At 39.2% G+C, this 144,179-nt stretch overlaps 1 long non-coding RNA gene across 1 annotated transcript; it reads left to right on the top strand.

Moving 5' to 3' along the window:
* Positions 1–46,320: 46,320 nt before the first annotated feature.
* On the top strand, positions 46,321–128,694 carry LOC140528248 (uncharacterized). Its single transcript, XR_011975126.1, has 4 exons — positions 46,321–46,430; positions 55,804–55,857; positions 119,759–119,842; positions 128,158–128,694. It is a non-coding gene; the product is annotated as an uncharacterized lncRNA (long non-coding RNA).
* The last annotated feature ends 15,485 nt before the right edge of the window (positions 128,695–144,179 follow it).

Raw genomic sequence — 144,179 nt, 5'->3', positions numbered from 1 at the left:
CCCCTCAAATCCATCCTCTACACAACTACTAACTTGGTCTTTCTATAACAAATCTGGCCATGTCTCTTCCCTACTTAAAAAAAATCTTCAGTGGCTCCCTGAAATTTTTAGAATAAAGTGTGAAATACTCAGCTTGGCATGACAAATCATTCCCATTCTGATTCCCATCTATCTTTCCAGGCTTATTTCATATTTTAACTCTTTACATACTATATATTCTAAGCAAATTGTCTTGCTAGCTATTCTCTTCCCCTATCTCTGGGCCTTTGTAGAAGTGGTTCCTCAAGTCTAGAATGCATTATCTTTTTCCTTCTGCCTCATGGACTTTCCAGATTTTTTCAGAGACTTAACTACTGTCTTTTGGAAGAGTCATGTACTGAGACAAATATCATAAATTAGGATAGTGTGTTAGTTCTTTGTTGTCAAAGAAGAGCACTCCATCAGAGAAATGATGACATGACTTGCACTTGACTTTATTTTAAATGAGGTAGAGTTGTGCAGGTCACCAGCCTCACTTCTCCTCCAGAGCCATCTGAATCCAGCAACCAGATATTCATCAGGATGACTGGAGATGACCCAGGATGAGGCAATTGGGGTTAAGTGACCTGCCCAAGGTCACACAGCTAGTGAGTGTCAAGTGTCTGAGGTGAGATTTGAACTCAGGTCCTCCTGACTCCTTCACTGGTGCTCTATCCACTGCATCACCTAGCTGCCCCATAAATTAGGATATCAAAAATTCAAAAGGGAACTTGAAAATACTATGAGATTAGATAAAGGAAAATTTACTTGGGCTGGAGCAGGAAGGAAGGAATCATGGAAGACTTCACAGAGAACATAAAGTTTTCGTGGTCCGAGCAGTTGTTATTATGTTTTCCCTCTTGATGCTACTTTGTCTGATCTTGGATATACTATGTATTTACTTAATTGTATATATACTATCTTGTTCCCATAGAGTATAAGTTTCCTGAGGACAAATACTATTTTATTTTTATTTTTATATACCCCATGCCCTATGCCTAGCACAGGACCTTGCAATGAATAAAATTAATAAGCTTTTTTAATGAAATGGGAAACCATTTTAAGCAATTATTTAAGCAATGGAAAAGCATTTTAAGCATTTATTAAATGTTTATGTGTGCCAAACTTTGTGCTAAGCTCTAGGAATACAAATAGAAAAAAAACCCTTTTCTATTGAGTAGCTCACATTAAGGAACAGTTTCTACGGTGGGTTTCATAGGCAGGACAGAGGGAAAGGCCTAGGGTCCCATCATCTTACCCAGACATTGGAAAGACATGCCTTGTTTAATTGTGATTCACGTTGTGCTTTAAAAATGTTGTTTTCTTTTACAAGCTGAAGATTTGTGGCATCCCTGTATCAAGGAAATCTCTCCGCGCCATCTTTCCAACATAATGAACTCAGATCATGTCATTGGGTCACATTTTTGGTAATTCTCATATCGTCATTACATCTGTTATGGTGATCTGTGATCAGTGATTTTGGGGGTTACTATTGTAATTGTTTAGGGGCACTGCAAACCTCACCTGTGTAAGTGTGCCAGCTTAATAGATAAATGTTATGTGGGTTCTGACTGTTCCACCTGACTGATCATTCTAGTCTCTCTCCCTCTCCTTAGGCTTCCCTATTGCCTGAGATACAATATTTAATTTGTCCAGTTAATAACCTTAATATGACCTCTAAATGGTCAAGTGAATGTAAGAGTCAAAAGAAGAGGCAAATTTCATTGTTGTCTTATTTAAAGAAATTGTCACAGCTGCCCCAGCCTTCAGCAACCACCAGCAGCAGCCGTCAACACCAAGGCAACACTTTTGCTGAAGGCTTAGATAATAGATAGCATTTTTTAAAGCAATAATCTAATGTACCACTAATTAACTAAGGTATGTACATTGCTTTTTAGACATAATACTGCTGTACATTTAATACATTATGCTATAGTGTAAACATAACTTTAATTTGCATTGGGAAATAAGAAATTGTGTGGTTTTTTTGGTAATATTTGCTTTATTGTGATGATGTGAACTGAACCTATAATATCTCTGAGGTATGCATACAGTTGGTGGCTTCCTCACCATAATGGTATGAACAGCCATGTTCCAACCAATAGATATTCATAAGAAAACAGTGGGCCTGAGGATTGGAGTAGAGTCCAGTTCTGGGTATGGTTAAGGATAGGAGATTAGCATGGTAGAAGGGTAGGTTGTCCAGCATCTGGTAGGATCTGGGCAATGGAGGCTGGGGGGAGAAGGATAGGGGCTCCCCATTTCTTGTTCTTGTTGGACTCTTAGGAACCTGTTGGAATAAAGGTGGCTGGAAGAATGATGGGAGAAGGGGAAGAGAAAGGTTTCTGATGAATTCAATGTGAGGTCAGGGACATTGTCATTCATTTGATGAATATTCAACTAACCTTTGAAAATTTTTCTTTTCCTATAAAACACTAGGCATCTGAATGGAAGTTAAAAAATCTATTTGAAAATCCAGATTATCATTCACTGGTACATTGGTTCACTCCACAAACCTTATGAAGTGTCTTAATGTCTCCTTTGTTACAAAGCCTTGTGCATGGGTCTGGAATAATTCCAAATATAAACAAGACCTGCTATCTGCCATCAGGCAGAGCCTAAAACTTGGATGAGGCATGTACTCAGACCAATATTGTAAATTAAGATATCAAAAATTCAAAAGAGGACTTGAAAATACTATGAGATTAGATGAAGGAAAATTTCCTTGGGCTGGAGCAGGAAGGAAGGAATCATGGAAGACTTCACAGGAGCATAATATTTTCTGCTAGACCTTGAATGGCAGATAAGATCTCAATAGACCAGAAAAAGGAAAGACATTTCAGGAATGTGCAGAGAGGAGGGGGTGGGAGATGTACTGAGCAAGGCAGATATTTCACTTTGTCTGGAAAACAGAATAGGTTGGGATCAACATGAAAAGGTAGGTTGAAGTCGCCTGGAGATGGTATGTTAGGTTAAAAACTTGGACTTTATCTAGCAGTCAATGGAGCCATTAAATGATTTTGAATACAGAATGTAAACTGACCAGAGCGGTGGATTACAAATAGTAAGGTCATGTTATTATAGCATTTCTACCTTATATCAAGGTAGCTAGGTGATGGAATGCTAGCCATGGAGGAGGACCTGAGTTTAAGCCTATGATACTTACTGCCCTTGTGACCCTTGGCAAGTCACTCTATCCTGTTTGCCTCAACTTCCTCACCTGTAAAATAAACTAGAAAAAGAAATGTCAAACTACTCCAGTATCTTTGCCAAAAAAAATCCCAAATGGTGTCATGATGAGTTAGATATGACTGAACAACATCTTGTATCATATTTATTTATTAAATTTCTTTTAACCCCTTTCTTAATTGTAAACTTCTTTAGAGTAGACATTGTGTTGTGTTTTTTTGTGTTCCTGTGACTTTATATCCATAGCTCCTGAACACAGGGCTTTTAACAGAATAAGAGTTAAGTAAGTATTTGTTGAATTTAAATTGAGGAATATTATAATAATTAATTGTTAAATTTTGGGAACTATAGATTAAGTGGAGAGGACATCTTGTGTTTGTATCTCAAAAGTAGTTCAAATTTTTAAGATGTTTTTTCCAAAAAAAAATATGGCATAGAAATATGTTTTTCATGAAAGGATAAAGAATTTGAAACAGTTCAATTCATGAAAATCAAGTTTCTTTGATGGAGATGCTATTTCTTTGGATTGATCTAGGGAGCAACTGTAGTCACCACTGTAGTCACTACGATTCAATGCCATTTCAAGAACCTTAAGTGAGCCCCTATTCCCAGTGAGACAAGTTAAGTTTATGGCTAACTTGGCAGCATGGACTGGCATTTTTATACAGAATGTTCCCATCTTTCTCCACGGAATATATCACAGCCATAAATAAAAAAAAAATATCCCAAGATCAGAGGTGATGTCATGTAGAAGGCTAATTAACATACCTACAATCCTACATTATAATGAAATCTCAATGGTATTTAAAATTTTATTAAGGTCACTATGACATATGGGTAAAAACCAATGATGCTAGACACTTCTGTCTCAAAAACATCCATACTTAGTAGATGCAATAGAGTCTTGTTGCTGATCGTGTGAAAATGACAGGATCCAATTTGCCTTTGTATTTAAAAGCCCAACATCAAAGTAACTCATGCTTTTATATTACTTCCGGTTTATAAAGCATATTCCTCTCGGATGTTCAGTATATCAACTTCCCCTTAATCTCACACGTTGTTTTGTTTCGCATGTCACTGATGTACCTATCCTACAGTTTGAGGCATTACTGTAATCGGTTTTGTCTAATTCCTGTATTAGACTTCAAACTCTGAGAGGACAAAAAGTTTTCATACCTTTCATACATCATGATCATCTGTTTGTATCTTATTCTCCTACTAGGCTTCAAACTCTCAAAGAGCAGGGAGTTTCCATGACTTCCCGGCACCGTGTATATATCCTAGCACCAAGCACAACACTCTGCACACAATTGATATCTATTTTTAATGAATGAATGAGTGAATGTATGTTGTGTTATACTATTCTGCAAAGGAGAAAACTGAGGCATTTTCCCCAAGACCTTGGCACTATCTTTCACACAGTAAATGATGAACCAATGTTTACTGAATGAATGAATATTAAGTACAGTTTGATACCTAGATAACCCAAGATAACAGAATTTGAAGAACTCTTAAGGGTAATGGTGATGAACTTCAAACTCGAAGTCAATTGGGAGGATAAAAATGGGCAGTGACTTGCAACAGTGATGATTTACATTTGGGTGCCACAGAAACTGTGTTGAATCTAGGACACCTGGGTTCAAATGCTATCTCTGATAGTACTTCACTATATGGCTTTGGACATGTCACTTTCAGTATATTAAGGATAAGTCCTTGCTACATAAAACAGAAGTTATTCATACCCAGATGAATGATTGCTATGTGCTATTTTTCTAACCAGATTCAACAGACTTGTAGCATCTCACTTAGGAGACAGAGCACCTGGATTCTCATCCTGCCTCTTCCAATAACTCATTGTATGACTTTCAGCAAGTTACTTCCTATCTCTGGGCTTTAATTCCTCTTGTGAAAATTAAAGTGATTAGATTAGAGCCCTGCCCCCATGACACAGTATTCTTTTTCTGGAGGAGTCCCTGCACACTGAATGTTTAAGTGGGCTACATTAGAGGAGACCTGGGAGACCTTAAGTCTCAAATAGGGGGAGATTAAATTATTAATGATTTATATAAATGTCTATATATATGATTTCTAACATCTTTGCTAATTCTAGGTCTTTTCATTTTGTGATTAGTGTCCAGAAAGGCTTTAAAAGTTTGGAGAAAGGGAAAAAATTTCTATCATCTATCTATCTATCTGTCTGTCTGTCTATCTATCTATCTATCTATCTATCTATCTATCTATCTATCTATCTATCTATCCATCTATCTATTGACGGATCTATCCATCTATGTACATCTCTCTATCTCTATCTCTCTCTCTGTTTCTCTCTCTTTACCTGCAAGATTTCATGACTATGGTTACCAAGTAGTAGTGATTTAGGATCATGATCTGGAATTTCTGGAAGAGTTAGGATAAGACAGCAACTGTTTCTACCATTTTCTCAGTTTTCTACCCTTATCCCAGTACTACAAATAAGTAGGGAGACAATTTAGAAATCTTCTAGTCCAACCCCATTTTTTTTTTTTTTTGCAAAGGAAGAAACTGAAGTCAAGCCAATTCAAGGCCCTAAGAATTTATTAAGTACATCCTATGTGGCAGACCCTGGGCTAAGTTCTGTGGATACAAATAGAAGCAAAAATACTGTCCTTGTCCAGGAGTCGCTTATATTCTAACGGAGGAAAATAACAAATAAAAGTAAGCCAGAAAGTTGAAGTGGGGGGTACCCTTGAGGGGACATGGTGGAGAAAGAAGTGGACTGTGCCCAGAATGGGAGTCATGGAGGAATGAAGGAGTAAAAATAACTGGTCTGTGTGTGGGGGTGGAGGGGAGGGCACCTTCCTTAAAATGGAGGAAGGGGCCAAATGGATGGAGGGATCTCCTGTCATGAGAAAGCTGTAGGAACAGGGGGAGATTCTAAGATGAGGAGGCTGTGGAGGAACTTTGTCTAAGATCTCTTAGCTGGTACTGTGAGAGGCAGAGCTGAGTTTTGAACTCAGGTCCTAAAGACTCCATATTCAGTACTCTCTACTCAATACATTAGTAGTAGGATTAGTAGTAGTTAGCAATTTTATAGTGCTTTACACATATCATGTCATTTGACTATAATAGTAACCCTGTATAGTAGGTGCTATCATTATCCCCATTTTACAAATGAAGAAACTGAGGTTTAGAGAGGTTAAATGATTTTCCCAGTGTCATACAAGTTGTTGGTCTCTGAAGCGAGATTTGAAATCAAGTCTTTCCAATTCCAAGTTCAGTCAGCTACCTCTTAGTCAGAGAAGATAGAAAGTAGCTTGGGGAGAGAGGTGAGTGGACAGAACAACAAAACACTTGTGTTTCCAAATAGGCCATTGGCCTCATTCTTTGATGAAACCATGCTTTGAAGGTACACTTTTATGGGTAAGTAGGAGGGACCCTGTAGTGAGGGGATTGGATTAAAATGAGGATAATTTTATTTCTTCGCCTACCTCATCAAGTTGTTGTAAATCCAAAAAGTGCTATGGAAAAGAAATGAAGGTTATTGTTATCTGGTTAAAGCTCCTCATGGAACAGACAGATGAGGAAAATGAAGGCTAAGGAAGGATCTTGCTCAGAGACACACAGTTAGTAAGAAACAGAGCCAGAATGTAGGCTTCATTAGGTTGGCAAATGGGTCACAACACAAAAAGGGTTAAGGACGCTTTATCTAGAATAACTGTCAGGTGCCATCCATCCTTAAGTCTAGACCTCTAGATCACAGCCAGGTGGCACAGTAGCTAGCAGAACAGAGTTGGAGTCAGGTAGACCGGAGTTCAAATCTTCCCTCAATCATTTACTAGTTGCAGGACCCTGGGTAAGTCATTGAATCTGTCTGTCTCAATTTCCTCAACTATAAAATAGAGAAAATAATACCACCTACCTCCCAGGGTTGTTTTGAGAATAAAATGAGAAACATTTGTACAGTACTTTGGAAGCTGCTAAGCAGTAAGTAAATATTAGCTATTTTTAATTATCCAAATTAGATGTAATAATCTATTTAAATAATGTAGTGCTTTATTAACCTTAAAATACAGTTCTCATTAATCTTTCTTATCCATGAGTAAGAGTATGCAAATTGCATGTATTCTATTACATTTTGTCTTAAAATTGCTAAGAACTCCACAAAACTAACCCTTACCCCATTATAGAGGCTTTTCGATTCTTGATAACAGCACAGTACCTAAAGCAAGACTTTGGGTGATTCCTTCCGCATTTCCACCCAACAAGGAACAAGTAAGGGAGACATAGAGTTAAACCCTAAGGACTGGCAGACCATTGGAGGGCTGTGGACCCCATTTTAAGAACCCGTGTTCTTTAAGAGGGAGGTGGCTGATAATACCAGAGACATGTCTGCTATCATACCAGTCTGGGTCCTCATGACCACTTTCCTGGACTTTTACATCAGTCTCCCAATCAGTCTCCCTGAGTCTGCTTTCTCCATTTCCCCTCACCCCCAAATCAATCTATATTATGACCAATATCCTAATTATTTACTGCTCTGATCAAAATTCTAGAAGTCTGACTACTCTGACTTTCAAGGCCCTTCTCAGCCTCATGACACTCTATCTTTCCGTTATTAACTAATATTTTTTCCCTTGATGTGTTCTGTACTTTATTAGGCTACTCTTGATTCCCAGGACAGGTCTTGCTCTCTCCCATCGCTGTGCTTTGGATCAAGCTGCTTCCCTATGCTTGGAATGTCTTCTCTTTTGAGATAGGTGATTTCATTGGTATAGGGAACTTGGGGTAAGGAAATTTCTTCTATTAAGACAAAATCAGCACCTGCTGTGTAACTTATATAGTCTTAAGGACTTGTCTGGAGAACTGAGGGTATAAGAGATTTGCCTAGAGTTGGAGGTAGAATTTGAATCCAGGTCTTTCTCTTTCAAAGACTTATTCTCTACCCTATACATCACTTAAAGCCAAACTCAAGTGCCACCTCTCCCCAAAAGTCTTCTCAGATGCCCCCTGCTCACAACGTTTATAGCATTTTGTTTCCACCACAGTAATATATCACTATGCAATATTGTATATTATAGCATTGCTTGTCTTATCCACCTACCAGACCAAGTGTTCTTAAACTGGAGTCCACCAACTCCCCAAGGGGTCTACAGATAGAATTAAGAGAGAGGATGTCCATGAACTTAGATGGGAAGGAAAAATAAATCTTTCTTTCCATACAGCTGATTTCTCTTTTAATCCTGTGTAGTTTGTTGATTGGTCATTCAGTCATGTCTGATTCTTCATGACTCTGGATGGAGTGATTTTGGCAAAGATGCTAGAGTGATTTGCCATTTACTTTTCCAATGGATTAAGGCAAAAAGAGGTTAAGTGACTTGCCCAGGGTCACTAGTGTGTGTCTGAGATCAGATTTTAACTCAGATCTTTCTGATTCCAGGCCAAGAGATTTATGCATTATGCCAAGAGATTTAGCTGCCTCTATTCATTTCATAGTATGTAATTTAAAAAGCATTCTTCTGAGAAGGAGTTCATAGGCTTTGCCAGTCTTCTCAATATAGTCCATGGCACAGGAACTTGGGGTAAGGGTCTCAGGGTGACTCCCAGGGAAGAAATACTATCTTGTTGATAACTGGTATCTCTCTCACTTCCTAGATCAGTGTTTTCCACATAATAAATATCTAATATATACTTGTTCAATTGAATTGAATCAAATGAAATTGAATTTCAGGCCCAGGGAGAAATTTCCCAGCTGGGCCATAAGGAGTCCATGTGAGTGAAATAATGGAGAACAGGCAACTGGTGATGAGACAAAGCAGGGGCAATGTTGATAGATTGTCTTGTTTAGCTATTGTTAAAGAGCAGCCCAGCCCTGGCCACTTGTCCTGGTTGTTCATTGTATTTGCTGAGCTCCATGACAGAATTACGACCTCTTTTGGCACAGGGTATCACCAAAGCCTCCTACAGTGCCGTGCAGACCACCTTAGCTATTCACAGGTACCGGATGCAGGCTTTGCAAAGAGGAACAGAGGGCTAGCTGCAGAGGTCCCCGGGTGGGGCTCTGCCCAGCTGCATATTTAGGTTTTCCCATGTGAATGATGCCAATTCCAGAGCAGATCTTTCTTTATACTTGTTTCAGTGCTCCGAGATTCCAGGGTTTCATGGGATCACTAGTCTCTCGGCTTAGCCCTATGATGTTCAACGTCAAGTCAAGAGGCATTTGTAAACTACCTACTATGTGCCTGGCACTGTGCTGAGTGTCTGAGGACATGTAATCACAGATCAATGTTTTTCATACAGATAGAGATCAATCAACAAAGATTAAATGCCTACTTTGTGCCAGGTGCTATGCTAGGCACTGGGGATTAATACAAAGAATGAAGGAATCCCTACTTATGAAAAATATTTAGTACTTAAGAAACACCAAATAAAAGGGCCATTTCCATATGCAAAGCAGAACAGAGAAAGAATTATGCACGCAACCATAAATAGGTCTTAAATACAGATTTCTTTTCCTTTTAAATGTATAATAACTTCAACATGTAACTTTCAAATCTCTCCTGCTCGTTTGTGTTTATCTCCAGTTTTCCTTCTGTTCTCTTCTGAATTGAAAAAATGTGTCAATGACTCTTTTCTTTCTTTCCCTCTTTCCTTCCTTCCTTCTTCCTCCACTCCCTTCTCTTTTTCTTCTTCTTATCAATGGCACCCTTCCTCCATACCACAATCTCAATTTTAAAAAATGAAGTAAAGTTCTTTTTAATAAATATGCATAATTGAGCAAACAAATTCCTACATTGGCTTTGCACAAAATAATTTATGTCTTATTCCACACTTCTATGTCAGCTGGTAGCTAGCGTGCTTTAGTAACAGCCTCTGGAAACAGAGTGGGCCATTACATTAATCAGAGTTTTTTAAGCTTTGCAGGGTTATTTTCTTTACAACGGTGCCTTTATTGTATACGTTTTTTTCTATAGGTTCTACTCACTTCACTTTGTGTCAGTTCACACAAGTCTTCCCCAGTTTCTCTGAAATCACCCCTACCATCATTTCTTATGGTTCAATAACATTTTATCCATATACCAAAATGTGCTGACATTCTCCAATTGATATCCTCCTTTAGTTTACAGTTCTTTGCTGTGATAAAAAAAAGAGAGCTTTGGAAACATTTTTGCACATATAGGTCATTTTTATTTCCTTTTTTGAGGCAGGTAGATGCTTCAGTGGATAGACAACTAGACATGGAACAAGGAAGATATGAATTAAAATCCTGCCTTAGACATTTCGTAGTTATTGGACCTAAAAGACAGTTTTATAGCGATTTCCTACAAGGCAAGCACTAATATGGAGGTCAGAAGAAGTAATACAAGGCTACTCTCTCTCTAAAGAACTTTGGAATCAATTATGAGACATAGGAAGCACTGGCACAGGAGTGCCCAGCATGACATGCCTGCATCAAAGAAGGAACTGTGCTTTATGAACAAAGCAGAATTGCAGTAGCTCAAAATAAACATTAAATGCACAATTTAGAGACATCTCCATTCCAAATGTGCATCCAGACTATTTGTGCTTGACCTGTGGTTGAGCTTTCCAAGCTCATATTGGTCTTATCGGTCACAATCAGATACACTGTACATTAACTTCAACCTAGTGATGTTTTTTTGGTGTTATTCAAGTACAAAGGACAACAACCAGTTATTGGACAGTGAGAAAGTCATCTAGTGTTTCTCCACCTCAGTTTTCTCATTTATAACATGAGGGTATTGTACTCAATGGCTTCTAACATCCATTCTAGTGCTAAGCCTATGATCCTTGATCTTATTGGGGTATAGGTCTAGAAGTGGTGTCATAAGAGTAAAGGGTATATATAAATTAATGTTTTTCCCAGCATAGTTCCAAATTTATTTCCACAATGAGTGCATCAATTTATAGTTCTGTTGTCAGTGTTAGTGTGACTATTTTCCCACAATCCCTCCAACAACTGTCATTTTTTCCATTTTATCACACTTGACAACCTGACAGGTATGAAGTAGAACCTCAGAATTGATTTAATTTGCATTTCTTCAAACTATTAATGAGTTGGAGCATTTTATATGATATTTGATCATTTGGGTTTCTTCCTTTGAGAACTACCACTTCATTACCTTTGTCTATTTATACAATATGGCTATTTTTCATGCATGGTTATATCAGATCCTGATATATCTTGGCTATTATACTGTTCTCAGAGAAATATCTTATAATTATTTTTTTCCTCATTCAAATGTTTCCCTTCTAATTTTAAATGTATTGGTTTTGTTGGTTCAAAAGTTTTTTAAATTTTATTTAATCAAAATTATCCATTTTGTCTTCTGTGATTCTCTCTATCCCTTGTTTGGTCATGAATTCTTCCCCTATCTATAGTTGTGAAAGATATTTCCTTCGTTGTTTCTCTAATTTGTTTATAATGTGACCTTTTAAATCTATATTTTGTATCTTTTTTAAGCTTATCTTGATATATGATGTGAAGTTGGTCTAAATCTTATTTCTATCAGCCAGCTTTCCAGTCTGGCCAATAATGTTAGTCAAATAGTATATCCTTTCCCAAGTAGTGAGATTTTAGGATTAATCTAACAATATGCTTCTATGTTCATTTGTTTCTGTATGTCATATATCTAACCTGTTTCACTTATCAACCTTTCTTTTTTTTAATCAGGGCCAAATAGTGTTGATGATTACTGCTTTGTAGAATAGTCTGAGTTGTGGGACTGCAATAAATATCTCATCTCAGGCAGCATCTACTGGGAGAGACAATAAGTACGTATATGAGTACATATGAAATAAATAAAAATAAGGTAGCTAAGGAGGACATTAGCAGATGGAGGAACAAGTAAGGCATCCTGCACAATGTGGTACTTAAGACACATCTTAGAGAAAGGGAAGGATTCCAAGAAGTGGTAGTGACCAAGAAATGAATTCCAGGTATAGGGATTGCCCAGGCCAAAAGCATAGAGACAGAATGGTGTGTGTGTGTGTGTGTGTGTGTGTGTGTGTGTGTGTGATAAAAAAGCTGATTTAATAATCCTTGAGATGATTATGATGCTAAAAAATAACAAATATTTAAGTAAACAAAAAAATCTGATAGTGAAAAACAATGTAGGGAAATTTGAATGTTAAAATGTAAAATTACAAACAAAATTTTAGTTAAAAAAGAACTGGTGGAGTCAATGTCAACCAGTTTGGTAGCTGGTGTTGACTGGCCTGAAATAACTCAATAAATCAAACATCCCAATATTTTAAATCTCATTTGGTAGCTTCTGAAAATTCTTCTCTTTATTAGATAGTGAGCTCCTTGAGGTTAGGGACTGCTGTTTGCCTCTTTTTAAATTCCTATTGCTTAAAACAGTGCCTGGCATGTAACAGGAACTTCATACATGTTTAGTGAATAACTGATTGATTGATTCATGATTTATGAATTTCCTTTGGTCACTTATATTAAGTGTCTTCACAGAGGATGCCAGACAACTCCCTGTTCATGAACTCCCAATCTACTCTCATGCTTTTGTGCCTTTGCTTATGGAGTTTTCTCCTTCTAAAACATTAATGTTACCTCTCGTTGCCTATTAAGTTCCTATCATCTATGCAAGCCCAATTCAAATACCACTTCTTTTATTAAGCTTTCCTGATCCCCTTCAGATGGTGAGTTTCTTCCTTGAACCTCACACAGCACTTTTATTTTTAATACAGTTAGTTTATAATATGGTACCTCATGGATCACTTTGTTGGAGTTTCATCACTCTGCTAAGCTGTGAGATACATGAAGACATGTCATATCTAAACTTGCTATGTCCCCAAGTGCTCAGGACAGGGTTCTTCAGGATCATAATATCTTAACTTCAGAGCTAGGAGGGGCCATAGAAGTCATCTGGTACAAACTTTAAATTTTACAGGTATCAAATCTAAAGCTCAGAGAGGTTAGTCAATTTGTTCAAGGTCATTCTCGTTGTTGAGTTGTTTCAATTCATGACTCCATTTTGGGTTTTTTTGGCAAAGATACTGGAGTTGTTTGCCATTTCCTTCTTCAGCTCATTTAGCAGATGAGGAAATCAAGGTAAACAGATTTAAGTGCCTTGCTCAGGGTCAGCTAGTACATGCCTGAGGCCAGATTTGAACTCAGTATGATGAGTCTTCTTGATCCCAAGTCATGTTTTATATTTTCTGTACCACCACAGTTAGTAAGTGGTGGTAAGTTTCATTTTCTTTTTGTATTACATCATGGTGTCTTGTTTTATATTATAATGGAACGGCCAAATCAATCTCATGGTTGTCAGTCCCTGGATAGCTGGACCTTTCATTTGTTAACCAAATATTAATTAATAACTTACTTATATAGAACTTTAATGTTTATGCAGTACCTCCTTCACACTAGACCTGCAAGGTACCTACATCTTCAGTATAGACATAAAGAAACTGAGGTTCAAAGAAATTAAATGATTTGTTGAGGGGCCCACAGCTGGTCAATGTCAAAACTTTTACATACTTATTGTGAACAGACCCCTTTGCCAGTAGGTTGCTAAGGAAATAAAAAGATAATTAGGACACAATCACTCCCCTTACAGAGCTTATAATCTTCCAAAAGTGAAGTAACATCACACATACACAAACATAGCATCCCATTCAATAAGTATGAGTGTTCCCCAAGGGGCTATCTTGAGTCCTTTTTCCTTCACCCTGTACACTCTCTCAGAAACCTCATCAGCTCTTGTGCATTTAACTCCCATGTATATGAAGATGACTCCTAGATCTATATATCTAGTCTCAATCCCTCCCCTAAGCTTCAGTCTCATATGCCCAATTGCCTATTAGACACTTCAAACTAGATGACCCAGAAATACTGTTAAACTCAACATATCTCAAACTGAACTCGTTGTCTTTCCCCCTAAACTCTCCCATCTTCCAAAATTCCCTGTATCTGTTAAAGTCATTAGTATCCTCCCTTTGTCTCAGGCTCTATATCTTGGCATCAGCCTTGACTTCTCAAGCTCCCTCTCCTTATATTTTCAATCAATTACCAAATATTGCAGTTTCTACCTTCATGTCCTGGCCATCCTCCATGATCTCTGTCTCTGTCTCTGTCTCTCTCTTTTTCTGTCTCTCTCTTTCTGTTTGTCTCTCTGTCTCTGTCTCTCCTCTCTGTCTCTCTCTCTGTCTCTCTTTACCTTTACTTCATAGAGTCTGTCTCTTTCTACAGAAGCAACCTGGGAAGGGGCAGCAGGTACTTGGCATGGTAGATAGAGTTCAAAGATCCAGACTCAGACACTTACTAGATGTGTGACCCTGGGCAAGTCACTTAACCCTGATTGCATCTGCCTTCTGCGTGAAGCTTTTCCTGATCTCCCCAACTGTTAATGCTCTCCTTTGTAAAACACCTTGTGTATGTTTACTTTTTGTGTGTTTTTATTTGTTGTCTTGTTTGTTCATTTTTAACTTTATGTTGTATCTATTTTTACACATATTAAAAATAATAGTAATTGTTAGCATTTACATTGTGCCCTAAGATTTGCAAAGTGCTTTTATGTGTGTTATTTCATTTGATCCTCACACCGACCCTATCAGACAGATGCTTTTATGATTATCTCCATTTTGTAAATGAAGAAACTGAGGCTGAGAGAGCCTAAGTGATTTACCAAGAGTTACAGAGCTAATAAGTTACTGAGTCAGGATTTGAACTCACACCTTCCTGACTCCAAGGCCAGGACTCTATTCACTGTTTCCAAGCTGCCTTGCCTCTTCTAGAATCCATTATGGAGTAAGGCTTGTTTTACTTTTGTGCTTATATGTCCCAAACATAGCACAGTGCCTAGCACATAGCAGGCAAGTAACTGATACTCATAGATTGAATAATTCATGTGTGGATGAAAACACTATATCATAATGGAGGTAAAAACAAACTTCTGGAAAGGTCAAAAGAAAGGATATAATTGAGGACATTAGACAAGGCTTCCTAGAATAGTTAGCATTTTACTTAGACCAGCTTTCAGAATTCAGAGACTGGAAGTGATGGAATTTCAGCTGTCCTATTCATTGAATGGGTGTATCTCACTCAAAGTGAGAATGTGACAAGACCTTAGCCTGAAAGGGCCAGGGTCTCACATTGCATCCTAGGCCATCTCCAGTCATCTTGATGAATAACAGGCCACTGGACCCAGATGGCTCAGGAGAAGAAGGCGAGGTTGGTGACCTTGCACAGCCCTCCCTCACTCAAATCAAAGTCACCTGCAAGCCATGTCATCATCTTGATGTCATGGTCCTCTTTGAGAATGAATGAAGGATAAACACAAAGGCAAAGAAGTTGAAAAGCAAGGAGCTTTCCCGACGACAGTCAAAAGATTGTCTGTTGCTGAATCAATTGAGCTGAGGTGGAGAAGAGCTAATGATACTTAGCTGAAGTGACCTATTGGTTGGCCTAGAAACAAATACTTTTCAGATTTTGAAGGAAATGAAGAGAACCTGGACTTTACTAGAAATCTTACACTACTGGTGACCTGAGCAATGGTGACAGGGGTCAAACCAACATGGGACAAGTAAAATATTCCCTCATCCCTTTCCCTCCTACCCCTAGCATCATTGGCTAGATGAGCTGCCATTGGCATCAAACAAGGGATGCATGGTTTCAATTGGCTATTACATGCTCCTTGACCATCCAGAGAGTAATACGCATTTCAGTCAGGCAATGAAAGAGGTTGCAGGAATATTGAACAAGTGGCTGTTCCATCACAAGAAGAAGACCTTGGCCATCAGGTTGAAGACATAAAATGTCCTTTGCTGAACAGTTCTAACCCCTAGGAAAGTCTATTCAGATCTGTACTGTTTGTCAAGCTTGGCTCAAGTGCCCCTGCTGTGAAATACTTGCTAACCTGCTATATTCCTCTGGTCCTTGAACAGCCCCATTCCCAGCTGAAAATCATTCCTTAACCTCAAATTTTCTCACAGATCTTTGGATTATTCCTTTGCACAGCTTTCATTTTTCCTCAAGTCACATTTATTTGTGTACATGTGACATCTCCCAGTAGATTGTTAAGTTCCTTGAGGGCTGGTTCTATGGTGCATCTATCTTTGTGATTCCAATGCCTAGCTGTACACACAATAAGTAATTAATAAATATTTGTTAAATTGATTGTTGAATGATCATAAAAGTCGCAAAAGCTGGATTTGAGTCCTAGATCTAAAATATACTAGCCATGTGATCATGGACAAATTCCTTCAGTGAGTGCTATGAATCTTGATTTCATCCTTTATAAAACAGGGGTGTCAATACTTGTGCTATCAGGCTGATAGAGAAGAAAGAGCGTTGCAAACTAGAAATTACAAAGAGAACAAAAGCTGACATGTTTTGGAGTTATCACCTATTTAACCCTTGTTAGGCACCAGTAGAAATTCTAACTCTTCATTACTGTGACTTTTTCCCTCACTCCTTGGCTAATGCCACTCCTTAGCACAGGAACCTGCTTCCTGGTTGTAAATAGTTCCTGGCCTTTTCAGAGGTTGAATCAGATCCGTCTTGGGAGTCACTCTGAACCCCTTCAAGGTTCAAATCTTCCCATGTGTGACAGCAATCAACAGTAGGATCTTTTGCTGCTTTTATTTTAGTATAATCAAGTACCTCTGATTGAATCTTGCCTTTATCAATCAAGAGTTTTTACAAGGAGTAAAGTACAGAAATAAGAGTTTCTTTAACTAGAAACAGTGTATGTATTTGTATTGTTAATTATTTTAATGTGATTAAAGATCTTTTCTACCCATTGATGGGCTTACCCATTATAGGGGAGTTGCTTTGTAGGAGGGTCCCAAATACCTTTTGTTTTTTCCATGGAGGTATTGGGTTAAAGGGTTGTCATGCTGTCTGGCTCTAAAAAAGGCATAAATACTCTGAGTTGAGGTTTCACTTTAGGGCTTAGTTTTTGGTAAGAAGATTTGAATGCCATTTGAGGACTCTGGGAACCTGTTAAGGGTCCCGCCAGCTTTGAGAACCTAGATATTGTGCTTCCATCTCAGGTAACTGTGGTCAGACAATTGGGGACCAATTATCTGTTGAATTCAGGCAGAGGAAGCCATGTCTATTGATCTTTTGATTTCTGTCTCTATTTTTTTGAAATTCAGGGTGCTGACTCCCTGAACTAACTGAATGATATATGTGCTTGGCTAAAAGAATGATACATATGCTTGACTAAAGGGATTGTTAATCCCTTGAAAATTGTTTTCCTTTTATGAATGCAGATCTAATAACCTGTTTTAGTAGGCCCCCTGTGTATGTTGGGGTATTTATTGATGCACCAGGTAAGCCTGGACTTAATTTATTGCCTTCTTCAATAGATTATGTATAATATGTGCTGACCCCTTGACCCTGTGTACTTAGAAATGTCTAAATATCTTAAACTGCTATCTCTTCCTTCATTCTCTACTTTAGACTTTCTTATCAAACATTTATTTTACTCTCTTATCTTTACTCAGTATCTTTATAATATTTAAATGGGTATTTGTTTTTTACTACTGGTCTATGAGAATCATGTAACACCTTGGGGTCTAAGTTAATTAGGAATCTAATAGGACAGTCCACAAGCAGATGTTGATAATAATTTCAAAAAAACTTAGCTTACAATATTAGGTCTTCAGCCCTCCTAAGCACAGCCAAACTAGACTTTCCAAACTCAAGTGGGTTTATTTCTTTTTCTGCCTATGGTAATTTGAACTAGGAAATGATCCTTTCTCTAGCTAAGGCTCTCCTTCTCTTAGGCCTCCTATTCTGACCTGACATTTATTGTGTACCTGCATCGAATCCCATCCAAGATAAAGAATAACAGGGTCATTTGATGAAGCCAAAAAGGAAAATAGGTCACCAAAGGATTTTTTTAATAGCATTTCTTCTCTAAGAGTTGTTTCTTCATGTTCTCAGGTCCCACCCTCCTCTCACTACAGATGTGCCTTCATTAGACAAGTCCATCAGTTTCCTGACAAAACCAGATGTTTCCTGGCAATAACGATGATACCTCCTCAGTGTCTTCTGGTGGGTTCTTTGGTCAGGTCATAAGCTGTTTCCAGTTACCATTTTCTCACACAGAACATGTACCTTACCATGTGGCCTTCTCCAACCTGTCTTTCCTTTCTCACCACTGTTGCCAGAAGCCATACAGCTTATTCTCCTATGACCTCAGAGAATGGCTGTGCCTCACAGGGAGCAGAGGAGTGATGCCAGGTCAACACAACAAGAAGACTGCTGTCCCCAGGATTTCCTTCCTTTCTCCTTTTCCAGGACCACAATTGTACCAGTTCATCAGTGCAATGCCTCACCTAGGCTGTCCAGTGAAGGTCAATGCCCTCGTAAAGCAAATAGGAAGCAAGTGTCCCACTCATGGACAGCATCATTCCCTTACACATGGACCATATCACTGCTCTGAAATGCCATTAGGAAATTGATTCTTGCTTCTTGTAATGCGTACAGTGTGGTCACTTTGTAAATGATAAAGTACCATGCCAATGCAAACTGTTACCATGACATACTTCTCTGGGCTGGAACGCCTATGTTGAGGAGACCCAAAGGAGAAAAAGAAGTACCTGGAACAAGACAATCTGGTCTGATACTAACTCCCTACTTGCAAGCACACTGACCATAAAACACAAAGCAAAGAAAGATTTAAAACACATTGTAGATTTTTTTGTGGCCATGATGATTGAGTAGAGTCCCCCACTCTCACCAAATTCCACAAGGCATCATCCTGAGTGCTCCCCGACTTGTTTACACTGTGCCTCAGTTTCTCTGTTTCTTCTTGTAGTTCCCCTAATGCTACTTTTGATTACTCCTCTATCTTATATCTTCTTTGGTGTTTTCTACTTTTTTTCATCTAAGTGACTCCTCCCCATTGTAGAAATTCATCACTGCTCTGAACTTTTTCTTTTTCTTTCCCTCATGCTTGATTGTACACAACTGGGATGGGGCATAAATATTCTGGTCAGTTTGTAAACTATAGAGAGGGCTCCTTTGAATCACCCTAAGTGGGCCCCTGTCTCCCAATCTGCCTAAGGTGACTTAGAATTCTCAATCAGAAGAATAAAGAGGGGATTAGAAAGAAAAAAGAAGACTCAGAATCAACCCTGATCTACATATAAAACCTGAACTAAAGCCCTTCTCTGATGCCTTCTGTCATTGAGGTGACTTGAAGCCTGTGTTAGTGAATCATAACACTTTGGCAGTTATTACTTAATTTGTGAAGGCTTGGCATATGGTCAGAGATGGACAATGTCAGTGTGATCCCAAGAAGAGGCTTGCAGACAGAAGGTTGGTTACAAGTGTCATATGCCCTGAAGAGTGCCAACTTATGCTGATGACTAAGGCAATCACTGTAGTGCAAAGCAATATCCTCCTGGAGAAAGATGGGCCCAGTTAAAATCAGGATCAAAGTGCGGTCAGATCTATTTGGGAACATGGGTTTCTGTGAAGCAATAAAATTCAAGTGATTACGAAAGTCAGAAGCCAGGTGCAGAAGTGAAGAGTCAAGCTGGGGATCAAGATACAGGGAGTTTTGATGAGTGGACTGTCAGCTTCAACCTGTGTCCTCAGAGCCTTGGTCTTTTACAGTGGTTGAATATCTATTTTCCTCCCCCTTCTTTCCCCAGCCCACTGATGTGTCAAAGTGGTCAATTTTAAAGTGGCCTATTTTCTTCTCCTGTCTTCAGCTGCCCTGGTGGGATGATGGTTCTGGATGGGAAAAAAGAAAAAAAGCAAACCATGAAAATCATCTATTGTGGAATGCATCACATAGGTTCTGTAAAAGTGGAGGAAAGGGGAGCATCTATGAGGATTCTCCTAGACAAATTTTATTCAGTACTGACTCTGCACAAGATTCCATGCAAAGGGTTGGGCATTGATTCAAAGATAAAAATCAAAGAACCTAAGAGTTGAAAGGGACCTCGGAAGACATAAGTCAATTGACAAGGATGTATTGTGTCTAACAGGGGTGAAAAGCAGGGGGATATAGTACAAATCAGTAAAGGGCCTCGTGGAGGAGTTGACATAGAGAGATTCCAATAAATGGAGGTAGGAAGAGGTATACATTCCAGGCATGAAAGGTAGCCTGTGACAAAGGGTAGTGACAAAAAATGGAATGTATAGGCCAATGTAGCTGCAATAAAGAGTGTGTGTGTGTGTGTGTGTGTGTGTGTGTGTATGTGTGTGTGTGTATGAGAGAGAGAGAGAGAGAGAGAGAGAGAGAGAGAGAGAGAGAGAGAGAGAGAGAGAGAGAGAGAGAGAGAGAGAGAGAGACATATGTGACATCAGCCTGGGAAGATAGGCTGAAGCCATAGCATGCAAACCTTTATGTGCCAAAGACAGGAGATATGTTCAAAGATATGTTCAAAAAGGGCATGCACTTTTCAGTTCCAATATGATTTGATAATCCTACGAATTTTTTAAATCAAGCCTAAGTCTGAGTTTCTATAACTTTTGTCCAATACTCCTGATGAGAAATAGGTCAGTCCCTGCCCTCAAGGAGTTTATAGTTTAATATGAAAATGCCTGATCATCTTTGTACAAAATTAAAGCTCAATTGAAGCATACAGGCATACACAACTAATTGCACGCACACACACACACACACACACACACACACACACACACACACACACACACATACTGCCCAAAGCATGAAGTGGAAAATGCTTTAGAAAAACATTTCTTCTTGCAAGAGTTTTCCTAATAATGGATTTAAAAAAAAAAGGACTAACAAATATTTGCCCAGCAGATGAACTATAAATGTTATCAAGCAAAGTAAACATTCCTCCTATAATTGTTCCTGGAGACAGATGGATGTGAAAGCTCTTCAAGTGGCATACTCGTAACTCAGTGGACTGAGGAAGGAATGTACAGAGCGGGACATGAGCTACTCATCCAGGCAAGACAGTCAACTGCATAGGAAACCCCAGGTTTTTCAGAGCCAGAATCTCTGTATCCAATGGGAATCGGTATCCCTACAGTAATATTCTAAGAGAGAGTTAAACCACCATTTTCTTCAGTGCCTTCCTCTTCAAGGTCCAGGGGAGATTCTTCTGCCTCCAGGAAGCCCTGGATGACTCCAACCCGCAACAAGCTCCCCTTTCTTTGAGTTGCCACAATAGTCATTATTTGGCCCATACCCTTTCTATCTTTATAATCCCACAAAGATTATTAACCTGGGATCCATGAACTAGGTTCTTGAAAACACTGTGATAGTTTTGATATTGTTATAACAATTTGAATATAGTATTTTGATTATATTGTAATATATTTGTTTCCCTTTGTAATCCTTTCCCTTTGTAATCCCATACATTTTATTTCATATATTTAATAACATTACTCTGAAAAAGGGGTTCATTGTCTCTTCCAGATTGCCAGAGGATCTATTATTCAAAAAAGTGAAGAACTCTTGATCCATTGTAATTTTCATTTTCTGCAGTTCCTGTATTGACATCATGTTGACTCACCAATATTTTAATTCATTGAAAGCATACAAGTAATATGTTTAATTATATATTTTAGTCTACATCACCAACATAGGTCTGGGTGCATAGGAGATAATCAATATTTGCAGATTGAGTGAATCCTTCTGGCCAAAATAGAAAGTTTCAAAGCCATGGAACCACAAAAATCAGATAGTCCTTCCCTCTCACTTGACATAGAAATCCATTCCATAGCTTCTTTGACAAGTGTATGTCCAGCTTCTACTTGAATGCCACCAGTGATGGGGAAATCATTACCACTGAGCCATGACACTATAGCCAACTCTGATTTCAGAAACCTGTATTGACTTAGAACCTGATTCTATCTAAAGGTCACCTTCTTGCCTAAATTTCATCACCTTCTTTATGGAGTCATCAATCAATAGCCTATGTCTTTTTATCTTGGGAGAAGTAGGAGGTTTTTTGTACCCTCTAGTAACTGCAGATACACTGTATTAATCAGTTGGTCAGTCAATAGGAATTTACTAATACTTACTCTATGAATCATGTAGCTTACTTTGCCCCTTATGTCACAGAACTACACTTATTATAATGCCTCATGGTTCAATTTCTTCCCATTTCTTTTCTCTAGATTCTCATATTCTCATGGGTAAAAGAAGTGGGTGGGAATGGATGATCTCCAAGCCTCCTCCCAGCTCTAAATGCCACTATGTTATGATCCTTCAGTTTCATTTTGATGTCCATTGTTTTCCCCCAGCTGTCAAATTCCTACCTCTAGTTTGGTTACTCTTCGCTTCCTCCAAATCCTGCTCTTGGGTTCTTTCTTCCGTCCTGCCTAGTATCCCCTCATTCCCTCTACTAAGCTGGAATACAGAGAAATGTTCCTCAAGCCCATTTTCCCAAACAGGAAGCACTGATTATATTTAGTACAAACACTGTTGGTGAGTACCTCAGGCAAGGAACACAGCACAAAATCCAGAGATTACTGGACCCTTATTCTCATGGCATGGAAAGCCTTCAGGTCCAGCTTTTTGAGTACTGAGTTCTTCATGGCTTCCTCCTTTAATTCCCACGTTTAACAGTTTTGGCAAGCTACCTACTTGTCACAGGTAACATCCCAGTAAGCAACAATAGGAGACTGTAAGAAGGAGAAAGAGAAGGACAAGAAACTAGCAAAGTCACTCCCACCATGAAACACTCATCCATAGTAATGGAGTTCTAGGAACAGAGAAAGAAAGTTGTTTGCTGTTCAGGCACATTAAATAGCTTTCTCAAAGTATTGTGATTGGTGATGCATTCATTTGTTTCTCCTGTCCTGGACAAATGATCAGAGGATAAAAACCAGGAAAGAGAAACTCTTCCCTGGTTATCTGTGGTTTATAACGCATTTCCCCTGGTTATTTTGCCATGGTTGATATGTGACAGGCATGACATTCATTCAGAGTCTTAGACCCTGGGATCTCCCATTATCTGGAGCAGTCTGGGAAGGCTTTTTAGTTTGTGAGACTTTGGCGGTCTTCCTGGGTTCCTCTGCTGCTTAGCTTAGCCCCAAGGTAGATGGTTCAGCCTACCTGTGAACCCTAAGGAAGGTAAGATGCTCTGGTGGAAGTCTTGCTGATACCACACATGTTCATCTGTGAGAAAGTAGCATAATCAACACAGCAACCAGTTAGAGTTCATCTAATCATAACGATATGGGGCTATGATGAACCTTGGCCACAGACCCCCCAAGTGTGATATGTGGCTGGTGGCCTAGGCTCTTTATCACTCTTTAAAATCCTCAACTCTTGGGAAAATGAAAATGAATAGCCTATTTCATTGCGTGGCATGGTCACACAGGTTGCTAGGCTCCATTCAGCTCATGTACTGGGAATACCATTTTTCAAATGGTCAAGCCATCTATTCCCCTTTCTCCTGCTCTGTTATTTACTCCTGATTCCGGGTTGCTTGGGTATGAAGATTAGTTACAGGTATTTTTTATTAGGGTGCTGTGTAGATCTTAGTGCCTGGGCATTCCGAGAGACTCATCCACCAAGTGTTCAGTAAGCACAGATACTCCTGGTGAGAATAAACAGATCATTTTTTTCCTTCTGTTTGTTGGACTTGTTTGTTGTGCTGCTCCATCATAGAGGATGATCCATCCTCTATAATGAACTTTGGTGCTTTTAGAAGAGCTAAAGGTAGTTTAGAGTATTTATCCTTTTAATCCTCCTTATATTCTAGGGAAGAAAGTTTTACTTCCATTCCAGAACATATAAGATATGATAAAGTAATGAGACACACTTCATATCATGGAAGAAGGCAATGGATGGGAAAATGGAAAAACATTTGAATGAAATGAAAAAAAAAGCGTGACCCAGATGACAATAGAACTGGTTGGCACACACACACACACACACACACACACACACACACACACACATGTCCAGAGAGTGATAGAAAATGGATCAATGTCAGGTTGGAGGGCTGTTTGTAATGTAGTGCCACAAGGCTCTGTTTTAAGTCTTAATTCATAAAAACAACTTGGAGGAAGGCAAAAATAGTGAATTTTATTGAATTTGAAGATGACAGGAAGCCAGGACATATAGGTGACAATTTGGATCACTGAAACTGAATGGAGAAAAATCTTGATGGGCTGAAGCTAATCAATTTCAATAGCAGTTAGCTGGTGCAGTATATAGAGTGTTGGACCTGGAGTCAGAAAGACCTAAATCAAATCCCACTCCAGATACTTACCAGCTATGTGACCCTGGGCTAGTCACCTCTCTCAGCCTCACTTTCTTCATCTGTAAAATAGGAATAATAACAGCATCCGCTTCACAGGGTTATTATGAGTATCAAATGAGAAAATATTTGTAAGGTGCCAGATATTAATTTTTTAATGTTTGCAAAAGAAGCATAGCTCTATAGCATGAAGGGATCTTAGAAGTCATCTGCTACAACCTCTTCATTTTACAGATGGCTCAGAAAGGTCAAGCGATTTGCCCACAGTCGCACAGGCAACATGTGACAGATTCAAACCCAAGTCCTATAATTCCAAATGTAACATTATTTCCACAACAATAACCCACCCCAAGAAATAAAAAATCCTGACAACTATAAAAAATAATCCAATCTTTAACTGAGTGATAGAGATATAGTGTCAGGAACAAAAGAAAGGAGAAACCCATTGTCTTTTTTTGTGATTAGTTTTGGGTACCACATTATAGTAAAGATATTGACAAAATATGTGCATTCAGAGTACGTAAGCAGCACGTTAAAAGGGACCAGATCCCAGAGTGAAATCACATCATATGAAGGATAGGAAAAGAAATGGAGGTATTTCATTTGGAAAAAGACAAATCTGAAATCTTCAGTTACTTGAATGGCTGTGACATGGAAGGATTCAGTTTGTCCTGCATGGCCATAGAAGTGGAGGCTGCTGAGAGGTAGATGTCAACCTAATACAAGAGGTTGGTGTGTGTGTGTGTGTGTGTGTGTGTGTGTGTGTGTAACAAATCAAAACAAAATAAAACTTTTTGACAATTTGAGCTCTTTGGAAGAATAATGAGCTGCCTCAGGAATTGGTGGGTTTTTTCTCCCTGGTGGTCTTTAAGCCTGGATGATCACTTGTCTGACATGATATAGACAACTACAATGTAAGAAACAATAAGAACATCAGAGAATTCTTGGCATTTAAGGACTGTGCAGTAAGGCAAAAGACAATTAATGGAATCAGTGACCAGGTAAGTGAAGGAACATCTGCTATGGGGGTGGGAACTGATGGACCAATGTCAAGAACTCATGGGACTAGAGATGAAAGTAGGATTTCTGACCCAGAAATTTCACTCTGTCCTGCTAAAATCAAAACCATAAGACAGAAGGATGAGAATGAAACTGGTTAAGAGACTTGGGAACTTCTACCAAAGGTAAGATATGCCCCAGCTTACTTTAGCACAGGAGTGAAACTGACCACAACATTGGATAAGTTTTCAAAAGTTTATATCAAAACTAGGTACATTTTTGGTGGGAAGAGGTATGGGGCAATATTTATCATTGAGTGACCAGTAGGTCTCTGACTACTCATGCTACACATAGCACATTCATGTACTAGAAACATTGTTTCAAGTTTTCAGGATAATTGAACAGAAGTCCATTGGAACAGGTGATGTTGGAACACAGAAATGTTAGTATTATACTTATCAACTTTCATTTTATACCTCTCCAAGAGAATGGAAGCTTCTTGAGGGCAGGGACTTTTTTTTTTTTTTAATTTTGTCTTTATATCCCACTTGCGCAGTTCAATGCAAATAATTGATATGTCAATAGATCGACAATCTTGGACTATCTTTTACTTTGTAGAAGAGTTACCAGTAACTTAGGTAAGTCAAGTAGATTGTCCATGATTGCAAGTGTCAGAGGTAGGATTTGAGACCAGGTTTTCTGGAGTCTAAGTCCAACATTCTCTTCATTTTACTCATTGGACATAGTCAACATTTAATATATAGTTGTTGAATTAAATAGAACACTTCCCTGAATTCTCAAAGACTTTGTTAGAAGAACAACAGCCATAGCAAGTACTACCAGCCTGAAAGTGTGGGGTTAGTAATGAGAGTAAGTGTTAGAGCTGGGTCTAACTCAAAAATCTGGCGTTCTTTCTGATCAATTCAATATTGATATGACAAAGAGACAAATCTCATTGCTTCAAACTGCTTCTCTGTGAATGGTAGACAGAGTATGGTGGAAAGAATAGTGAATTTGGGAACCTGGGTTTAAATCATGACTATGCTAGTTACTATTTAAGTGGATATGGACAAGCCATTACTAACTAGTTCTGTGAACATGAACAAGTTATCTAACTTCTCTAAGCCTGCTTCTTCATATAAATAGATATGCCTATGTCACAGACCTTAGAAACACCTACACGCTATAGAAATGTGAATTGTTGTTATGGTGGGCTGGTATTGTGTGTGTGTGTGTGTGTGTGTGTGTGTGTGTGTGTGCGAATTAGTGAACGGCTATATCTTTAAATGAACTTTGCCAAGGTATATTTGTCTCAAAAGGGTATTAATGTCTAGTTCCATTTTAGATCTTAGAAAGTTCACTTGAAGGCCACAGAATCTAGACAAGCCAGATCTCAGACCCTAGACTTCTCAAGAATTAATCACATGTGTGAATGTTGTGTGCCAAAAATCCAAGAGATCTAATAGCACTAAAATCTCATTCCTCATGTTCATGGTGCTTTTCCCCAGAGCGACTCAAAATCTGGGCTGATGATAGGGTTGATCTGTTACTGATTCCTGCCACACATGCATAACAAAACCAAGCTGATAGGGGATGAGAAGAAATATGCTTAAGATACGTACTCAAACAAGTACCAGTGTCTTCGTCATCTTAATTACCTTCATGCCTGAATTGTGCTGGGCAAATGATGGTATTCACTTCAATGAAGGTAATGGTTTCAATCAAATTGAATCAGGTAGCACCCTGAGAGCATGGCAAAACAAAAACCAAAACAAAATATTATACATGTTTTTGAGTAAATTTTGCTAGAGGATAAAATGCCAAAGGAGGTCAGTGGAGAGAGGAAGTCTTCCAATCTTTACTCCCACATAAAAAGGAGGATAATAGTAATGATACTTCACATTTATTTAGGATTTTAAGATCTGAAAAAAGAATTAACTCTGCCTCAAGCAACTTTCTAAGACTATATGTGCTTAGTATAGATGGCCTGCAATCTGTGTTGGTGGAAGGAATTCTATAAGAGTGGACTTCCCATGTGGAGAAAATCATAGATTCTTTATGTAGTCTTCAACCTAGAGAGAAGTCTCTAGGGTCCTGTTCCAGTGATCTATCTTTAGATCTGGGATTTTAAACCGTTTTAACAGTGACTCAGAAGGAATAACAGATGCTGTCTTATAAAGGGTATTGAGAACACAAAGTTGGAATGGTTAGCTAACGTATTGAATGACAGAGTCAAGATCTAAAAGAATGATAACTGGTTAGAACAAGTGACCAAATCTAATAAAATTAAATTTGATAGGGCCAAAAATAAAGTTATACTCTTAGGTTCAAAGAATCAACTGGATAAATATAATATGGGGGAGGCATGGCTAGAAAAGAATTCATTTAAAAAAAGACCTAGGGGTTTCAGTGGACAACAACTTTATTATGTCAACACTGTGACATGGCAGGAAAAAACACATATTATGACTTTATACCAAATTATATCTTCGGTGTCTAGACCAAAGGAGGTGAAAGCTCTAGTGTCCTCTGTCCCAGTCAAACAACTTCCTGATCACCTTGCTCAGTGTAGATCCTCAAAGTTTAAGAAACATATTGACAAACTAGTATATCAAGAGGAAAGCAATGAGGATTTTGAAAGGACTGGATACCATGCCAAGTCCCCCTTGCCATGTGTCATGGATTGTGCTATGTTTTAGGACTACAAAGAAAGACCAGAGCAATAATTGTGCTTAAAAGACTTCCCAGTCTAATGGTAGAGACAACATGCCAACAATTATGTACAAAAAAACTAACAAAAAAGATGTATATGGGATAAACTGAAAATAATCACAGAAAGAGAGTATGGAAAGAAGTACTAGGGAAAAGCTTCATCAGAAAGGTTGGATTTTCACTAGGACTTGAAGAAAGCCAAAGAAACCAGGAGAAAGATGAGGAGAAAGAGAGGTTCTGATATGGGGGAGAGCAGGGCAGCTAGGGAAAATACACTGAGTCACAAGATGGAGTAAGAATGCCAGAAAAATAAGAAAGTCAGTGTCAACGGATCTCAAAGTATGTGGTAGAGAGTAAGCAGTAAGAATGTGAAAGTAGAAATAGACAAGGTTATGATGGGTTTAAAAGCCCAAAAGAGACTTTGACATTTGATCCTAGACATAATAGGGAGCCACTGGAGTTTATTGAATGTATTTGTGTGTGTGTGCATGCAAGTGCACCTGTGTGTATGCATGCATATACACACATGTAACATGGTCAGACATGTGCAGATCAGTTTGATAGATGAGTAGAGAATGCACTGAAGTCGGGAGTCATCGGAGGCAGGGAGACCAGCCAGCAAGCTATTGTAATAGTCAAGGCATGAAGTGATGAGAACCTAGGCCAGGGTGGTTGGCAGTGTCAAGGGGAGAAAAGGGGGCATATGTAAGGGATGTTGTTAAAGAAGAACTGACAGAACTTAGTAACTATGGTGGGGTAGCTGGAAGAGACAGAGCAATCAAGGATGGCACCTGGCAAGCTAGCCTGGGAGGATGGCAGTGTCCTCAATAGTAATATGGACGTTAGAAAGAAGGAAAGATTTGAAAGGTAAATGAGAATGAGTTCAGTATTGAACATGTTGAATTTAACATCCAGTGAAGATGTCCAATAATTATTGAAGATGTGAATCTGAAGGATAGACTGGATAAAACTATTTGAGAATCTTCTTCATAAAGATGACAACTGAACTGTTTTGCTCGGTAACTTCCAAATCCACAGAATTGGAGGAAAGTACTGAGCTAAACAGAAAAAAGCAGAGGGCCCAGGACAGAAGCTGAGGGATACCCATGTTTAACAGATGAGATCTTGATGAAGATCCAGCACAGAAGACTGAGCAGGAGCAGTCAGACAGGTAAGAGGAGAACCAAGTGAGAACAGGGTTATGAAAACCAAAAAAGAATGAAAGGGGGTGATCAGCAGTACTAAAATTTATAGAAAGTCAAGAAAAATGAAGATGGAGACTAGCAGTTTAAAAAACCATTGGTGACTTTGGAGAGAGAATAACACAGTTAGATGCCAGATGGCAAAGAGCTAAGAAGAGAGTGAAAGGAAAGGAAGTGGAGGCACTGATTATAGATGGCCTTCTCCAAGAGCTCAGCCACATCAGGGAGGAGAGATGTTGAATGATAGCTAGCAGGGATGACTGGATTGAGAGGATCTTTTGAACATGGGGAATACATGGATGTATTTTCTGGTGGAAGGCAAGTAGCCAGTAGATGGGGAGACTGAAGATAAGTGAGAGAGTGGGGATGATAGAAAAGGCAATCTACTGGAAAGATGGAATAAAGTGGAATCACTTGTACTTCCACAAGAAGATCAGCTGAAAGAATGAAAAGTATTTAGCACTGAAAAGAGAAGATTTAGAAAACATGATAGTTGTCTTCAAGTTTTTCAAGGGCTAACCTGTGGAAGTAGGATTAGACTGGTTTTGCTTGGTTCCATGGGGCAACACTGAGGAAGAACTACCCAAAGGGGCAGCCAAGTGAGCTTCAGAAAGGCAAACTTAGGTTTGATAGAAAGAAAAATTTCCTATGTCCAGAAGTAGAATGCCCATTTGAAGAAGCAATGAGTCCATCGTTACTGGAAAACTTTAACTAGAAGCAAAACAACAAATTGCTAGGATGTTAGAATGGTATGATTTAAGCTAGACTACCTAGTTAGGACTTTCCCAGTCCTCCCCATTGCTAGTTCTTTCCTTTTCAGATTACCTTCCACCTACTTTGTTTATGTTATATGTACATAGGAGTTTAGCACAGAACCTGAACCATAGTAAACACTTAATCAGTGCTTGTTGACTACTGATTTCTTGTTTCTCACTGACTCAGACATCTTGGACAAATCACTACACCTGCCTGGAATTTCAGTGTAAAATGAAGTGGTTGGCCTAAATCAATCAATCAATCAATCAATCAATCGTTATTCAGTTGTTTCAGATTCTTTGAGATTCCATTTGAGGTTTTCTTGGCAAAGATATTGGAGTGGTTTGCTATTTCCTTCTCTAGCTCATTTCTGTGGATGAGGAAACTGAGGCAAACAGGGTTAAGTGACTTGCCCGGGATCACAGAGGTAATCAGTATTTGAGGCCAGATTTGAACTCATGAAGAGAAGTCTTCCTGATTCCAAGCTGAGTGCTCTATCTGCCTTGCCACCTAGCTGCCCCCAATGAATTAACAATCATTTATTAAATGCTTACTGCATGTAGAGAGAGTCATCTTCTAAGCCAAAGATATGTGAACAAATCTCTCATCTGAAATATACTGGCTATGTGACCCTGGAGCAGGTCATTTAATATTTCACTACTCTAAGCATCTCTAAGGCTCTAAGTTGCAGAGAAGGTCCCCAACTGCACTGATGGAGGGAATTTTCTCATCCAGGAGTTCTTTCTATTAGAGAAATTGCAGATTCATTCTCTATCCCTAATGTTTCAGGCATTATGCTAGGTGTGGAAGAGACATAGGTGACGATCAAACGGTTTCTGCCCTAAAAAGGGTACACATTCTGATAAGGGAGTTAATTTCCACACATGTAAGGATTTACAAAATGATGTAAGTGATCTCTCAAGTTTCTTACAGGTCTAAGTCTTATGAAATGACCTAAGATAAAGCCTATAGTTTATGGCTTTGAAACATGAGAAGGTTTTCCTCAGTCAGAGCCTGGTAGCACCTGAGCAGGGATTATGGAAGGGAGAGAGTAGAGAACTGGGCCTGCAGCCCAGTGGCCCACAGACCACTTTCAAATGAGCAGCCCTGGTGTTAGAAATGGCTTTCTCATTTCTCTGCCTTTCATGCTGACAAAGCACATGAGGCAGGCAAAAAGCCAGCCCTCCATGGTGTGATGTCCTGAATGGCTCATGTGCTTCTAGAATCTGCTTCCCTGTGGGCCCCTAGGCCTCCTGTCTATGCTGGGACAGTGGCTTTAACAGCTCACCACTGCCCTCACTAAAGAAGTGACAGTGATTTCAGTCATACAAATTTAACAACCAAGTCTCTCATCTTTCTTAGCATGATCTCTGCCCACTGTTGGGCTCAACTTTGGTGTGGTCAAGATGCTCATTACCCATCTGTGTCAGTGATGGAGGAAGATACATGGCTGTATCCAGTATCTGGCAGCTGTCTCTTCTAAAATACTTTCATCCCCTCTCTCTTCCTTGGCTTTGGGGAGTTCTAAGATGATTATATTTCTCTATTAGAGACAGCTAGGTGGCTCAGTGGATAGAGCATTAGGCCTGGAGTCAGGTAGATCTGAGTTCAAATATAGTAACTGTGCCACTCTGGACAAATCACTTAATCTCCATTTGCTTTAATCCACTGGAGAAGAAAATGGTAAACCACCCCAGGATTGTTGGCAAGAAAACCCCATGGACACTATGGTCCATGGGGTCAAAAAGAATAAGATATGACTGAGCAACTGACCAACAAATAGACTTCTCTTTAAATCAAACAATATTTAGAGTTATAATTCAATAGTTCCATTCAATCCAACAAGCATTCCTTAAACATATATCGTATACAAAGGTTTTGGATATATAAAAAACAAAATGTGAAAAAAAGATCTGATAATTGACTTCAAGGGATTTGAATCCTAATTGGAGGAAGTTGGGGGAGGGACAGGAGGGTGATATAAGAAACTTGCTGATCACCTTGTTTTACAAAAGGGGAAAGTGAGGCTCAGAAGGAAGAGAAGATTTGGTCAAAGTTATTTATAACTAGTTCCAGAAGGAGGGTTTGAATCCATTCCTTCTGACTCTAATTCCAGGGCTTTGGCAGTGTACTAGATTGTCTCCTGCATCTGAACTCTGGGACTTTTAGGAGGCTCACAAAAAGATAAGGCGCAATCATGAGCCATAAGCTTCCAAGCAAACATGAATCTCAGGTCATAAATGAAGAGAAAAGCTTGACCAAGCCTATATTCCAAAGAGATCGAAGAAAGAGGGAAAGGACCCAGGCATATAAAAATGGTAGCAGAGAATTGGAAATGAAGGAGGCATGTCCATGGCTGAACAAACTATGGTAGAGAAATATAATGGAATACCATTGTTCCATCAGAAAGGACACAAGGGATGGTTGCAATAAAATCTGGCAAGACTGGAACGAACTGACGCAGAAGTGAGAGAACCCGAAGAACAATTGGTGATGTAACAATGAAATCATGAAGAAAAACAACTTCAAAAGACTTAAGAATGCTGTTTAATGCCATGACTAACCATGATTCCAGAAACCAATGAAAAAGTGTGCAGCGTACTTCATGACAGAAAGGTGAGGGACTCAAAATGCTGAATGAAAGGCAGGGTTTTGGACTTACCCAATATGGGAATTTCTTTTGCTTGACTATGCATTTTTCTTAACAAGGTTTCATTTTCCTTCCTTCTGTCCTTCTTTCCCTTCCTTCTTCCCATTCTTCTGTCCTTTTCATTTTTCCTTCCTTCCTTTCCTTCTTCCCATTCTTCCTTCTCTCCTTTCTTTTTCTTCCTTTCTATCTTTTTCCCCCTTATTTTCTTTTCAAAGACAAGGCCAAGTGATTAGAAGAAGAGAAAATAAATGTTTTTGTTTTGATGAAGGAGTGGAAAAATGACTTGACAATCTCAGGATGAATAGCTTAATCAACTACCCCCATTTTGTACCCAAAAGTTTAAAAAATGACCCATCTGGCTTTCTTTGCATCACTGATGCCAAAGAGTCAGGTGCCACAGCAGAACATAATGTCGAATAGAAACCTCTAGGAAAGACATAGGAAAAGACCTCTAGGAAAACTGGAGAGTTCAGTGTTAGTTAGTTGTGAGAATAAAGAAGACTTTCCAAAGGAGGTAGCACCTGAACTTAAACAAAAGGATTTCCAAAGGGACAGATTTAATAGAAGGGAGATGGAAGAGGCCAGATCAGATCAGAGAAGAGGGAGTTATCTGATTTTCCTGAAACGTGGTTCAGAAAAGAGGAACTGTGGGTAATAAAACCGGAAAGGGTCATTGGAGAAGCTTGTGATAGGGATTCAGTGTAAGGCCAAAGTGTTGGTGCTTTATTTTAGTTTGAATAGGGGGGGTCACTGAAGATTTTTGAGTGAGGGAATACAGACTTAACTAGTTCATGGGAGCTACTTATCACACATTTGAAAGGGAGAAAGATGGATTACACAGTTCTGCTTGGCCAGAGGGGGCAAATTTAGAGCAATGGGTTGAAGCAATCAATCATTTAATAAGGAACTACTATGTGTCAGGTGCTGAGCTAGGTACTGTGGACACAATAGTATCTAGTGAAGAAAAATGAATTAAAAATCAGAGCTGTGCTTATGTAGCACAGACTCTCCTTCCCTGGAGTTCTTCCAGCACAGACAGGCTAGTTGACCATTTTTCATGGATGTTGTCTGTAGAAGTGAATGACTATTCAGGCATGGGTGGGAAGGCAAGAGCTCTGAGATCACTTCCTGTTTTGAGATGCTGAGATGCTGGAACATGATCTGACCTGTTTATGAGGAAGACTACATTGGCTGTTTGTGTCCAAAATGGATTGTGGAGGTGAGTGAGTGGAGACTGAGAGAGTATCACAACAGGAAGCTAGTTCAGTAGTCTAAGGGGAAAGGTAATCAGAGCCTGGAGTAGAGTAGGGGCAGTGGGATTAGAGAGAGGGGCATTGATGTGAAAAATATTGTGGACTGCCTTAGGTCAGCAGCTATAATAATACATCATGCTTTCCTGGAGCCCCGTCGTTTTGTTTTATTCACTAACTGTCATTTTGGTTCCAAGATTCTTTGACAAAACTTTCTGTTGCACTTCTCAAAGAAAACCAAACCAAACCAAAAACAAACAAAAAAAGTATAGAGAAAACTGGTTACGTGCAGAGGGGATTTCATGAGGTTGGATCCCCAGCTGGTAAATGGCTCTCTTTAGCTTTAATTTGAGAGGTCTTATTTGGTTAATTATTTAAGTTTCTTTTGCATCAAAATGAATGAACTAGCAAACAGGTATACCAGGTCTTCTATCCTTCTGGGGGCTGAAGGAGGGGCAGGGTCTACCAGTCTGATGGAAAGCACTGACTTAAGAAACCATTTATTTGATGAAACTGGAGGGTCCTCAAATTCATACATCAATTTCCAAATTTCAGGGAAAAATATTACTTTTTAAATGTCCCTAATTGTTATTCATTATTCTAGGCCCTTGAAACCTCACCAGAGTGCTTTATTGATGAGGAAGGCTTCAGAGAACATTATTCAGGCAATGAGAAGGAAACCCCTGGTTCTATAACAGGATAATAGATGAAGTTGTTTGGCACCAGTGTTTAATTTTGTTTGCTTTGGGCAAATCTGAGAAATAGATGGTAGTTTTGATTTGTGTCCCTTCTAACAGGTAGAAAGAGGAAAAGGGGGAAATAGTATATTTTTTAATTGAAGAACGTCAGGAAAAAACCAAATCGTTGCTCTGGGAATCTGAATCATTTCTCTGGAGGCCTTTTTTAAAACATGAGTCACATAATTTATCAAAAGTTCGCAAAGCACTTTACATATAAGATTCCTAATTAATCCCTCTTCATTTTGCCTCTTCTCTCCCTTATCTGTCTTCTATACAACTACCAACTACCAGACAGTGCAAGTCTGACCATGTCACCTCCCACACCTCCCCAGGAAGCATCAATGGCTCCCTATTGATGCCAAGAAAAAGTTACAAACTCTGGCATTTAAAGACTTTCACAATATGGTTCAAATGAATATCTCCAGAGTGATTACATATATTTTCCCACCAACACAATCAAATCGAACAATTTGCCGTTCCATCTCTTGATTCTATATCTTTAAATAGGTTCTTCCCCACAACTGGAAGACCCTCCTTCCTTACTTTTTCATTCTACAACTTTTAACTTCCTTTAAAACTTATTTCAGATGGTATCACCTACAAAAAGTCATTCCTGTTTTCTCACATACCAGTTCCCTTCTTTCTCAATTATTTTCCAGTTATATAGTACATATTTTGCATGTACTTATCTGTGTAAATGTTGTCTCTCTCCCTCCACACAACCCCAGCAGAATATAAGTGCATTTTTTTTGTATCCCTAATGCCTGTCCAACACAGTACCTAGATCACCATAAGTACTTAGAAAATATTTAATTGAATTGTGAGTTGGAAAGTACCAGTACTATAGCCTTTGTTTTACAGATGCAGGAAACTGAGTTCAGCTCAGAGAGGTTGTAACTTGCCCCTAAAATAATTAAGTGATTTGACAGCTCCCCGACTAAAACTCAGGCCTTCTGACTCTAGGAGTGGGGTTCCTCCTCTGTCCTGGGCTTGCTTCTCTATGAGACCTTAATATGGAAAAATAACATCTTAATGGAATGGACTTCTGAAGGCCCAGACAGCTGCATAAGAGAAAACTCAGGGTTGACTAGTAAAAAGCTTTTGTGGTTTAATTTTTAGAGCAATAATGTGGTCCCTGGAAATTATAGAGCTGTATGTTGTTTCTTACCTGGTAAGCTCAGAGCATAACTCATAGACTGTTAGAGCTCAAAGGGAATTTACAAATAAACAAATCCAATCAGGTACACTGCCAGCTACATTTGATGATGGCAAACCATAAGCAGGTTTGTCCGATCATTTCATGTAATCGATTTTGTTTTAATTGAATTGACCCCTTTCTCAAGGAGTAGCTATGTTTCCAAGGTAGCTGAAGTCATCTGACTGTTTGGCAGCAGGGTCTGTAGGTGATACCTTGAAAAATAGAAGCAAAAAAAAAATAGGTTGACATTGTTCTTTAAGATCTCCATGTATGATTTAGGGGAGTAGTTCTGAGTCTATTTTGTGTCATGGATCCCTTTGGCATTCTGGCAAAACCTATGAGTCCTTTCTCAGAATAATGTTTTTAAATGCATAAAATAAAATATATGATATTGCAAATAAAACCACTTATTTTGGAATATAGTAATCAGAATATTAAAAAAAAACAGGTTCATAAATACCAAGTTCAGAATTAATGCTATAGCGGGAAGTCCCTGCCACATGTCTCAAATTTAGTTATGTGGCTTTAAAGTAATCACTTTCTCTATTTGATCCTCTATTTCCCTATCTGTAAAATGAAGGTATTTGACTATTTTTAAGGTCCTTTCCACCTTCTGCATTTTATGTTTTAAAAGTCCCTTTAGTTCCAAGTTTGTTGGGTCTGTGACTCAATGGATCTAACCAATCACTCAAGAAATATTTTAAGCACCTACTAAGCACTATACAAAGTGCTAGAGATAAAAGAAAGGCAAAAATAGTCCCTGTTCACAAAGAATCTGAAGTCCAAGTAAGTTCATATATAGGAGGACAAGTTCATTGTTTCTTACTATTTTCTTTGTAGGGAGCAAAGCCCCCTGTTTTGAGATTATATTACATTCAAAGCTACTTAAAGTAGGTTAAAATAAAACATATACAGAGGGGGAAAAATCTCCAAGGTTTGTTTTTCACTTGGTGTTTTGCTTTGTTTTGAAATGCTGCTTTGAGCAAACTGTGAATGCTTTGCTCAGCCACTAACCGACCTGCTCTGGGCCAAGAGCCCTGAGGCACAAGCATGAACCATACTGGGACTTGGATGCCAGCATCCAAGGGAATTGAGCTCCCAGAGCCCCGGACTGTCCTGCACTGAAGTATTTCTGACTCACCAAGCAGATGATGCCTCTGTCTCAGACAATGAGATGAGATTTATCTTCAAGCTGGAAACTGGATTTAAAAAGGACTATATCTATATATACACACACGTATATATAATAGTCCTTGTGAGACTTGGTCACAGCTGTAACTAGGGTGGGGCCATCGGAGGAGGCTCACTTTCTCCACTTGTTTGAAATCCATGCCTCATGTTACTTGGTCCTCCTATGATTGAGCCTCTATGGGGGCTGTGAAGGGAAGGGAATCCTAAAGGCAGGGCAAAAAAGCAATGAAATGGGGACAGTCTTTTCCTAGGCACAATTGCCACAGAGAAAAGTGATGGATGGCTATATATAGGACCTCATTCTGTTCCCATATTAGCTGGTCTGTTGAAATTACTCAATACCCCATACCCAGAACAGCAACTGTCTCATCTTTAGAGTTGTTAGGGGGTCAAAACTGGGGGGAGGGGAATGGGTGAGGTGACAGTGTCTTATTTCCTTTGGAAACATATCTGATGAGGATAAGCAATTCCCCTCCCTGGAGAAACGACCCTGTTGACAGATTTTCTGGGGATAACAGCAGGGCCTCTCTTCTCAGTGGAAACAAAGTCCAAAGAAGTGCACCCATCCCTTGGAGCAACTCCAAATTGAAAGTGCTATAGGAAAGATTTAGCTAGACTGTAAGTTATCCTCATTTTGTAAGTAGTTCTCTGCAAACCCTGCAGGCATGGAAGCATTCTCATTGCAGGGGATTCAAGTCTTTGAAATGTCCTCTCTGTCCCCAGTCTTGTCCCTTACTGTCACTTCCCCACATGAACTATTTTCTCCACTGTGAGAAGGGATATGGATGAAAAGCCACAAGGCCACAATGGTTTCTTCCCCAAGTGAAAATTTTCCTAAGGAAGCTAGGAATGTAGACTCCAGGGGTCTTCCAGGGCCAGGTTGATAGTAGTCTTTGACTGAACAACCTTTTTTCTTAGGTGCTTCCTCTGTGTTAAGGCCTAAATTATCACAAAGAGCCATCTCCAGTCTTCCTGATCTATATCTTGCCATTGGATCATCCTCTGAAGATGGCTTTGTAGGAGAAAGAGAGGTTGGTAACCTTGCATGGCCCACCCTCACTTACATCCAATTTACTTGCAAGTCTCATTGACATCATCTTCCTGATGTCATGGTCTTATTTGGAAACCAAGGACAAACAACAGTATCACACCTCTCAATGAGCCCTGAGAGATTATCTAGTCCAGTCCCTTTATCTTATGGAGGAAGACTCTAAGGTCCAAAGTAGGAAGTAATTTGTCACCCAGAGAGCAGAGCTAGGAACTGAAGCGTGGTCTCTGACTCCAAAGCCCGCGCTGTTCTCCAATCACACAAACCCGCCTTTCCCCCTGATTCCTCATGAGTGAAGCTTCACCAGAACCTTTTGACCTGAAAGTTTAGAATGATGCTCCTCAGAACAGCGCTAGCCAGTGTTAAGACATACAGTTGAAGCTCCCCTTATCCATCATCCACTGACTTCCAATCCTATCGTTTATAAAGGAGAAAATTCCTCTGTCCTAAGTCTCAGTTCTTTCTATGACAAAGGCCACCAGAAGGACAGCAGGTGTCCTCTGGATTATGGAAAGTAGTGGCTCCATTCTTATTTCATTGAAACCGAGTCAACGCACAAGCCAAGTGGAATCTGGCTACCTCGGACAGAGGTAACATGCAATAGAGCGGAAAGTCTGTTCCTGACATAAAACTGAAAGCAAGTCAATATAGCAAGCATATATTGTTTACCATAAATTAAACAGAAAATGCCAAAAAACAAACAAACAAAAATCTTGTGAAAACTGTCTTCTTTCAAAGAGCTCAGAATCTAGTGACAGAGATAGCGTGCAAACATCTACATACAAACAAAATAAAAGCAATTAATTTGGATAGCAAGGCATTTGGGTCTTTTTCTCATCCATAAAATGGTGATAACTTTTGCACCATCTACATTGATAGTAGTGTTGTTGTGAAGCATTTTGCAAACATTAAAATGCTTTAGAAGAATGAGTTGTAACCATTGTCATGCAATATAATGTAATATAATAATATAATATAATATAATATAATACAATACAATATAATATAATATAATATAATATAATATAATATAATATAATATAATATAATATAATATAATATAATATAATATAATATAATAGCCAGTGTAATCTAGAAGATAAAGAGAGATCTAGAAGCCTTGGATTCAAGTTCTGCTTCTGAAGCATTCTAGCTGTGTGAACCTGATTGGGCAAATCACCTAACCTCTCAGTGGCCCTGAGTAACTCCCCAACTTTCCAACTGTAAGATACAGATCAGTTGTTTATCTGCATCAATGTAGAGAGAGAGTTTCCCAAAACTAAGAACTAATAGAACAAAATTTAAAAAAATCAACATTATTAACCTCTGGGTTATTCTTTCTCCGTTCTCCCCCTCCTTTGGTTCTTCCTTCCTTTTCCTCTTCCCTTTCCTCCTCCCCTTCACTTTTTCTTTTTCCTTCCTCCTCCACCTCTATATCCCCCTCTTCTCCTTTTTCCTCCCTCTCCTCCTCTCCTTTCCCCCAGCACATCCTACTGTCCCCTTGTGGGTACCCATTTTATCTTCAGTGAACAATAAGTGGACACGAGACCCTTGGGGTGCTCCCTGGGTCAGACTGCTGTGAAAACTTAATGAATTGACACTTTCAGCCTCTGAAAGGGAGCTGGCCATAAGACCTCACGGTGGACCAAGAGGGGCCCGGCAGAGCGCTAGCTGCAGAGTGGGGGCTGGGGGTGGGGCGGCATTGCCCGCTGCCCCTTTGCCCTGGCCCTCCCGGGCAGCAATCTAAACAGCTGGGCCTCTGATGTGCCCGGGAGCATCGCCCGCCTGCCTAACAAAAGCAACAAAAGCCACATTACAGCGGGGCAATGTGGTCATCCCCGCACCGCTGGGGCCCGGTTGACTCTCTCTGTCCCCCCATCAATGCCTTCCTTGTTGTCTGTCGGAGGCCCTGGAGGGTTACCAGAGGACTATCCCCACTCAATAGCCTCTCTCTCCACCATTGTCTTTTAATATAGGTTTAGAGTCCTCCAGGATAGGGAACTGCCGGTACAATTACTCATAATGGCCAGCAGTAGAGGAGGCTTATTTGCAGCGCACAGTTGATTGGCCTTTGTGCCAGGACAAAGAGACCCTTGTTAGGCTCCGGACACAAAAGCAAACACGATGTATGACTCTGAATAATGCGGAGGAGGGAAGTAACTCGGACCTCGGCAAAAGGCTGTTATTGACCAAATCGGGGCCACTGCGCCCCGCCCCTCCGGACACCCTCCCCACCCCGCCACCCCCGCCCTGCCCCGGCCCTCCCCGCTGTTCTAGCTCAGATGGATCGGTGGATTCGTCCTGCTTTTGAAAGCCCTTTCTAGCGCCCAGAGAGAAAGCCCACCGTAAACAATGCGGCGGGCCAGGTCTTTTCTCCTTTGCCCCGGGAAGAGTGTAGGAAGTTACACGCTTTAAATTCTGCACCACTGATCTCGAGCATTTTTTGAATTGCAGAACTTCTCATCAAGACAAACGTGTGTGTGTGTGTGTGTGTGTGTGTGTGTGTGTGTGTGTGTGTGTGTGTGTGTGTGTGTGTGTGTTGAGGGGCTTTTCAGGGAGGATAAAAACAACTCACACTGATACTGGGCCTTCAGGTTTGCGAAGTGTTTCCATCACAACAATCTCATCAAGAAATACTTGGATTATTACCCCGTTGGGCAAAAGAATTCTCCTGGGGCCAAGTGGTAGGTTAATAATAATTGGGATTTATGTAGTTTGATTTCAGGGCACTACACACACATTTCATTCAATGGGGGTTGGTGGCAGATGGATGATAGTTCAGAGTATTGTCTCCATTTTACCCAAGGAAGCTGCAGCGCAGAAAAGTTGTGGCTTGCCCAGAGTCACAGTTGGTAATAACACCAACTCACAGTTGTATAATTAAGATTTGCTGAGCACTTTTTGCATTGACCCTCCCGACAATCCTGGGAAGTGGAAGCTATCATTATGTCACAATTTTACAGATGTGGAAACTAGGGTTCAGTGTGAGGATTTGAACTCAGGTCTTTTTCACTCCGATACCCATTAAACCGGCTGCCTATCAGCATCATAGATGGGATTCCAAATAGGTCTTCTTTAACTGAGTCGTGCCCAGGCTTCCTGATCTATATCTTGTCACTAGATCCTGATGGCTCCAGAGGAGAAAGTGAGGCTGATGACCTTGCATAGCCCTCCATCCCTTAAAATTCACTTACAAGTCAGGACATCGTCCTCCTGATGTCTTGGTCCTTCTTCCAAAACTAAGGTCAAGCAACAGCAATCAGTTTATCCATTGTGAGTCTTCTTTACTCAAATCCAGCATTCTATGCACTAAGGCACACTGTCTTTCAGGTCCAAGATAGGATTCGAACCCAGTTTTTTTCTGGTTCCAAGTACAGCATTCTAGCCCCTATGTCTTGTGCTGCTTTTCTCAGCTAGTAAATATCAGATATTGGTCTTCCACTGAGGCCTTTTGATAAGACCAAGATGCTTGCCGCTAGGCTATGCTTACAGAAACACATTTCAGTTGTAATAAGTTCTGGCCACAAAGGAAAACAGTACATCAAAAAGGGTTGATGGTGTCTTTCCTGCTGCCACAACAAACTCATCAACCTGCTTTGCCATCTGAGGGACTGTGCAGAAATCACTCAGCAGTATGGCTGAAAAGTCTTGGCCAGTAATGGCCAATACACAGCCGCAAACAAAAACATCCTCTTGTCCAGGAAGGTGGAGGGAAGAAATAATTAGTTAACTCTTTTGACATAGGTTTCATATTATTCAAACTCTATAGAACCTAATCAGGTCACAGTTTCTTATACGACAGAGCAGAATGATCCCCTCAGGGCCTAGAATCTGCCTTGACCTGAAATATTCATCCTCTAAACGGGCTCAGCCTGATTCTCAGCACCTTTGGTCTCTGCATCCAGATGTCAGGACACAACTTATTACAGTGAGGATGAAATTCGCTGCTCCAGTAAATCAATAAATATTTATTGTGCCTACTATGTGCAGGCACTGGGCTCAACGAACTTGTAATCTAATGGGGAGAAAAAAAATGTAGGTGTGCACAAGTCAAATAACAGATAATATTCATATAGCACCTACTATGTGTTGGACACAGTACTAAGAAATTTATAAATATCTCATTTGTTCCCCACAACACCCCTAAGGTAGTAGATGCTATTATTATCCCCATTTTGCAGATGAGAAGGTTGAGGCAGGGAGAGATTAATTAATTTGTCCTAGGTCTAACAGCTAGAAAGTATCTTCAGGCTGGATTTGAATTTAGATCCTTCTGACTTCAGGTCCAGAGCTCTACCCGTTGTACCACCTAGCTGTCTTGAGGGAGGAGGCCCTAGCAGATTCAGAGTTGGGATAGAACCAGAAAGGAAGGACCTTTTGAATCAAATGGCACTAGAGGTAAGTTTTATAGGAAGCTATGGATTTCAGAAGGGTGTGAGGAGAGACAGTAGTCTGTGAGTAGGATCAGTGGGTACAAAAGCTTCGAACAGAGAGCCAGTATGACTGAACCGTAGAGAGAGGAAGGGAATAATGTGTAGACTCGTAAGATAAGAAGAAGCAAAGCTGTGAAGAGCTTTAAAGGCCAAACACTTCTTTCTATCCTGCTTTACCCTTCTATAAAATGAGATAATAATACTCATTCTGCTTCCAGAGTTTTAATGTAGAGATTTGGAAGTTTGTAGATTTAAAATGGTGATGGATCTTAGAAGTCATGTAGTCCAGTCTCCTTTAGACAGATGAGGTCCAAAGACATGAAAGAACTCACCCAAAGACATACAAGTGATAAACTCAGGTCCTCTGACTCCAAATCTACCACTTCTTCCAACAGATATAATGTGCCATGTGAAAAGTCATCATAAAGTGTAAAGCGCTGCACCTATACAAGCTATCCAGATATTGGAGATTATATATGTGTATGTATGTATATTGTATGTACGTATATAATATATGTTATATATATACATTACATATATATATATAATGTGTATATACTGAAAACAATTGGGGGTGGATGGTGGGAGGGAAACATAGGTGATATAAAAGCAAAAGATACAAATAAAATCTACTTTTAAAAGCAGAAGAACAACAACTGGAGAAAAGGATTCTGTGTCACTCTTTGCAAAGCAAGAAAATAAAATGTTTGAAAACAGTCGGGGAAAATTAGAGAACAGTAAACCAAACTAAATGACCACTTCTGAATAATCTGTGAATTGGGAGAACTAGTCTTAACGTAACTGGTCTTAACTCACTGTCATGAGATAAAATCAAACTACAGCTTTTGAAAGTGATTAGTAGGAGACATACAGGCTGAGGCCAGAGAGGTTGGGATGGTGAATGGAGGTGTGGCTTCTTTCTGGTCTGCAGGCATAGCCTACTCAGAGACATATCATTTGGAGAAACAATGTGTTTGGTGGTAAATATGGGCAACTTTTGGCACCTGGCAGGGCATAGAAAGGGAAGGAGCTGTTCAAAGGAGATGGAAAGTGTATGTGAGTGACTCAGGGCAGGCTGGTTGGGAGGGCTTGGGTCAAACATCATCCATCTAATTTCACTCTGTGCTACCATGTCTGCCTACCCACAAGGCCAAGTTTTCTAGGCTTTGAGATCAGCTCTCTACAATGCCACATTGTGTGGGGCATCATTTTATTGTGGATTATTCTTATAATCTTCATCATTATCTTGGTCATCATCAGTATCATCATTTCATTCTCATCTTATGGGATGAAATGGAGATAGGGATGGTCCTGGAATAAATTGTCACCCTACCAGGGCTCTTTCATTGCTCTACTTCACCAGTGAATTAAATCATTGATTTTTGTAATGTAATGAAAATGTCAGACCACAAACTCATCTGTTTTAGAGCTAATAGGAGTTTCATCAGCAGTAGCAGACAGTATGATGGGGATGAAAGGTACTTCTTCCTGTTTCCCACATGGTTTTGATTTCTTTCTCTAGTTGTTATGTTTTGAGAGCTTTTCATTCCACATACTTTGGAGGTTATGAGTATGCAGTGTGATGACATGTATTAAAAATAAACTTTGATTTTTATGGGTCAATGTTATGTTTAGGTGATTGTGGGTAACAATTTTGTTTGGGATGATGCTAGAGTTCTAGTACAGCTGATTTGTTGCATTCCCAAGGTTATTTTGGGTTCTATATTTATTTGTGATGAAAAAATTCATCATCTGTTTATATAGATAGTGAGCTTCTGGTGGAGAAGTATGACTGTTTTATCCTGTTGTTGTTAGAGTGAGCTGAGGACTACCCCATGGAACTAAGTCATGTGCTGTGGTTCTATGGGTAATGAGACAAGTGCTTTTGCCCCTTGCTAAAGGACAGGGGACAGGTGTGACATATTGTGGTACTAATTAATTAGCTAGCATAGTGTTTTTAGTTTAGTAAAGAGTGTTACAAATATTAGCTCAAGTGAGTCTCATGACAACTCTGGGAAGTAGGTACTATCATTACCCCTATTTTACAAATGACATTGACACAAATTACTGTGATGCAAGGATGGGTATACAGGACCCAAATAAATGTTCAGACTGCCTGAGAAGAAATTGAAGAGGAAGAAAGTCAAGGTTGCATCCAACTCTAAAACTGTGAGATTCAGTGATACAGTTGAGTTAAGATCAGAAATTTAGATTTTTAAGGAATTTTAATTTTTATTAACAATATTTACATGTATCTCTGCCTTATTCTGAAATTCTGTCTATTCTTTTCCGTGTGTTTAAAATCTATTTCAGTGATAATATTTCTTTATTTTTTTAGCATTACTATCACTAACTCTCCCACCCACAACCCACCACCCATCCCTGTCACAATTGAAATTAAGGTAAACTTAGTCACAAAGTTCGGAGCATGTTCAATTTATTGGTAAGGCTAGCATTTACTAACCAAATGATTCCTTCTGCTCCTCAGCAAGCTAAAGTTCCCTGGGAGTTTGAACTTTTTTGGATAGTTAAAAAGATGATAAATAAAATTCCACTTAGCACAATTACTTTTAGCTTCTTTGCTTTTCCATATGAACTTAGTTATGCCTTGACATTTTTCACATCTTCAACTATATCTCCACTATTTTTGAGTGAATTTTAAACACAAAATAAATTATATCAGAGGGCAGTAAGAAAGTAGTAGCTTTTAATAACTAGTTCTTATTGAACCAACCTTTTATTGGTTTATTCATCAATTCTTATAACCTACCCCTTGGAGACAAGTAGTTTCCAAATTCTTTTAATTCAGACAACATTTGACTTCAACAAAAGACCTTGTAAAACAATTCCAGCCTTTTCTGCTTAACTCTTCTTTGCTTCCTACCCTCCAAAAGATACAAATAAGTGAGGAAAATGGTCTTAACTTTTGATGCAATACTAGTGGACAGTACATGGCTTAAATTAAATAGAGGACATGAATTATTATTACTCTTCAGAGAAGGTCCTAGAGTCCCTAAGTAACCCTTGTGTATGGAATATTCAGAGAGGACTAGCACTTCTGGTATGAAGGCTCGATGAACTATTTTCAGGGCTGCTCATTTATCTTTTGTGCCCACCTCTCACCCAACTCTCACCCTTTGGCTCCAAGAAATTTTAGTGGCAGACACACCTTGGTAAAACCATCTTAGTAGACAGGCTAAACCAGATTGAGAGTAATCAAAAGACTTTAGACCCATTGATGAGTTAGAGTGACGTCTACCCCAAGCATGTGGAGGCTTCTTTGGGCAAAATGGGTAGATGAGAACAATTTATTACAACAGCCATGACGATGGTTGAAACAAGTATTATGGAGCACTTAGAAGTTGGCTAGACATTGAAAATGCCATAGTCATCCACTGCATTCCAGCCATCTTTGGTTGTCTTGACTTTCATCTTGCTATTAGATTTATAACTTTGTGTAACTCTGCCTCACTTGAATCCACTTTACCACTCATGTCAAGATATCACTCTGTGACATCATTAGTCCTCTTCAAAATCAGAAGATGAATGACATCTAAAATGACTTGGAGGTAGGGTTTACTAGCCTTTTTATGGTTTGGGGAAGTATAAGAAAACAAGGAACAGGAAGCATCACAGATGGAACATTGGTTACAAAATCAGAAGGATCATAGATGGTAGAAAACAATATGATTGGATGGAAGTCTGGAATGCAGGACTAACAAGAATCTCTCCTTCCATCTTGTTGCTATGGAAAGCTCATTGGTGGTGTCTTCCTGCATGGTTAGCTAGCATGACAATGATAATAGACCAGACTTTCTTGAAGAATGACTAATGTTGCAGAGGTCACAGACTTCCTAGTGCCCACCTGCATCTTACAAGGTTTGTTAGCAAGATAATAACTCTCACTTAATGGCATATGGGTATGCAACGCTCCTTAGTAAGATTGTGCACAGGAACAAAAGTATGTAGAGACCATACATTTCTATGAAGGGGACTTATGGAATGGTTTATCTCAGAGAGGAAAGTTGAACTTCTGAATATAAAAATAGCTTTAGGCAGTTAAAAAATAGAAGCAATCATAGAATGGAATCAAATATAAAATGCTAGATCAATATTTGATTTTCCTGTCCCTTTCCAAAGTTAACCCCCTTCCCAACTATTTCTAAACCCTCTTTTGTAACAACTAAGCATAATGAAGCAAAATAAATCTACACATTGGCCATGTCCCAAAATCTATGATTCATTCTATAACTGTAGACTAGACCATCACCTTTCTCTGAGGTGGGCAGTATGTTTCATCCTTGGTTCTTCCTGTACACATGACCTGAATTCAAGTTCTGGCTCTGACATGTAGTGATTATGTGAACCTAGGCAAATCACATAGGGTTACTCAGGCAACCCTGGCAGTTCCTGTTATGACCAGTCTCAGCACTGATCAAAACTTTTATGTCTTTCAAGGGTGTTTTTCTTTACCTTGTGGTAGTTACATAAATTAGCTTCTTTTTAAGTTCAAACTCTTTGTTGAACATCTTATGTTGATTTTTTTTATTATATCAGTAAATAATTTTAATATTTTTGCTTTTCTACATTTATTTTCAGGTTTCTATACTCCAGTGTTAAATGCCTTATAAATATCTGAGATTATGTTCCTTTTTATCATCATTTAGTTATCATCAAAGATCTATTCTCACTTAACTTTTTATAAAAAAATTCTATTCACATCTTTAACTTCTTTCTCATTTGTATTTTTGTTTGATTTTTCTAAGTCAAAAAAGATAATCTGAGGTTCCCACATTTTTATTTCTCCCTGTAATTTGATGAAAATTTTCTCAAGTATTAAATATTATGCCATTTGGTGAGTATATATATATATATATATATACACACACATATACACACACATACACACACATATATGCACATATATATTGAGTATTGATAGTATTTAATTGTATAAGGTGCTCTTAAAGATAATGTGATTTCTTAGTTTATCTCTTTTAACTTTTTTTTTACTGTTATCTTGTCTGAGAACATGATTTCTACCCCTTACTTTTGAGCTGTAATGAATTCAGTTTCATTTCCTCATTTTAGCTCTACATGACTCTTTATGTTTCAAGTTTGTTTCTTGTAAATATCATATTGTTAGATTTTGCTTTGTAAATCACTCTGCTACCCTTTGCCATTTATTGATTATCTCATATTACCCACATTCATAGTTATGATTGTCAATTATGTATTTGTTTTCATATTTTCTTGCTTTTTTTCTCTTTCTTTCCTCCTTCATTCCTTTATAAAAGGAGATTAATACTAGTGACAGAAATTAAAGTGATCTACTTGCATGTTATTACCCTCACATTTTTCTTTCTTGGAGTTTCCTTATGAGTGAATTTTAGGATTCGCTTGCCATGTATATAATGTTACAGGTTTCACCTGCCCATGGAGTGTCTCAGATCTGAGCTCTTAAAGGTTTCTAGCTTTTTTACCTATGATGGTAAGGATTTTCCTGGAAGGAGCTTTCTACAGAGCTTTCAGATTGTTGTTCTTTTCTGTTTGTTTTTGTTGTGTTTTCTTATTCAATATGAACTTTTCTGCTATTTCTCTTTGGATTTTTGATCACTGTTTGTTGTACTACTTTTAAAAAATCTTTCCTGGAGTATATATGAATGACCTGGACTCTTCTATAACTTTCCCACCAACAACTTAGTTCCATAGTTCCTTAGAAAGAACTTTAGAGGTCATAGGTCATCTAGTACAACTCCTTCATTTTATAGATGTGAAAATGAATCCCTTGAGAGGTAAAGTGTGTCTTGCTCATTATCAGAGGTCTTAAGTGGCAGATCTAGGGTTTGAACCCAGATCCTCTGATTGCACATCTAGCATTCTTTCCAGCAAGCAACTTGTCTTTCTTTTACTCCCCTTTCCCTTTCCCTCTGCCTTTCCTTTTCTCTTCTTTTGCAATCAGAACAACTTATCTTTCTTAACTACAGAACATTTTAAAGCTACTTTTCTCTATCTCAGGAGGATGTCTGTTGGGCTTCCTTAAAATAGGGCTCACCTATATCATATTTTATTAGTCTAATTGTCTGGGCTCTTTTGGAAAATGTAGATTAGATGGGGACAGAGAATACTTCTCCCTGATCAGGTACGAAGGAGAGAGTGTTTTCTCCCATAAAGACCCTGGAGAGAGAAAGAGAGTTGTTGTGCCCTGCAGAGCTGGGAGAAGAAAATCAGGCTGCTTGTTACTTTTTACCAAACATCTTCATGCACTTTCTTGCTGCTTTATTATCGCTATTTTAAAAAACAGGGGAAATTGAACCCAGAGGAATTGAGTGACTTGCTGGTGTCCAAGTGGGAGCAGTGGGGAGCAATCAAATTCAGTCTTCTTTCTTTCCCGACCTGTATTTAAATCCCTAAACAGCATTTCTTCCTGTAATGAGCACCACCTTTTTCTTTAATTAAAATTCAGTTACAAATGTAGACATTCTACTGGGCTCATAATTACTTGGAGCAGATTTTTAGGACAACTGGCATAATAGTTCTAGGACTTACTATCGTATCAATTTATTATTTATAGTGTCCGCCTGGGTAGACATCATTCTTTAGGGCAATTAAGATAGGGCTCATGGTCTCCAGGTACAGAAGGAGGTGAGCGGGGAGGCCTCTGTTACCATTTCCATCACAGTGACTATTGGAAAGTGATTTCTTCCTGATAAAATGTGTTCTCCTTGAATGTGTCCTAAACTCTCCTGGTCATTTGAACTAATTTTAAAAAAGGAGAGATTTTTGAGGGCTTGGGAATGAATAAGGCATTTATTCTGTAATTAGGGATGAGGATAGGAAAAGGGAGTAATTTTCCTTGATCGATCTATACTGATCAAAGTGATATGTTTTCCAGTGCAATCCGTGTGAGATAATACTAACTGACATTTATATAGCTCTTTCTTTTTGACCAGCATTGTGAGACTCCAAGGAGCATCACTTCTCACTTAGACTACTGCTATAGCTTGCTGGTTGGGATCCCTTTCACAAGGCTCTCCCTGTCCAATCTATCCTACACTCAGCTATCAAAGTGATCTCCCTAAAAGCGTTGGTCTGACCATAACAGTCCCCTATTCAACAAATTTCAGTAGTTTCCTATTGCCTCAAGATCAAATATAAAATCTTCTTTTGTTATCAAAGACCTTCATAATGAACCTCCTTCTTACTTTTCCAATATTCTTATGTCTCAAGTACTCTAAGATTGTGGCACCAACCTTGCTTTTCCAAGCCCGAGACAATCTGTTGTCCAAATACCTTTTCATTGGCTGTTCCCCATGCCTGTAGTGTTCAATGTTCTCCCTTCTTACATCTATCTCATGGCTTCCTTCAATTCTCAAATAAAATCCCAACTTCTATGTCTTTCTACTGTTCTTCTTTAATGTTAGCATGTTCCTTCTTAGATTTTTTTCAGTTTATTTTCTCTCTCTCCCCTTGTACTATACACATACACACATATACATATGCACTGTGTATATGTATATGTAAATATGTGTATGCATATAGTGATATATGTATGCATCCATACATATACATATATGCAAGTGTATGTGCATTCACACATACATGGTTGTTGCCCTTTGTTCTTGAAGAGGACAAAAATAACATCACTGTGTTGGGGTCAAAGTACAGTGTGTTTGCCTTTGGCTGATCAGGCCATTATGAGTTTGGAAGGCTCTACCACAGGTTGGGCACAAATGGAGATGTCTCTAAATTCGCACATCTCACATTTCTTCTGAGTTACTGCAATTCTGCTTTTCTCATAGAGTACAGAACCTTTCTGGATATGGGTACATTATGCCGGATGGTCCTGTGTCTCCCATGTCTCACAATCAATTCCAGAGTTCTTCAGGGAGATCTTGAGAGTGTCCTTGTGCCACTTCTTCTCATCTCTGTGTGAGTGCTTGCCTTGTGTGAATTCTCCATAAAATAGTCTTTTTAGGCAAATATATTTTTGGGCTTCTAATAACTTCACCAGCCCATAGGAGTTGTGTTATCTACAGTAGAGTTCGAAGCCAGATTGCAACTCAGATCTTCCTGACTTCAGGTCCAGCACTCAGTCCCTTCTATCCACCTACCTGCCTCAGCACCGTATGGTGTAAGTCATCTGAACCTGGTGACTTCAACCTATTAAGTCAGTCAATTATGTGCTAGGTATTGTGCTAAGCATAGGGTTTTCAAAGAAAGAAAAATTAATCTTTCTTGCTCTCACTGGGCTCACAGTCTAAGGGTCAGGTAGGTTCTTCCTTATGCTAGTAGTCTGCTAGATGTTGCATTAGATAGAAAACTGGAGTTAGGTTCAGGGAACTTTTATATCACTTCTGGATTCAGATTCTTTCTAGCTTTGTGATCTTGGACAAGTCACTTAACCTCTACCTCAGTTTCCCCATCTGTAAAGGGGGGATAATAATAATAATACTCCCAATGCTGTTTTGGGGATCAAATGAGTTAATATACATGAAATACTTTGCCTTTAATACCTAAACATGACCTCTAATGAACAAAAACCAAACTCATCAACCTGCCTTTTAAAGTCCTTCTACTATCTGGCTCCAACCTGCTTTTCAAGCTTTATTTCAATATTGTTCAATGATTTCTAAATTCCAGCCAAACTGGATTATTAACTGTTCCTGAAACTTGCTCTTTTATCTCTTACCTGTATAACTACGAGCTCCTTAAGAGGAAGGACTGCATTTTGTCTTTCTTTGCAGCCCCAGTGCTTAGTTCAATGCCTGGTGAGGAATAATTATCTGACTGATCTCACAAATGCCTGGAATTTAATCCTTCCGTATCTTGGAATCCTTTTCGTACTTGAAAGCATGGCTCAGCAGTCTATGCTAGGTTGGTTGCTATTGTCCTCTTCTAGGCAAGTTCTTTGAAGACAAGAATTATTTGGTTTTTCACTGTTTAAACATAGCACCTAGCTATGTCTGTACCTGTGCCTTGCATGTAGTAAGTGCTTCATCAGTAAATACGTATTTGTTGAATTGTAAAGAAGCTATCTTGTCGGGTTAGCCTCATTTTTTCCTGTTATAAGGATAGTTACCTGGTTGAAGAGGGGACTGCTTCAGACAAAGATACGTTAGACAAGAGGGTCTGCTGAAACAAAGCATTTCATAAAGACTCGGCTAGATCTTGCAGAGAAGACAAAGAGATGGGGGCTAGATACGTTAGTTAGAATCATCCAGGATTAGTTGGCTCCTCAAAGAGTCATCTCAATAGCTTGATGTTATTTTGGATAGAAGTCCCTAATCCCCAGGTCTCCCCTGGACTTTATGCTGTTTAATACTTTTTTAGTGACTTGGATGAAGATAAAGACAACATTTTATCAAATGTGCATGTTTGTATAAAAGTATTTTATAAATTTTATAAAAGTTTAATACACGTGTCAGATTAGGATTAAGGTAAGCTTCTCAAAAGCCTAAAATGATGAGCTCAGTAGGATAATAAGAAATTTCAATGGAATAAATGTTGTTCTAATGCTGCCTTTAGAAAATCAACTTCATGTGTTCAGAAGTTTTTAGTTTGGTTTTTTTTCAGACCTAGATTTCTTAGCGGACTGCATTTCGCTAGTATGAGGTGGCAGCCCTCAGACCTGTTACCTTAAGATGCATTGAGAAGCAGAGCATGTAGAACCTTGGAGGTGAAAGTGCCATCTACTTAGCTTTGAGTACTACGTTGTAGGAAAAACACTGACAAACTGAACAGTCTCCAGGAGAAGGTTACCAGGAGTGGGAAGGAACTGGACACTATTCCGTATAAGGACTGGTTGATGTATAGCATGAGGAAAGAATCACCTTGATGGAAATGAAGATGATATTTAAGATGCTTAATGTTTTAAGTGTTTAAGCGGTTGTCTTCTAATGGAGAGATTAATCTTCTTCTTCTTGACCTCGAGGGACAAAACCACAAGCAGTGGTTAAATTTGTTGAAGTAGATTTTCAGTTTTTGTACTTGTTCAGTTGTGTTCAACTTCATGACCTCGTGGACATTTTTGGCCCAAGGAGTTTTTTTTGGAAAAGATACTAGAGTAGCTTGCCATTTCCTTCTCAATTATGTGTGTTTGTCCTCCATTGCCAAAGAAGACCATGCCATCAGAGAAATAATGACATGACTTGCATTTGACTTTGTTTTGAGGGAAGGCTGTGCAGGTCACCAGCCTCACTTCTCCAGAGCCATCTGAATCCAGTGACCAGATATTCGTTAGGATGACTGGAGATAACCTAGGATGAGGCAATTGGGATTAGGTGACTTGCCCAAGGTCACACAGCTAGTGAGTGCCAAGTGTCTGAGGTGAGATTTGAACTCAGGTACTCCTGACTTCTAGACTGGTGCTCTATCCACTGCACCACCTTGCTTTCCCTTCTCAATTATGTACCCATTTTACAGATGAGAAACTAAGGCCAAATAAAGATTAAGTGACTTGCCCAGGGTCACACAGCTACTAAGTGTCTGAGGTCACATTTGAACTCAGGTCTTCCCAACTCCAGGCCCAGTGCTCTATCTAATGCACCACCAAGCTCCCCAGAAATTTTTCAGTTAATTCAAGGAAAAATTTTCTAATAATTAGAATTATTTTACTTGAACATCTCCTTCTCTTCCTAGTCCCTGGCTTCTTTCAAGGCTTAGTTCAAGGGCCACTTCCTGTTCAGATCTTTCTCGACCTTGCTAGTTCTTTGGCACCCCATTCCCATCCTTTCTCCATATTAGTTTGTACATAATTTGTGTTTGTGTATATTTTGCTTCCCTCCTGTGGAATGTAAGCTTCTTGAGGGTAGGAACTAGTTTGTTTTTATCTCTATACCTTCATTGTCTAGCTGGCTCATAGTAGGTGCTTAGTACATATTTATTAACTGAATAAATCAATGTTCTTGCTCTGTCTCATCATGAGTGAAGGATTTCAGTGTTAGTATTTTTTGGTACAGTGATCTTTCCTACTCCCTTGAATTACTTTAAATTTATTTTATATTTTGAATTTCCTTCTCTGATCCCCAGAGAATGTAAACTTCTTGAGAGCAGGCTCTGTTTTTGATTTTGTCAGTGTCTGGCAAACAGTAGTGCTTAATAAGTGTTTCTCCAAGAAATGAATGAATGATAGTGACTCTGTCTGATCACTGATCTTCCATTGAAGATGAAATGACCTCTCACTAAGGATGTGGTAGAAGAGATTCTTGGAGAATTAATGGTTGGACTAACTGTCCTTGGAGATTCCTTCCAGTTATGAGATGCAGTTATTTTGTCTCCTCACGACAAGTTAGCATTCATATATCTATAATTATTCCTAATAGGAAATAAAAGGAAGGTGCACAGGAAAAGGTTGGAGGCTACTGCTCTGCTTTCCAATGTCTGTAGAGCTTATTATCATTACGATGGTGCTGATGAAACTATTGTTTATTCTGGAATCAGTGAGGTATATCTCACTCAATAACCCCTCGATGCAATTAATGAGATCATAGATCAGGCAGAGATCTGAATTTTTTTTCCTCCCCTCCAGGAGGCTGTAATGGGATTTCTCCCATTCTTTTTTCATCTAGTTCAACTTGAAGAGTATTTATTGCCTACATATTATACATTAGGTAATGAGTTAAATACAGGGGATACAAAGAGTCCTTGCCTTTAAGGAAGTTAGATAGGGAGGGAAACATAGAAAAAAGCAAATATAATTATGTTTAAAGTAAATACAAACTACTTTTAGGGGACTAGGAAAAGTACTCTCCCCTCTATTCTTCAGTTCCTGGGAAGGGTGGGCTCAAATTTAACATGGTTGTTATAGCACTTTTCCCCTCTTTCCACTGAGGGCACATTCTCCTTGGGGAGAGTGGACTCAAACCTACAGTGGTAACTACTGAATATTCCTCTCATCAGTTAAATGGGTAGTCTAGTGTAAGAGTTAGAGTGTAGAAAGATATAGATACAACGTTTTCCTCTGATGCATAGTAGCAGTGTGATACTGGAAAAGCCCTTCCATATATTAAGTAACTTTGTAGCGCTTATCAGCTAAGTGGCACAGTAGATAGAGCACCAAACCTGGAGTCAGGAAGACCTAAGTTCAAATCTAGCCTCAGACACTTACTAGTTGTGCAAATCACTTAAGTCTGCCTGAGTTTCCTCATCTGTAAAAATGAGCTGGAGAAAGAAATGACAAGCCACTCCAGTATCTTTGCCAAGAAATCTCCTAATAGCTCATGGGAAGTCAGACACAACTGAGCAACCAAACAAAAACACATACCTACTATTAGTGAACCATGATCTTACCTACTACCAATGAACCATGATCAATGAACCATGATCTGTATTGTTGGAGGAAGATGTCAGATCAAGAGTACCAGAGCTGCTGAAATCAGGAAGTTGTCCACACTACAACCCTGTGAGTTAGGGAACGTAAGCATGACTGCTCCCATTTTACTGAGAAAGAAGTTTGTCCCAGGCAATGCATATAATTAGAGACTAGCCATTGAGCGCAGTCTTTATGGGCATGCACAAAGTTTCTAAGATGTAGGTCCCTGCATGGAACAGGCTACAGAGTTTGCATCTGGGAGAGTTGTGACAACATGCAATCAAAACATCTTAGAGAAAATTTGGAGTGTGTAGCTTAAAACTGCACTCAGACTTGGGATTCTCTGCATGGATATTCTATTACTGGCTCCAGTCTATTAACCATACCATGAGGAAGAATCTACTTTGATTGAGTAGCCAGAAGGCTACATTCAAATGATACCATTCTTCCTAATCATTCCCTCTCTTGGTTCTTTATGTGTCTTCTTCTTAGCCAATAGCACCCAGTGAGAGACAATATGGTGGGTGGAGAAGTCTTGGGCCCTCTCCCTCTGAAGCCATTTGGGGAGGTCAATTCTATGTAGAAATTATATGAAGTCTGAGTCTACTTTTCCTAGAGAATGAGGTGATGTAGGACAGAATATGCCCTGTAGATGCTGGAGGTACAGATAATCTGTAGACTTCTGTTCTTGCCATATCTTAGAAGTAAATACCTTGGGAGACTAGTTAGTATCTGGGGGCATATCTGGAATGGAGGCTTATGCCAAAGGTATTAGAGGTACCACTAAAACTCTAAGGGGAAGATGTAGCTAACATTACAAAAGAGAGCTTAGAGAATATTCACTACTCATGACTAATGAGGAGCATACTATGTTCATACTGAGGTATCCTGAATCTAATACTCTAATGTAATAATAGAAAATTTTTCTTTTTATTGCAGTAGAATTAACCTCCTTATTTGACAGAAGAGAAAAGTGAGACTCTTGGAGGCCAGGTAATTTGTTCATGTTCACATTGGTGGGATTGGATACTGCTGTCAATGCTCTCTACTCAGCTGATCTAGATTAAAATGTAATGAAGAGTATTGAATAAAAATAAATACAAATACAATAAAACATAGATAATGTTATCATATGGTATTCTAACTCACTCAATATGCACCCACAAGGATTCTTGTGTAGAATGTAGTGATTTCATTTTTCTCTGAGTTTGAAACCACAGGTGTAGGGCACAGCTTTTTTTGCTTTTTCTCCTTTTATGTTTCTAAACTGTTTTCTTGTAAGTTCTTCATGGGGATGCTTAGAGGACATCAAGTAGGAGAGCCCACTGGTCATTTGGATTTTGCCTACATTTCTATTTCTTTTGCTCTGGGGAAAAGCACAAGCTCATTGAATTTCATTCAAACAAATGATTTGGTATAAGGTCAGAAACAGAATGCTAGACTTGGGTGTCAGGAGATCTGGGTTCCAACTGTATTCCCTTTCTGAACTTCAGTTGCCCATCTCTAAAGGAGGGTAGTAAGTTTGATGCTCTTGGAAACTACATTCAAAATTTGCCCCTGGGGCATTGCTCAGTACTTTGTGGAACTATGAGAAGCAGTTTATTCCTTTCCTTTGGGCCCATATGGTTAATTAACATTTAGCTTAATGTCTGGGGGAAAGGGAATAATTTGGAGTAGGTCTGCTTACTTTGCTAGGGCTCTAGCCAAGCTTTATCTCTTTGGCTGATTTAATTGGCTGGTTGGCTAATTATGGGACCAAGTTAGAAGGACTGATTGCTGTCTGTCCTGAGAGGTCTCTTTGCTTTACTCTCATTCCTGAAATCCAAAAAGCAGGACTAACATCTGGGAGAGAGGAACCATGAGCAGGGAACACCTAGGTAGCTCTCTGGAGGTTTAGGTGACAGATTTTGACAATTTTTCTATTCACAGAAACTTTTTTTCCTGTTGTTTACCAAGGAAAATGGTTTTTCAGGTTGATGCTGACTCTTGTCTTGAATTGATCAAGATTTATATATTTCACAGCTTCTCTATATTTTATCCTTTTCCCATTCTTACACATACAGAGCACCTTTTAAAGAAATACTGTTTCAAGGTCAAGCTCAAAGATTACCTTAACACCTTCTTCAGCTCTTGAGAATTTTCTCAGACCTTTTTCATATTAGGGAAATAATGTGGGAAATGGTTTTCAAGAAGTTATTTATCTAATTCAATTTGTCACATGCTTACTAAGCATGTACTATTTACAGAGCTCTGGTGTTGGGTATGGGAGAAAGGAAAGTCTGCTTAGTCAAAAGAGACCTGGATTTTGAGTCAGGTGACCTAGAATTAAATCCTCCATATGTTGCTCAGCTTTTGTAAGTCCTTCCTCTCTGGGCTTCAATTTCTTTATTTACAATATAAAAATAAGGTTGAGGGTTACTTTGGGCTAATCTATAAGTTTACTTAGTACTCTAAATCTTATGATCCTATATAACACTCCTGTACACTTTTTAGGGTAGTATATTGTCTTATGGTTAGTGATATTTAAGTCCTAAACCATTATTGAACTAGAAGTACCATGAAGATATAGATCTTGATATTTGAATTTATTAGACTTAAAACTTTGTCCTCCAGTTCTAAGAGAATTGTACAGTTTTCTTTTATGATGTCTTGAAGCAAGATGTTTAGCTTCTTTTTCCTTTGTTACTGGCATTAAGATAGTGTAATAATTCTTAGTGTTTTTCTCTTCAATCTATTTTCTAGCTCATTTTTTTTTTTTGCTTATGAGATATCTTGTGTTTTCTTTTCTTCTTTTTTTTTTAAGTCCTTTGACTTTGCTTTAATGTTTCTTGTTGTTGTTTGACATAATTAGTCTCTAGTTGATCCATTCTATTTTTTAAGGAGTTTGTTGCTTGGTCAGGATTTCTACTTCTAATTCCCTTGCTAATTCTCTCTTCCATGGATGTCATTTCTTTTCTGACATTTTTTCGCTAGTGTTCTCATGTCATTAATAAAAGAACATTTGTTTTAACTTTTAAAAACTCTTGCTTTATGTTTTCCAGGAATTCTAGTTGAATTTGTATCCAAGCTGTGTTTTTCTCTGAAAATTTGATTGTAGATGTTTTGGAGTCATTTTCTTTTTGCATTTGAGGTTCTCTGCCACCATAAAAGCTCTTTATATAATAGGATTCTTTTTTTTTTTCTTTGTTCATTCTTTATCCTACTTCCTGACTTCAAACTTGACCATTAGTGCTAGAATCTGCACATTTCTAAAGGGAAGATTTGGTTTTCATTGCTCCTTCCTTGGGAGTTTTGAATGTTGTGTTATTTCAGGATCTTAGGAAGAGGCTTGAAACCTATAAGCTTTCAGTGCTCCCAAAATGGTTTGATCCAGGGTAAATTTTGATTTCTATCCTCTTCATCTAATCTGTGCAAGTTCCTAACCCGAATTTCTAGCTGGCTAACAGTAGAATGCTGAATTCAGACACTTTCAGCCAGCTGGAAAGCTCTACTGGTTCAGAAAGATAGAATGGTAGGCTTCCCTTTGTTCTGGGATTCCTGCCCTGGTTTTTCTTCTGCAAGCTTTAGATTGGACTAGAAGCTAGAAATGAGGCATTATCATCCCCCTTTTACAGATTAGAAAACTGAGGGTCAAGAGATAAAAGATTTGGCAAGCTGGTAAGTTTTGGAGGAAGGATTCAAACCTAGCTTTCTCCTGACTCTAAGATTCCTTAATTCTTTCTTTCCTTTTTCCTCCCCTTATTTTCTTGCTCCATTCTGCTTATGGTAGGGGGAGGGGTTGGGAATGGGGTTGGTCCTGAGCCACAGCGTTGCTGTTTACCTTTGAATTTGTTTCTTGGTATGCCATGCAGGCTTTCCCTATCCAGAAATGTCACCACTGAGTTCACAGTTCCCCTTAACAATCCACCCAGAATTAGGTAATGGTGAAAGCTGCCACTTGGTACCTGTTCCTGCATGCCATATGTGGTGCTCCCTCTGTATGGGTCTGGGATCTTCTCTTGCCATAGTACATACTTGAGTGCTAGAACGCAAGGTGTGGTCTTGACCAGACCTTACGTCCCCAGACCTCTCTGTCTTTCTCTCTATACAAAGGCAGACTGGTCAAATGACTCACTGAGACTTTTTCAGTATTTCCCCATCAGAATACAGTCTGGCACATTTTCTAGATCTGTTGGAAGGAGAGTTTTTAAAGGGTCAGTTTGCTGTGCTGTTTCCTGCTGCTCCAACATCTTGGTTCTCCCCCCTTCTAGTGTTGATTCCACTGAATTATGCTGCCAATAAGTGTGGTTTGGAATATGTCAGGTTTGAGATACAAGTACAACAAAGGGTCTAGAAGAGCTTAGAAGAGATATAAGAGGCAGAGATGTAGACTGTGGGGTCTTCTACATAGAAGTAGTAGTAGGGGAGCAGTAAGGTGAGTGGGATTACCTAAAAGAAGATATATAGACAAGAGAAAGTAGCCTAAGAGAGAACTCTAGGGAACACCCACATTACTGAATTACGAAAAGGACTGGGAGCCATCCAAAAAGAAAGAGAAAAAATGATGTGATTAGAGAAGGCTCAACAAAACCAGAAGAGTAGAGTGTATTTGAAACCAAGGGTAAAGGGAATATCTCCAAGATCAAATGAGAGAGAGGTCCAACTGGATGGAAACAAAAGTGCATTCAATGCCAAAGGCAATTTAATTTTGTTTACATGTTTTCTCAAATGTTGGTGGATAAGAGAAATAATAATTAATAACCCATGATTTGGGAAGATCCGGAGTCCCCCCTTTCTCTATAGTTCTCATTTTGAAGTTCAGTGTCTTGAAGGACATTCCTCATTATAATGAGACTGATGAACTCTGCTTAATCTTGGTCGGACTCCACCCAACCTTCCAAGGAATTTCTGGAGAAACTCTCAGCCCATTTTCTTCTATGTTCAGGCTTGGGTGAGGGATATAGATTCTTTGTCTAAATTTCCCCAAGGCTGGGCGTAATTTAGAAGTAAATGACACTATCAAAGTTCATTAGAGTAGGTCCAGCACCTCATATTGCAATGGTCATTCTGTCTTCTTACTTGTTAACCAATCAGAGTTGTTTGTCACCCTCTGAAACACCCACTTTTCCTTTTTTTGTAAATATTATTTTATTTTTTTCAGTTACATGTAGATTAGTTTTCAACATTTAGTTTTTATAACATTTTGAGTTTCAAATTTTTTCCCACTCTATCTGATATAGGCTATACATGTACAATTACATACTTCCCATTAGTCATGTTGTGAAAGAAAAAACAGAACAAAAAGGAAAAGCCACAAAAAAATGGAGCAGCTGCTTTTCCAAGGCCACTGACCACTTTTATGAAAATACTAGCATTATTAATAAAACACCTAATTACCCAGAAATTATCTCTCAAACTTTTCAAATGTCACATAGAAAGACTATTTTACCCAGTGGCTATCACACCTACTGTTCTAGCTCTGAGTCCCCTACCAAATGGCTATGGGACTTTCAAGGAAATGCCTCCTGTCTCTGGACCTCAGTTTGCTCACTTTTAACTAAGGGCATTGTTCAAGATTATCTCTACGGTCCTTCCCAGCTCTGACATTCTATGATTCTTAAAAAAAAAAAAAAAAAAAAAAAAAGTTTTTCTTTGTTTATTAATGAGAAGTAACTTGAGTCAAGACTAGGGCTAGTGCAGTGTCCATTTTATCTCTACTTGAATTTCCCTGACTTGAGGCCTGGATTTCTACCAAATGATCCTCTCCAGCTCATTCACACAATCTGAAGGGTGAGAAGCCGTTCTCTTAGTTTGGATTTGTAAAGCTTTACTAGGAATTCTCTCAAATCTTTCAAAAACTTAAATACAATGACCAGTTTACATCACAGAAGTAGGAGAGAGAGAGAGAGAGACAGACAGACAGACAAGGAGAGAGAGAGAGAGAGAGAGAGAGAGAGAGAGAGAGAGAGAGAGAGAGAGAGAGAGAGAGAGAGAGAGAGAGAGAGAGAGAGAATTAAAATGCATTTGGTTTTGAGACTGTTAACTCTGGTCTGAAGATAACTGGCAAGGCCCTGGGGTGTCTCCAGCCCAGTGCTGGGAATTTCTACCCTTGGCTCTGAGCCATGGAATGACAGTGAAAGCCTCCTTTAGAGACTCTAGTGGCCCCTCTGTCCCACCCCCACACAGAAGGAGAGGAGATTAGAGATTCTTTATCTTTGGAGTAAGTTGTTTCTTTCCCCCCACAACCTCCAGGGAATCTCCCTAAGTTCTTATGAAACCTTTTGTGGCTGTTTCTCCCTGATATTTTTTAGTTACAAAAGTTCACTTATAAAAAGTTGATTATAACCCGATTCAGCACAAGACTGTGAAGGGAAGGCAGGCTTTCACAGCCTGAGTTGGAAGTGAGATTTTTCCAGTCCTTCTCTCCCTCCTGTCCCTGGGAGATATCATTGCCTTCCTTGTACCCTGTACACAGCTGTACCTATCTGTTACTTACTGACCTTGCCAGTTGATTTTTCTCTATGGATTTCAGTTTCCTTCAGTGGGTTCATTTGTCACCCCTCTTTGAGAATCTCAATTCTTTGAGGACAATGACTGTTCTTTTTTTCATTGTATCCCTAGCTATTAATACAGTGCCAGTACATAGCAAATACTTAAGAAATTCTTCGTTGATTTGGGCTGGTCAGGCTTCCTGTATTTTCCAGATTAGAAGAATTTACCTGCTCTTTTGTCCTGTGGGCAGAATCCAAAATTTGTGGGGCCTTCATAGTCACAGTTAAGTAACTAAAGGGAACATTTCCTTTTTATAGATATGTAAGATGCTGAGGCCCATGACAGGGAGAGATTCTCCCTAAGCCAGATAGAAGAGCCAGGCCTTGAACCTTGTTCTCGTGACTCCTGGTCAAGAGTTTTTTCTGTTTTTGTTTTGAGGTTCATTGGTTGACCCCACAGAAGGCCAAGCCTATGCAAGGGAATACAGAGCAGGCAGAAACTTCCAAGGTATAATTTAGAGGGCTCTGAAAGGCCACAAAATATACTCCCTCTTGGTCTGCCTGAAATCCATCCCTCCATCTGAGTCAGACTTCCGGATTCCTGGAGGGTACTGTAAAATACAAATACAACTTTGGGGAAAAGTAAAAAACACCCATTGACACCTCAGCTGGGAGTAGTTATATAGATTAGTTTTCATGCCTGGCACAGACTATGGTGAGGTTCAAAGGGCAGATATTTGCCAGGGAAGAAAAGAAGAAGAAAAGGCAATGGGGAAGGAACATGAGTACAGGGGAAGCCCTATTGAAAAACTGGCAAATGGAGGGCAGAACCTCCAAGGGAGGGCAGCATTTAAAGTAAAAAAGGAAAAACTTTGTTTACTTCCCAGTTTTAACTAAGGCCAGCTCTGTTTTCATATTTCTTTAAATTGTGCCCAATTTTTAAGCCAACCCAATAATTCTATTTTTTAATTTTTTTATTATTTATTTATTTTTTTAATTTTTTTTTTGTGAATTCTCCTTTTATTTTATTTTATTTTTAATAATTAAATTTATTTATTTAACTTTTAACATTCATTTTCACAAAATTTTGGGTTCCAAATTTTCTCCCCTTTTGTCCCCTCCCCCCCCCAAAACACCGAGCATTCTAATTGCCCCTATCACCAGTCTGCTCTCTCTTTTATCATCCCTCTCTGCCCTTGTCTCCATCTTCTCTTTTGTCCTGTAGGGCCAGATAACTTTCTATACCCCTTTACCTGTATTTCTTATCTCCTAGTGGCAAGAACAGTACTCGACAGTTGTTCCTAAAACTTTGAGTTCCAACTTCTTTACCTCCCTCCCTCCCCACCCCTTCCCTTTGGAAGGCAAGCAATTCAATATAGGCCAAATCTGTGTAGTTTTGCAAATGACTTCCATAATAGTTGTATTATATAAGACTAACTATATTTCCCTCCATCCTATCCTGTCCCCCATTACTTCTATTCTCTCTTTTGATCCTGTCCCTCCCCATGAGTGTCGACCTCAAATTGCTCCCTCCTCCCCATGCCCTCCCTTCCATCATCCCCCCCAACCTGCTTATCCCCTTATCCCCCACTTTCCTGTATTGTAAGATAGGTTTTCATACCAATATGAGTGTGCATTTTATTCCTTCCTTTAGTGGAATGTGATGAGAGTAAATTTCATATTTTTCTCTCACCTCCCCTCTTTATCCCTCCACTAATAAGTCTTTTGCTTGCCTCTTTTATGAGAGATAATTTGCCCCATTCCATTTCTCCCTTTCTACTCCCTATATATTTCTCTCTCACCATTTAATTTCATTTTTTAAACATATGATCCCATCCTCTTCAATTCACTCTGTGCACTCTGCCTCTATGTGTGTGTGCGTGTGTGTGTGCATGTGTATGTGTGTAATCCCACCCAGTACCCAGATATTGAAAAGTTTCAAGAGTTACAAATATTGTCTTTCCATGTAGGAATGTAAACAGTTCAACTTTAGTAAGTCCCTTATGACTTCTCTTTGCTGTTCACCTTTTCATGCTTCTCTTCATTCTTGTGTTTGAAAGTCAAATTTTCTTTTCAGCTCTGGTCTTTTCATCAAGAATGCTTGAAAGTCCTCTATTTCATTGAAAGACCAATTTATCCCCTGAAGTATTATACTCAGTGTTGCTGCGTAGGTGATTCTTGGTTTTAGTCCTAGTTCCTTTGACTTCTGGAATATCCTATTCCATGCCCTTCTATCCCTTAATGTAGAGGCTGCTAGATCTTGTGTTATCCTGATTGTATTTTCATAATACTTGAATTGTTTATTTCTAGCTGTTTGTAATATTTTCTCCTTGACCAGGGAACTCTGGAATTTGGCCACAATGTTCCTAGGAGTGTCTTTTTTTGGATCTCTTTCAGTAGGGGATTAGTGGATTCTTTCAATATTTATTTTGCCCCCTGGTTTTAGAATCTCAGGGCAGTTTTCCTTGATAATTTCATGAAAGATGATGTCTAGGCTCTTTTTTTGATCATGGCTTTCAGGTAGTCCCATAATTTTTAAATTGTCTCTCCTGGATCTATTTTCCAGGTCAGTTGTTTTTCCAATGAGATATTTCACATTATCTTCCATTTTTTCATTCTTTTGGTTTTGTTTTGTGATTTCTTAGTTTCTCATAAAGTCATTAGCCTCCATCTGTTCCATTCTAATTTTTAAAGAACTATTTTCTTCAGTGAGCTTTTGAACCTCCTTTTCCATTTGGCTAATTCTGCTTTTGAAAGCATTCTTCTCCTCATTGGCTTTTTGAACCTCTTTTGCCGATTGAGTTAGCCTATTTTTCAAGGTGTTATTTTCTTCAGCATTTTTTTGGGTCTCCTTTATCAGGGTGCTGACCTGCTGTTCATGCTTTACCTGCATGTCCCTCATTTCTCTTCCCAGCTTTTCCTCCCCCTCTCTAACTTGATTTTCAAAATTCTTTTTGAGCTCTTCCATGGCCTGAGCCCATTGAGTAGGCTGGGATACAGAAGCCTTGACTTCTGTGTCTTTCCCTGATAGTAAGCATTGTTCTTCCTCATCAGAAAGGAAGGGAGGAAACGCCTGTTCACCAAGAAAGTAACCTTATATAGTCTTATTTCTTTTCCCTTTTCTGGGCATTTTCCCAGCCAGTGACTTGACTTCTGAGTGTCCTCTCCACACCCACTTCACCTCGGGATCCTCCCAGCCAGCACTTGGGGTCTGAGATTCAAATGCTGCTTCCCAGCCTCAGGGCTTTGGGCGGGGGCGGGGCTGCTATTTGTTGGGGGTGTAAGCTCAGTTTCATGTGGACAGTCTCGGGCAGGTAAAAGTGAGGACTTCTAACCTCAGAGTTCTCATGAGGCCCCTCAGGGAACAGCTGGGAATTGAGGGGTGAGATACGGGCTATCTCGTGCATCTCTGCCTCTTCTCCATGGGATATGTGCTCGGGAGAGCATCCCACCCTTGAGATTGGCCCGGGGTCTGAGCACACCTGTTGTTGACTAACAAAGGGCTGAAAACACACCCGGTATTCACGTGCAAACTATGCGGCAGGAGAGCTAAAGTAGGGTCAGGAAAGCCTGAAGGCGCTCTTCGCGCTGAAGGGCCTTTAGAAGGCAGAGTGTCCCTCCCCTCTCCTGCTCCCATTCTCTTACTGTAAGATCTTTTCCTCCTTGGGAGGAGGATTCCTCTCTCCTGAGGAAGAATTCACCCTGCACATGTAACCAAGGCCCTGAATAAAGCCTAACCCTTGTTCGACTCTGGAAAGTCTCTTCTCTCAATACGTTTATCCAGTTTGGCCAACCGAAGACCTGGATGACGGGTAAGGTAACTCGGGTAGCCCATCGGCCTCTAGGCCAGACAGCTATTCAGTGTGAGATCAAGTTCAGGTGCTCAGGTCGGGGCAGGGCTGCCTCACAGGCTCAGTTCCCTCAGGGGGTTTATGCAGAGACCTTCAACAATGGGTCTGGGCTCCTGCCTGCTTGGGGAGCCCTTGTCTGCTCCTGCCTCCGCTGCTGCCTCCCGAGGGGGCCTGAGTTATGGGGGCACCCCACTCCCCTCTCGACCAGCCAAAGAGACCCTCTCATCGACCCGTCACCTGTGGGTGGAGGGACGTGCACGGCCGCTGGAGAGTGCGTCCCGAAGCCCGCTTGGATCTTCTCCTCTTGGTGCCACACAGCCATGGCTGGGCTGGGCTGGGCTGGGCTCCACATCCGCAGCGCGATGGACCTTTTGTGAGAGGTTTGCAGGGCTCTCTGGAACAGAAATCTCTTCTGCTCCACCGTTCTGTGGCCTCTGCTGCTCGAGAATTCGCCGGGAGTTCTTTTTTACAGATGTTCTATAGGTTGTGGGTTCAGAGCTATGTGTATGTGCATCTTTCTACTCTGCCCCAACCCAATAATTCTTAAGACAATCATGGAAGCTTAAAAAAGGCCTTTGGGGATTTCCATAGTCATCCAACACATAGCTGAACAGGAACCCTCTCTTTAAGGCAAACCCCTCTATAAGGACTAAAAGTTGTTATTTGATGTCTATTTGAAGACCCCAGAGGATGGGGAACACAATAATGATGATGATGATGATGATGATGATGATGATGATGATGATGATGATATATAGCACTTATTAAGCATCTGCTATGTCCCAGGCAGGCACTATGCTAGGCATTTTATTTGATTTTGATTAAATTTAATCATTAAATTAAAATTGATTAAATTAAATAATCATTGATTAAATGATATTTCATTTGATCCTCACAACCCTGGGAGGTATGCACTATTATTATCTCTATAGTATAAATGAGAAAACAGAAGTAAACAGAAGTCAAGTGACTTGCCCAGGGTCACACAGCTAGTATTATCTAAGACTAGATTTGAATCCAAGTCTTCCTGACTCCAGACCCACTATTCTATCTACTGCTCTACTCTATTCATACCACCTACTACCACCTGAGTAGTTAATTTGTCCTGTGATGGGAAGTCATTGTTAGGAAGTTTCTTTTAGCATCCAGAAGAAATGGACCTCTCCATTGGTAGCTTCCAACTGGTTTCTAGTGCTGTCCTCTGTAGTCAGTCAGGACAAGGTTGATCCCTCTTCCTTCTAATACTTGAAGGCATTTATCATATCTCCCAGATTTGTCTTTTCTCCTAGATAAAGCATTCTTCTTTCCTTTAGCTGATCTAGGTGGCATGGTTCTAGGCTAATAGTAACAACAAAAATAACAATTATAGTAATAGCAATAGTAGCAGCTAGAACTTTGAGGTTTTTATTTCATTTTCCATATTATCCCATTTTTATCCTCACCACAACCCCTATGAGGTAGACGTTATAATTCCCTTTCCCCTGGCTTTCTCTGATGCCTAGAATGCCTCCTCTTTTTACCCAGCAGCCCCTGCACCTCTTCAAACACCTACCTTCTGCAAGAGGACTTGTCTGGTTCCCCACCCCCACTCCAGTTATAGTACCTCCCTCTCAGATTGCCTTCTGTGAGGGGACCATCTGCTGTCATCCTGATCTATATCTTGCCACTGGATTAGATGGCTCCAGTGGAGAAAGTGAGGCTGGTGACCTTGCACAGCCCTGCCTCACTCAAATCCAATTCACTTGCAAGTCAGAGCATCATCTTCCTGACATCTTGGTCCTCTTTGAGAATGAAGGACAAACAGTAACAACCTTCCATGAACAACACTCTACGTAGCTTATATATATATATATATATATACGCAGTTCTCTGCATGTTGTCTTCCCCATCAGATTATGGGCTTCTTAAGAGCAAGAACCACATTTTTTTGCCTTTCTTTGTATCTCTAGAACTTGGCACAGTGCCTAACACATAATAAATCATTCAGAAATGTTTATGATTTATTGACTATTATTATCTCCATTTTATAGGTGAGAAAACTGAGGCTTAAAATGGTTTAAAGACTTGCCCGGGATCAGAGTGCTAGTCAGGGTAGTGTGGTAAGTCAACTCCAATTACAATAGACTTTCCCCCACTGTCTCCAGTTGTGATCTTACTCACCTTCTGCATCTATTTTGATTTGATCCTCAAGAAATGTGGTACCTGGAAATGAAGAAAATACTACAAATAGAATTGCAAACCAAACAGAACTGGAAAAATAATTAATAATTATTAATTAATTAATAACTGCTAGCATTTACATAGCACTTTAAGGTTTTCAAAGTATTTTACCAATATAATCTCATCTTACCTTCACTTACCTGGGAAGCAGGTGCTTTTTATTATCCTCAATTTACAGTTGAGCAAACAGAGGTAGATGAAAGATCAGTGAATTCCTCAGGGTCACACCACAAGTAAATATCTGAACTAGGATTGGAATTCAGGTCATCCTGACTTAAGGTTTAATACTTTATCCTCTGTTCCTCTTAGTTTATTCTTATAAAAGAAGAAACTGAAACCCAGAGAGGGGAAGAATCTCATCCAAATATACGTAGGGAAAAATAGCAGATGTGGGTGTTGATCTCAAGTCTCTGTCTCCAGATTCGGGGCTCTTCTTACAACATCAGCTCATCAGCTACTTCTAGGGAGATGACCTTATATTCAACATTCAAATCATGCCAGTTTGAGAAAATATTGTTGAACTTGATTGGCTTGATCACTGAGGACCAGATCAGGAACAATAGATGGGAGTTGTAGAATGTCAAATTTTTTTTGGATACCAGAAGTCTGTAATGATGAAGGATATCAAAATGATGTCATGAAGTGGTATGCTCTCCATCAGTGGTGGACTTCGAGCAGAGGCTGGATAATGTTTCTTTCTCTGTGCTTAGACCTATAGTTACATGTGTCTTCCTTGGCAAGGTTCCTGCTTGTTGGAGGCCATAGGTCAGATTTTTTCATGAGTACTTACCCTAGCTTCCAAGTTCCCTTTTTTTCCACTGAGGTAAATAAGGCATTTTTTTTTTCTTTCTTTCTGGATCTGGCTATTCTCTAGACTTCCCAGAGGACATAATAAAGCAAGGAAAAAGACATTCTGCTTTCCTGATAAAAGTCTGAAGTTTTCACCAGTGCAGATGGTTTGATTTAACAACAGATATTTTCAGTGATCTCTTAATATATATATATGCATATATATATATATAAATTCATATTTATTACGAGATTTTTTTTTCAGAAAGATATGAAATAGGAGGGAAAATTTAGATTTCAGTTTTTTTTTAAAAGTGGAAGTGGGGAGGAGGGTGTAAGAGTTGTGACATTCTCCATGTACTTTTAGATGAGGTAACTATATTATTTATTATACTTAACTTTTACTTTGTTTTTTGTCTTAAAAAATTATTTTATTTTCAATTCCCAAAACAAGCATTTCCATAACACAGTATAGTAAAAGAGATGATTGCACACAAAACTGCCAATCTACCATGTATAACTTCCTATTACCTCCGAATATACAACAAAGTTATCATGTAAATGCCTTTTTTCCTTTATCTTTTCTTCCCTCCCCCTTACTTTGTCATAAGAGATGAAGTGTGAAAAATCTGTAAATGACTGTAATGTAAAAACAAAATTCATCCATAAAGATGTATATGTGTGTGTATATTTATGCATATATCTACATATACACATGTGTGTATGTGTGTGCATGAATTTGACTTTTACTTATTTAAAATAAAATCAACAGGATCCAGCTCAGGAAAAGCAGAAGTGAGAACTAGTGGAATTGAAGGGAGCACAACGATAAAAACATCGTGATTCCCTTTGGTTTCCATCAGGGGCCTCTGGCTTCAGAAGGAGTGAAAAGTGAGAGGCCCTCAGCACCTTCTCCCCATCACCACTCCACACACACACACACACACACACACACACACACACACACACGCACGCACACACACACACAACCGAACACACAAGCTCTTATTCATCAGAGCCTCTCCTCCCCTTACAACATAAGAGACTCTTCACATAGAGTTTAAAAGGATTGCTGTAGGTTCTGTTTGAAATCTTTTCCCTGCTATTTGCTTTGGAGGAGATAAAGCATCATCCTACAGCGTTCTTTTCAAAGACAGGGACAGGGGAGAGCACCTCCTACCCCTTACTTTAAGCCTGTGGAATCTCTGGCAGTATCTCAGTCTCCAGCCCTTTGCTGATAGCTTTGACTGGAGGTCAGCCTGAAAGTCTTTCCCATTTTGGATGAACTCAGTCAGGATCTTAGGGTCTTGACCTGGAGGTACCTCAGAGATAATCTAGTCTAACCCTGTCACTTTTCAAAAGAGGAAAGTAAGACTCATCCAGTCTGGGCGATTTGTCCAAGGTCCCCCAAAAGGAAGGAGGAGAGCTGGGACAGGAAACCAAGTCATCTGACTCTGAATCTAGTGTTTTGCCAAATAATTTTACTTATATCCTTCTCAGAGTCATCAGGAAAGAAGACCATTGATTTGGAGCCAGAAGGAATTTTATGGGCTAAGTCAACTCTCTAATGTTGAACAAGTGGGGGAGAAGTACTGAGGCCTAGAAAGGTTAATTGACTTTCCCCAGGTTTCAGAGACAGCAAGAGTCAGAGAGAAGACTTGTAGCACTCAGAACTGAAAGGGTGAAACCTTAGAGACCAACTTATCCAATATCTTAATTTTAATATGGGAGAAAAGTGAGACCTTGAGAAGAAAAAGTTCTTGCCTAAAATCATAGAGATGACAGAGCTAGGGTTTCATCTCAGCTCCTCTAGTTCTAAAACCAGCAGTTTTCTACTATGTTCTGATGCCTTCATAAGATTTCTGTTTGCTTCTGACCTTTGATCATGTGGCATAGTGGAAGGAGTGCTGGATTGGGTGGTAAAGGAACTGATGATTTCAATTCTGGTGTGTGATTTTTGGGCAGTGAAGGGTTGGAGGGATTGGTCTTCAAGTTCCCATCTTTCCAACTTTAAATGTTAGGAGCCTTCTCTCACCTCTCTATTGCTCGAACCTAGATGATATTTTGTCAAGTTTGAGGCAAGTTAGAGTTTTGTGTCATAGAATCCAGAGGCCAGGGACAGGCCCCATCTCAGTGGGTAAAGCTAGGTATCTCTCACCATTCCAGAAGCTGCTAGGATCTAACTGCAGGAGCCTTGGACATAGAACCAAGACTTAAATCTAGGCATCCTGACTGACACTTACTAGGGTTTCATCCCAGGTAAGTTTCTACTGCCTCCTCTGAGCTTTTGTTTTATGGATGTGTGTATGCGTGTACATGTGTGTGTGCATGTGTTTTTTTTTTTTTAATTTCCATCATCATTTGGGTCACCTGCAATCATAATCCTTTTCTTTTTAATTTATGGAATAAAACAAGCATTTTCACAATACAGTACAATAAAAAAAGATACATGAAACTACATGTACATGAAACTGCTAATCTACTATGAACAACTTGCTATTTCTGTCAATAATGCAGGAAAATTATCATATAAATTTTTCTTTTTTTCCTCTCCCTTCCTACTCTAGAGATGGTTACCATTAGACACAAATTGTGTGTGTGTGTGTGTGTGTGTGTGTGTGTGTGTGTGTAAATTATTCTATACATTCTATTTAACAGTTCTTCTCTGGATGCAGACAATATCTTTCTTCCTATATTCTTAATAGTTCATTTGAATATTTGTAACACACAAAATAACATTTGCTCGGTCGTTCTTAAAATAATCTTGCTGTTACTGTGTACAGCATCCTCCGGGTTCTGCTCACTTTGCTTTTCATTATTTCTTGCAAGCCTTTCTATGTTTTTCTAAAATCATTGAGCTCATCATTTATTATGGCACAGTAGTATTCCATCACAATCGTACCATGACTAGTTCAGCCATTCCCCAACTGATGGGCATCCCTACAATTTCCAGTCTTTTGCTACCACAAAGAGAGCTGCTATAAGCATTTTAGAATATATAGGTACTTTTCCTTTTCCCCTAATCATCTTTGGAAATATACCAAGCGGTGGCATTACTGGGTCAAAGGGTCTAGGCAGTTTAATAACAATTTGGGCACAATTCCAGATAGCACTCCAAAACAGTTAGATCATTTCACAAATTCATAAACAATGAATTTAGTGTCCCATTTTTTCCCCATCCCCTCCAAGTCTTGTCACTTTTCCCTTCTATCATTTTAACCAATCTGGTAGGTGTAAAATGATATCTCAAGGTTGTTTTAATTTACATTTCTCTAATCAATAATGATTTTTAAGCATTTTTATATGACTATAAATTGTTTACATTTCTTCTTACATTGGAAAACTGCCTGTTCATATCCTTTGACCATTTATCAATTGGGGAATGACTCATATTCTTATGGATTTGACAAAGTTCTAATTACTATTTGTGAATTTTCCTCCATGGTATTTTTACAATTTTTTCCTTCCCGGTCTCTCTTTTTACCCCATCCCTGTTTCATTATCTTTTCCCTTTACCTTCTTATTCCTTATTTTACCCTCCCCTCTAAAATTCCCTTCCTTATCTTTTCCCCCACCCTTCTAATCTTATTCTATACACTCCTTTAAAAGTCCTTCCTTCCCCCCACCCCACCCCCAGTTTTCTCACCTCCCTAAAAGTTCAGAAGACTTCTAAACCTCTTCAGATGTATACTGTCTTCTCTTCCATCCAGATGAGAGTAAAGTTCCAAATATAACCAGTCCTGCACCCCCACCTATTTTCTCTGTGTTAGTTCTTCCCTTCACTCCATTTTTTATGAGGCAATTTCTTTTTATCTTTCCCTACCCAATTTTGCTGCTTTAGAATCACCTCATCAAACACAACTTGGCCACAACCTTTATTTCAAACTACCTCAAGAATGATAGTAACTTTAGAGAATACTGAGAACATTTTTATTTATAAGTAAACAGCTTAACCTTCATCAGTGCCTTATAATTAATTAGCCATTAGTGATTTCCTTCTATGTCTTCTGGATCTTTTATATTGAATTTTCCATTGAGTTCCACTCTTTTTGTTACACATACCTTCAGAAGAAGGAAGGAAATAAATATTTATTTGGCATCTACTGTGTGCAAAAAACACTTTACAAATATTATCTCATTTGATCCTCACAACAACCATGGGAAGTAGGTGCTCTTATTATCCCATTTCCAATTTGAGGCAAACAGACATGAAATGACTTTCCCAGGATCATCCATCTAATAAATATCTGAGGCTGAATTTGAACTCAGGTCTTCACGACTCTAGTTCTGACATTGCATCCATTGAGCCACCCAGCTGTCTCTCTTTCTGTGCTCCTTTTGACCAAATCCTCATTTTACAAGGGAGGAAACTGAGGAAGTCAGAGGTGAAATGATTTGCTCAGAGTCCCCTAGTGGGAATTTGAGGGCAGATTTGAATTCCAATCTTTCTAATCCCAGACCCAATACTTTATCCACGGCACCATCTAGATGTTTCTAAGCAGTGACCCTCTTAGCCTGACTGAGACCACCCAGGTCAGAGAAGGGAGGTGTGTATTCATAGATCATGATGATAGTTACCCCCCTTTTTAATAGCACTTTAGGGTTCAGTGTTCATTTCCCTTTAGTCCTGGGAGGGAGGTATTGTAAGTGTGCTCTTCATTTTACAGATGAGAACCTTGAGGCTCCCCCTCAAGAATAGGATTCCTTGCCCAAGATCACAAAGTGCACTACTGTGGATCAGCTGACTACTTTTCATATCTCTCTGTCCTTTCCCACTACGTGTTTGTTGTTCTTTTCATGGGCCTATTACCTTCTCTCTTGTTTTATTTTGGCATTTGCTTTGTCCAGTTATTTTTGAGTCCTGTCTGACTCTTTGTGACTTCATTTAGGGTTATCTTAAAAAAGATACTGGAGTAGTTTGCCATTTCCTTTCCCAGTTCTTTTTACAGATGAGGAATCTGAGGCAAATAGAGTTAAGTGACTTGTCCAGGGTCACAGAGCCAGTAAGCGTCTGAGGCCAGATTTCAACTCAGCCAGGCCTAATCCTCTATCCTAGCTGCCACCTAATTGACCCCATGATGTCTTTATTTGTCTCATCCTCACTGGACTGTGAGCTTTTTCAATCAATCAATCAATCAATAATTATTAGTCACCTACTATGTGCCAAGCTCTGGGAATACAAAAAGAGGAAAAAGACAGTCCTTGTCCTCAAGGAGCTCACAATCTGATGGATGAATAGAGCACAATCTTTGAGAGGATTCATGCCTTGCTCATGTTTATATCTCCAATCCTCATAGGGTATAGTGTCTATACTAGGTATTAAATAAATATATGTTGAAGTACAAATATAAAGCCCAAATTAAAGTCCCTGTGAAACCTCCTTTGCTTTGATTCCCTTGGTCAGTTAACAACTTTAACTAGTATCTTACATAGAATTGTTTTCTTAACCTTTCTTTTTCACACACTGTATAATGCTGTGTAGCATAACTATGCTGGACTATGAGCTCTGTAAGGCCAAAGGACTGTCTGATCAGAACTCACCATGTCCCATAAGGTCAGTTATGTCCTAGGCAGCATGGGAACTGACCTTGCCTTTTCATTGGGATTGAAAATTCCTAGGGTTGGAGATTTCTTCTGCAGACATGTAGATGTCTACATTCTGCAGATGTCAAGTAGGCATCTTCTCTGACACTCAGAGTCTTAGAAAGCTTTCTGGGACCCTGTGAGATTAAGTGAGTTGCCCAGGGTCACACAGCCAGTGTGTAGCAGACAATTGTTTGTTGAATGATTAAATAAATGAAAATTCTGCATTCTTACAGCGATTTATAAATCCTTTGCTTCAATATAAGCCATGGTGGAAGGTAGGCATTGGAGCAGGCAGTTTGGCTTAATAGATAGGACGCCAAACTTGTGTTAAAGAAGACTTGATTTTGACTCTTATCTCTGTCACATATTGCAAATGTGACCATGTAATGTTTCTGAACCTCAGTGTACTCATCTGGAAAGTGGAGATAGTAATACTTGTAATACCTACTTCTTAGGGTTGTATAAACACTGAGTAAAATTGTGTATATAAAGCATTTTAAAATTACAAACCACTAGATCAATACCATATATTATTATTATTATTATTATTAATTATTATTGTTAGTTTTGTTCAGATGTTTAGTCATGGCAAAGATATAGGAACAGTTTGCCACTTCCTTCTCCAACTGATTAAGGCAAACAGTGGTTTAGTGACTTGCCCAGGGTCACACAGCTGTAAAGTATTTGAGATGGCTTTGACCCTAAGGAAATCACTTCACCCTGTCTCCCTCAGTTTCCTCATCTGTAAAATGAGCTGCAGATAGAAATGGCAAACCATTCCCATATCTTTACCAAGAAAACCACAGAAGGGGTCACAGAGAGTTGGACATGACTGAAAACAACTAAATAACTTCCTGACTCCACTCCCGGTACTCTGACCACTGGGTCATCGAGATTGTCATCATTTGAAAAATAAGGACACTACTACTACTACTACTACTACTAGTACGAGTAGTGTCCTTATTTTTCAAATGATGACAATGAGGCTCAGAGAAATAGACAAGGAGAAAAAAGATGCAGTGACAAGAAGTTTGATTATAGTTATGTTCCTCTAGTGATAAAAAGTGACACTTCAGAGACAAAGTTTAGGTAGCCCTGATTGTTGTGTTCATCCTTCATTGTTGAAGAAGACCACGCCATCAGAGAAATGATGACATGACTTGCACTTGACTTTGTTTTGAGTGAGGGAGGTCTGTGCAGGTCACCAGACTCACCTTTCCTCCAGAGCCATCTGAATCCAGTGACCAGATATTCATCAGGATGACTAGAGATGACTCAGGATGCAATGGGAGACCTTAGGTAGCTGCTGTGCATAAGAAGAGCCCTGAGCTGTACCCAAATTCTTACTTTCAAGCTCTTACTTTGCTAAAGGTGGGGCAGGAATGAAAGATCAGTTTAACTGGGCCAGTTTTTTCCCCCCAGGTGTGGAGGACAGAGAGATGCCAACTCAGTCTTTTCTTAACCTAAGCAATAATCTGATGGCTGAACATCAGTATTCTTTTCTAAGTAGTCCTTGGAAAGGGTGAAAAAATGTAGTCCAGAGTCAGTGTTTTTCATTGAGTCATATAATAAAAGAATGAGAAAAAATGGCACTCACTAGCTGAGTTTTATCCCAGGATCTCAGGCAGACCAGAAAACAATGAATTTTGTCTTCATTTCAGTAATAGTGAATATCTCAGGTGCCTAAACTGTCTAGACATTAAGATCCCTGCTCTGAAGCTGTCCTGAAGTCATAGTGCTGACACATGTTACTGGCTGCATTCACAGCCTAAGGCTCATGGGGAAGCATTTTGACAACAACCAAAGTGCTAAGACATTTCATAGGATCATAGATTTCAAACTGGCAGAGACCTTGAAGGTCATCACATCCAACCTCCTCATTTTCCGGATGAGGAAACTAAATCCTAGAGAGGTTACATGACTTGCCCAGCCACATGGCTCATGGGATTTGAACCCAAGGCTTCTGTGCCTCTATTTCATGCTGGGCCTTTGGCCGCTCAGGGGAAAGCAGGCAAACCTAAGGGACTGTAAAATCAGAAAATCCAGCACTCGCCTATCAATTTGTTAAGATATCTTTGCCAGCCTTATCATTTTTCTTCCTTGCAAAGGGGATTAGTGAGGAAATCCTTCACTGAAAACCTCCTAAAATATCTTTCCATGGAGAAGAGAGGCCTTTGAATTCTGTAACGGTGTTATACCCTTTGTACTGAGCTTGGGCAAGTCCCCTTAAACTAGAGAGGCTTTGGGTATGGTGCCAATAATGGACTAACGTCTGAGGATGAAACTAGCTAAATGCAGAAAGCTCTGTCCCTGGAAGGCTGGCCAAGAGGAACTTTATCATCATCATCATCACCATCATGATCTTCATCATCATTATCATCATCATCCCTGTTGTCATTGTTGTCTTATTGTTTTGCCATGGTAGCTATAAATTAAGTCAACTAAGTCTTAAGCGAACTCACAGATGACAGTATGACTTGACAGTCAAACAATGTCAAATGAGTTCTTAGGCTGCATTGAGACGGATGGTGTCCAGGACAATGGAAGCGATGGTCCTGTTGAACTCTACCTTAGCTACATGAACTATTGCTTGCAGTTCTGAGCGTTAACAATCTAGAAGAAGACATTTAGGATGACAAGGAGTCTGAGCACCATATTTCAAGAGAATTAGTGAGTGAATAGATGGCCAACCCTGGAGCCAAGTGGACCTGAATTCAAGTCCAGCCTCAGACAATTACTAACTTTGTGACCCTGGGCAAGTTACTTATCCTTGTTTGCCCCCCCCCCAAAAAAGAGAAAATTAGTTGAAGGACATAGGGCTGTTTAACTTGGAGAAGAAAAGTCTTGAATAGGAGGGAGTCATGATAAGGGAGCCATGACTGCTGTTTTCATGTTCTTAAAGGGCTATCTTCTGGAAGATGAATGGCTAAGTGAATGAATGAATAAAGAAGCACTTATTCCATTCTTGTGATATATTCAGCACTGCATTAAGTGCGATGGATACAAAATGAGAAAACAAGATCATCTCTGAAGTCAAGGAGCTCATACTCTAATTGGAGGAGGAAACGTATAAAAGAATATTCCACCACAATGCCAGAAGAAAGATCCAGAAGTCACAAAAGAGCACTGGTAGGGTGAATGGCAAAGCCGAAGTCATTAGGTTACATGAATAGGTCAAATGATAGGGTCAGAGGATAGCAGGGTGAATAGGAAGACATGGCAGCATCACATACTATCCAAAGAAATGGAATTTTTAATTTCCATCTTGTTCAAGGGGTATAAAAATCAAGTGACCAGGTTGAAAGAAAGAGTCAAGGAAGGAAAGTACACTTGTAGTGCCAAGTCTTTCCACTTCCCAGCTGACTCAGATGGATTCTACAATGTCAGTAGATCATGGGAGATGTGAGAGGAGAAGATAAGTGTGTAAGGGCACTCCTAGTCAGGATGGATTTTTCCACTCTCCAGCTACTGTACTTGGTCCTATGGCAGTAATCAGAAGGCACAGAGAAGCAACTTCAAGGTTGAAATAAAGAAAACCCCCTTTACAATAAGAGCTAGATCAAAGAAGCATGAGTTGCCTTTGCGGATAATGGATTGTCTCTCACTTGAGGTCTTCATGTGAAGTCTGAGCACTCCTCAGGCAATATTGTCAAGATTTCCGTTTAGGTACAAGTGGATGAGGAGCTCTCCAAATTCCACATTCTCCTCTCTTTTTTTGTTCTTCTATGTCCTCTGGAACCCATGCCTGTTTTTTAAAAAACACAACCCACCCTATCCTAGATCTCTTGATATCCCATTTTCCCAATTGCTTTTTATAATAGGAACCTGGCTTTTTCCAGGAAATCCTGTGTCCTTAGCCACTTGCTGCAGTTCTGATAGCTGCTTCTCTCATGCTCCTGGGGACCAGAGTGAGAAGGCATACTACATACCTGTCTCTCCCATTTTCAGACTGTCACTTTTCCACTGCACTCAGCAACCTCTTGTCTTTGGAGGTTTACTCCACCCTCCTATGTTACCTGGTCCAAATCCTTACTGCAATCATCTACCAGTCTCTAGATCATTTTCCCTTTTTTTCTCAAGGAGTTTAGCACCTGACTCTTAAATTCTATCTCCATCCCAACCCCATTTCCATCCTTGAGTATTTAATTATGCATACTATTGGCTCCTCCAACACTCTGCACTTGTTCCAGGGAGAAATTGTTACACACAGAATGGGGAGACACACAAGATGCCTAGGTCTGTGACCTTTCAGAAGAAGCTGGGGAAGACTTGCCTGCCCATCTCCCATGGTGACTCATCCACTCACCAGGTGGATGATTTTAGTGATGACAATTTGGTAACAGCCAGCTCATCCAAGGGCCTAAACTTTAAGAAATCATAGATGCCCAAGCTGAAAGGCACTTCAAAGGTCATCTAACCCCATTTATTACTGAGCCAGAATTTTCCCTCACCTTTAACATTCAGGACACATGACTGTTCAGCATCTACTTGAAAGTGACCTCAAGTAACCCTTTGCCTTACTACTTCAGGCCATGTTTAGACAACTCCCGTTCCTTTCTGTATGGAAACCTTTGCAAAAAATAATCAAGTTTGAGGCTATACATGCTGCCTTCTTTTCCTTCAGTGGTAGCTATAGAATGGTATTCTAGTGAACTAAGAGACTAAGCTAGATTACAGAGACCTCAACCTGACAGTCTGGGTGTGGTTGAAGTACCAGGAGAATCCATGCTAGATGGCTGGAATGAACTGGCAGGTATAATAAAATCTGATCCTGGGTGGGCCAGGCTTGGATTTCAAAAAACCCAAACATGTTTTGTAATAGGAAAACCTGAATCAGAAACCTGAGGTCCTTGCCTGTGTTATTATGTTAAGGCTAGGGGATCCCACAGTTGAGCCCTCCTATAATCTTTCTCTTTTGCCCTTTCCTTCACCCCCGCCCAGTTGGTCTGGCCCTGGCCCCAGTCCCTACTCTTTGGGAGAGCTGCCTCATCAAATGTGAATCATGGCTTTAGGCAAACTGCAGCAATGCCCTTCTCCTGGAGTTTATGGCAACAGGACCATGGATAGCAGAAATAGGACTTTCCAGAGAGAGGGGGAAAGGTCTTAAAGGAAATCTCTGTTTCGATGTAGATACAGTCCATGGCTGGGTGGTTCGGGAGATTTCTGCTCAATTTCAGGGAGTTTGGGAACTTCTGGAAACCTAGTATATTCCTCTGAGCTCTTGGAAGATTTCTTTACAATAGACGTAGCATTACAATATAATTCTTTTTGTCTTTTGGTTTTTGAGGGAATAGTAAGTTCTTCATATGTTTTAAAAATATAAAATGAAAATAAGCAATGGGGAGTGGAGGCAACAAGGTAAAGAATAAGGGGAAAGGGGAAGGAGGGAGGGAAAGAGAAAGGGAGGAGGAAGAAAAGGAGAAAAAAGCAGGTGGGATAAAGAAAAGAAAAAAGAAGAGTGAAAGAAGAAAGGAAGAGGAGGAGAAAGAGGATGAAAGGAGGGAAAAATGAGGAGGAAGAAGGCAATGGGGAAAGGGAAAGAGGATAGATATTCTACAAATTTTGGAAGGATTTCTTGGAATTCTCACTCTCCTTGCTTCTCAGCTAGGCATTAGCCTTAGATGACGATATACATGGCTAGGCCATGTCAGACAACTTTAATATTCCATATTCTTGTTACCCACAAATATTTGGGGCTTGTACTATCTAAATTATAAGGAGAGGCTGCCAAGTAAAAAAATCAGACATACAAATCTTTGAGTAAACTACCTTAAGAATCTTAAGTTGACAAAAGCCAGAGTTAAGTCTTCAGAGCAATCCCTCATTGAGGGTGTGGGTCTTTCCAGATTTTCCTACATAGAGTATGAGCCAAGCTCACTGCATGCCACACGTTTTGTGGGTCATGTCTTTGAATATAGCAAAGCTTACATTCCCTAAGAGAAGATGAGCTTCCCAAGGACAGGGTCTTTTCATTTTTTTGTATCTCTAGTTTTTGGCACATAACAGACAAAGAGTACATTTGTTGTTGTTAGGTCATTCAGTCATGTCCATCTCTATATTATCCCATGGACTTTGTTCATAGACTTTTCTTGGCAAAGATTCTGGAATGGTTTGTCATTCCCTTTTTCCAGTGTGTTCCCATTTTACCGATGACAAATGAAGAGAAATAGGGGTTAAGTGACTTAAGTTTCACACTTAGATCTTCCTGATTTTAGGCCTAGTGCTCTATCTACAGCACCATCTAGGAGCCCACTGAGTATCTGTTTGGTGAATTGATTTGACTTGCACGGAAATGAACGAATGAATACTGTAAAGGTTAAATTGAATTCTTGCATTGCTCTCTTTTTTTCCACAACCCAATAGTAGTTCATTAAAAATCATATTTATTTTGTTGTACATTCTGTGATTGCTCCAGAAAAAAATGTATACACACACACACACACACACACACACACACACACAGTCTCTTGATGATGGCAAATGGTTTTCCCTGTTCATTGTGGGAAGACAGAAGGTCAAGGAAGTGGAACACTTCTCTAAGAAATGACATCCTTCCCTTCCCCTGCAAAAAACAGCCTTCAAGATTAAGCCAATGGAAGGAAGCCTTGCTACTTGATAGATACATGTGTGTGTTTATGTATATGTATATGCATGTTATATATATATATGCATGTACACATACACACACGTATGTATATGTACATATATACTTACACAATATAATATACATAAACATATACATATACACTATAAACACACATACATATATCCATCCACACACTCTCAGAAGGGTCCCTTGCTCTTAAAAGCCCCAAGAACCTGCTTCTTCACAACATATTTCCCCTTCAGGAAAGCTTAGCAGGCATTATAGGATCACAGATTTAGAACTGGAATGAGCCATTGGAGCCACATTTAGTTAAAGCACTCATTTTATAGAAAATGAGACTGAAGTCCAAAGAGGTTAAATCACTTTTCTAAGTACTAAGCCACAAAGGCAGGGTTTGAATTCCAGTTCTCTGACCCCAAAGTCTACCTTTGCAGTCTTTGTATACCATATATCAGTCTCACCTCAGTCCAATGATCCTGGAATCCTTGCTTTTCCACAGAGAAGATAGACACTCTACCTCTCCACTCAGAATATTTTCTTGGACTGTCCTCCATACCTGAAATGCTCTCCTCATCTCCCACTTTTACTTCCCTGGCTTTCTTCAAGTGCCATCTAAAGTTTCACCTTCTACATGAAGTCTTTCCTAATTCCTATTATGTCTAATGCCTTTATTCTGTACATTATTTCCTATTTAGCCTGAATATAGCTTATTTGGGGCAGGTAGGTGGCAGAGTGAATAGAGTGGAACACCTGGGGTCAAGAAAACTCATCTTCCTGAGTTAAAAATCTGGCCTCAGATACTTATTAGCTGTGTGACCCTAGTCAAGTCACTCAAGCTCTGTCTGCCTCTATTTCCTCATCTGTAAAATGAGTTGGAGGAGGAAATGGCAAATCACTCCAGTCTCTTTGCCAAGAAAACCCCAAAAGAAGTTAGAGTCCAAAACAACTGAACAACAATAGCACAGCTTCTTTGTACTTTTTTTGCCTGTTGTCTCCCCATTAGATTGTGAGGTCCTTGACTATCATTTGCCTTTCTCTGTTTTCACAGTACTTAGCACAGTGCCTAGCACACAACAGGAGCATAATAAATGCTTATTGACTGACTACTCCTTGTGAGTAATATCCCTTTAACAGTTAGACTAGTCTAATTGTGTTTATACCAGGAACATAGGGCTAGTTCAATACAAGTAAGATTGTAAACATAATAAACTGCTAGTGATGCAAATGACTATGGCTATCTAGTCTCAATGGTCATGATTGTGTAGTCATAAGGATTTACCAAGTACTTTCTTCAGAGTAACAATTTAGAAGTGTTTGTGTCTCTCCATGTCAGGCTACCATGTACCTGAGGCACACTCATAGAGAACAGTGTGGAGTTGTGGATAGAAAGCTGAACTTGGAATAAATAAAAACTGAATTCAAAACTTTCAGGAGAAACAAACAGAAAAGAAGACTAGTGTCCAATATTCTTCGTGAACCATGATGCAAGAATTTAAAGTAAAATATAAGCAACAACATATTAGAAAGATTACGCACTCTGATCAAGATGGTGACAAAAATGTATTTAAAATAGGAACCCAACAATATACTGTTTACAAGAAACAAATTTAAAACAAAAATTCAAGCAGAGTTGAAATGAAGAGTATGGAAAGAATCTATTATGCAACCTATAATGCCTCAGCTGACTCCAATAAAGGATGTGGGGTGTCTATGATCTCACACAAGGTAATAATAAAAATTTGTTGTTGTTCAGTCATATCCAACTCTTTGTGATCTCATCTGAAGTTTCTTGGAGTGGTTTGTCATTTCCTTTTCCAGTTCATTTTACAGATGAGAAAACAGAAGCAAACAGGGTTAAATGACTTGCCCAGCATCACATAGGTAGTGAATGTCAGAGGCTAGATTTGAACTGAGGTCTTCCTAATTCCATGCCTGGTGCTCTATCCACTGCACCACCAAATTGGTCACTCACAATGAAAACATAAATTAAAAAAATAAAAGAGATAAATTAGGAGAATACATTATACTTAGCAGCACCTAAGTGATGATATAAGTATTAAATATGCATGCACTCAATAGTATCACCCCTAAGTCTTTAGGGGAAAACGTAATTGAATTATAGGCAGAAACAGGCAGTGAAACAATAATTGTTGGGGATTTTAGTTTGACCCTTTCAGGCCTAAGTAATTCTATCAGAAACCCAATAATAATTTTATTTTAGAAACAGTAGATACAATAGAACTTCAGTGATGACAATGAAAATCATAAGGCACAAATATACATTTCTCTGGGACTTTCATAAAAACTGATTGCGTGTTAAGTCATAAAGAACTCATAAACAAGTACAGAGAAACTGAAATATGAAATACATACCTTACAGGCCATAACATGATAAAAATTAGAATAGAAAAATGACAATTTGAAGAAAGGACTCAAATTTTAATGGAAAATAAATAATATGTATAATCAATCAACTATATAATCAAATATTTAATAAGGTAGGTACTGTAATAGTAAGTATTGGGGATATAGCTACAAAAAATGAAAATCTTTACTCTCAAAAAAACTTACATTCTATCAGGGAAAGCAACATTCATGCACATGAGCAAATATAAATATATTTGGGGTAAATTTGAATCAATTTCTGTCAGGGAGAAATAATGGCTGTGGGGGTTAGGAAAAGATTTTATGTAAGAAATGATACTTGAGACAAACTTTGATAGGGGCAAAGGATTTTAACAGGAAGAAGCAAAGAGAAGATGAACTCAGTGCAAGAAAGACAGTCTGGGAAAAGGCAAAGAGATGGGAAATGGAACCTTGTGTTCAAGTTACAGCAAGTAGGCCAGTATGGTTGAGAGGAAAAATGCATGGGAAGGAGTAATATGTAATAAACCTATCAAAGGGAGGCAGGGTCAGCCAGATTAAGAAGGGTTTTAGATGCCAGAGATGTCATAGTGATAACAGAGATCCCCTAGAAATTGTGAGGAGGCTTCCTGGCATATAGTAGGTGATTCATAAATTCTAGTCAACTTGAAGATGAATGATCTGCTCACAGTTGTGCTTTAGGAATGTCACTTTTAAACTTGTGCAGTATGGATTGAAGAAGAAAGTTACTTGAGACAGAGAGACTCATTAGACTATTGATGAAGTTCGGGTGGGAGGTTATGAGCATCAGAATCATGCAAAGTAACTGGAGAAAAAGGGGCATTAGGTGAGAAATGCTATGGAAATAGAATCATCAAAGCTTGGTAATTCATTTGGTATTGGAGTTGAGAAAGAAGGACTATATGACTGTCTCTGAGACTACCAATGTCAGTGACTAGAAAGATGATGGTGTGCTCAATCACAATGGTATAGTAGGGAAAAATCATAGAAATAAATTGTTTCATTTTTTAAAACTTAACTTTAAAACTACACTTTCATGATGTGTCCAAACCAGTTCTTAAAGAAACATTTATGTTGTTAAACAGCTATCCACAAAATAGACCAAAAAAGCTATCAATGAATTAAGCACAAAACTAAAAGCAGGAAAAAAAATACTAAAACCAATAACTGTTATTTTTGAAAAAAACTAATGAGATAGACAACCCATTAGCCATTTTGGATTAGAAAGAGAGAAAGCAAAACCAAATTACCAGAATCAAAAGTAAAAAGTGGGAACTTACTTTGATAAAAAAGGAAATAAAGGAAATTGTTACAAACTATTCAATCTAATTACATGGAAATATTACATCTTTTAAAGTTGTCATTCTTTAAAATATTGTCATTCTTATATAAATTTTTTTTTGTAGTTCTGCTCACTTCACTCTGTGTAAATTCATACTGCACAGGATTCTCTGAAGTCATATTTCACCATTGTTCATGGTGTAGTAGGAAATACTATAAACATCATAGAACATATTAAAAACAAAATCAATAAAAACTATATGACTATATTAATAGATGTAGAAAATTTTGAGAAAACACATAATTCATTTATATCAAAAGCACAAAATTGAAATAATTAGATATTTACTGAATGTGATAAATAATATCTGAGACAGAGAAACACCAAAAACCATTGAAATAAGATAATGAGTCAAGTAAAGGTATCCATTGTCACTACTCTCTCTTCTTTCTCACTCTGTATATACATATATACACACATATGTGTATGCATGTATGTATGTATGTAAAGTATAAGCAATATCATGAGAAAAAGAAATTGAGAAAATAAACAAACCAAAGAGGAGGCAATGCTATCTCTATCACCTGATGATATGATTCTTCACTTAAAGAAGCAAAAGGATCAATGAAAAAATTAATAAAAGCAACTTCTAACTAGTAAATTAATAAACCATAAATAATTTTTAAGCTCCTACCATGTGTTAGGTACTAGAAAAAGATAAAAATAAAAGAGTTCTTGCCATCAGTGAGAGATATCTTATCATGGAGACAACCTGTACATATATAAGTAAATACAAAATAAATAAAAGTTAAATTAGGGGTAGAAGGCACTAGCACCTAGGGGGATGAGGAATGATGAAGGTGGCATTTAGAGTTTTCAGGAAAGCAAGAGATCATAGCAGAAGTAATGAGGGAATGCAGCCAAGGTTCAAGTATAGCTGATGTAAAAACAGGGATGGAAGACAGAGCACCATGTGAGCAACAGCTCAGGAATTTGTCTGAATAGTGGAGTGTGCAAAGGGGAGTAATGCATATTAAGAATAGAAATGTAGGTTGGGGCCAGCTTGGGAAAGGTTTTAAAAGCCAAATAGAAATGTTAATATTGTTTGCTAGAATAATAGGGAGTCACCAGTGAGTAGGAAAGTAACATGATCAGACCTACACAGATCAATATGAAGTAGATATTATCATCTAAACCTACAAAAATATTTTTTATATTACTTAGAAAGTCAGATAGGAAATTACAACTTATTAAAAATAGCTAAAAAGTGAATTAAATGTAGTGAACTCAACCTACCAAGACCCAGCGAGAACTTGAATGAATACAGCTATATCATATTCTTCAAAGAAATAAAGGCAAATAGAGAGACATTTCTTATTCACAGTTGCACTATATCAAATACAAAAATGATAATACTATTTTTATTAATTTAGTGTGTTGCACTATTTAAATTATATTGGGTTACTTTATATTGTTGTCGTTCAGTTGTTTCTGATTCTTTGGTACCCCATTTCGAGTTTTCTTTGCAAAGATACTGGAGTTGGGGCAGAGCCAAGATGGCGGAGTAGAAGGACAGACCTGTAAAAACTTTCCCCCCACAGTCCACAAAAATACCTGTAAAAAATCATTCTAAACAAATTCTAGAGCAGCAGAAGGCAAAAAAGGACAGAGTGAGAGATTTCCATTCCAATGCAGCTTTGAAGGCCGACAGGAAAGGTCTATCACACTGGTCTCAGAGCAGAGCGCAGCCCACGGAGCTCAGCCCAGCCTTGGTTGCACGGCATGGCAGGGTCAGGACTGGAGTAGGCCTCAGGGGGTGGAATCACAGAGAGCAGCTGTGGTTCCCAGATTACTCAACCCACAAATGCCAAAGACAGCTTCAAAGATCAGTGAGAAAACTCTTTCACCTGGGTGAGAATGGAACGTGGTTTAAGGATTGTCCCAGGTGGTGGCAGCATTCAATTTTGTAACCCTTGGCCTAAAGATCGTAGGGGAATTGAGCTGCTGATCTGAATCTCAGACCTGAGTGGAGGTCCTGGGGTGAGGAGGAGCACTGGCTGATGGAACTGGTGGAGGCTCTGGAGAGGGAATTCTACTCACAGATCCAGGGCAGAAGAGTGCTTATGGTTGCTTCCAGACCAAAGCACAGGCCGAGAGAGGAGTAAACTTCTCTCCCTTGATCATTTTGGAGGAACTGAGAACTTGCAGGTCCCTAGAGTATACCCTCCTCTTGACAAAGGACTCAAAAGTCAAGTAACTGGCTGGGAAAATGCCCCAAAAAAGAAAAAAAAAAGACTATAGAAGGTCACTTTCTTGGTGAACAGGTATTTTCTTCCATTCTTTCAGATGAGGAAGAACAACGCATGCCATCAGAGGAAGACATAAAAGTTAAGGCTTCTGCATCCAAAACCTCCAAAATAAATTTGCAATTGTCTTAGGCCATGGAAGAGCTCAAAAAGGATTTTGAAAGGCAAGTAAGAGAGGTGGAGGAAAAATTGGGAAGATAAATGAGACAGATGCAAGAAAATCATGAAAAGCAGGTCAACAGCTTGCTAAAGGAGACCCAAAAAAATACTGGAGAAAATAACACCTTTAAAAATAGGCTAACTCAATTGGTAAAAGAGGTTCAAAAAGCCAATGAGGAGAAGATTGCTTTAAAAAATAGACTAACTCAAATGGCAAAAGAGGCCCAAAAAGCCGATGAGAAGAATGTTTTAAAAAGCAGAATTAGCCAAATGGAAAAGGAGGATCAAAAGCTCCTGAAAAAAATAGTTCTTTAAAAATTAGAATGGAGCAGATGGAAGCTAATGAGTTTATGAGAAACAAAGAAATTACAAAGCAAAGCCGAAGAATGAAAAAATAGAAGACAATGTGAAATATCTTATTGGAAAAAACAACTGACCTGGAAAATAGATCCAGGAGAGACAATTTAAAAATTTTGAGGGTATCTGAAAGTCATGATCTAAAAAAGAGCTTAGACATCATCTTTCATGAAATTATCAAGGAAAACTGCCTTGAGGTTCTAAAACCAGAGGGTAAAATAAATATTGAAACAATCCAGACATCACCTCCTGAAAGGGATCAAAAAAAGAAAAACTCCTAGGGATATTGTAGCCAAATTCCAGAGTTTCCAGGTCAAGGAGATAATATTGCAAGCAACCAGAAAGTAGCATTTTGAGTATTGTGGAAATACAATCAGGATAACATGAGATCTAGCAGCTTCTACACTAAGGGATCAAAGGGCATAGAATATGATGTTCCAGAAGTCAAAGGAACTAGGATCAAAACCAAGAATTACCTGCCCAGCAAAACGGAGTATAACACTTCTGGGGCAAAAATGGTCATTCGTCAAAATAGAGGAATTTCAAGAATTCTTGATGAAAAGATCAGAGCTGAATAGAAAATTTGACTTTCCAACACAAGAATCAAGAGAAATGTGAAAAGGTAAACAAGAAAGATAAACCATAAGGAACTTACTAAAGTTGAACTGTTCACATTCCTACATGGAAAGATAATATTTGTAACACTTGAAACTTTTCTCAGTATTTAGAAAGATTATGCACACACACACACACACACACACACCCATACCCACCCACACATACACACACACATACACACACACACATACACACATAGACAGAGGGCATAGGGTGAGTTGAATAGGAAGTGATATCTAAAAAAATAAAATTAAGGGGTGAGAGGAGAGATACTGGAGTCTTTTGGCATTTTCTTCCTCAGCATATTTTGAAGATGAAGAAAATGAAACAAATAAGGTTAAGTGACTTGCCCAGAGTTAGACAGCTAGTAAGCATCTGAGGTTAGACTTGAACTTACATCTTCCTGATGCTAAACCTGGCACTCTATCCACTGAATCCCCTTGCTTGCCAGGTTTATTTTATAGAATGAGACAAAACAACAAAAATTGGTAAAAAAAAACAAAAAAAAAAAGGTAAAAGATCTCAAGAGAAATGATGAAAAAAATGAGAATGGAAACATCAAACATCAAACCCACATTCCAAACAATATTAAAAAGTAGTCCTCATCAAAATTATTTGCTGTATATAGCCAAAATAGAGAGGCAAAGAGTGAATAATCACTGGAAATGGAATCAAGATATCAGAAATATTCAGAACTTCTGACTGGATATTGTGATCAAATCAGGGGCCACAAACTTGGAAAGCAGAGATTGAATTGAGCAGATGATTGGTCACATGGAGCGGGGAATCCTGGGGTATTCATGAGGAGCTCTGGGTAGAACTTAATTAGAGTAATTTGATGTAATATGATATAATCTGCAGAGCAGAAAGCACTGGAATTGTAGCCTATCTATGGTATATTTGAGTTTTAGAGACGAAAGGACAGAAACCCAAAAAGGGTAGAAATACCAATCCATTGGGAGTGGACTGGCATCTCAGCTGGATTTAGGATGAATCTATCCTCATAAGTTTGTAATAGATTTTCAGACTGATCATGAATAGTATGTCAAAAAGAAATGATGGATAAATGGATTCTTTATTCTTCTTCATTCACTTCACTTCTAGCCCATGTTCAGGAAAGATAAATTTCTCCACTCTCAGGTGAGTTTTTCGCAAGAGGTTTTCCTGTCTCTCCATCCTTCCACCTGCTTGGAAGGCATAGAATATTGCATTCATGTGTATATGGAGCACCAAGACTGGTTCTATTTGTGACTCATTTTTAGCATCTACCCCACATGGTTGTTTTAGGGATCAATTGATATTAAATTGGTAAAGCACTCAGAATAGCGCCAGACACAGATTTGACATTATATAAATGTTTATTCCCTCCCTGTCCCTCTCCTCCCAGCTTAATCAGGGTGCAGTTCACTGGTGAGAACTCCATCTGTTATTTGCAAAACTGATTTTTCACAAATAGACCACATGGAATTTGGGGAAAGTAACACCCACTTTCAAAGCTTGACATCTTATGGGATCTTTAGGGAAAATTAATTATTTTATAATAACAAAAATAGTCATTAATATTATAATTGTCATTGTTTTATTGCAGTCATAGAAACTTGGATCAGGTGTCTACACAGATTACTTAGTGAATGTGGTGAAACCTTGACAATCAATCAGGATAATTATAATTCTGAAGACCCAGATTTTCTCCTCTTCCTCTTGCTTCTTTTTTCCTCCTCCTGTTTCTCTTGACAATTTTTCCCACTCAATTTCCTTCTCCATTTTCCCTTTTTCCTCCTCTTCTATCACTTCTTTAGATAATCCCAGAATATTAGAGTCAAAAAGGAAGGGGTCATTTAGTGCAATCTCCTCATTTTAGTACAAAGAACTCCGTATGAAGTACTGAGGCAAATGAGACAAATTAACCTGCCTCAGGTCATAGAGGGATGTAGTAGTCCAGTCCTTCCTTTATGTCTCCTTTTTCATTCTTCCTTTCTTCCTCCTTTATAAAGAAGCCCTAATAATAATGATGGAGTATTTACTATATGTATTTACTTCATTCCCCCCACCCTTTGCCCCCAGACATATACCTGTTCAACAATCTTCACTTCCTATGGATCCAGATGAGTTCTAATAGACATGCTTGAGAAAGACTAGTTAAAACTTCAGAGATGACCCAAACAATGGTCTGTCCATCCAAAGACTCCATTTGCTTGACTGCATGCTGACAACCTCTTTAACTTATAGGATTATAGTACTTCAGACAGGAGAACCCCTTACAGATCATTGACTCTAACCATCTTCCCTTATTTTCTAGATGAAGAAAATAAAGCCCATTAGGTTAAATGACTGTATCAAGGCTATGCTGGTAAGAAATGGCATCCTTATGGACCCTGAGTTGGTATCCAGTGTCTGAGATGGTTTGCCTGAAAAGACCTGAAAGTTGTTATTTTGCTGATGGGCACACAATTAGAATCCTTTGCACTCTACTGTTTTCCAGGGTGTACTTCTATTTTCTCATTTATTTATTTGAACCACTAAATTATCTAATTAGTGACATATATTGTTGACACATAGGCAACTATGAATATTTACTGCATACTTGTTCAGGCATTTATCTAAATAGGTGGCATGCCAGAGCCATGTAATAAGGAATAATGATTCTTCAGAAGAGTTACAGGAAATTACAGAAAGGGGAAAAAGTTTTGCACAGGAGGCCTTTGCTTCCAACCAGAGACATCAATTCTTCCCAGGATAGAGCAATTGCTGAGTGATGACAAAAAATTTATCGTAATGAATAAATCAATACTCAGCTCAACAGCAGTTTCAGACGTTACTTTTATAGGTCTTCCCATGTCTATTATATATCCCTCAGCGTGGTGGCTGAATGAGTGGGGTGAATGCCAACTGCGGAAGGGAGAGAGGGAGACACTGTGCCTTCTGAGGTCTTCTACCATTAATCACCATCCCATTGCGTGGGGATCCATTTATATCACTGTAACTGTGGAGTCAAGCAGTGTACAGTGATCGACTACACCACACACAAAGTGTTTGTTTTAAGGAAGACCACTGTCACCAAGTGTTGAGCAAGGTGAAGGCTTCAAAAACGTATGGAGGCGGGGGAGGGAAAGGGAAAAGGAAAAGGAAAAAAAATACAGTGAAAAGAAATCCAAATCCTTTCAAGGCCAGGTACTGTCCTATGTAATTATCTCTGAATGATCAGGATAAAAAAATAGTCAGTATTTTAGGCCTTTCATGGGATAGTCATAGGAGTTATATTTTGAATTTCAAGTTAAATTCATCTCATTTTATAGATGAAAACAAACAAAAAGATCCTAGGATCTTAAGTGACTTTTCTTATCTAGGTAGTGAGTAGTCATAGAAGGATTGGTTTAAGGGAGTCACAAGGTTTAGACTGGACAAGAGTCAGATTGGTGGGGTCAGAACAGGTGCCTTCACATTCCTGAAGGGCTCTATATGGGTAACAATAATTCCTTTACATAGCACCTTAAAGTTTGAGAAGCCCTCTGCTTTGTGTCACCTCATGTCCTATGCGGTAGATGTTAGCATTATCTTGGATGTTACAGAATGAGGAAAGTTCATAAGAAAACAGACTTCTACTCCAGCTCCAGAAAACAAAATTAGGAACAATTGCTACAAATTATGAGAAGGCAGGAAAGGGAAAAGGAAGGAAGGGGGGAAAAGTGTTTACTATGTGCTGGGTACTGTGCTAAACACTTTACAGACATCACCTCATTTGATCCTCACAACAATTCTGGGAAGGAGGTGGTATGATTATCCTCAATTTACAGTTGAGGAAACTAAGGCAGGCAGAGGTTAAATGATTTGCCTAGGTTCACACAGCTATTAAGCTTCTGAAGCTGGATTTGAACTCAGGGCTTTTTGACTCCAGTACAGGCTCAGTCATCTCTATGCATTTTGCCTCCTAGGAACATTGATCCATTTTAGATCAGCATGAGAAAAAGCAAAACAGAATACTTCCAGACTGTTGGAGCTCTGGGCTGATTTGACAAGTAATGTTTCCCCCTCACTGAAGAGCTCTAACCAGTAGAATCAAAATGATCAACAAGCATTTATTTAAGCTCCTACTATATGTCTAGGAGTGTTGCTAAGCACTAGGCTTTCAAAGAAAGGCAACAACAGTCCCTACTCTCAAGGAACTTACAATTCAATGGGGAATACAGCATTCAAGCTCCTGTGTACAAAAAAAGATTATATCCAGGATCAAATGGAGATAATCAGCAGAGGCTGACTACCTGCTGGCTAACATTGCGGCATGGATTCCTGTTCCAGGCCAGGTTGGACTTGCTACAGAGAGGGACCTTTCCACTCCGAGATTCTCTAGCAGAACCAGGACAAAACCAGCTCCTCTGATTCTGAATCCAGTGCTCTTTGCATTGCCCTTTGCCTTACATCTCCTCTCCCCCTTCCCAGCCCCTTGCCTTTTGCCTTACATCTCTACTTCTCCCAAACCTCCCCTCACCCCCATCCCCTTTTGGATTTGGAGGACTTTTCACTGGATGCTGAACAGGAATGCCTCCCTATACTTCACCTAGACTGGCACTAATTTATTCTCTGGGTATGTTAATTTCATTTGCCTTTGGCTTTTAGTGTATATTCTGAATTCTGAAGTTGGTCTGGCTTTATGAAAGACTCACAATGATAAATAACCAAGCTGGTATATCAGTGGGCACCCTTTTCCCTAATATTTTAATTCATAAACCAAATGAAGTTTTAAAATCACTTACCTACTTCCTAGCATACATAAAGAAGAGAATGATATGGCCAGTTATCTAGATAAGGTGAGCAAGGGAACATGACTGTTCTTCTGCACTTTTATGGGGGAGGGGACTCTATGGTCAATTCTCTACTTAGAATCCATTCAATAAATAGACAACAAATATTTATTAAGAACCTACTATATATAAAGCCCTGTGCTAGGCGGTTGATCTTGGCTTTTCTATTGATATACTGTGAAGTCTTAGGCAAGTCATAGTAAGTGCTTAATAACTATTTGTTGACTGGAAATGTTTGGTTGTCATTCCTCTCTCTGGAACTTGGTTTCCTCATCTATAGAGCTGGAAGCAAAAGTGATCCCTTATTCTGATGAGGCAAGCAGCTAGATCAAAGTAACTGCAAGCTCTGACAGGCAGACTCAGATCAAATCTAAAAGAGGCTGGAACAGGAAAGAGTCAACTGAGGACACAAATATTCCATCAGATTGGCTAGTGGAATAAGGGAAACGAGAGAATGCACACTTATATAGTACCTACTATGTACCAGGCACTGTACTAAAAACTTTTACAAATATCTCGTTTGAGCCTTATTCTGATCCTGGGAGATAGGTACTATTGTTATTTTCATTGTACAGCTGGGAAAACGGAGAAAGACAGAAATTAGGTAACTTGCTCAACGTCACCCACCTAGGAAGTGTCGGAGGCTGGATTTGAACCTTAGGTCCAAACCCAGCACTCCATCCACTGACTAGCTGTTTCTCCTTAGAGCTTGGTGTCCTAAAGGCAGGTTCATAATAAACTTGTTACTCAATTTTTACTTAAGAGCAAATCAATAAAAGTTAAAGTTGGAAATTGTCAGGGTACTACATTCTACTTAGGTGTAATATTTACTGAAGTTTCTCAACTATTGAGAGAGTATTGAGATCGTAGTTAGGAGATTTCTGTTCTCTTCTCCTCTTCTATTAACTAGCTTAGTGACCTTGGGCAAGCCACTAAACTTTTGTAGACCTATTTTTCCACCAAAATAAAAGGATTGAGTGATATGATGCTTTACAAGAGAAGAAAATGAATCTCCCACTTTATCAATGGAAGTAACATACATGATATGTTTTACCAACCTTAGTTATGTAGATGCTAGCAAATATTATTAACAGCAATGTAGGCCAGTGTATAGAAAGACCCCTGCTTGAATTCTGTCTCAGACAGTTACTAGTGGTGTGACCCCAAGCTACTCATTTAATTCTGTTTGGCCTCCATTTCTTCATCTGTAAAATAGGAATAATTAAAACACTTAGCTCTCAATGTTGTTATGAGAAATAATGAGATGAAATAATACGTGGAAAGTCTTTTTAAGCCTTAGAGCACTTATACATAAATGACGCTCTAATTATTTTGCAGAGGTGAAAACTGAGGGCCAGAGCAGAAGAAAGGAGTTTCTAAAGCTCACACACTACTTATCAGGGGAAAAGCCAACCTTATTAACACCACTCAAGTTCAGATCTGAGGCTGGTTTTGCTAAGACTTGTCAATGTAGCTCAAATGCTTGGAAAGGTGGCAGTTTCTTTTAGTGCTGATGGCAAAAACAAACAAACGGGCACATCAATAAATAAATGAATGAAAATAAGAGTAAAAATAAAAAGTTCTCTGATTCAGGCCTGAATTGGAGGGAAGAAAAGGAAAACACAGGCCTTCAAACCAGTGATTTATTCTGGAGCAGGAATGCATTTACTTGCCTTATTTTGCCAAACAGAAAGCCCTCCAGTTCACTTAGTCAATCTGAACATTTTCATAAAGATTAGTTATACATGGCCGGGAGTGGAAACAGCTTGCTTGGCTTCCAAGTTCTATAGGGAAAGAAAGAGGACTTGAGAGGTGGATCTCTATTTAAAGCTCTTTCATGGTTCAGCAGCTTCTTCCAAGAGTTCTAAAGGCGCAAACAACAAAAAGAAAGTTTATTGATTAGTTTACAAATAACTTTTGTATAAAAAGATATTGAATCTGAGGCAAGTTTACTGATGGCTTGTTTCCTATAGACCTTTTCATTTTGGAACATTTGGAGACAGCCTTAGAGAGAAGGGGGAAAAAAGAGAATGTGTTGTCTGAGTAAATAGAATTTGTACCGAGGTAAAGACCATTCTGTTGTTACTGGGCAACAGACAAGCTTTTTGAGGAATAGTTCTGTTCTTACTGAAGAACTTATTTCTAGCCTCAAAGAAAAAAATTTAACCATATCGGAATCTGTGTTATATAGAACATGAGATTTGGACAAGAGAAGCTGTATGCCCTAATCCTGGAACTTATTGATAGGTGTCTCAGTTCATTCATATTTGAATCTGTCATTCCCTTGTTCAACTGGAAAGATTCAAGATCACCTAGCATCAAACAGGGTCATTATCCACTCCCCTTGACCATGTTTGTCCAAAACTCCAACCCATTGGCTTGTCTTCCTGAGCTTTTTGTCCTCTGATTGGTTCTTGCTGGTTCTATGGGATCTCATTTGCTGGTCAAATACATTCATTGTCCATAATCTGTGCTATATGCATACCCACTGTGATACAGGAGAAGAAGTGGTATTGCCCTTCTAAAAAAAAAGGGGGTTGAAGTAGAGCAGAGGTTATTAACTTGTTGATGGATTTCAGGGGGACTGTGAACTTCAATAGGAAAAAAAAAACATTACACCTTTATTTTTATTAGCCTCTGAATAAAATTTAGTATTTCCTTAAATTATGAAAAAAATTAGTTTCAGAAAGTGTCCGTAGATTTCTCTCATCTTTCTTGTTTGTAGTTTTATGTCCAGCATTCAGCACAGTGCCTGGCACATCGAAAGTACTTAATAATATTTTGTCATCATTCTGATCACCATCATCATTCTTCAGTTCCACCCACTAGCTTGAAAATGCCTGGGGATTGATCATAGTGTAATAAATCTTCCTTCATGGATAACCCTCTCCCTCAGATTTCAGAAATTACTTTGTAACTATCTAATGCAATTATTATGATATCACACATTATAATTAGCAGTATATGTATCTTGTAATTATCTAATGCTTCATCACAGGAGATTCTGAGTTCTCAAAGTCTATGCCCTTGGATAGCAAAAGATCTGACAATTTCTACCTTGCCAAAAACACTTATGATATAGTTCTGCTGACAGACAGTGTTTGCTTTTTATGAACCAACCTTCATAAATGCGTAAAAGTTCATTAGCAATAGGCTGTCTACTAGATAGTGAATATATTAGTCATGGAAACCTGAGTAACAAAAAAAAAAAAGAAAATCAAATTTCTCTCAGTTCTGTGAATTCCTCCTTTTCATTTAGTAGTGATATAGTGGTAGAAATGAATTAAATGTTGTTATTCTAAATTTGATATATCATTGTCCAGTGACCAACAAGTCATTGGAGGAACTAAATCATATCAATATTAAACTTTGCATTACAAATGAAATGAGAAGACCGAAGGAAGTTGTGGAACCTTCCTTTAAATGGAAGGTTGGCTCATACATTCCCTTTGTATAGATAAACAAAGGAATTGATGGTATTGATTTTATCAAAGAAGCGTCATTTCAGGAGATGGTTGGTCATTAAAAATTATGATGATCTAGATAAACAAGAACATTTCCCTATTCAAAGAGGATCAGGAAAAATGGATTGAATATGAAATCGTAAATTTGTTACGTATAACTTGGTTGCTGGGTTTTTTTTTTTTTGAATGTGTGTGTTGTCACAAAAGTCTTAAAAGTGGACAAAAAGAAGATATCCCTCCCACCTCTCAAATTTGGAGAACATGGTTCAAGATCAAGAAATGAAAACAAGTGATGCATAGCCCAGAAACTTTGCATTCACATTCCATTATTTTTTTTTGTTTTTTGTTTTTTTACGGAAACAAATAGAACAGCAAAGGAGATCATTATACATCAACTGGACATATTTTAATAGACAGGAAACAAGTGACTTCCAGGGCAGGTGCTCTTTCAAAATCGACTGACTTTATAAGTAGGACATTGACTTAGAGCAACAATCAAATCAACACCAAATTACAGGAAATAATAGAAATGAAAAGATAAGATACGCAATCAGGAACTCTCTAATATGATCTAATTAAGAGAACTATTGATGCAGAAAGGAAATTTTCATAAAGAAGAGAAATTGACATAGATTATCACATTTTCCTATAGAGGCACAGCAGATAGAAGGAAATCACTAGAAGAAAACCAAAAGACATTAGAAATCACTTGAGTCAGGAAGTACTTAATCTTCCTTCCAAAATGCGAGCCAGAGCAGTAAAAAGCAACACAGGTTTAGAATATGAAATTATTTGTAGGGTAATACAGTGGAGAAGAATGGAAAATTATGAGTATTATTGCTTCATTAAAACAGTATGAAACCATCTGAACTTTCTAGAGTCTTTGTGTGTGAGACCTGATTAATTCAGGGCATTTGAGTTCATTTAAGTATGAAACTCGAAGAAGGATAACAAACAGGTGAAACATGAATGAGATCTGCCAATATTTCTAGGACATACAGTTTTTCTTTATAAATGACAACAGGAGCACTAAATTTGGACTCTACCAAAATAGTCACAATGTGAACTTTGGGATAAAGAGAAAATGGAGCAAAAAGAAAACAAAGGTATGAAAAATAGTTAAAGACCAAAGAGTTCAATGATGGAGGGGGCCAAAATTTAAGGATATAATCAGTTTTCAAGCTACCTGAGAGTAAAAAAAACACCAGATAATACTGAAAAAGAAATTGAGTCTTTCAATAAATGCTTACTCATGTCTAATTTCTCCCTTCTACCAAGTTTTTATGAGAATAGTTTGCATATTCATTAAAGGTATCCTTGATGAAAGTATTAGAAGAGAACAGGTGAGCTTTTTCAGACACTATACTACCACAGACTCTATTAAAGTCACATAATTTGACTAGAAGGCTTGGGAATTCTAAATTCCATTATTATTTGTTGACTGTGCAAAAGCACTTTATTTGACAGAGCAAAACACTACATTAAAGACTCTCTACTAACTAGCTCTCATCTATTTTTGGATCTCCCTTAGAAATCTTTGCAGTGTTCCTCAGCTTGATGTCCTAAGCCAAAGGTCTTAATGACCTAGCACTGGATGGACTTCTATATCCCTCAGTAATTCCTCTTCAATTTGGACTACCCACTGGAAACCCTCTGCTATAGTGATTGAACAAACATACAAGTATATATGTAATATGCATTTTTGCGTATTATTACATTATCATAATATATTATTTCATAATGAGATAGCACATATATTTTTTTTCCTTAAGAAAGGAATCATGTTCTGACAGAGAAACCCTAGCATCCCAGGAATGTCAACAACTACCTGTGGAGTGCTCAGAGCTTGGTCACAAAGATGCCAAAGTCATCTAACTCATTCCAGGCTATCACTAATTATTCTGACTTTTGTCCTGCCCCTGGACTTTGATGACTCTGGAAGGGAGAGTGAGGCTGATGACTTCACACAACTCTGCCTCCCTTAAATCCAATTCATCCATGAGTCAAGACATCGCCTTGTGATGTCACTGGTCCTCTTTGAAAACAAAAGATGAACAACTACAATGACTATCTGGCAGACACTGTGCTAAGTGCTTTACAATTATTATTTCATTTGATTTTTACAACCACCTTGGGAGGTAGGTGCTATTGTTATCCTTATTTTGCAGATGAGGAAACTGAGGCAAATGGAGGTTAAGTGGCTAACCCAAGGTCACACAGCTAGTAAGCTGTCTGAGGCTGGGTTGAATTCGATTCTTCCTGACTCCAGGTCCAGCCCTCTATCCATTATGCCACCTGGAGCTATTGATGCAAACAACAGGAAGTTGGTTTCAGATCCTTGCTCGTCTTTCAAGAAAGCTTGCATCTGCACAGTATCACAGAATTCAAGAGGAATTTCAGAGCTGAAAGGGATTTCAGAGGTCTGTTGAACAACATGAGCCTTTGTCTTAAAATACAAATGTCATGATGGAAAAAGTCATGCCTTATTTAAAATATCTCATTCCACTTATGGACAGCTTTGTTATGACTTTTTTTTTTTTAACTGTTTCTGAGTTTAACATTCTTCAGCTTCCCATTATTCCATTTAGTTCTGTACTTGGGCCTCAAAATGAACCATACTAATGTCTCTTCCACGTGAGAGGCTTTGGAGCATGCGAAGACAGCTATGGGGGAAGCAGGGATTTCCTCTAGATTTCTAGGGAACACTTTACACTGAGCATCATGAAAGTAGGATGCCTCAGCTTTCAAAGATACTCCCTGATGCTATCACTCAAAGGAAGGAAGGGCATTTGAGCTGAGGATACAGAAAAGTCACTCCTACTGCCAATAGCCCTAGAAAAGGCAACAATATTGACCCAGCTTTTTTACCCATTAGATCAGATCAAAAAGTAGCAGTACTAGCTTGCTAGTGTTTTAAGGCTAGACGTGTGTGTGTGTGTGTGTGTGTGTGTGTGTGTGTGCGTGTGTGTGAGAGAGAGAGAGAGAGAGAACGACAGAGAGACAGAGAAACAGAGACAGAGAGACACAGAGAGAGACAGAGACAGAGAGAAGAGAGCTACTCAGATTCACCAGAACTCCCTAGTTTCACTGCAATAATTTGCCACCTTTTCCTCTTTTTCACTCCCTCTCCCTCTCCCTCTCCTTCTATGTCTGTCTCTACTTCCATCTCTTTCTGTATGTTTCTGTCTCTCTGTCTTTCCCCCTTTCTGTGTGTCTCTGTCTCTTATTCTCTTTGTATTTATCTTTTTCTCTGTTTCTTTGTTTCTGTCTCTATCTGTCTCTGAATGTGTCTCTGTGTGTCTGTGTTTCTCTGTCTCTGTCTCTCTTTGTCTCTATATCTCTGTGTGTCTCTGTGTATCTGTCTCTCTCTCCCTCTTTGTCTCCCTCTTTGTCTGTCTGTCCCTCCAGCTACCATATTCTGACTTCTTCTAAGTTCATGTTGCCTGATATAATTTTCCATATTACATGCCAAGCTTCTTGGGAGAGTCCCTCATCCTGAATTTTTCTCCAGTGAAGAGCATTTCCCTTGAATCACAATGGGTAACTGATACCCTGTTTGAGAACATTCATTAAGGATTGAGGTCATCTCTGACCATAATACATTAGTTCAGAATTCACACAAACCTGAAACATGATTTTATGATCCTCTCTTTATCCAACAAATATCTAATAAGTATCTGGTATGGTCAACACACTGGCCTCTGAACAGCATGGTACAAGGCAGATACACAGAGGTTGAATCTGACTGATAACTCTGAAAGACAGAGGCAGCTATGAGAGCCCACATAGTGAAGGAAGACATTTTTTCCAAAGGTCAGGAGGTGAGTGACGGGATGAACATCTATAAGCTGACTCTGGAAATAAATCTCCAGAGTACCATAACTCCCCAGAGTGAATCGTCCACCTCTGGCTTATACAGTTCATGCTAGATAATCAAACACCATATGAAATTGAGTTCCGCAGCATTCTTACTGGGTCCATTTCTGGTTCTAGCAACATCTGGTGTTTTAATTCCATCTCCCCTTGCACCTGTATGGGAACAGAGCCCATTGTCTCCAGCTGTTCATCGCAGATGTGCTCCTTGCTACTGACTCCTGTCTCCCCAGTCTCTTTCCTTCTCTTTCTCATCTCCATCCTTGGCTTCCAGGGATGGGGCTAGCAAACACCTGGAAACCATAATGGGACAACAGATACAGGACTCAATAACATGAGAGAACAAATTGGTGACAAATCAATCCCATTGGAATATGTATACACTTAGGGATCATAACTTTTATCCCATGATTAAAATTGCATTAATAACAAGAACGTGTCAAAACAGGAAGGAGTGTAGGATAGTGTCCAAAAGTAAGAATATATTTCAATGAATTTGACAAGCTAATTGTCTTCAGCCTCATCTTTCCTCTTCTTCCAGAGGCAGTCTTCTTTTCTAATCAATCAACAAATAACAGACAGACATGTATTTGTTTATTTGTTGGAGGCAATCCAGGTTAAGTGACTTGCCCTGGGTTACACAGCTAATAAATGTCTTGAGATATGATAAGAACTCAGGTCTCTGGACTCTAAGACTGGTGCTCTATCCACTGTACCACCTAACTGTCCCCCAAGAGACATCTGTTAAGCCCTGCCTATGTTCTACTGACTACTAGGTACTTCAGATACAGATATAAAAGTGATACAGTCCCTAACCTCAAAGAGCTGACATTTTACTAGGGGAATGTTTTCATAGATAAGCAAGTACCAAATCACATAACATAAAGCAATTTGGGAGGTATTAACAACTGGGGGAATTAGGAATGGCCTTGAAGAAGGTGGTGGTCAAACTGAGCCTTCTGTGGGTACCAATCAATCACCCAATCAAAAATAGGCAAGCATTTATTAAATGTCTTACCCTAACCCTAAATGTTCTAGAGAAGGAAATGGCAAACCACTCCAGTGTCTTTACCAAGAAAACCCCAAATGGGGTCATAAAGAGTCCTACAAGACTGACATGACTGAATAATGATCACAGAAAATATACCATGCTGGTGCTAGTCGCTGGGCATACAAGGATAAAGGTGAAACAATCCTTGCCTTCAATAACCTTATATTTTATGAATGAATTAATGACTGAATCATTTATTAAGAGCTTAATAGGTGCAAGTTAATATGTGCAAGTGTGGGGAGACTAGGGTAGTTGTGGTGTGAAATTGTGGGCTTGTGGAGATAGAATTTCTAACTGATTGAATATGATTTGGGGGGAGCAGTGATGAGATTGCAGAAAATCTGGGTGGCTAGAAAACAATGATGATTCTGTCAACAGAAACGAGGAGTGGGTTTATGAAGAGGAGCTCTATTTTGGATTTGTTGAGTTAGAGGTGTTTACGGAATATGCAGGAAGAGGGGTCCAGGAGGGAGTTGGATATTTGGGACTAGGGCTCAGGAGAGACATAAGGACTGGATACGTGGATGTGACAGTTATCTTTGTGGAGATGGTATTGAACACGTAAATGCTGATGAGATCATTACCGTTTGTTAGTTATTGTCTTTCCTTCTGGAAGAGGGCCAAAATGACTTCACTATGTTGGAGTCAAGGTATCTTACTGTGGCCGATCAGACCAATATAAACTTGGAAGGATCTTACCACAGGTTGGGCACAAATAGTTTATATGAACATTGGACTGATGATATCTCTAAATTTGCGCATCTCCTGTGTCTTTTGAGCTACTGCAATTCTGCCTGTAGAGCACAGAGCCTTCTTTGATGTGGGCATGTCATGCTTTGCCATGTCTCACAATTGATTCCAAGTTCTTCAGAGAGAACTTCCTTGTATGTTTCTTCTGACCACCATGTGAGTGCCTGCCTTGTATGAGTTCTCCATAAAAGAATTTTTTAGGCAGGCATACCATTGGCATTTGAACAATGTGGCTAAACCATTAGAGTTGTGTTCTCTGCAGTAGAGTTTGAATGCTTGGAGGTTTAGCTAGATAAAGGACCTCAGGGTTCATTACTTTATATTTCCAGGTGATTTTTAGAATCTTCCTAAGATAATTCAAGTAGAGAAGTCTGAGAGAAGAATATCCCAAAATGAGTCCAAATATGGGCTTACCATCTAGTCTCTTTTGAGTTCTAGTGAGACTTTTGTCCAGCAGTCTTCTTTCTTTCTTATCATTATCTTCAAAATCACCTTCTCTCCCAGCTACTTTTCTATCCACCCTCATCCATGCTCAAGTTACTCTGTGTGGAAAAAAAATAAATCCAACACCACCCCCCAAATCTTTATCTAATACACTCTGAATGCTAGCTCACTTTTCACTTTCCATTCACTACCAAACTCTTAGGAAAAGTAGTCTGAATCCCTTTGTTTCTTTCTATTTCCTCACTCTCTCCTCTTCCCTTCCTCCTTGAAATCTTATTTTCATCCCATCACTCTTAGATTACATTCTTGAGTTTACCAAAAGCATGCTTATTGTCCAATCCAATGGTCTTTTCTCAGTCCTCATCTTCGTTCTCCTTGGCCTGTCATTCAAAGTCCTTTATGTTATTGGGAATTTCCTACTTCTTACTCCCCCTCCCTTTTCTTAATCTCTCAATTTTAAGGTCAAATCCCTGTTCCATGAAGGCTTCCTGCACACTATGATAACTTCCTTCATCACTTTAAGACCATATTCACATTTAACCAGCTTTTATCTCACCTTCCCTATTAAGGTCCCTTTGAATTCCCATGTTCAATTCCCTAACTGGGATTTGTTGCTATGCACAGAACTGCTGTATGTATTTCTCACCTTCAGAGAAATTTCATTTATCCCAGGAGCTCCCGACCTTACTTCCAGTAGGAAAAATAGGTCATAGTACAGGGCATCCCCAAAGTCTTTGTGTAGATTTAGATTTAGTAACTTTATAAGTTTAAATTCTCCAAACTTACAAAAATATCATTTAAAAGTTTAATTTTTCCAAAATATTTCATTCCATTTAGTTTTGTGAAATTTAAATAACGTATTTTTAATCTTAAATTTAACAACAGAGGACCCCTGCCATTATGCATTCATTGCCTGTGTGACAGTTTCTAGATGACAGTTTCTTAGACTGGTAGATCAATAGAGGAAGTCTTCTTGCTTGGCCATGGAGGTCACCGGATCCATCTCCATTTGATTTTTCTCTTGTGGGGTCACATCAAACCTGTTGTGTATGCACTGAAGACCTCAATCTTTGGATTATTTTAAGGCTAGAATTACAAATGAAACCCTTTCAGTCACTGAGTGGTAGTTGTTAAAGTTTTTACAAAATTTAAAAACTGATAAAACTATCACAGTTTGAAAATTTAAATAACCATTTTTGGACAAATCTGGAACATTTAAACATCAGAAATTATTAAAGCTAAAAAATTCCCTGGGACTTTGGTGACATCTTGTGCATTTCTTCCTATTGTAATCCAAGCACCAAAGTCTTCCCAGGTTAGCAACTGAGGATTGTGACCTAGAAGAAAAGGGACCAAAAAATACTTGTGGGGAGGAGAGAATGTTTATCATCTTCCATTATCAGAAAGGTTTTTACATGGAAAAAAGATTATAAACTTGATCTGCTTCACTTCAGAGGGCAGAACAAGGAGAAAGGGATAGAATCTTCACATCCCATCCAAAAGTGAAGAGGGCTACCATACCTGGTAATGAACTCCCTGTCACTGGAGATCTACAAAGAAAAATTAAATAAATTCATTGAGGATTTTGTAGAAAAGCTACAATCTAAGGAACATTTGCATTGCTTCTAGAAAGGGTGTATCGGTAGACTGGTCAATTGTTCCATTCAGCATCCCTGTGACTCTCCAGACCAAAATATCCTTTCCTGGCTACCCCTCCCTTATATTTTATCTGTCCTATTAGAATAGAAGGTACTGAGGTATAGGTGCTATCTGACTTCTGTGTATATCTATGTATGTATGCATGTATCCATCTATGTATGTGTGTATGTATGTACATATGTATGTATGTATCTATCTATCTATCCTTTAATGCTTGTTCCATAACAATGCATTTTTCATTTGTTCACTGAATAATCATTTATTAAGCACCTTCTACATGCTAAGTACTCAGAGACACAAAGACCGCAATCAAATAATCTCAAATTGGCAAAAATGACAGACACAGTACAGAACAGCAGCCACACTAATATACAATATGAGAGGAGCCATGAATTGGTCTCACCAATCTGGAAAGTATTTTGAAAATGTGCTTTTAAAAAGTGATTAAACTCTCCATGTCCTTTGACCCAAAGTTTCCTCTGCAAGGTAAATATCCCAAAGAGGTCAAAGGCAGAAAGAAATACTCCAATCATTTCATAGTATTCATAGAAGCACTTTTAGTAGGAGTCAAAAACTAGAAATAAGGTAAATGTCCTTCAATTAAGGAAGGCTAAATGAATTGTGGTACTGGAATATAATGGACAATAACTGGCCTGCAAGAAGCAATGTCAATGAAGACTTCAGTGAAGCGTAGGAATGGATGCAGAATGAATTAGGGAGAAGCAGGGAAACATCATACTACAACGATGTAAATGGGAGGAACAGAAAGATTGTGCATTTATGATGAACACTGTCTTTATGATCACCAAGTGCAGTGGTGGAGACGAGATGAGAAAGTACATCTCTTCTTACTTTGCAGAGGTGGGAGACTCATCGTGTGGAACGCGGCACATGTTGTCAGACTTGATGAATGTGTTGGTAAGGTTTGCTAACTTGTTTTTGACCTCTCACTTTTTCATTTTTGGTTATAAGGGATTGCTGGATGTATGGGGAAGCAGGAAAAGATCTATTTTCAAATGAAAGTGGTGTGGAAAGTAAAGATATGAACAGCCTTTACATGCTGACCACAAACTTGTGAAGTGAGTAGTATCAGATTTTATAATGCAAAAACTGAGGCAATAAGATTAAGAAACCTCTTCTTGATTCTACAGATAGTAACTATCTAGGCAGGATTGGAACCCAGGTTTCATGACTGTAGATAATGCACTTAAATCACCATAAAATGGTACTTCTAGAGGCAATTAGTTACATGATCATTGAGTCTTAAAGGGCCATCATCTAAATGAAGCCTTTGCAACTTCCTCCTCTAGCTATTAGGATTTTATCCTCATTCCCCATCATACTTGGATGACAGTTCGGGTTTACTGACCTGTTGCCTGGGTCACATAGCTAATAAGTGTCTGAGTACGAAGTTGAACTCAGGTCCTCCTGACTTCAGGATCAGTGCTCTAAAAACTTTGCCACCTAGCTGCCCCTTATGTACTTTTATACATTATTGTTGTTTATAAAGTCTTTGATGGCAAAGACTTTCATTTTTTAAAAATTAATTTATTTTTAGCTTACAACATTCAGTTCCACAATCTTTTGAGTTCCAAATTTTCTACCCCTCCCTTTCTTCCCCCCTCCCCAAGATGGCATGTAATCGGATATAGGCTCTACATGTACATTCACATTAAACATATTTTCACATTAGAAAGACTTTCATTTTTATCTCTGTATTCCAATTTGTAATAGAGTGCCTGGCACATAGATATTTAATAAATATTTATTGATTGATAAATATTTGACCTCTGAGGAACTATTGGTCCTAAGTCCATGCTCCCATGGAATTTGAGATTCTGTGATTCTATGACCAATAGAAGAGGAGATGATGATTGGACAGGAAAGTGGCTCCCAAGCCTGGGTGGCTGGAGACTAAGTTAAGTGCCACTTATCACCTATTTTTTCCTTTGAAGCACTGTATCACATGAATTTGTTTATTGCTGGTGAGAGCATTTGCAAATCACTCTGGCATTTCTAGGGCTTCTGCCAAAGCTTCAAAGCTAAGCTAATCTTGCCCTGCCAGCCTGGGCCCCCTGGCTTTTTGCCAGGTTGCACAGAGAACCCTGCTCTGGCAGGGGCATGGGACGTATGCGGTGCATGGGCAATCCTCTATCATCACTACTTTTCTTCTTTGCAGTAGCCTGCAAAGATCCTCACTTGTTTAATTTTCCAAACCCTGCATATAAAGACAATGGCTACATATTATCACTTTTGTGTGAGTCCTTTGTGTTTTCCAATGGCATAGTCAGAAGAACCCATTATTGAGACTGTTTCCATAGTGAAGACCTCAGGAAAGACCATCCATGCTTCCTGCCAGTCCCCTAGTAACTGGCAACATAGCTTCATGGGGGGACTTATGTGGAGGTCAAGTTCAGAGGAAGTGGTGGTGGCTGGTGGTTCATCAACCATGTCACTCTGTTTCCTTCTAGAAGGACTAATTTCTTGAACTTGGCTTGCATATTTTCACATGTGCAATGTGGTAGGGAAAGGTATGGATAAGCTGAACCAATACTAGGCTGAATTTGGAGGACACCTCCATTATTGCTTAATTCTCCTTGTTCTGTCCCACAGGGGATACAATGGAAAGATAGTTCAAGGACTGGGAGGCAGGAGGACCTGAATTCAAATACCATCCAAGACACTCCCTAGATGTATGACCCAGGGCAAGTCATTTAGTCTCTATTTCCTTATCTGCAAAATGGGGATAATATTAGCACCCATCCCCCAGAGTTATTCTAATGATTAAAGGAGTTACCATATATAAAGCATTTTGTAAGTCTTAGAGTGCTATATAAATGCTAGCTGTTATAATTAATTAGACTCTACGCTCTGATCAACAGACTCTTTATTGTCCTACTTCCTTTTCTTTCTTTGCTGATATTTTTCCCCATGTTGCTTCCTTCTTCCTCCCAACACAAATCTATTTTCAGCCACTGAACAGTCATAACTATCTCTAGAGGCCCCAATCAAATGCTAACTCCACTGGGAAACCATTATTATTCTCTGGATCAGTAATGACTTTACCTCCAAGGTGTCATATAGAACTTCAGCTTGCTGTTCTTTTAGAGAAGATATATTATATTGCACTTAGCAGTTAATAATAACTGATGTTTATATAGTGTCTGTTTTGTGCCAGACAGTATGCTGAGGGCTTTACAAATATCTCATTTGATCCTCATAATAGCCTGGGGGGGGGTAAGTGCTATTATCCCCATTTTACAGATGGGGAAAGCAAGTCAAATAGAGCCCAAGGTCACACAGCTATGAAGTGTCTGAAGCTGGATTTGAACTCAAGTCTTCCTGACCCCAGGTTCTGGTATTCTGCCTACTCTGTCTCCCAGTGTGTATTGTCCTTTTATCTGAGTTTGTATCTCATTGTCCTCCTATACAAGAAACCCTTTGACAATAGGTACCACATCATATTTAAGTTATGCGTTTCCTCAAGGACCTAACAAAGGGATTAGTATATAATATATGCTTAGTAGATGTTCAGTGGATAAATGAATGAATCCTGTTGGAATAACCTTCCTCCTCCAACTCTCCACTGGCCTCTCTTTCTTTCCCTTTTCACACAAACTCTTTACGCTCATCACATGAGGAAGTTTCAATGAGGATAAAACAACTCCCTCTACCTCAGGGCTGTCAAACTTGAAAAGAAAGGGGAGGGGGGCACTACACTACAGAATCCCTGTGGGTGCATATTAACTTAGAAAACCACATGTTAACATTATCTATGTTTTATGGTACATTTATTTATCTTGTTAAATATTTCCTAATTATATTTTAATCTGATTTGGGCTGCCCTGAGGAGTTTTGTGGTCTGCATGCGCATCTGGCACCTTTGTACCAACTCCTCTAATAGAAACTAAAAGCCCAAGTGGAAAAGTCCATGAAATTAGCCTGTTAGAATTTATAGTCCTTTAATAGAACAAATAGAACTTAGAACTTAATGAGCAAAATAATTATTTACAACATGAATCTACCACGTAGTAGACTGGGGTGATCTCTTCCTCCATGCTGCTCTGATTCTCTTTACTACAACCCCACTCTTCCCCCAGCTCTGCTATCTGAACTGAGACCATGCTTTGTGCTACTTTACCCCCAAGCATACTTTATGGCATGAGTCCAAGAGATAAAAGTTGCCAGTTATGGCACAAGGTAGAAGCTTGTTATTCAGTTGTTTTCAACTCCTGTGACCCCATTTGGCGTTTCCTTGGTAAAGATACTGGAGTGATTTGCCATTTCCTTCTCCAGCTCATTTTTCAGATAAGGAAACTGAGGCAAAAAGGATTAAGTGACTTGCCTGGGATCATCCAGCTACTTGAGGCTACATTTGAATTCAGATCCTCCTGATTCCAGACTCAGCCCTTGATCCATTGAGCCACCTAGCTGTCCAGGGTAGAAGTTAGTCTAGGGGAAAGAGGGCTAGATTTAGATGAGAAAACCTGAGTTCAAATCTTGCCTCTTCCACTTACTACCTGTGTGATCTTGGATAAGTCACCATACCTCTGTTGGCATTAATTTAACTATATGTGAAATGAAGAACTTGGACTATGTGACTTCTAAGGATCTTTCCAGTCCTCAATCTGTGAGCCTATCAGGCATCCTAGAAGACATTCCATTTAAAGCAATGGTTCTCAATTTTTTTTTCTTTTTTGTCCTGCCATAGTATTATTCTTTGCCATGAAGAATCAAAACCCAGTACAGGATTTTGTACTGGGCATCCATGGGCTGTTTCGGATATATGTCCCATCCCATCGAAGGCACATCTTGCCGAAACTCCAATGCCCTTTGAGAAGCACCCTCCTCTAGCGTGCTCCAACCTTCTAGTCCATGCCCACTGTAGCTTAGCCCTGGCCCATTGTTCACTCTCTTGACACTGTATCCTCCTCAACTGAGCAGAGTGAAAAGAGCCCTGCCTCCCTGTGGCATGAGGCCATTCTCTGAGAACCTAGGAGCCAGAACAGAGCACATGGATTACTTGAACAGACTCAGTCTGCTGTTATGTAATAAACATGAGTCATGTCATAGAATGAGTCACCTCCCCACCAGGCTCACAGCCAGAGTTGCCCAGCCTTTGTCCCCCAGTGAATAGAGAGAGGATGATTCAGCCTTGGGAGGGAGGGAGGAATGGAGACAGGGAGAATCTCCCTGTCTTGACCCACCTTGCCAGTGCCAGTATATACTATGGGAGAATCAGTGGCATGACAGACCATGAGGAAGCTCTCTTGTTAAGTACTGAGGGGAGGAAACAGAATAAGAGAATCTCAGTAACTCGGAGTGGGATCAGCCGTTGGAGATCATTGGGTTCAGTACCTTCCTGAACAGAAATTCATTCTACATTGTCTCTAGCGAGTTACCATTTCTCCTTTCCCTTAAGACCTCCCATGATGGCAATCTACTGGCTCCTGACTCCAAAAGTGGTTTGATAAGGGTAGAAAAGAGTAGGATTCTAACCTCCTTTCATCGGAATACCCTGCTTCTCTTTATGTGATCTAAGATTACAGTAGAGAGGCAATAGAATGTCACTCAAAGCATCTGGCCTTGGTGTCCAGAAGTCATGAGTTCAAACTGTGCTGCTGACAGATACTGGAAATCTGACCTTGGGTACTTCCCTTGACCCCTCAGTGAGCTAGGTAGTTCAGCAGAACTCTAGGCTAAGAAGTGTCATCCTGTATTTCTTTGATGGGGACCCTGCATAAAATATATGCATATGTATGTATGTATGTATGTATGTATGTATATGTATATATATATGTGTGTATATATATATATGAAATTATGTCTAGGTTAAAAATACAACTTAAAGCAGTTAACTTCCTTCCTTCCTTCCTTCCTTCCTTCCTTCCTTCCTTCCTTCCTTCCTTCCTTCCTTCTTTCCTTGCTTCTTTCTTTCTCCACTTAATTCAGAAAGGTTCCTTTCCTTGGGTACAAGAAATAAGAATTGTCCCTGGAAACTATGTCCTTATAGCCCCAGGGGAAGACACAAGGTGAAATGTTGAAGATCTTGTTAGGAACTATCTAAATTTGGAATTTTTGATTTTGTCATATCAGGTCTTTCTCTGCATCTTGAGGAAGTTATCTATCCTCCCATGTCCCTCCCCTTTAACCATTACTAGTTGGTACCTCAGATGTGGTTGTAAGCATAAGGCATTGGTCCATATGGTCTCAAGAGGCTGTTAATGAATCGGGAGGTCCCTTTTGGAGGGACCTTCCTTAACCTTTGTACTCTATCATGTCAAGAGAAAATGAGTTGTAACAGAAACAGCAAAAGCTGCTGTATATGACCTCCTGAACAACTTCCTAATCTGCTGCTTGGGCTATCTGAATTCTTTCACTCAAAAGCCTTAGGTGCCCCCATCAGCTCCTTAATGAAGTACCAACTCCTGATTCTGCCTTCCAAGATCTTCCATAATCAAACTCTAAATTGCTTCAAGCTCCACCCCTTGCTGTAGCCCAATTTCCAGCTGCACTGGCCCTTGTTCAATACCTTGTTCTAACACCGTACTTTCCTGTCTTTGGTAACAGTGGTTCCCCATGGTTTGGGTTGGCCCCTTTCCCTCCTACCTCCCTTCTTTGACTGTCCCTGTCTCTCTCAATTCAAAGCCCCACCTTCTCCATGAAACCTTCCCTGTCACACCCAGGTATTAGTGATTTCTTCCTCCTCACATTTTTGACATCCCTTGGCTTGGCATTTTCCTTTTTATCTCTTACACTTTCCCATTTAGTTAAGTATTATTTTCTTTTCATTTAATTGTAAGATCCTTGAGGACAGGACCCGTATCTCTAGTACCTATAACAGGGCTTTGAACATACATATTTTCTGAAGTGAACTGGAATCAGTAAACCTTTGCTTCTTACTTATCTGAGGCACCTTGGAAATTTTACTTCTTTCAGTCTCAGTTTCATCAGATGTGAAATGGGGGCAATAACCCTTGTACTATCTCTCTCGGATTTGTAAGCCTTACACTCCAGTGGACCTAACCTCCTGAAAATCTAATTTTCTGATCTGTAAAGTGAGAATAGTAAATCTTACAGTATTTATATTATAGGAAAATCCCATGAAACAAAATAATTTGTGCAGTATTTTGTAATTTCAAATATACAGGATTAGGATTAGTAGTCAGGAGCCCCTCCCCCTCATTTGAAAGAAGGAAAACTTGTTGAACAATCAGAGCTATTCAAAAGTCGGATGAATGACTTGGGAAGTAGTTACTTCTCTGCACTTCACCAACCCCCCCTTCCCCCCCAGAACTTTTCAAGCAACAGCTGGGAGACCACTTGTCTGTTATTTTACAGAAAGGATGCTTTTGAGTTTCCTATTCCAACTCTGAAATTGTGTGATCTTATCCCATTTTCACCAGATTCTAACTGCCTCTGACTTGTCTGACCTATCCCCAAAGTTAGGGGAGCAATGGGTATAAGGAGGAAGGTTTAGAGAGATGGGAAAAGCACCAGCCCTTTATATGGTCTTTACCCAGAAAATTTCCCAGAAAAGGTTGACCCATATGGAAGTATTTTCCCTTTCTTCCCTTCTTCCTCCTTTCTTTCTCTCTTCTTTCCCAGCTCTCGTTCTCCTTCTGCCCCTGAGTTTCAGTATTCAGACTTTCAGATAACTAGGTGATTTCTGCTCCCTCTTGGAAGCTGAGGGAAGCTGACTGTGCTTCACTGTGGGTGGGATGATCACCTGAGAATGATGATTACCTGAGATGACCCTGGGAATAATCACGAGATCAGGGATTTAGCCCTAACACCAGGGGTATGCTGAAGCTCGTTGGAACCAGTCTGAGCACAAATACAGAACCTACAAATCAGAGTGGAGAAATTGTTTACCTGATTGCCAAGGTTGAAGAAAGTGATGGTGAAAATCTTAATAAGGCATATCCTTAAAAGCACATTTTCAGAGAGCTGCTTGTTAAACATTTGCCAGCACATACCTGCCTAAAAGGGACCTTGAGATCATCTTGGCTCACCAGTTCGTTTCACAGATGAAGAAATGAAGGCTGAGGAGTGTATTATTGTACATGGAGGACCACAAAACTCATTGTCCTTTCTATCACCATTCAGATGTCCTTTCTGTCACTCACAGCAGTGCCTAAAGAACCAAGTGAGGTCTGTGGTTATTGTTGCTTGGGTTTCATACATTGCACAAATTGTTAAGAACCTCAGAAACATTCTGGGAGGAGGGGTGCATTCCATAACCTTTTTTGTGCCATGGAAGCCGTTAACCATCTAGTAGAGCTTATGGATCCCTTCTCTAAATAATGTTTTTAAATGAATAAAATAAAATGCTTAGGATTACAAAGGAAACCAAATAGACTTAAATACAGCAAGTAAAATGTACATTATATCCATTGTATATTTGTCATATATGATGTGTTTGTTATATGATATGTTATATATATATATATAGTTCTATATCTTTTATGTAACAGATATCTTACATTATATATTTGTTATAAATACATATATAGTTGTTTTCATATTTATATAATAAATATGTTTATACACATATGGTATAAGCACGTATTGAGTTATTTCAGTTGCTTCTGACTCCTTGTGACCAGATTTGGGGTTTTCCTGACAAAGATACTGTAGTGGTTTGCTATTTTCTTCTCCAGCTCATGTTACAGATGAAAAAACTGAGGAAAACAGGGTTAAGTGACTAACCTAGGGTCATACAGCTAGTAGGGGTCTGAGACTGGATTTAAAGATATGAACATGAGTTTTCCTGACTCAAGTCCTGGCACTCTATGCAGTGTGCCACCTAAGATATGCCCCTCCATATCCTTAGCTGTTATAGAAGATCAATTGAGCAACTGATGCATATTAGCAAATATTAGAATTTATAGATCTGTTCATAGAGTATATCCTTTAGCCCTGATGCTAAAGTCATACTGAAAGTGAATAGGAACGAATGTTTCAACAAGTTCATTTTAATAACAAGTCATTGTACTAACTTGACTTTGTTATAAAAGGTATGACCTTGGGCAAGTTAGTTAATTTCTCTTCATCTCAGTTTGTTCATCTATAAAATGGGGATAAAGGCAATACCTACTTCACAGGTTTGTTGAATGGATCAGATGAGATATATGCAACTATATTATATATCTACATATATTATTTTAAAACCTTTTTATGTGTATTTGCACATGGATGTATGAAGAAGGCTACATATAGCAAGAACTAAATAGAACTACTGTTGTTACTGAGTTGCTTCAGATTTTCTGTAACCGCATTTGAGGTTCTCTTGGCAAAGACACTGAAGTGGTTTGCATTGTCTTCTCCAGTTCATTTTTACAGATGAGGAAATGGAGGCAAACAGAGTTAAATGACTTGCCCAGGGTCACACAGTTAATAAGTGTATTAATTTGGATTTTAACTCAGATCCCCCTGACTCCAGGACTGGTACTCTATCCGCTGTGCTACCTGCTGCTCAAATAGAATTAACCTGCCTCCAAATATAAGATGGGCTTTGCCTGGTTAGATGAAATAAGACAAGATGCCAATATGATGTGAGATTCTATAGGTCTCATATGACCTCATGGCTCATGCATCCTAACAATGAGAGAAAAAACCTCAAGGTAAAGAGAAATAGTACCCACTGACCAGATGATATTTATTTGGATGATATACACTTCTCTGGATAGGCTCTAGAATGTCCAGAGCTGTCAATCAATGTCCTACCTAAAATGTGGCATAGTCAACTGAATGGGACTCTAGCTGTGGCCTTCCCAAGTCAATGGTTAACAACATCGCCTGCTGCTCTGCTTCAGTTAATGCAGCCTACAATCACATTAGCATCTTTGGTTCCCATGTTACACCACTGACTCACATTAAGTTTCTAGTCCCCTAAAGCCTTTAGATTTTTTTCTCCAAGAGCTCTTGTCTAGGCATGCCTCACCCCTACTGTACGTGTCCAATCTATTCTTCTGTATCGGTAAAAAAAAAAAATGGGTGTGAACAAAGGCACTACTGGGTTTCACCACTTTTATAGTTTTCTCTTTCTGGCCCTGGCCCCAGGGAACAAGCTCCTCAATGACAACTATCCAGGAGATCTCTTCAACCACCCAAACCAGTTTTCTAGGGGAAACACCCTGCCCCTGAATCCTACCTAGGCTGAAAGCTTACCCCCAGCTTGTCTGGGCCTGGAGAAATTGAAGTGCTATTGACCTTGTAAGATAGGTTGATATCATATGCTAATCTTTGTCTGGGCAAAGAAAGACACCTGGGACATCTGAGGACAGCTGAGTTCTGTGTCACATAGGTGGAGTAGACCGAGCTGGAAAGGAAATTGGGGCATTTAGATAAATCCTGGGTTTGGGAAAAAATGAGGAAAGGTGCTGATTATACCCAGGGGCAGAGTCACTGACAGTGAAAGCTTTAGAATAGGGGCAAGTTAGAAGAGGTGACCAGAGAACTGTGTGCCCAGAGATTAGTAACAGCTTGCATATACCTACCATTTTATGGTTTGCAAAGTGCTTTGTATATCATCCCATTTGATTCTTTCAACAATCCTAGGAGGTAGATATCATTATTATCCCCATTTTACAGATGAGGATATTGAGGATAAGATATGTTAAATGACTTGCACCAGGTCACACATCTACTGGTAAATAGAATGTTGGACCCAGAGTCAGGAAGATATGAGTTCAAATATTGTCACAGACAGTTACTAACCGTGTGACATTGGGCAAATACCCATCTCTTCTCTCTGCCTCAGTTTCCCCACCTAAAAATGGGACTCCTAATAGTATCTACTTCTCAGCTTTGCTCTGAGCATCAATTGAGCTTTAAAATATTACATACATACATATATATATATATTCAAATTATCCTTAATCATCTGCATTATTTAGCAACAGTCAGCTGAATCCGGGGAAGTTATAGATTGAGGGCTAAGGAGGCCTTGGAGTTATATGAGAACAATAATTTGGGGTGGGTCTTAAACGAGAGGGAACTTATTTGCTCAGAGACCAGAGGTTGAAAGAATTTACTAGTCCCATGATGGATTGGAACTCTGGAAGACCTAAGGAAGGAGCCTTCAAAATGACTGTCAAGGGCTGAATTTTTTGTGTCCTGGTAAATTCCCCAGCCAGATCCTTTACATGTCAATAATGATGAATGTAGGATCTCAGTTCAAATACCAGTTTTGACACATAAGCTATGTGCCCATTAGCAAGCCCTGCTCATGTCCTCTGGCTTTCATCTTGAAAATGAGGCAGTTGGACTCAATGACCTCTGAGGTATTTTCCATCTCTAAATTCTTTGCTCAGATAAATGGGAGCAAATTCAGACTGGAAGGCTCATATTTAGAGGTTGCCCTGGCTTGAGTTTCATTAGCTTCAGGAAAGAAAAATAAGAAAAAAAAATTAAAAGAAGGTGGCTGAATTCAGTCAGTTAGTGGGGGCCAGTACTACTCATTAACATTGCTATTTCTATGTATTGTCGTTATAAGAGATTATTTTTAAATTAAAGTCTGAGTATCTTTTCCTCACAATTTTCTGAGAGGACTGATGTGAAGCCTGAGACAGTTTTGGATACAAATGTGTGCTCCTATCTCTTTGGGAAAAAAGATTCTTTTTACTAGAGAGGCAACCTATGGGCTGGGAGCCAAGAAGGTCTGAGCTCAAAGCATTCTTCTGGTACTTATCAGGCTGCGTGAGCATTTGTTGTCTCAGTTTTGTCATCTGTGAAATGGGGGCACTAATATCTAATGGCCAATATCCCGAAAGGGCTAATGTAAGACTCAAATGAAATATCTGTTAAGTACTTTGCAAACTTTAGAGTACCATATAAATTACATGTTATTATTAATAGGAATGATTATATAAATAATAATAATATTAGTGATAATCTTTCCAGAAAAGAAATAGCCAATTACACCACAAAGAGCGGTGATTCACTTGACAAACCTTCACTTTATTCAGAAACTTCAAAGATAATCACTAAGCCCTGGTCCAGACATCCTCTGTCTCTTGCCCTTGACCTGGTGTGTCCCTGTGAGAAGGTGATGATGGAAGCCTGCTGCCTTTTTACAGATGCTGAGAAAGTGCTGAAAACTGGGTTTCTCTCTGTGGTTAAAGCCCATTTCTAATTCCAGGCTGAGCCTGGGGATAGGTTCACAGAGAGGACACCTGCAGTGGCTTTGGATGCATGCAATTGCCAGACACCATTAACACCTGTGGCCCCATGATTCACATCTGCTCAGCCACTGAAACACATCTGGGAACTCTACCCTGAGCTCTCATGCCTCTGAAGTAGCAGTCAGTCCAAGGAGGTATATCCTAAACCAGTGTTTCCATCACATTGTCAAGTCAATGTGCTGCTGAATGGAATGGTGAGAATTACTTTTCTTGGCTCTATGTACAGCAGGGGGAAACTCTCCGAGAAGAGACCACAGCTTCCTGGCTGTCCCTCTTGCCTGGAGTGCTCCCCCTCCTCATCTGTCTGTGCCTCCTGGAGTCCATCAAGCTCCAGCTGCAAAAGAAGCCTTTCCTGAATAGTAGTTCCCTCCCTCTGTGGATCATCTCCTATTTATGCTGTCCATAGCTTCTCTGGACATAGTTGTTTGCATGTGGTCTCCCCCACTAATCAGTGCTTCTTGAAGGCAGGGGCTGTCTTTTACTTTCCCCTACAGCCCTAATGAGTAATGAGGTAGTGCAGTGGACATCCAGACTCAGATACTCACGTGACCCTAGGCAAGTCATTCAACTCAGTTTGTCTCAGTTTTCTCATCTGTAAAATGAGAAAGAAATGGCAAAGCACCACAGTATCACTGCCAAGAAAACCCCAGATGGGGTCAAGCAGAGTCAGACACAGCTCAACAACAAAAGCAGTGGCAGCCACAGCAGCCACCGCCACCACCAACATTATATCCCTAGAGTTTAATATAGTTCTTGGCACCTAGTAGATGCTTAGTCACTTGAACAATAAACATTTATTAAGTGCCTACTATGTGCCATGTACAGTTCTAAGCTCTGGAGAGCTCACATTCTTTTTTTTTTTTTAATTAATTTATTTAACTTTTAACATTCATTTTCACAAAATTTTGGGTTCCAAATTTTCTCCCCATTTGTCCCCTCCCGCCACCCCAAAACACCGAGCATTCTAATCGCCCCTATCACCAATCTGCCCTCTCTTCTATCATCCCTCCCTTCCCTTGTCCCCATCTTCTCTTTTCTCCTATAGGGCCAGATAACTTTCTATACCCTATTGCCTGTATTTGTTATTTCCTAGTAGCAAGAACAGTACTCAACAGTTGTTCCTAAAACTTTGAGTTCCAACTTCTCTTCATCCCTCCCTCCCCACCCATTCCCTTTGGGAAGGCAAGCAATTCAACATAGGCCATATCTGTGTAGTTTTGCAAATGACTTCCATAATAGTCGTGTTGTGTAAGACTAACTATATTTCCTTCCATCCTATCCTGCCTCCTATTGCTTCTATTCTCTCTTTTGATCCTGTCCCTCCCCAAGTGTTGACTTCAAATTGCTCCCTCTTCCCACTGCCCTCCCTTCCATCATCCCCCCCACGCTGCTTACCCCCTTCTCCCCTGCTTTTCTGTATTGTAAGATAGGTTTTCATACCAGAATGAGTGTGCATTTTAGTCCTTCCTTTAGTGGAATGTGATGAGAGTAAACTTCATGTTTTTCTCTCACCTCCCCTCTTTTTCCCTCCACTAAAAAGTCTTTTGCTTGCCTCTTTTATGAGAGATAATTTGCCCCATTCCATTTCTCCCTTTCTCTTCCCAATATATTTCTCTCTCACTGTTAAATTTCATTTTTTAAAGATATGATCCCATCCTATTCAATTCACTCTGTGCTCTTTGTCTTTGTGTGTGTGTGTGTGTGTGTGTGTGTGTGTAATCCCACCAACTACCCAGATATTGAAAAGTTTCAAGAGTTACAAATATTGTCTTTCCATGTAGGAATGTAAACAGTTCAACTTTAGTAAGTCCCTTATAACTTCTCTTTGCTGTTTACCTTTTCATGCTTCTCTTGATTCTTGTGTTTGATAGTCAAATTTTCTTTTCAGCTCTGGTCTTTTCATCAAGAATGCTTGAAAGTCCTCTGTTTCATTGAAAGACCATTTTTTCCCCTGAAGTATTATACTCAGTTTTGCTGGGTAGGTGATTCTTGGTTTTAGTCCTAGTTCCTTTGACTTCTGGAATATCCTATTCCACGCCCTTCAATCCCTTAATGTAGAAGCTGCTAGATCTTGTGTTATCCTGATTGTATTTCCATAATACTTGAATTGTTTCTTTCTAGCTGTTTGCAATATTTTCTCCTTGACCAAGCTACTCTGGAATTTGGCCACAATGTTCCTAGGAGTTTCTCTTTTTGGATCTCTTTCAGGTGGTGATCAGTGGATTCCTTGAATACTTATTTTGCCCTCTGGTTCTAAACTCTCAGGGCAGTTTTCCTTGATAATTTCATGAAAGATGATGTCTAGGCTCTTTTTTTGATTATGGCTTTCAGGTAGTCCCATAATTTTTAAATTGTCTCTCCTGGATCTATTTTCCAGGTCAGTTGTTTTTCCAATGAGATATTTCACATTATCTTCCATTTTTTCATACTTTTGGTTTTGTTTTGTGATTTCTTGGTTTCTCATAGTCATTAGCCTCCATCTGTTCCATTCTAATTTTGAAAGAACTATTTTCTTCAGTGAGCTTTTGAACCTCCTTTTCCATTTGGCTAATTGTGCTTTTGAAAGCATTCTTCTGCTCATTGGCTTTTTGAACCTCTTTTGCCAATTGAGTTAGCCTATTTTTCAAGGTGTTATTTTCTTCAGCATTTTTTGGGGTCTTCTTTAGCAAGGTGTTGACCTGCTTTTCATGCTTTTTTTGCATCTCTCTCATTTCTCTTCCCAGTTTCTCCTCCACCTCTCTAACTTGATTTTCAAAATCCTTTTTGAGCTCTTCCATGGCCTGAGCCCATTGAATATTTATTCTGGATGTTTGTGATACAGAAGCCTTGACTTCTGTGTCTTTCCCTGATGGTATGCCTTGTTCTTCCTTGTCCGAAAGGAAGGGAAGAGATATCTTTTCACCAAGAAAGTAACCTTCTATGGTCTTATTTTTTTTCCCTTTTCTGGGCATTTTCCCAGCCAGTGACTTGACTTCTGAGTGTCCTCTCCTCACCCACCTCACCTCCAGATCCACCCAGCCAGCACTTGGGGTCTGAGATTCAAATGCTGCTTCCCAGCCTCAGGGCTTTTGGCTTGGGTGGGGCTGCTATTCAGTGTGAGATTAAGTTCAGGTGCTCAGGTGGGGGCAGGGCCTCCACATGGGGCTCATTTCCTTCAGGGGTTTTATGTGGAGACCTTCAGCAATGGATCCAGGCTCCTGCCTGCTTTGGGAGCCCTTATCTGCTGCTGCCTCTGCTGCTGCTTTCCAAAGGGGCCTGAGCCATGGAGACACCCCGCTCCCCTCCCAGTGAGCCAAAAAGACTCTCTCACTCACCCCTGGAGCCTGTGGGTGGAGGGACCTGCCCAGCTGCTGGAGATTCTGTCTCTGAAGCCTGCTTGGATCTGCTCCTCTCAGTGCCGCGCGACCAAGGCAGGGCTGGGCTCCGCTCTGGGTCAGTTGCATGACGGACCTTTCAGGTCAGTTTTTCAGGGCTCTCTGGAACAGAAATCTCCTCCACTCTGTTGTTCTGTGGCTTCCGCTGCTCCAGAATTTGTTGGGAGTTCTTCTTTACAGATATTTTATGGGCTGTGGGTTCGGAGCTAGCATATGTGTATCTTTCTACTCCACCATCTTGGCTCCTCCCCCCAAGAGCTCACATTCTGAAGGACTTGTCACCATAGCCAAAACATTCCAACTCAGGTAACTCCAAATTAGCTGGAGAGGAGAGCAAAGGAGGGAGGAAGGGAAAGGTGGATAGAACATGAACCCAAGCAAAGAGCTTTTTTTTTAAAGTTACATGGTAACTTCATCATACATTTAAAAGGAATAATTAATAAGTTTCATCTTTTTTTCCTATTCTATTATGTTTTAGAAATGCTTGTTTTATCTCTTAAGTTCAAAATAAAATAAATATAATTTTTACAAAAGAAAAAATGGGGGTGTGAAAAAAAGGATAGATTTGGAATCTGGGATTTGGGTTCAAATCCTTTCTCATTTGCTGACCACTTCTATGATCTCAAACTAATCACTTTTCTTTGATCTTCTTTTTTCCTTAGGGATCATTTAATGATAGAGTACAAGCTTCTTGAGGGCAGAAATCATTTCATTTTTGTTCTCTTATCCTCAGCACCTGGCACATAGTAAGTAGATGCTTCATAAATGCATGCTGAAGGGCAACTGGGTGGCACAGTGGATAGTGTGGATAGAGTACTAGTGAATAGAGTACCAGTCATGGAGCCAGGAGGACCTGATCTCAAATCCTGGATCAGACATTGACTAGCTATGTGATTCCAGGCAAGTCACTTAACCCTGATTGCCTTCCCCCTCCCTAAAAAATACATAATAATTGATTTTGTCCAAAATGACTAATAGGGAAATGTTTTACATGATTGCACATGTATAACATATATCTGATTGCTTACTTTCTCAGGGAGGGGGAAGAGGGATGGAGGGATAGCTTTTGGAACTCAAAACTTTTTTAAAAAAGCATAAATGTTAAAAAAATGTTTTTAATAGGTAATTGGTGAAACATAAAATATATTATTTTTTTTTTAAAAAGCTTTTTTAAGAACTGGAAGAAAGGCCCTAACAGAGAAAGCGACTTGTACCAGGGCACCTAGCTTAAAAATAGCAGAACTTAGAATCAAACCCAGATTTCCTGATTGATGCCACCATCCCCCTCAGACCCTCAGTTTCGCCTCTTTAAAATTAGTAGATTAGTGTAAAGGATCTCAAAGTTATCTTCCAGCTCTGCCACTAGAAAAGAAAGGAAAAGGGGAAAGATTTATTGTATCAACTATGTATCTTGTTTAATTTCTTCATATCTCTGCAAGGTAGGTAGCATTATTATCCCCATTTTACAATTGAGGAAACCAAGGCAGGCAGAAGTTAAATGACTTGCCCAGGATCACATGGTTAGTTTTTGAGGCCACATTGAACTCAGGTCTTACTTACTCACCACCCAGTGTTCTCCACTTTTTTCATTTAGCTATCTCAAGGGAAGGCTGGAGTAGATTTCAACATAGACAGAGGCTGTCCGTGGAGCTTGATGATTCTTTAGGACAGGGCTTCTTAAACTTTTTTCCACTCTCAACCCCTTCCTTCAGTGCTTCTTAAACTGTGGGTCATGACCCCTCATTTCTCAACCTCAGTGATGTTTAGGCCCAGAGAAATCATCTCTTGAGAGCCAAAGGCCCTCAAGGGAGAAGGAAGTAGCATGATAGCAGGGAGAGGAGGGGAGCTTAATTAAAACCTTTCTCCATTTATCTCTCCATATCTTTCATAGACTTAAAGTCTATGCAAATTTCTGGGGGAAAAAAAAACGCCACCCTCCAGCCCAGCACTGCAGCCAGCAGCCCTCCTGCGTGCTAATGGATTTTATCCATAGCATATGCCCTGGGAAATCATAACGGGCTTAATCACTTAAGCAATAGGCCCTGAAAAATTGGTCATTACTGGAAGTGACCAACCATTTGGTAGCAACAGCCTGAAGCAAAATTGTTTGCAGTGAATTTGAAAGGGATTATTATTTTAGTAAATAGTAGTTTAGAATACTGGCTGAAGAAATGCAGGAGGAAAATTTTCCAGGCTCAGACTAGGAAATACAAAGAAATCAGTTTCTAGTCAGAGTTAATTTCTAGCACTCCAAACTCTGTCAGTGAGCCCAATTCTTTCCTTGCTTGTAAATGAAGAACATCCCATGTCCAACAACAAAGATGAGGATGCGTAAGTAGAAATTCTCCCTACAATGGTATGACAGAAAGAACGATGCATATGGAAAGGAAGGAAAGAAGGAATGAAGGAAGGAAAGAAGAAAGAAAAGAAGGAAGGAAGGGATAAAGGAAAGAAAGAAGGCAGGGAGGGAGGAAAAAGAGAGGGAGGAAGAAAGAAAGGAAGTGAGGAAACAAGCATTTATTTAGCACCTACTGTGTTCCAGGAACAAGGGTTAATTGCTTTACAAATATTATTTCATCTTTCCTTCACAATTCTAGGAGGTAGAAATGGATAGTCTTATTATTCCCATCTTATAGTTTAGGAAACCGAGGGGGACAGAGCTTAAGTGACCTGCCTATGGTCTTATAGCTAGGAAGTGTCTGAGGTTGAATTTGAACTCTCGTCTTCTTGACTCCAGGACCAATGCTCTGTGCACTATGACACCAGCTAGCTGTCTTGATGATCTGATTTTTAATTTTCACGGTCACTAACTCATGTCTCCTTGGGCAAATCATTTACCTCTTCTGGGCTTCAATTTTCTAATCTATAAAGTAAAGGAGTTAGACTGCACAATTGTTATAGTCTGTTCCATGATGCCAGAGTCAGAAAAGCAGATTAAGCCTCGAGAATTACTCAGAATTTGTTAAGGTTGATTTTAGAAATAGTGATGTCAACTCAGTGGAGGTTTCCAAGTGAAGTCTGTGTGATTACTTGTCAGGTTTGTCACTGAGGAGATAATTTCCCAGAGTAGGTTGTAATAAATGGCCTTTTGGGTCTCTGAGTTTCTCCCTAGAATGGTAAAGTAAAAAAAAAAAAAAAAAAACAACAAAAACCAATGCATATGGAGAGGAAGGAAGGAAAGAAGGAAGGAGAGAAAGAAGGAAGGAAAAAAGAAGGAAGGAAGGAAAGAAGGAAGGAAGGAAGTAAAGTGTTGATCTAAGACTAAGTTCTGCCAGACTGCTCTTGAACTTTCCCAGTAGTTTTTTAATGAAATAAGGAGTTTTTTTCTTAAGTAATTTATATTTTATACTTTATCAAACACTGGTTGAGTTCTATGGTTTCTGATTTTTCCTTATTTAACCTGTTTCATTGACATATGCCTCTATTTTTTTTAAACTAGTACCATATGGTTTTGATGACTGCTGCTTTATGATATAGCTTGAGGTCCAGAAGTATTATTCCCTATTTCCCCCTACTTCTTTCAATCATTTCTCTTTGTATTCTAGATCTTTTGTTTTTTCCCAAATAAATTTTGCTATTATTTAATGAAGTTCTATGAAAATAACACTTTGGTAATTTTATTGGCACAGTGCTAAAAGTGTAAATTAATTTTGGTAGTATTGTCATTTTTATTTTGTTGGCCCAGCCAACCTCCCCCACTTCTAGTTCCATGATCCTATGAACCTTAAAGAAAAGAAATGGCTTAAGGTCACAGAGAGAGTTCATAACATAGCCAACAAAGAAACTAGGGACTATTCACTCCCATTCCAATAATCGTATCACTGTATAAGGCTGCTTTGGGGTTTGACCCCACATTTCTGTGTTTTCTGAGTTTGCAAAAGATTGTTGATCTTATAATAACTGTGAGGTAGAAAGTGTCATTATCATCACAAAAGAGAAAGCTGGGGTTCAGAAAGGTTAAATGACCTGTCCAGGGTCCCCCCATAGACATTGTCATATAAGGGATTTGGATCCAGGATTTCTTTGACTCCAAATCTGACAATTTCATGTCCCTGCTACATTAATACAATGACATTTTTTTTTGCAAGGTGGATTTGTTTATCAGATGAGCTGACTTCAGATGGCAGGACCTGAGTTCTTTGTAATAGGAAATCTCCTCTTTCCCTCACTCCAACTCTCAAACCCAAGAATTTCAACCATTCTAGAGGGCTACACAGGAGATAGGGGTCATTAGTACTACTGTGTTCATGCCTTATTCATGGGTCTGGATAGTTTTTATGTATCACAGTTAGATGACCAATAGACCTCTTTACGACTAACAGCTAATTGTAGGAAATCTCCCCATCCCCTGATCCCCCACACTCATGGGACATCCTTCACTACACTGCTGCCAAGAGGCTTTCCATAAAATGCAGGTTTCACCATGTCCTCCTTCTACTCAGCAAACTCCAGTGCCTCCCTATTGCTTCTGAGATCAAATTTGCAAGCTTCCTTGTTTAGATTTTAAACTCCTTCACAACCTGTTCCCAATTTTACCTTTTCAGCTTTATCATATTACTCCCCTCTGTACTTTACAGTTTAATATAATAGTAGTAGTAGTAGTAATAGTAGTAGTATAGTAGTACCAGTAGTACCAGGCATTGGCACATATATCAACATTATCTCATTTGTATAAACATTTTTATATAAACATTATCTTATTTAGTTTGAGAGTTTAGCCAGATTGACCCCCTTGCTGTCTCCTCATATGTATGCTCCATCTTCTGTCTCTCCACATTTGCACTAGTTTTGCTCAGTTTCTTATTCCTTTCAAAATTTTGCTCATATCTACCTGAAGTCTTTTCTGATTTTCCCCAATTTCTGATGCCCGTCCCAGAAAAAGAGCACTATCTGGTATTTATTTCATATATGTACAATCCTATCTGAGCTACCCCTCCCCAAAATTGCACCTACAAATTGCAGTTTGTTTCTCTCAGTACTCTGTGAGTACATTTTACTAAAACCACAGTTCATGAACCCACCCTGATGTGCCTACTTTTAATAGTTGGCCAGTAGACACAATTAGCTCAAAGCAAAGGCATTTACTGAGATGGCATTATAAGAAAAAGAGATACAAGATATCCCCTCCATCTGTCTGGGCTGTACTGTACCTTCAATATACACAACATTTGAAGAAAAGGGACATAGAGTACACTGGTAATAAAGAACAAATGTGGTGAGCACATGTTGCCAGGGAAATGCACACTCTTGGTAATACAGGGCCCTGTGGTACCCTTTTTACTCTTCATCTTCTTGTGTTAACCTTACATCGCTCCCCAGTGGGCATAGCATTTCTTCTGGGAAGCATGTTCACCCTAGCTCCTGGGGACTAATCTTTCCAGCAGCTCATCTCTCAAATGTTGGGACTAGTTCTTCCTTTCATCCAGAGTTGGCTCATTTCTCTGGTCTCAGAAGTCACACTATAAGGAGGTGCTTTGCCTTCCTTTCTTGCTCCCTGATATCTCAGTCCTCATGAGTCACTTGTGGCTAATAATGAGAAGAAAAGATAGAAGTTCCTTTCTCCCCAAGAAGAGAAGAATGATTCTCTCTTAAGGGAAAGGGTCATCTTCCCTAGAGGATTTTCATTGCTGCCAGAGTTTATCCTCCTTGAAATCTCCTCTTCCAACTCCAGAGCTGGGAGGCTTGATTTTAAGGTCACAAAGATGTGGCTGATCGTTGACCAGGCAATGGAAAGTTACCCTATGATTCCTTTGGAAAGAACTTCATACCCTATACAAGGATGATCAAGCAAAAGTTTCCTTTGGATGTTATTGGTACTGCATTGTTTGTTTCCTTTCCCTTCTGAGATTTTATAAATTGCATTGGGAAGAAATCAGGGAGACTTTGATCAGCTCTTTCTATGTGTATTTTGTTTATCAAGTCAAGACAATTCAAGTCAAAAAGTATTTATGAAGCACCCACTGTATGTCAGGTACTGTGAAAAATTCCAGGAATAATTGTTGAGTCATTGCAGTTATGTCTGACTCTTTGTGACCCCATTTTGGATTTTCTTGGCAAAGATACTAGATTGGTTTGCCATTTTCTTCTCCAACTCATTTTGCAGATAACAAAACTGAGGCAAATTAGGTTAGGTGACTTGCCCAGGGTCACACAGCTAGTAAATGTCTGAGGCTGGATTTGAACTCAGAAGGATGAACTAGAAATACAAAGAAAGTAACAACAAAATAAAACAACAACAAAAAAACAGCCTTTACTTTCAAAATGTCAGTCCAACGTAGAAGATCATGTGAATATGTAATTAGAACAAATTGGAAAAAAAATTTAGAGGGAAAACACTAAAATTAAGGAAGATCATGGAAGGCCTCTTGTATGAGGCAGGCCTTTAGTTGAAATGAAGAAACTAAGGAAACCAAGGGGTCAAGATGAGGAAGGAGAGAGTTCCAGGCATGGAGGAACAGTCAGTGAAAATGCCTGGAGTCCAGAGATGGAATATTGTGTGCAAAGGATGGCATATATTTTTGCACATGCCTCTTTCCAAATAGAATGCAACCTCTTTCACTTTTGACTTTGTATCTGTAGTGCCTAGTACAGACTCTTGTACATAATATGTGCTTAATAAATGCTTATCAATTGATCAATTGATAATTGAGAGGATTTATACTGACACTAACTCCTCCTCAGCCACAGTATATAGTTTCATGACCTCTTATCATACCTGGGTAGCTATTTACATAAGAATTCTCTTTTCTACTCTGCTTTGTGGTTTACTAAGTTATTTCCTAAGACCAGCCCTATGGGATGGCATCTTGGTGGCCCAGTGGATAAAGGCCAGGCCTGGAGTCAAGAAAACTCCTCTTCTTGAGTTCAAATATGACCTCAGTCACTTACCACCTCTGTGACCCTAGACAAGTCACTTACTTAACACTGTTTGCCTCAATGTCCACATCTGTAAAATGAGCTGGAGAAGGAAATGGAAAACCATTCCACTATCTTTGCCAAGAAAACCCCAAATGGAGTCACAAAGAGTTGGGAAACACTGAAAAGGCTGAACAACAGATGCCCTGTGATGCATGGAGTCTGAATATTATCATCCCCATTTTTCAAATGAAAAATTTGTCTTAAATGATACCAAGTTGCTCAAAGTCTTAGTATCCTAGGATAATAGATCCAAGACTGGAAGTGACCTCAAATATCAAAAGACAGGAAAAGTAAAGCCTGGAAAGTTTGTGACTCATTCAAAATCTCACAGCTAGTAAATGTTTGAAATGGGATTTGAACCTGGAGCCCCTGACCAGAATATTGCTGTAGCTGTCCTCTTCTCTCAGAGCCACGTCTATGGACTCCATGAGGGAAATGACCCTCTCTTATCTAAACTTTGTATATTAACACTCTCCTCCACCTCATCTAATGCCAAGCGCTCAGTAGGTATTTATTAAATGTTTATTGAATGTAGACGAATGATTGCACTGAAGGGAGCTGGTATAAAATGTACCCAGATTCTCAGTGAGCCTATGGGACAGTCTTCCCAGGCCAAAGCCCAAGGGGGTAATTCCATATAAGCAGTGCCAGGCGGGTTTCTTTTGCAAAGTGCAAACACAAATTGATGAGACTCTCTCCGCCAAAGTCAGTGCAAGCTTGTTCTTTTATTTAATTGGATTTAATCTTCATTCCAGTTAGTGTAATACCAGGGAAAAACAATTAAACTCATTTGCGAAGCAGTTCATCAAACTTAAAGCAGAACCCTGCTAAAGGCTACAGCCGGATTCCTGGTGGATGAGGGGGATTGTGGAAATCAGAACAACACTAGTATTTATTCCCATCAAGTCCCTTTCAAAGTTGTCTGAGGAAAGTAGGTCAAGGAAGTGGATTTACATGATTACATATGTGCTCCATCAGAGGCTTAGTACCAAAAGAATGTCCATATGGGGATGAATTTCTTTTGCCGCAGCATCTCATAAGACCATGTACCAAAATGTGTAGGTACTTCATTGGTGTGGATTGTGTGAAGACCCATAGGGATGAAGTCACAGATTCTGGAAGGATTGCAATATGTATTTGTTCAAGTATCTCTGCAATATTAGGGTTTCAGAAAGTCATGAAGAAGACTTATAAGTGATTTACCAATCACTTGCTTCCATAACTTTCAAAGTCCTATCAATCAATTGATTGACCAATCAAAAAGCATTTATTAAGCATCTATTTTATACCAGGCACTATGCTAAGTGATGGGGATACAAAGAGAGGCATAAGACAGTCCCTGACCTCAAGAAGCTTACAATTTAAAGAGAGAAACAAGGAAATAGGTACAAAAAAGCTATATATAGGATGAATAGAAGAAATTAAAAGAGGGAAGGGACTAGAATTGAAAAAAAGTTAGGAAGACTGGATTTCAGTTGGACTTAATCAGGGAGATTAGTAGCTTCATAATGAGGCTAGGGGTTGTATAATGTAAGTATCATTATCTCCATTTTAGTGACAAATCTTTTGGAATCCTAGAACTGCAGCTTTGTAAGAGCCATCAGAAGCCACTTATCCCTACCTACCTCTGGAAAAGAGGAGCCTCTGTAGCTTATGATCATGCAGCCAGTCCTTGTTAGAGCTGAGACTCAGTCCAAGGTCTTAGGAATTTAGAATTCATATCCAGCACCCTTTGCCCCTATGCCATGTGAGATCCTTTTATGATGTTTGATCGGCAAAGTCACTTGGGATTCCTGATTGGCAGGAAGGGAGGCAGTGGTTACTCAGTATTATATGTGTTAACCTTATATAACAGTGTTTTATATATATGAATAATACATATATGCATATTGTATATACATATATAAATACACATATCATATGTAACATAAATGTGTAAATGGGCATATATAATATAAATGTGTGTATATGTGTGTATTATATATGTATATGTGTGTGTGTATGTATAAAACAAATCTCCACTGTCTTTTCCTACTGGCCTGTGGATGGACAGAGAGCATCATGCCTAAAAGATCCTCTTCCCTTGTGAAGATAGTGAATCCTATCAGAGAATAATTCGTTTTTCTTTTCTTTTCTTCCCCAGCCTCAGCAAGTCATCAGATTATCTATTAAAGTAAGGAAGGACTGTGATCTACTTTGGTTCAAAGAGGATTGTGGACAAGAAAATCCCAGATCCTAGACTCTTTGAGTATGAGATGAGACAGAAATAAGGGATCACTCAGAGTCAAATTGAACTCACAGTCTTGTATCTACAAGAAGCAAACATATGGAGTTATAAAATCAGAAAGCAAAGCTGTATTCCTGTATGCTTCCCACTGTCCAATTTTTCTCAGTTACACAGAATTTAGGGAATGGAGTAAACCAGTCACTGAAGAGTATGGCTCTCCCTATGATTTGAGCTGAATTGAGAAGTGGGTATGACAAAGGGGCACAACCCAGTTAATCAGAGACTTCCTCACAGAAGGGAGCCTACATAGTATCATGAAAGGTCATATGTTATAATGGGAAAATACTGTATTTAGAGTCACAGGCCCTGAGTTCTAATCCTGGCTGTCACTTGCTACCTCTGTGACCTTGGGTCTCTTTCTTACTTTGGTTCACAGTTTCCTCAGCTATACAATAAAAGGATAGGTTTAAATGACCTTGGTGATCTCTTTTCTTTTTAAATCTATACTTCTTTGGTCCTAGCATAAACCAATATGATGTAGAGGGATACACCCTGGATCCAGTCTCAGAAAATCTGGGTTGGGTTCATCGAACAGTCATCTACCATTGTGACCTTGGCAAGTCCAAGCCATTGTGGATCTCAGCTTCCTCCTCAGTAAATATGAGAGGTTGAAACTCCAGCTCCCAAAAGCCCCCTGATATTCTTTTATTATATCAAGTTACAGTTCATCTGTACCTCAGTTTACTTAGCTGCAAAATGAGTTTAGATTAGATAATTTTTAGGATAATAGTTCCAGATTTAGAAGAGATTCCAGAGGTCATCTAGAGGCAGGCCCCTCATTTTACAAATGAAGCACCTGAGGCTAAAGAAACTTCATCAAGGTCTTTTTCTCTTCTGCATCCTATGCCTGTAACTAGAAAAAGGACCTGATATTCAGCAATGAACTCAAGCCTCCTTGTTCATAAATAGAATAAAGAGGGAGCCCAGCCTCCCCCCATGCTCAGAAGTACATCGGCTGCACTGGGAACAGATGAAGTCTTTCTGTTTGCATTAATCGTATGACTATTTGGTCCAATTATTCTCAGCACTCCAGCAATCATGTCTTGCTTGTTCCCAAAGAAAGCAATAACAACGGCTTATCTTGTGGAGAGTACGGAACAAACAGCAACAAATCAGAGGCTGATCCTGAGGGTTACAGTTGCTGCCATTGTATGGAAGAGATGATTCATGTTCTCATAGCAACTTGAGGGGAAGTGTCCTGTAAAGGATTCAGTGGCAATGGTTAGCAGCCCTCTCCAAAGATCAGCCACAATAGAGACAAAACCCTCTCTATTTTTGTCTCCAAACTCAAAGGAAAAGCAAACCCAACTGAATACTGGTCCACTGATCTGTATTTGTGGGCTTATAGGATTCAATCAAATGAGGTGATGCATGCAAAGCCCTTTGCAAACCTTAGAGATTTATACAACTCATAATTAGTATCATGATCACGATGATTATATAATTCCTCTAAGTTATATGGTATAGTGGACTTGGAGTCAGAAGGAACTGAGTTCAACTTTTGTCTCTGATATAATCTATCTAGCTCTGTGACCAAGGGCAAGTGACTCAACCTTTCCAAATCTCAGTGCCCTTGTCTGTAAAATGAGGATAATTGGAGACCTCGTTTCTCAGTGTTGTTGTGAGACTCAGATAAGACAATTCATGTAAAGGTACTTTGCAAACTCTAGAACACTGTATAAATATTCCATCACCATCATCATTGCCATTATCAGTTAATACAACCCAGCTCCTAGGACTAAATCCAGGACTTTCTCACCAATGTAGCCTTCCACATTACCAGATAGTCTTCCTTCTGTGAGGAAGCCCCTGATTAACTGGGCTGTGCCCCTTTGTTGTGCCCACTTCTCAGCTCAGCACAAATCACAGAGGCAGCTACGCTCTTCGTTGTCTGGTTCACTCCATTCATTGAATTCTGGGTAATTACGACTCATCCCTCGGTAGATGATAATAACAATGATGGCAACAGCGACAATGACCAAAATAGGTAATGTGTCTATAGTGTTTACTATGTACCAGGTGCTATGCTGAGCGCTTTACAGTTATGATCGCATTTGATCCTTATAACAACCCTGGGAGACAGATACTAGTATTAACCCTATTTTACAGAGGAGGAAACTGAGGCAAATAAGTTCTAAGGGACTTTCCAAAGTCTCACACAGCTAGTAAGCATCTGAGAATAGATTTGAACTCAGGTTTTCCTGACTCCAGGCTTGGTGCTCTGTGCCTTCTTACATTGACCTCCTTTGTGCATAGATGTATGTGAATGTTGTATCGTTTGATGGAACTTGATAGGATTTCTGATCTTTTGAAATTACACCAACAAATCATTACTGTAATAACTTTTATTGCTATAATATATTGCTATATAATAATATATTCCTTCCAACAGCCCTGGATGATATTATAAGCATTACAAGTAAATCTTTATTAGTGTGGATAAGCAATCACTTGAAGAGATTGCATTATTTGAATTCTTATTGCATATTTCTATTGGACAGGAAGCAACCACCACATTTTACATAATTATAACCTCAAATAGCACACATCGGAATACATCACACTTATTGGGGCTTAGTTGTATGTGTCCATTTCATAGATTAGGAAAAAAAGCTTCAGCATAGGGAAGGGAATTGTCCAAGGTTATGAAGATAATATGTATCTAAAAAGTTTATTATCCCGAGACTTTTGGGACACGTTATCCATATTGACCTGAGTGGGAAGGACCCTAACTAATAGAAAACATTCCAGGGAGAGCTCATTCCAGGGAGAGCTCATTGTTGTACTGGAGTACTCCTAAAAGGCTTCATGGAAGAGGTGAGTTTTATGCTAGGTCTTAAAAGATTGGTAGGATTTGTAGAGAAAGTGAGAGAGAAGAGAAGGAAGAGAGAAGAGTAAAGGTAGAGATGTGAGAATGAACAAACTGGATATAGTAGACAGGGAAGAGACTGATCTGAGCTCAGTGAATACTAAGTGATCACATATAGCCAAGAATTTCTGTATTACTTTTATCAAGTTATGTCCCCACTTTAAACTTGAGTTTCCTATCCTATAAAATGAGGTCATTGTAATGCGTGATTTCTAAGGTCTTCATCAGATCTAAATGTATCACCTTTTAATATATATCTAATCAATGGTCTGGGTTGCCTCTTCCAATACCCATTTGCACCAACAAGCTGGTACTATAGAAGGTGGTTGCTGCTTCTGCCCCTCATGATTTTAAGCCACTCCAAGAGGCTGGTGGGTGTTTTTCTAATAATCAGTCTCATTCTGTGTGATTGTCACTATTATTATCAGGTGATGTCATTCAGTCTGCCAGATGTATTAACTTTTAGAAAGGGGTATTTACAATCTAGTAAATATTATAATAATAGTAAATATAGTTAGTTAAAATCAATGACAAGCTCTTCTATAAGTACATATGAATTCTAGAGAAAAGTGGGCTCAAGCTTAGAAAAAAATGCAGCTAAAGGTAAATATAGTTCCTGGATGTCCTTTAGATGACATTCTCAAGGTGTTTCCCATAGGCAAGTAGCTTCCTTGTGGACCCCTTATAGAACATATGAAGTTGCTTTTTCTCCAGAGTGTCTAGGTTTTCCTCGTCTCCTACTGAAGGAAGACATAGCAATGGCAAAGCTGTTTCTTAGGCTCAGATGCTGCTGGGAAGTCCAGAAGCTTCTGACCTCCCAAAGATCATAAGACCTTCTCTAGCAAAGGGAGGAGGAAGGACACTATGGATAATTCATCTTCCCTAACCCTTGAAACCCCAAAGAACTCCTTATCAATGGCTGCAAGACTTGTACCACCATACTGAAATATGCTGGAATCATCAATTTCAAAACAGCTTTAATACAACCAGCTTTTGCATAACTCTGGGGTGATTTCACTGCCTTTTTCTTTAAATAAGTTTTCTTCATCTTGAACATAGATTGATGTTCCCCAAATTCCTTTTTCTCTTTTTAAGCTCCTTTGTGGTAGACTGTTCAGTTCTTGGCAACATGTTTGAGAAAGGACATAGGCAAGATGGAAGAGTGTGACCAGCATCCTAAGTGGTCTAGAGATGCCATTTGAGAATCATGTGCAGATGTTTATCCTGGAGAAGAGAATGCCTAGGGAGGAAGTTCTGAATCTCTTCAAGTATCTGAAGGACTCTCATGTGAGATATTAGACACATCTTGTTTGGCCTCAGAAAGCAGAATCATGTATAGAATTTGCTTTTGGCTCTGCATGAGTAAAACTTCTAACAATTAGAAAAGAGAAATGGTGATACAAAAGGTCCATGTGATTATCAGCAAATAATGAGTATTTTTAAGTGGTTACATATATTCAAAGTTATGATTATGTAGAATATAGTCATTGGTTCCATATTGTAAATTCAACACAGTTATATAGTGCAAATTCAAATAAAATAACACCTTTAAAAGATTCATTATTTGCACTAATCAAGGTTTACATGTAATAGGGTATTGAAATATGTAAAGTGCTTTAGAAATATTATCTTATTTGACCATTACAGTGACTCTGGGAGGTGGGTAGTATTATCATCCCTATTTTATAGAAGAAAAAACTGAGGCTCAGAGAAATTAAGCAACTTGTTCAGGACCATATTGTACACTCAGATCTTCCTAACTCAAAAGATTTGCCTTGGAAGGTGTTGAATACTGTGTTATTTAAGGTCTTCACATACAGGCTGACTGACCACTTGTCAGAGATGACATAAGAAAGATTCCTGCTCAGATTTATGGGTGAGATTAAATGGTCAATGAGTTTTCTTCTAGCTGAGATTTTCTGATTCTATATTCTTTTCTAACCCTGATCTTTGGAAACTCGGCACATTTACAATGGTCCTTTTCAGCTGCCTAGCTCACCAATGGGTCCTCAGTCCTGGGACACTGTCTCTTGCTACCATTCAGTGGAGATTCCTGTTCTCTAGAAGGCTGATGTCATTGAGATAATTTAGAAATACTATTTGAGAGATATGAACTGAAGAGAAGGCAATGAGTGAATAGAGATACTCCTAGTCCCTTCTTCTGATCATTTAGAACAGGAACGAGATATGTCATCTTTTGCAAGGTCATTGCCATTAAGTCAATTACCTTTGGGCCAAGGTTCTTTATTCTGGGTCATAGACTTAGTATTGAATCTATGGTGTTTAAGACTGTAAGAAAACTGCCATGTGGATTTGGGGATGTCACATGAGTAACAAAGAAACAAAAAGCTGTACTCTAACTGATGATTATGATTTGGGTTTGGCCAAAACAGCCAGCTGTTGCTAGAAGCAAAGCAATTTCTCATTGCTTTAGGATGCTAGACTATAAAGGGGTGCAGTTCATACTTCTTGCTTGTCAGATTTTTTTCCCCTTGTTGTTCCTGTTGTTTTTCTAATGGTGATGAAGACATGGACTACTTGGTGTTCAAAGTCAGGTAGATTAGTGACTGGGTAGCAGGGAATGAGATTCACTCTTGTACCACATCATGCATGTATATCGTTTATAATTTGTTAACTAAGATTTGGTTTGGCTGAGATAAAGACAGAGTAAATCACAGGGAAGGTGAACAGCATGAGCAAAGACATGGAGATAGGTATGAGGATAAATGACATGGAAGACCATGAGGAAATGGGTCTGGTCACAGTGAGGTCTGGACATAAAGGTCTGTAATTTAACTTCTTTCAGAAGTTGAATGGCTAGCATTGTTCTTTCCCCACAAGCAGGAAAAGAGCCTGTATTTAGGTCATTTTTGATAAAAAGAATTGTAGTCCATTAGACCTAGGAGAAACCCCGAGGAACAAAAACTATCAGAGCTTTGGGGAGGGGGACAATTCTTCACATAAAGAATGTGAGTAGGTAATTAGTAAATATTAATTGGTTGTTTGAGCTGGAATTATCTTCTCCTCAATCACCTCATCTTACAGATGAGGAAACTGAGGCACAGGAAAGAGGTGGTCGTGGAGACAGTAGATGGAAGAACTACTTCATTCTAGTTCTTTTAGCCCCGATTGAGTGTTCACAGATTTACTAAATTCCAGAACTGGAAGGGACCTCTTTGGCCACCTGGTCCATCTGACACTCAACAAGTGCTCATCCAGCCTTTCCTTGAAGACTTCCGAAGAGGAAACCCCACACTTTCTGAAACAACATTCTCCTTTGAGATAATTTTGACTTTTGGAAGGTTTTTCTCTGACATTAATATTTTTTGTAATTTTATTTTTAGTTCCAAATTCTTTCTCTTTGTCCATCAGCCCCGCCGCCATACCCACTGAGATGGTCTTAACATTAAACTCAAATTTGCTTCTTTGAAACCTCCATTATTTTTCCCCTTACTTTTCGTAGCTAGGACCAAACAAACTAAATTTAATCCCACTTAGACACGATAGTGTTTCAGGTTCTTGAAATCTGATATTATGTCCTCCATGAGCCTTCTCTTCTCTAAATTACACTGGTCCTCACATGACATAGGCTTGAGACTATTCTCCACTCTGTTTACCACCCTTTGAATGTTCTCCTACTTATCAATATCTTTTTTTTTCTAAAATGGGATTCTTAGCACTTACTTCAATATTCCAGATGTGCTCTGACCAGGTCGTAGTACAGTGGGACATTCACCCCTTTCCACTGCAGTCCATTGTATCTGAGTTTGCCAAGTCTCCTCCAAAAGAAAGCTTGTATTCTAGCAGCTTGCCAACATGCCCATTTGCACGTCGGCATCTCTGGTCAATTGGAACCTTTCTGAGAGGTGTTAGTGGAATATGTCAGAGTTGGTGGAAGAGCTAAGGACACAAGACCCCAGAGGCTATCAGAAATCAGCACACAAAAACAGCTACAGTTCTATTTTTCAGGCAGTTTGTGTTCAGCAGAAACAAAGACATGTTTTTCCTGTTACTTTGAAACCCATGTGTAGATCAAAGGAAAATCTAATCCCGATGTTACTGATTCCCAGGCACTTGACTCATCAGCATTCTCAGTCTGACTCTTCCCAGCAGTGTACCCTGTAGAATTACAGATCATGGAGACTTACCTCTTCTTGCCCAATTCTCTACTCCAAACTGGCTACAGGGAAGGATTATTTAGCTCTTGGTCAATAAGCTGCCAAGTTAGAAGGTAATGGATTCACTCATCTAGTCAACAAACATCCCTCTGTACTTACGGTTCCATAAACACATACTATGGGAGAGATGGAAGTAGAAAACATAAGTTTCTTTACCCTATGAAACCAAAACAGGTTTGGGTTTGCCAGGTAAACCCTATATAGAAAGACCCAGGGACTGTCATTTGGCTAGGGCCCTCTAGATGAATGGTCATTCCTGGCTGTGTAGGTAGGTAAATGACTTGGCTTACTCCAGCTGTGTCTCACTGAAAGGATAAAGATATATAACCTAGATATGGAGTTCTCAACCTGGTTACCTTGGCTTCATGGACCTCTAAAAGTTCATAGATAGATTTTAGGAGTTCTATCAATAATAATAACTAGCATTTATATGGAACTTTAAGATATGCAAAGAGCTTTACAAATATTGTATCATTTTTATCCTCACAACAACTATCTGAAATAGGTGCTATTATTAACCCTATTTTATAAATGAGAAAACTGAAGCAGACAGAGATTAAGTGATTTATCTAGTGACATAGCTTCTAAGTATCTGAGGCTAGATTTGAAATCAAGTCTTCCAGACTCCAGGTCTAGGGTTCTATTCAATGCACCACCTATCTTCTTTCTAACTTCAGTGGGGAAAAAACAAAAACAAAAAGCAAAAACAAATTATGTATTTATTTTCACTAACCTCCAACTAAAAGTTGGCATTTCCTTCAATCATTTAAAGATATTATTCTGAAAAGGATTACATAAAACAAAACAGGTTTAGAGCCCCTGACTTAGATCCAGTTAATTATGCATGCATGTAATATGTGTGTATGTGACATATGTTAAAATGCATATTATATATGATATTATAATGTGATAATATGATAGAGATGGAAGTTGTATTTGTGAGATATTTTTAGGGAGTGAGGCACTCCTGAGTTAGGATGCAGGTTAATGTTGGAATGTTGGAGAAATGCCCAGAGCATTGAGAGGTCAGATGACTTGCCCTGAGTCATCCAGCCAGGATATGTCAGAAGTAGGACTTAAGTGACAATGTTCCTATATTCAAGGTCCAACCCTCTCTACCCACTACATCAGAGCTGTCAAACTCAGGGCCTGAAGACCCCCATGCAGCCAAACCAGATGAAAATGTTGTTGGGAAATACTTAAAAAAATACAGAAAAATACAATACATAGTAGATAAAGTTAATTTGTGGCTTTCTAAGTCATACGATGCCACAAGGATATGTTTTTAGCTGAGATTGACAACCTAGCCTTACATGATAGTTTCCTTTAATCCGGTCTAAGATCATATAGAAAAAATAGCATGCATATTGTAATAATAACTTACATTTGCATAGTGCTTCACATATGACAAAGAACATTGACTTCCAGTATCTTATTTGATCCTTCTAATAAACTGTTGGGGTTGGTAGTACAAGCATTTTTTTATTTACACAAGAAAGCTGAGACTCAGAGAGGTTCAAGGTCTCACGTTGAGTAAATAGTAAAGAAATGGCTCAAATATTTTTTTTCTGACACAGACATTAATATTTATGTATATTGTATATTCAATCCATTAATCAGTTGATATTGATTAAGTACCTACTGAGTGTCTACTGGGTCAAGCACAGTATACAAAACATACACAGGATACAAAGAAAAGGAAAAAGACAGTCCTTGTTCTCAGAGATCTTACAGTTTAATGGGACAGACAAAATGCAAACAAATAGCTTGTATAAGCAAGCTATATTTAAGATAAATAAGAAATAACTGAGGGAAGACTTCTTGTAGGAGGTGAAATTTTATTTTATTTTTTGAGGTAAAATTTCTTTTTTTAATTTTTTTTTTTTTTACAATTACATGCAAAAATAAGTTTTGGCATTCGTGTTTAAAAAATTTTGAATTCCAAATTCTTTCCCCCCCCTACTCTGCCCCTTTCCTGAGATAGAAAACAATTTGATACAGATTATACATATTCAGTCATATAAAACATATGACCATATTAGTCATGTTGCCTTTCATCTTTTTTTAAATATATAATTTATTTATTTTTTCAGTTCTCAACATTCACTTCCACAAGACTTTTAATTCAAAATTTTCTCCCCATCTCTCCTCACCCCCCACACTAGGACAGCATGCACCCCATCCAACCCTTCCTCCAGTCTGTTCTCCCTTCTATTACCCACCCTTGTTCTATCCCCCTTCCCCTCTATTTTCGTGTAGGGCAAAATAGATTTCTATACTCCATTGCCTGTATATCTTAATTTCCAGGTGCATGCTAAAACAATTTTTAACATTCATTATCAAAGCTTTGAGTTCCATATTCTCTCCCTCCCTCCTAACCCACCCTCATTGAAAAAACAAGCAGTTCAATATAGGTCATACATGTGCAACGATGCAAAGCACTTCCATAGTAGTTATGTTGTAAAAGACTAACCACATTTCTCTCTGTCCTATCCTGCCCTGCCCTCCATTTATTCCATTCTCTCCCTTGACCTGTCCTCCCACAATAGTGTTTGCTTCTGATTATCTCTTACCCCAATTTGCCTTCCCTTCTATTATCTTCCCTCTCCTATCCCCTTCCCCCACCTTCCTTCAGTGTAAAATAGATTTCCATATCCAATTGAGTGTGTGTTATTCTCTCCTTAAGCCAGATTCCATAAGAGTAAGGCTCACTTATTCCCTCTCATATCCCTCCTCTTCCCCTCCATTGTAAAAGCTTTTTCTTCCTTCTTTTATGTGAGATGATTTGATACATTTTACCTCTTTCTTTCTCTTACTCCATTCAACAGTTAATTTTATTTTTTTAGGTATTCTCCCTTCATATGCAGCTCACCCTGTGCCTTCTATGTATGTGTGTGTGCACACACATATACATTCATACACACATATACACACATAAACACATATATATACTTACACACATATACCCATGTACATATACATACCTACACATATATATAAAAACACCGACATATGTACCCATACACACCTACATATATATTTTCTCTAACTGCCCTAATGCTGAAAAAGATCCCATGAGTTACAAATAACATCTTTCCATGTAGGAATGTAAACAGTTCAAATTTAATGAGTTCCTTAAGGCTTCTCTTTCCTGTTTACTTTTTCCTATTTCTCTTGATTCTTGTACTTGAAAGTCAGATTTTCTATTTAGCTCTGGTTTTTTCAACAAGAATGCTTGAAAGTCCTCTATTTCATTGAAATTCCATTCCCCCCCCCCAAAGTATTATATTCAGTTTTGATGATTCTTGGTTGCAATTCTAGCTCCTTTGAACTCTGGAATATCATATTCCAAGCCCTTTGATCCCTTAATGTAGGAACTGCTAAATCCTGTGTTAATCTGATTGTATTTCTACAATATTTGAATTGTTTCTTTCTGGCTGGTGTAATATTTTCTCCTTGACCTGGAAGCTCTGGAATTTGGCTATAATATTCCTAAGAGTTTTCCTTTTGGGATCTCTTTCAGGAAGTGATCAGTGAATTCTTTCCATTTCTATTTTACCCTCTGGTTCTAGAATAACAGGGCAGTTTTCCTTGATAATTTCCTGAAAGATGATGTCTAAGATCTTCTTTTGATCATGGTTTTCAGGTAGACCAATAATTTTTAAATTATCTCTTCTGGATCTTTTTTTCAGGTCAGTTGTTTTTTCTATGAGATATTTCATATTATCTTCTATTTTTTCATTCTTTTTATGTTGCTTTATAATTTCTTGGTTTCTCATAAAGTCATTAGCTTCTATCTGCTCCATTCTAATTTAAAAAAGAAAACAAAACAAAATTATTTTCTTCAGAGAGATTTTTGACCCTCCTTTTCCATGTGGCCAATTCTGCTTTTTAAAACATTCTTCTCCTCATTGACTTTTTGGACCTCTTTTTCCATTTGAGTTAGTCTATTTTTAAAGGTATTACTTTTTTCAATATTTTTTTTGGGTCTCCTTTAGCAAGTTGTTGGCTCGCGTTTCATGATTTTCTTGCAATGCTCTCATTTCTCTTCCCAATTTTTCCTCCACCTGTCTTACTTGATTTTCAAAATCCTTTTTGATCTCTTCCATGGCTTGAGACCATTGCATATTTGTTTTGGATGTAGAAACCTTGACTTTGATGTCTTCCTCTGATGGTATTCTTTGTTACTCCTCATCCAAAAGGATGGAAGAGAATACCTTTTCACCAAGAAAGTAACCTTCTATGCCCCCTTTTTGGGCATTTTCCCAGCCATTTACTTGACTTTTGAGTCTTTTGTCAAGTGGAGGATATACTGCCTTAAGCTTCAGAGGTTTTGTGCAGCTGTTCTCTGATATACCTCTAGGGACCTATAAGTTCTCAGTTCCTCCTCCAAATGAGAAACAACAACCACTCTTTTCTGCCCTGGAACTGAGTAGGGTTCTCTTTCCACAGCCACCATCAGCTCCACCATGCCAGTGTCAATGATTCTTCTCACCCCAGGACTGCCACTTAGGACTGAGACCCAGATCAGCTGCTCAATGCCCCCAGGGTCTTTAGGGTGAGGGCTCCAAAAGTGGAAGCTGCTACAGCAGTGGCTGTCACCACCCTGGGGATACGACTGAGGCCCGACCATGCTCCCCTCTCACCCAGGTGAAAGAGTTTTTTTACTGACCTTTGAAGCTGTCTTTGGTGTTTTGGGGTTGAGATATCTGGGAACCTCAGCTGCTACCCATGATTCTGTGCCCTGAAGCCTGCACCTGTCCTATCCATGCTGCAGGACCCAGGCTGGGCTGTGCTTTTCTCCGAGCCTGGTGTGATAGACCTTTTCTGTCAGCCTTTCAGGCTGTCTTGGGTTGGAAATCTCTTTCACTCTTGGCTTCTGCTGCTCTAGAATTTGTTTAGAGTCATTTTTTATAAGTATTTTATGGGCTGTGGGGAGAGAGAGCTAGAACAGCCATTTTAGAACCACCCCCAGGAGGTGAAAGTTTAGTTGGGACTTAAAGGAAGTGGGGAGGTGAATAGGTAGAGATGAGGCGGGAAAGCACATTCTGATATTCTGGTATGTGTGTATTTGGTCAGGACTTGAAATTTCATGGATATAATACTGTAAAACATGGGGTTGGACCCTCTGGCCTCTCATGTGCCTTCCAGATAGACAATCCTTTCATTTTGTCCTGGCTCACAGTGAGCTGAAGTTAACAGCAAGACTTCAACCTATATTTTCTTGATTCTGAAAACACTTATCTGCTATGACATGAAGGATCTCAAAATGTACATGTATACACTTACCTGCATGGACATCATGGCAATACAATGAAAAGACTGCCTTGCCATATCTGTGTGTAGAGATATATCTATATAATATATAATATATTCTGTTGTCATTTGTTGTTCAGTCACTTCAGTCATGTCCCACTCGTCATGACCTCATTTGGGATTTTCTTGGCGGAGACTAGAGCAGTTTGCCGTTTCCTTCTTCAGCTCATTTTACAGATGAGGAAACAGGCCAACAGGGTTAAGTGACTTACCCAGGGACACACATCTAGTAAGTCTCAGAGGTTGGATTTGAACTCAGGAAGACAAGTCTTCTTGACTCCAGGCCTGGCATTCTATCCAATGCACCACCTAGCTGCCCTATATAATATATGTGCACATGCAAACAGACACACACAGAGTATATACACACAACACACAGCAATAGGTATGTGTGTATATGTGTATATATAACACAGATGCATATATGTAAACATACACACACGGCTACAGCCACACTTATTTTATACATACATGTATATTCGCACATTTGTGTACACATGTATTATACACACATGAACATACCGTGTCACCAAAATCTTAACTTAAAACTGCACTAAAGCTTTTGTGAGACTGCAGCAGTGGCACTTTCACTGGTTGAGGGCAATTTTTCAAAGGACAAGGTCCCCTTATCAATGGCAGATCTTCAACTCATCACAAAAGGTGACGTGTAAAGAGCTTTGCAAACCTTCAGGTGTCTAGTCATTACTCTGATTATTGTCTTCTGCCACCTATATAGTCTCAGAGAGCTGCCTAGGACACTGAGTGGTCAGGTGGATTGCCTGTGGTTTCAACATGCTTCAGAGGTAGAATCCAGGCCTTCCTCACTCCAAAAGGCTGGCCCTTTATCACATCATGGTACCACTCATGTTACATACACACAGACACACATACACACTCTCTCTATATGCATATGTGTATATGTATATATGTGTGAATGTATCTATGTATGCATCTATGTATATAGTATGTATATGTATATATGTGTATAAATTATATACATATACATCCATACACATATACACACAATTCAATGTTCATATAAATATATTGTTGTGGTTGTTTGTCCTTTTTTGAAGAGGACCAGTGACATTTCAGGGTGATGTCTTCACTTATTGGTGAATGGGATTTAAGTGAGGTAGAGCTGCATAAAATCTTTAGCCTCACTCTCTCTTCTAGAGTCATTGGAGTCCAGAGGCAGAACAAAAGTCAAGATGACTCTCGATAGTCCAGGATGTAGTGTGACCTTGACATTTTCGCTGTCTGACCAAACTCGAAGCACACCATAGCCATTGCTTCAGCTGCCTCCCTGGTCATTGGAACAAATTGTTCTCATCTGCCCATTCTGCCAGGGAAAGTCTTCACATCCTTGGAGTAGACATTAATTCCCCTCAACTCACAAGTGAGACTGAGGTCTCATTGGTTACCCTCAAACTGGTGCAGCCCATCTGCCAAGATGGTTTTACTGGGGTGTGGCTGCTACACATGTTGCAGCTTCTTGGAACCACAGGTAAGAGTAAGAGTTGGGTGAGCAGTGGACACCAAAGGTGGAATGAGTAGCCCTGAAAAGGGCTCGGCAGTCCTCACACCAGAGGTTCTAGTCCTCTCTGAACGCCTTATACTAGTAATAAAACTCCCATTTATACATGTGTACATATATGTTTATGTATGCATGCATATGTATAAATGTATATATGTATATGTATGCATGTATATGTATAAATGCATATACCCACATGCATATTTATATATGCATAAACACATATGTAAATTTGTTCTTCATATAAGTGCCTTAGAAAAGTTTAAAAATTGTTCTTCATTTAATAGAGTGCTTTCCTCACAAGAAACACGTGAAAGAGTCTATCTATTATTACTCTTATTTTAAAGAGAGGAAGTATGGCCTAATGGCTAGGGCTGGCCTATAAGCCAGGAGCACACAGGTTTAAGTCTCACCTTTGACAAGTCCTGGTTGTGTGACCCTGGGCAAGTCCCCTAATCTTTCGGTGCTCCAGGAAATTCTCTGAGACTATATATTTCTGAGAAAGTACTGACCTGAATTAGTAAAGAGTTTCCCCTGCCTGGATATTCCTTATACTAAATAAATCCTTATTTTACAAATGAACAAACATAGGTTCTAGGCATGGCACAACTTGCCCAGGGTCAGAAAATGAGGGAAGTCTGAGCTTCAGGCCTCCAATCGAGATCTTTCAGACTCATAAATCTGTGCTCTCTAAATGTCATGGGGCCCTAAATGTAGGAGGTTCATTTTCCCTGTATTTTGAACAGAGCCAAGATGAGGACATTTGCCAGCAGGAAAGCAGGGCTCTTCCATAGAGCTGAGAAGTTAGCGCCCACATTCTCCTTTGTTAAGGATTCAGTAAGCAACATGACTCATCAGCAGTCTTCAGTAGCCCCAAAGTTGGGCAGTGATTGACACAGAGATGCCCTCCTTTCCTCTTCTGCAAACTAACCAGCCCCCACACCCAAGCCCTCCCCACTAAACTTGTGCACCTTTCTTCCAGATACAAAAATTCTCCTATGATTTCTCTGATATTGTTGCCAGAAATGGAATACTGGCTTTTGGAGGTGGCAAGTGGGGGGAGGGAAACTCGGGAATTTTCTCCTGCCTAATTCTGGTCCCCAAGAATGAGCTAATGGAGTCGAATGGCTATAATGTGATTTAATGAGCCTCGTCTAATGACTGCAGTTTACAGGAAGAATCTTGTTATGAAAGGGCTGTTTTCACTTGTTTCTTCGAGCTGGGAATGTAATTAACCGAAAGGACAGAGTAGCCCCAATAAATGCCAGACATTATTTAAACCCGTGTCTCTGGAGGTAACTGCTGGCTATTTCAGAGTGCGCATTTGGAGGGATGTTTTCCAATGGTTTTTTGGAGGGCTCAGGATAATCTTAGGAAAAGGCAAAGTTGTTGATCATGGAATTGGGGAAAAGTCCCTAAGTCCCCAATATCATAGATTCTAAGGTGTCTCAAAGACAGATAGGATCTTAGAGGCCAAAACCTTCTTTGAAGCAGAAATGCCCCTGGGATATCTACCGCCTTCAGGTACTTCTCTTTCATTTTTCTTTCCCTTTATATCTCACTGTCATATCCCTATTACAAGCCTTCATCATCACCACCTAAAATGGTACGATACCCCACCCCAATTCCTGCCTCTATCTTCTCTGTCGCTTTCAATCCACCCTTCATACTGTTGTTAGAATGACCTTTCTTGGGCAAATACCTGGTGAAGTCTCTCCTTTGCTCAAAGATCTTCAATAGCCTGTAACTTCCGTCTTCCTGACATTCTATACTGCAGCTGACTGAGACTCTCTCTGTACTCAACCTGTTTTAGACCAGGGCTTCTTAACCTGGGATCTATGAAGTTGTTTTTTGGTTTTTTTTAAATACATATTTTGTTAACTATATATTATGGGCAGCTAGGTGGAACAGGGGATAGAACTCTAGCCCTGGAGTCAGGAGGACCTGAGTTCAAAGCTGACCTCAAATACTTCCCAGT

Source organism: Notamacropus eugenii, chromosome 1 (assembly GCF_028372415.1).
Source record: "Notamacropus eugenii isolate mMacEug1 chromosome 1, mMacEug1.pri_v2, whole genome shotgun sequence".
NCBI lineage: Eukaryota > Metazoa > Chordata > Mammalia > Diprotodontia > Macropodidae > Notamacropus > Notamacropus eugenii.
This window is presented reverse-complemented; position numbering and strand designations above follow the sequence as displayed.